A 142,111-nucleotide genomic window follows, 5' to 3' on the forward strand; every position below is an offset into this window, starting at 1 on the left:
GATGATGTTCACGTAAGACTTAAACTACTTTTGAGTAACAACTGACAGCCAAACTCATTTAATAACTTTTGATTGAACAAAAGTAATAAAAAATTACACTTAGGAGGTAAAATTAAATTAAATCTAGTGGTAAGGAGCACTGTCAAGTATTATCGTGAGTCGTGACCACTTTCTTTTTTATATCAATACACCATTTTGAATTTGTCAATTTTATGATGATCATTGCATATGCAAAACAACCTAAACTGTGAATATTATCGCTACGGTAGTGAGATATTGAAGACCAAGGCTAATCAGCCACATGATTGGAAGGGGGGCTTGAGAATGGGGCGATTAGATAATTGATACATGTTTAGAAACCCAATAGAAACGAACGTAGAAGATTTACTTTATAAGGAAAACGATTGGGCAAGATGTGGGCGAAAATAAGGCATTATCATAATTTTTCTATGACAAAGGTTACATGATACAAAGCAGATCATTTCAAGGCCCCCACAAGGAGATACCTGGAAAAAAGACAACGTATGATCTACCACTTTTACAATAACTTATCATCAATCAAACATTTCTTTCGACGCTTTTCATTGTGCCTCTCTGGATCCGACCTACACAAAAAGGAGAACCTCGTGAATAAAGGACGAAGGCATATTTAGGTCTAGGCATAAAGAAAACACACCGACTTAAACTGTAATACGTATCAAAGACCGAAAAACACAAACTACAACCAGCACTTCTATAAAGTGCAGTCAGCAATACAGCAGAAAGGTAAGTATAGCAGATGCAAAAACGTATTCTCCTTATTATGGTGAAAACATCTAAAATCATTTAATTCAACAATTGCCAACATGCCTGAATGGAAATTTTTCAATACCAGGGAACAAATTATTTTTCAGTATCATATACACTGCAGTATTATTTTATCAATGCATGCATCGCTTGAAGTTGTTGTGACCCATAACAAAAGACTCCTATATATAATTATTTTGGACTTCAGGCATTTTCATCATCTCCCTTTAATGAACCTACAACATCTGGTCCCATTTAGGAAAACAAATTCCAGAGTACGAAAGAAAAAATCATTATCAAATTCCCTGCCAATTCAGTAATTGTTGACACAGATCAGACCATAAGGAATTATTTCCGAACCAATTCAGAAAATTATAACAAGGTTCATGACATTGTCCCTAAATTGTCAAAATTATTCTCTCCTTCACAATTCCCACTCTTTCCCATGTCTCAGCTACTGATAATGAGCATCCCTCGAAAGTAATTTGCTGCCCTAATCTCAGCCGTGGAATCATCCATTATTTTTTTATACTTCAGTGTGTCAAACAGCAAGGTCATCAGACAAACAATGTGTCAAACAGCAAGGCCACAAGACCAAAATTTCCAGAAAGATGATAACTACTATCACTAATCAAGCACAAAAGAAGAAAATATAAAATAATAATAATAATAATAATAAAAGATGGTAAAGGAAGAGATGATGGCACCTTAAGTCATCGCCTAGATCTATTCTTGCAGCAGCGAAACTCGGCTAACAGAGCTATATGATCAGAGGACCATTCAGGAGAAGGAAGTGCGGTGTCTTTCCTCAAACTCTCCTCATCCAATAGCTCCAACAATGACTCCACAACCAATGAATCCGCTGAAACCAAAAAAAGACGTCACTTCATAAACTGTAAACAAATGACCAGGATGTTAAGTTGATCAAATTAATAACATCATTGCAAGATATCACACCTGTGTAAAATATGTAATCTAGAGAGCCAATAAAATCTCTGGTTACATTAGTGAATAAAGGTTCATTTGTTACATTGTCTAGTCTCCGTTTATGCTGCTCAAATCCAAGACCAACTGTTCTTGCAAAGGATGAATATGCACTGACCTAAAATTGAGATAAATCCACAACCAGAAAAAAAAAACAACTAAAATCAGGAACAACCATTTCGAGGAAAATACATAATATATAAGCAATTCTTCAATACATTACCAGTGGCAACTGATGAACCAGCTTGCTGTGAGGACGCAATATATTAAGTGGGTCAACAGCTAAATCAGGATGGGATGGGTCTACCTTTCCCATTGCAAGAAGTGCATGAGGAGCACTACAGAAAAATAAGAATATAACTTTAAGAAACAAATTATTGACAATAATAAAAGACCCTTGCAGAACAACAAACAATATAACCAGAAAGTAAACAGACCTTCCTGGAACTGAATTAAAGTCCCCACAAACCAACATTGGAATGTCTGCACTAGCAGCAATTTTCTCCAATCCTTTCAAAAGAGTGTGCACCTAAAAAGAAGAGGAAATTCATAAGTGTCATGTTCCAAATAAGCACACTATTCAATATGAAGAAGCAAAAGAAATTACTTACCTGCCAAAGTTTGACATCCTTTAAATCTTGATGAACATTTACATGTGTATTTGCCTAAAATCACAAGCAATATATGACTAAGTAATAGAGATTGTGTTACTAAAAAAGTAATTTAACCCAAACTCACAGACAGGGACGAGTGAAATATTGCATATCTTTAGACGAAATAAAGAAATAGATCCAATGATGATTTAAAAAAAAAAAAAAACTAAACCATAACAGATTACATTATACATTTTGACTTAATTTATGTAAAAAGAAAATCAAGAGTTCTTGTATCAGAACAACCATCATCCTAAAAATAATAAACCAAAAGCTGCTTAAGACAAAAAGCCATAAACAAATATTACAAAATGAACTGTTATAACAATGCATGACTGAGAAGAGAGCGCGCTGGGAAAACAAAAGGCGTACAACATAGATATAAAGTATGGACCTTGATGGTAAGCGTATGCAAGACCATCTTGGTTGAAACAAATAAAGTAAAAGTAAGAATTTACCACGCAAAGAAGCTGTCTTTTCCCAGGATTGTCAACAGGCTGGTTAACTTTTGCTTCTAAAACAACTATTAATGCAACATTATCCTAAGAATGAATAGAAAACTTGGTAAGGACTACACAATAAGAGAATCATTATTTCAAAGTAACATGCAATCTTTAGTGCAATAAGCTACCTTAACCAGTCTATTCAAGGCAGTTTTCTTCTGAGTGGTTGGAATCACAGCATCTGTTAAAGACTGTGCAGCCTTATTAAATTCAACCTGTAAACAAGCAGATATCGCTTTATGTTGCGTACAAACCAAAGAGAACTGGCATATACACTGATACACTCAAAAATTTCAACCTCGTATTTTTTCACATGTGAAAATCTGTCCCTACGGAAGAATGTTGCACACCCATCAATTGTATTCATGTTGCCACTATATACCTGCAAACCGACCACAAACGTCTTAACTTCAAAAAGTAATTTAAAAAATGATGAATCAAACCATAATAAATCAGAATACTCTAAAAACCTCATTTGTTTTCCTTTTGTAAAGACCATAATAGCCATGTTTGTCCAGTTCAGGAGAAAAAAATTCTTCATAATGATCACTTTGAACCTGGCGAAATAAAGATTGCATGTCATCCAATAGAAATTATTAGAAAGGTGAATATAATGCATTCACTAGAACATCGTACCACTTCCAGCAACAACAACCCAGTAGCAATCAAATCCTAATTATTTAAAATTCATTCAAAACCAGTAGCAATCAACGTTCAAAATAAAATATTAGTACAGGTGGCAACCTTGTTTCATGTCCCCAAGTCCATAATAAAGCCTTATTATATATAAACCATTTGAAATTGAACATGACTATCAAAATAAAATTTGGAAATAAATGAGTTGAAGATCAGTAGTGTTATTAGAAGTATTGGCCAATGAAATCATAGCCAAAAGAGCATTTGCATACCTCTTGAAGACAAATAATATCAGCACGGTAAACAACTATTTCTCGTAACAAATTTTGCCTGCGATATGGCCAGGAAAGAGCCCATGAAGGGCAGTAATTGTATAGATCATTTGAGGCATATGAATCAGACAATATGTTGTATGATAGAACAGTAAATGTTCCTGATGATGTAATGCGTGCATCAGCATCCAAATGTCCCATCCCCTCAACATGTATTATTCGGCGTGGGCTGGGCGAGGGGGCAGGAATGACACGGGATGTTAGTAGAGTGCTAGCATGCCCTACAGTAAGTTTAGTCTCTGCATCAACTACAGCACACTCAAATTTAAGGACATGACCAATGTCATCAGCTGTTGGCGTATACGTCTTGGATCGTCCAACTTCAAACCAAGTTTCACCACCACTTCGTTGTGTAATGGCTGCTGGATAAACAGGTGCAGACCCGTTTGTCAAGCTAGCACTTGATGCAGAGGAAGATAAGGTGGTGTTGATTGATCCAGATCCAGAATTATTAAATCGCCCAAATAACTCTTCTTCCTCGTTTCCATTTTCATTACCTGAACTTGCAGCACGATCATGTAAGACACGATGATGCTGCCAAGCATCTGAAAAACACTTTGGAGTGCAGTGGTAACTTTTGGCAACAGGTACCTTAACCTTTAGACAACCAAGGCACTGCAGTGTGGCCTGCTCAGATGGATGTATACTACAAACAGCAACCTTTTTATCACTCTGTACACGATACCTTCCATAGATTACCAAACACATGTCAAATGATAGAAGCAAAAAAGGATCAATACTTAGATCTGCATCAGCTCAACCGAAAAATTACATAAAGGTAGGTAGTAAATAGGGATCAAAGTGCTCTTCGTAATAAAAAATTATCAAACCATTATTTAAGCAAAATCCACCTAATAATATTAACAAAACTCTTTCAATAATTATCCAATTTGGGGTAATAATGGAATAACTTTGATAGTTCTATAAATGTCCAAACTTCAAAAAAAAGGTGAAAAAACAGATAACACCAAACACATCATACCAAATTATGAATTAGAATTACATACAAAGCACGTATCAAACAAACACATGACTAACATTATAACTGGACCAGATACATTAGGCAATGTCTATTCATCAGCAAAAAACACCACCAGAGATGCCATCCCAAACAGATTGATTAAACCTACATACATTGTCCTCTCTTACACACATGAAATCGCAATAATCACATACGAAATGATGGAAGGGAAATTCATTATTTTGCATAGGGAGCTTCTGAATAAAACTTTACTTGGATAGTGATTTATTGAGAAGGTGGAATATGTTATAGCATTCCAAGTGCAGACTTCAAGTTTGTGAATGAACACCTGTGCAGACTGATACTTCTAAAGACTAGATCCAAAAACGAACTATAAACAAGCCATACATCACAGCCTAATAGAATTCAGTACTATCCTTGAAAATTTGAATAATCAAATCAATTAACATCAATGAATAAGCAAGACAAGTTACACGAAAATGGTAAAGGAAACAGAACCCAAGTAACCATGAGACCACCAAAGAAAAAAAAAACTTCTTTCAACATAATCCACTGCCTCAATATTTTTTTTTCTCAGACTTCTACTTCGGTCAAAATGCAAAATGGAGACATCAAAAGACACAAAATTAATAGAACAACCTGAACTATCCCCGTAATTTATAAGGCAATAATAAAACCTGCTGGATAACCATAATGTGCTTAATTTAATCACCACAAAATATGCACAAAAAAAATCGAAAAGTCAACCCAAATTGGACCAAAATACAAGTAAACATTAAAAGAGAGCAAAAATAACCTGCTATTACACATTCAACAACAAGTGTCTAGGAGCATACACACTTCACTCTTGATTTTAGTAACATGAAATTGAAAAGGACGCACACATTGAAACTCAGGTATCAACCAACTAAGAGTAACAAAGAAAAACCTGACAGGTAAGGAAACACCACTTAGGTAACAAATAGGAACAGACAGTGTTGTGTAAAAAAAAAACTGAGAATTCAGACAAGAAAGGAGAGGAATGATAGACCAGCAGAACTAACCACTTGTAGCGCAAGAAATGACCATCTAACGGGGCGGCTTCGGGGACATCGTCGGTGGTAACGGTCTTGTCAGGTCGGCGTAGGAGCACGTAAGGCGTGAGCTCACAGCCTACAATGGGAATATCAGAAGGGAGGTGCACGCGCAGCACGCTCAGCATGCTTCACTCTTGGCAATCGTCACCAGACTGTAACCCTATCAACCACGCCCCCGCCGCAACACCACGCTCGCACCTCTCGCGGAGCCGGATTCCGGCCGGATCCGCCATTTACTTCTCCCCAATACCCGCCAGCCTTGACGGACCCGCCCAAACCAAACCCTGTTGCGCAATCGGAACCACCCCGGATCTTGCAGGGAAAGGGAGGGATCGAGATTTGACGTTCTTGAGAGAGAGAGTTGGCTTTTAGAGAGAGAAACAGAAAATTAAATAATATAGGATTGAAGATATTAGGGTTTTACAGGGAAGTCGAAGTAATCACTTCCGCTTCTTCCTCTTTATTTTATTTTTTTTAATTATTGAGACCTTGTCGGAGAGAGAAATAGGATCTATGGGTTATATTATGAATAGATCATTACTTCTTCTTTTTTCTCTTCTTCCTATTTTCTCTGTATACTCACATCTTATACTATTTTTACATTCACATCATCATAAATCACTATATATTATAACAAAAATTTATTCATATTTATAATAGTTGTTTTAGAAGTATAAGCTCAGGGGAGTAAGCTGAGTTTTTCGATATAATGCTTATTTTGTACTTAATTCTTAATTATACCTACCAAAATAACATTTTTTCCTGCTAGAAGTGTTGTTCTTTTAATTAGTCTGATTGTTATTGATTTAAATTTTTTTTTGTGAATTTTTAGTCGTTAAATAAAATACTTTTGTAATTATAATGCTTTAATCTTTAAATCTGAGAACCCATATTTGTCTGTGGCAATTTGCAAGTTATTCAGTTTTGTGTCTGAGTTATTGTTTTCATATAAATAGTATGCTGTTTCAATCTTTCAATTCCTGAATTTTTACCCTGAATATGAAATATTACTTAAATTGCTTCCTATTTTGTTCTTCTTTATTATTTAATACTGAATTATGTATGGATATAATGACAATGGAATAAGACAACATAATAATAGATATTGTCGTATTGATACTAAGTAAATCACAAATATCAACAATCAAGAGAAAACATTAAATCAATCTCACTTTCAAACCTTTTATTTTTTAACTTTAAAATTGGTAAATGAACTTTTTTAACTTTTATATATATATATATATATGGATAATGATACTTTGACAACATTTTTTTAATATTTTAATATCATCTACATGTCATTCTGTGATTGGTCCAAAATTACTCCACAATCAATAATAATAATCATAAACACTAACATGGACCAATCACGTAATGACACGTAGATAATGTTAAAATGTTATTAGAAAAATATTCTCAAAAATAAATAATGTTAAAATGTTATTAGAAAAATATTTTCAAATATCATTATCATATATATATATATATATATATATATATAAAGAGTAGATATTATGTGATATTGTTGAACAACTGATGGTGTGTCATTTCAACTGCCCACTCACACGTAGTCCTTTCAATCTCTTGACTCATCTCTTTACTTCACAATCCAATTGGTAGTTCTTAATAATTCTACTCAAGTTCCTACTTCAAGGTTATTTTTTAATTGATAATCTTTTATTGATGGTATGATGTGACAATTAATCACTTAAATAAAATAAAAACTCACGCGAGATTTAGGTGTTTTGTTTTTTTTTATTTTGATGACATGGTGTTTAACATAAATGAGTATTGTGGTAACGAATGATGGAGGAAATAAGAGATTGTTTATAATTTATTGTTATTTAAAAGATTTATATTCCAAATTAAGAACAAAGAAAACCAAAGTTTGTCAAATTTTGTAGACTACAGTCAACCAATAATTTCAGTAAAATGTTCATCCACAAAACTCGTGTATAAAACATAAAACTTTAAAACAATCTCATTAAAAAAAAGTCTTATAATTATACTAAAATTTTAGTATAATGCTAAGCCAATTAAAGTCATTCAAGCGTGTCACAATTTGTTTTGAGTAATTAAAATAAATAATTCAATGATTATTTTTAAACAAAGTTTTATACAAGGTACTTTTATATCATAAATTCACACAATTTCAAATGAATGTGAATGAAATTATATTAATTAAATTTACTTTTTTATTATGAAATTATATAAACACAGCACGACTTACTTTAAGTTAAATTTTAAAAAAATGTACCATTTTCATAATTTTAAACTCAAATTACACCACTTTTTGTAGAAAGCTTATATCTCTAAAGTTTTACAATATAGAGTAATATGTATTGTTAATGGATATTTAAAAAAAGGAAAAATAGTCAACAATGACAATAAGTTAAAAGAACAAAAAAATTGGGTTAATGAAGTTGCAATGTTCACGGTTCTTCTACAAAGTTGTTTGCAAGATATATTATCATATTATTTTGTATAAAAAATATTATCCTATAATAATTGCCTTCAAAATCCATTTTATTAGCTTTGCAAGTTTTAAAATGTTATCTTTTTTATCCTAACAAAAAAAACTCAGAAGCACCACCAAGCTACATAGAGCATATGAAAATAAATGGTCTTCAATCTGCCAACACAAGTGGTCCCAAATGATATTCTTTATTGCAACACCTAAACTATTCCACAATTTTTCTAATATACTGACTAGAAATAAATAATATTATGTGTAGAAACTGAAAATACACATTTCAAATATACAAAATTAACTAATAATAAATTATATGTCTATATACATATTTTGTTTTCTCCTCAAAAAATCATTTTTGAGTCAAATATATTTGAAAAAAAAAATCAATTACATGTTATTTTTTTTGAGAAGAAAAAAGAGAAAAAGTAAGCATATTTTAATATTTCTCTAATGTTTACCCTAAACTAATTGAAACGGAATTTTAAGTTGTTAGTAAACTTAAGCTCAAATTGCCAAACACCCTACACTTTTGTTTTAGATTTTTAACCTTCAACTTTAAAACGTTATTTAAAGACTAAACATGACCTAAGTATACTTTGACTGGAGTTTTATGTGACGGGGATAGATTTCCATGTTCAAATTCATATTTTGATTAAAATTTAGTTAAGTGTATGCTAAATTAACTTTAAAACATTTTTACTTAGTTTGAGAAGCCAATATTGTGTAAAACTTATTTTGTTTGATATAATTTATGAGTATTAAATTGAATAAATATAATAATTGATTTGACAGATTCACTGAATATGTTAAATTTAGTAAGTTTGGTATAATTTAAAAACTAATTAATTCTTTACCGGTTAATTTCATTTTCAACGCTTAATATACTCCAAAGTCTTTATCATAAATGTTAAACTTATCCAAAGTTTAATATGTACAATCACAAAAATAACAACACATAATTCAAAAAAATAAGTTTGCTAAATGTTTATCCTATAACAAATTATCAAATAAAATAGATATCCAAAGCATATGAAGTAAATATCTCCTTTCACCAAATTATGACTCAACCCATACATATATAATTTCGCAATAAATGAAGAATGACAAATTTGTAAATAGTTTTAAAAAGTAATTACCCACTCTAACAAAATATTTTAAATCATAAAAACTTTCTGTCTAAATTTTAAGTTGATTAGTTAATTTCTTTATCAATACATTATATTGTTTAGAAGAAGATATTGAATTTATCACGATAAACTATTGGTGTAAGTTTTTATTTTCTACAACTGATTATCTACATTTTTTTTTCTCGGAGTTTGAAAATTATACATATTCAAGTTGTCTCAATCAACTAAAAAAGAGGAATATGGAGATAATATAAGCAAGCAGGTATATTTGTTGTGTAGTTTAATGTTTTGAAAACACATAACCTAATGAATACTCAAATTGTTCTTTCTAAGATAAAGTCGCTTAATTCTAAACATGTATTTTTTACATTTACTTAAGTTCAGTTTAAATATGTTGAGAAGTGATATTATATTTTATATTAGAAAGACATTTCATTTAAATTTGTGATGCACGAAATTATGGTTTAATTGGCGTATACTGTTTTTGGATTGAATGGAGGGTTAGGACTAATTTTTTATTATAATTATTATTTTAGTGTCCTTGAAGTTTAAGTAAAGAAACACATGTTTTTCTTATGACAAATTTACATGAGAACAATTAAATGTTAAATTATGCTCTCTCTTTTTAAATTATTGTTTCTCTTTATATATTCTCTTTAAAAATCTAAGTAGTGTTGAAATTATGTTCATATAACAATTTTCTTATGATGCGAGATTTGAAGAAAGAGATGTAAAAAAATATTTCTTTTGAAAATTTCATCACTCAAGTAACAAGTGATTACCAAAACAATGGTATTCCACTTAAACAAGAGAAAAAAAATTGTTCTCTCTTATAAATTTAGTATCATTCAAAATATTAACTACATTGAGATATAAAATATAGTAAGTCAAGTTAAAATTTGTTTTCTATCAAAACAATGTGAGAGAGTTTGCTTAATTACATACACATGGACTTTATTTCAAAACTTAAATTACATGAGTTTAATAACTCATTTTATTGACAATGATTTTGAAAACTTCAAAATAAAATTTTGAATTTAACTTAAATAATGGGTCATTTAGAGTAACTCATTGTTAAACATGTTGAGGCTTGTTTGAATAATTAGAAATTGAAATGAGTCCTTAGTATCACTATAGATAATGTTATAACAAATGATGTTGGAGTCCAGTACCTCAAAAGAAGGATATTATCGTAGAATTGTCTTGTCTTACAAAGAAAATATGTTCATGTGTATTGTTGTACTCATATATTAAGTTTGATTGTGAATAATAGCTCAAAAGATATCAACTATTCAATTTCAAAAATTCAGAGTGCATTTAAATATGTGAAATATTCTCTGACTACATTTGCTAGATTTAAGGCATGTGCTGAATAAGAGAAAATTTCTTATAAATGTATTGTTTGTCTTGATGTTAAAACTAGGTGGAATTCAACTTACTTAATGCTAGAAACAAGCTTGAAGTGTAATGATGTCTTTGTCTTGCTAAATATGCAAAATAAAAAAATTGGTGTTGACATGACCAAAAATATGACAGTGTGCGTAGAAAATGATTAGAAATATGTGAGGTCTGTTATACTATTTTTAAAGATATTTTATGACTTTACCATACACATTTTTTATTCTTCTTATGTCACCAGTCATGTGTATACGAATCAGGTGTTTGGAGTTGATAAAAATATTCGACAATATTTTGGAAGTAGTGATGTGAACATAATATTGATGACAATGATGATGAAAGATAAGAATGAAAAATATTGGAGAAATTTTAATGAAATTAATGTCTTAATATTGATTGTTGTTGTGCTTGATATTAGGAGTAAGTTAAATTTTGTTAATTACTTCATTTATATATATTTGAATCTAGTATGCAGTGAATTAAAATAAAAATTATTGTCATATTTAAAAACAATTTATTAAGAATATCAAAGTGTTGAAGAGATTCTCAAAGTAGAAAAAAAGAATCCCAATTAGATTATGATCCTCATGACATGAGATTTTACTAAGAGTTATACAATATAGATTTGATTATGTATCAGAGTTTGATAAATATTTGAGAGATATCTTTAACCTTATACAAAGTCAGTTGAACTTAATATTTACATTGCTTGAAACTCAACTCAACTAAATTTTTTATCCTTGTGAGCATGGTTGAGGAGGTTTATCCATTCCCATTTCAATAGTAGAACTAAATTTTTTATCCTTGTGAGCATGGTTGAGGAGGTTTATCCATTCCCATTTCAATAGTAGTATGGAGTATGCATTCAGTACAAAAGGAATTATAGTTAATCCATATAATAATTGTCTAACACTTAAAATAGTGGAAGTTCTTTGTACACTAAGGAACATCTTTCTATATACTTTTTTAAGAAGATTCTAAACATTTGATAAATTTGAGCAAAGTAAAATTTATATGAAGAATTTATATATATTTTAGTTTATATTTTAAGTTTTCAAAAATAATAAAATATTGTATTTTATTTTTGTACTGATCTTTTCTATTTACTTAGTTTATAATGAGAACCTATACTAGGAATAAAGTAGATAAATATTATCTTTTCTAGTTTTCGATTCAAAAATATTACAATTCGTTTGAAGACGAGTGTAGTTTGAAAATTAGGTATATAACAGTAAATAGTTACTTAATTTACAACTCGGCTTTTCCTTCTGTGAAGAAAATGAATCTTGCAGTTATCCTAGAACACCATGTGTTTCTGTACCTATAGAAATAGACTAAACAGGGAGGTTGAAGAGGGAAAAATAGAGATGACATAAAATTGATATGGTGAGAGAAGGAAGCTAGTGAAATATATGGTATTTCATCTCAACATGTCTGAAGATGTTGCTTCAATATTTGTTACAACCTGCAACGACTAGGAAGTTATTTCAGGACGGTAGGAGTTATCAAGCATTTATGTTATCGAACACTTGGAAATTAGAGTAACTGTGCCTATCAAAATCAACAAACCTCATGACAACTTATTCTAGGATGACAACAGTATTAACGCTTAAAAGTAATATATCATGCATTATATTAGTTCATTTAATAGTAAAAGTTAAATTTTCTTTGATCAAATTAATCCTTGGCAATTACATTTTAAGAATGACTCAACATGTTTGGAAATCAATAATGTAATAAAAATAAACATGAGTCAACAAACATGAGTCTATGACTGACTATTATAGCCATGAGAAAATTTCCATTCTCTAAATTCCATCATTCACCTTCAACCTTCTCATATTAAATAATTTTGAATAAGCATGCAGAAAACATATTCTTCAAGATCAACTCTATAAAATTTATTCCCATGTTACTTCTTAAAAATGTGAAAACAATAATTTCATCCCGATGACTGTTCCATTTCACACTTCAGTGCTTAAAATAAGTACACCAATAAAGAACTAATACATAACTGAATTTAAGACATAAACTGCACAATAATGCATAATGATCAGAAGGGCCATAGGATAATGCATAATGATCAGAAGGGCCATAGGGTTTATTCTTTGAAGGAGTTTGAAAGAGACCGAGTCATGTGACATAATGCCATCCTAGTAGAGATCAAACACAACTAGAATATTTGACACAATGTCTGCCCACAACACATGTACAAAACAAATTTGAAGTATGAGAACAGCCACTTGATTAAGGGTCAACCAATCTATACCTCTAATTCATCAAACTACCATAATGGCATTCGAAAAACCAATCTAAAGGTTTCTTAGATTACAATTCTTTTTGGGATAACTAAATATACAATATTATAAAACAAATCAATTCAATCAAGAGCTGTCTAAATGATTTCGCTGGCCTCAAACTCTCTTAATAACACTATGCCAGAAGCTTGGTAAAAAAACACAATTCAGAGCACAGATATTTACCAAAAAATCCTTTCTTGTATTCAATCACTTTCGACCATTTATCCAGGGCTCCTGAACAATAATATAATGGAAATGACATTTTAACAAAGAAAACTCAAACAGCTTATAAATCCATACTAGCAATTCAAATATAACCATTGCTAATCATGAAGAACATTATACGCAAATCACAGGATGTAAAGCTCATTAAATACCGAATAAAACAGAACATATAATTGTATTTGGAGAATCAAACCATCAAAATTGTTTACAAGTGGCCTTAGAACGAGTAATCCAAAACTAAAAAACAACTTGCAAACCAACAAACAGTAAAAATTACTAATATCCTCCTTTAAGATCATTAACCACGTCATAAGGAATGGGAGTGACAGTTTCTAATGTAGCTCCTTCCACCATGAAACCTGGTTTGGGGCCCTCAGGTTGTCTCTTGGTGCTAATTTTCTCCCCCTTTGCCTTAGCATCCGCCTTTAGTTGATCATTCTTGATCTTCCTCAAACGGAACTCCTCAGTGCACCTTGAAGGCATCACATGCTCAACACGGACATGAATCCTCTTTCTAATAATTCTGTTCCCCACCTGCACAAAACAAACTACTCATTTAACAAGAAATCCCCTATTTCAAAAGGTATGCCCACGAGTTCAGGACAAAAACCTTATAAACTAAAATTAATTTCCTAGGAAGAAATCAAACAAATAAAACAGCATCAGAACACATCAATAGACTAACAGTAACGCGCTGAAGGCACAAAATACGACTTAGAGAGCACGGCTGTAAACCTATAAACTAAAATTAACAATGCATGGAGTATAGAGAATTGACAACGGAAAAGGTAATACGACGCATAATATTAAATAGAAAATATGATGAATCCAGAAGAAAAGCAATAACGGCGTTAGGGTTTCCGGGAGAGTGAATACCTGTTTGTTAACCTCGACACCAATGGCGCGTTTGGTGACATTCCAAACACGACCGGTGCGGCCATGGTAAAACTTGTGAGGCATACCCTTGTGGACGGCGCCGTTAACCTTGACGTCAACGTAATCGCCGATGTGGTATGTTCGGAGATAAGTTGTGAGGGCGATGGTTCCCTTCTTCCTGAAGGGACGAGAGAATGAATCTCTCGTGCGAGATCTCAAACCGTGACCAGCCGGCATTGTTCCTCACCTAGGGTTTCTCTCTCACTCTCTGCGCTCGGCTCGGGGCAGAAGGAGCTATCAGTCTTATTAAACCATCTTATAATTATGTTTTATAGTGGAGCAGATGGCTAGGGTTTTGGATATGTCAAACGGGCTTTTCTTTGGGCTTTAATTAATGGGCTAACTGGTATATCTCAGACCTCAAAAGACCAACAATTCTTTAATTATACTCCAATTTTTTTTAAATTATAAAGGAGTGTCTTAACTGTAATTATGTTTATTTTTCAAATAGTGGAGTATTCTAATAAGACTTTTTGCTCTTTTTTAGTTTTTTTTTTCATGGTAGCTCTTAAGATTAAATAAAATACACGATTTAGGTAGTGAAATATCTTTAACTTCAAAGATATTAGATTTGGTTTTAGAAAATTAATTTTAATTGTGGTTAGCTAAGAAATATGTTACTTATATTATTTTTGTTCCAATTTTTTCCAAAGTAATTTTTTTAATGTTCAAAGTTTATCTTTAATTTAAATAAATATAATATTTATCACGACCAAAAACTATGAAATTGAGTTTGGTAGAATCCTACCATCACTTCGTTAATTGTGGATTTAAGCTTGGTAATGATTTTAGCATTGAGTTGCTATCATTAAAGATTGTCATGAACAATAAAACAATAAAACAAACCTTCTATCACATTCAAAGTTTACAAATAATACTCATACATCGAGGCAAATAATTGTATTTGATATCGTATTACTTACAATTATGAAAAAAATATATTCAGTATCATCAATAAACCACTATATATTTATGACTATAACAATTTTAGGTGTAACTCTTACAATAATATAACATCAATGGTATTAGTTATTAAATTATTAGAAATGCCTTCTTTAATCAAAATAATCTTCTTGTTACAACTGAATATATATCTAAAATTACTAAACACACTAAAATATATGAATATAATTATCACCGAGAGATTAATGTGAGAAATACATGATCAATACTCTCTATTCTTTTCTCTCTAATTTAATCACTTTTACAAACAATGGACAAAATCATAAAAAAGAAGAAGAATAAGAGTGAATAGTTCAATGTTAAAACATTTTATTTTTGTTCTATAATATTGGAAAAAAATATATAAAAAATGTATGTATGCAAATGAATCGTTCAATGTTAAAAAATTATAGTTTTTGTTTTTTAAATTATTGAGCACACAGCCAGTAACTAGGTACTTATTGGTTTTGAAGGTGCTTGACTGAAGCTGAAATCAGATTGAGCATCCAATTTAGTTAGTAAAATTAATAACTTCAAAACCTCTTAAAAAACAAATTATTCATTTAATCCTAATAGCTATCTTTATTTTAAATTATAGTCCTTGTATGATAGAAGTATAAGTTTTTAATCCATACACACATACATCAAGTATTCGATCCTAAGATAACACACCATATAAGATTCTTTTAATGTAAAAAAGAGATAGTATATCCTTGTTTTATTATTTTGAATTGATAAAAAAATATTTCACATATAAAAAATAAAACTTCATATATATATATATATATATATATATATATATATATATATATAATATTTATTTTAAGCTTATAATTTCTATAATATGTAAAATGTAAATATAAATTGGTATTTGTATTTTTTAAATTAGTTGAAATATTTTAAAAATAGTATCCTCCTTTATTAGCTTATTTTTTTAAAAATTATAACTAAGCTAACAAATGAAAACACATCCTTTTAAATTATTTCAAATATTAAAATTTAAAAATTATAAATGTAATTTTATATTTACATTTTTCATAAATTTTTAAAAAATACAAGTTTAAAATAGATATTTTTTAAAATTTAAAATAAATAATAAAATTAATTTGAATATTTAAGTCAAGTGATTTAATGTATAAATTCTAAAAATTTATTTTAATATGTATAAGTGTGACTTGGTTCCATTTTAGAAGAATGATAGTAAATTGATATAATATCAGAAATGTGACAAAACATAAACATGAACTAATATTGCAATATGTACAAATACAACATTCATGCTGTTTATACAAATCTAAAAAAAAAACTAAATTGAATTGATTTAAAAAAAGAGACTTAATTGAAAAAAGAAAATAAATAGACCAAACTGTATACTACAAACAAAAATTGAACGAAAAAAAAATTTAGTCTAAAATTAAATTAATTCCTCTTAATCATAAATATACCACTCTACTTTTTTCTGTTTTTTCCAAACAAATTTATTATTTTTATTTCAAAGTCTAGCATGATATTGGTTAATTGTGCTAGATTTTTACTTTTCTGTATTTTATATACTTAATTTAGAATTCAATAATTTTTTTAGAAATCTACATCAAATGTAACATCACAGATAAAAAAAAAATTATCCACGTTCTTTCTATCAGGCCAGCTTTCTAGTTTTTCATTTAAAAAAAAACCAATATTATTATTTTAGTTTTAAGATTATAAAAAATGTATTTAAGAAAGGTCATTTGACAGGCTATTACGGCCAGGTCTATTCATAATCTCACATATTTGAATGTTTTTCTGTTATAAATTAATAATATAAAAAAGTTGAACTTAACCAGTCTTTGAAATCTGAGTTTGAAATGTAAAAAGAATGAAAAGAGCCTCAAGTTGCCTTGTGTATTAAACGCATAAACTTGATTTAAACAAAAATTACCATACTTAAATGATTGCTTACTTTCCTCATTCTTCTTTTCATGAGTTAAATCTGATTCATTATTTTAATATTTAATGAAAAATTTCCAATTATGAAGTAAAATAATAAAAAATAACTTTTTTATGTACCAACCAAGTAATTTTAAAATTCAAACTATTTCAATTCACAATAAAACTACCAACTAAGTAATTTAGTATTCACAACAAAATTCATTTCATTCTCTGATCTATTTTTGAAGTCATAATTTAAAGTATATGATAATCGGCACTGAACAACATTGTTGACCACGCCAACTCTTCCAGTTCAAATTGGCCATGGAACTATACTGAATTTATTTTCAGCAGTAAGGCCGCAACCTTGATTAGAACAAGATACATTTATATATACATTCAGCAAGTTGAATTACAAACAGGTACTCCTAATCTTACCAAGTGTAATAGTTAGTGTCAAAAGCAATTGCCAACATACAATCGTAAACTACAACTGTGGAAGACTAGCTTGATGCCCCTTTCCATTTTCTCTTCTTCTCTGCGCACCCGTTCAGACCGAGTGTGCCACTGCTGTCGCCGCCACTTTCCGCTGCCATCGCTGCTGACTCCGTCGCCACCGCCGCCGCCGCTGCCGCCGCCGCCGCCGGCCACCGTCACAGTTTCGACGGGTGACCATCGGATCTGGACCGTCTCCTTGAGCGACGGCCAACCCTACCGGAGACAGGACCAGAATCCTCCGAACGCGCCGCCACGGAGCTCTTCTTTCCGGCCAGTCCGCCGCCGGCCGTCACCGTTTCGACCGGTGACCAGCAGATCTGGAGCGTCTCCTCGAGCGACGGCCAACCCCGCCAGAGACAACACCAGATTCCTCTCAACGCGCCTCCACGCGGCTCCTCTTTCCGGTAGATCTCGGACGCGTATAGCCACGCGCCGCCTTGTCGCCGGCCACCGTCACCGTTCCGACCAGCGACCACTGGATCTGGCTCGCCTCTTCACGCGACGACCAACCCCACCGGTGCCGGCGTCCGAAACCTCCGCACCAGCTGTCACGCGCCGCTTCTTCTCGGCCAGTCTCGGCCGCGTGTTCTGCACGCGCCGCCTTCCCGGTGCCGGAGTTTCCCCGCGACACCTCCATAGCCGTCGTCGGAGCTCCCTCTCTTTGTTTCGACCATCAGAGCAGCCGTTGCTGCCATCTTCGTCTCTGCCGTTGGTGTCCAGGCGCCGTTTTGCAACTGTCCGACGCCGTGTGCCGCTGACCAGGCGCCGTTTGCCACTGTCCAGTCATTGTTTGCCGCTGTCCGCGCCGTCTGCTGCTGTCCAGGTGCCGTTTCCGCTGTCCGCGCGGTCTGTCGCTGTCCGCGCGGTATGCCGCTGTCCACGCGCCGTTTTTCTGCTTTCCGATACCGTTTGTCGCTGTCCAGGCCCCTTTTGACCACTGTCCAGCCACTATTGACCGCTGTCCAGGTGCCGTTTCCGCTGTCCAGCGCCGTTTTGTCGTTGTCCAAGCGAAGTTTGCCGATGTTCTTGCACTATTTGCTGCTGTTCGGCACAGCCGCGGTTCGGTGCTAGAGTTAGCCCGATCTTCTTGCACAGTTTGCCGCTGTTCGGTGCTAGAGTTAGCCCGATCTTCTTGTGATACACTGCTACGTATCACCACTTGGGAGTTGTCCAGCAAAGAATTTTGGACCTCCAATTTGGATCTTTGATGCCTTTGTTTCAGTATTATAGCTTAATATTTTGTTTCTATTTTTAGTGGTCCAGCAACTGTGATATTCCACATTTCCGCCGTTCACACTAAGGGGGAGTACGTTTCCAAGACACTGCAAGTCACATGTATATGGGTGTAGTCCCTGCAGTTTTGTAGATTTCAGCTACTACTGTTGATCCCGTCACCCAGCCATCATTGATGAGGATTTAGTGTAGTCCCTGCAGTTTTGTAGCTCTTAGCTTTCAGCTACCACTGTTGATCCCGTCACTCATCCATCATTGATTGGAGAATCAGTCCTTGCAGTTTGTCATCAATGAAAGACAAAGGGACTCGAGTTAAACCAAGCGTTCATCATATATATTTATTAACAAGAGGCAACAATAACCAGAAAAATATAAATATCAAAGCAGTTCAACATAACAGCTACAACCAGTTATCTTTTGTTTCCGAAAAGAAATTCAGAGCCTGTAAAATTTCCATAGAAATTGCAGCCTCGATCAGAAAAGCTCAAGACAAGATTGAATTACAAATGGAGAAGCAAAATTTCAATTATCAAGCAAGCACTTCATTATCTATGCTGGAAAAGCAAAATTAATTCCGAAGTCAGACGTGCAAATTTGTTTTAAAATGCTGTATTTATATCTTCTATTCATCGCTAGCAGCACGACAACCTTGATTTGCTAATGCACGATACCTGATGTTCTCGAAGCAGATAAATTATCTGTAGCTCTACTAGAATTCCCTGTCTGAGCTTTGCTTTCCTCCCTTGAAACTCCAAGTGACCTAAGCTTGGATGATGATCTGATTGAATTTATCAAGGGAGCATCTTCATCCTCCTCCTCCTGTCTTCTCCCTTCGTCTTGTGCATCTTGTTCATACGCACTGATGGAATCCTCATCTTCGCTTGAACTTTGGTCATCAAAAAGCTTCTTTCCTGGTATATTTTGCCTCTTTCGTGGCCGGCCCCTACGCCTAACAGAAACCCCTTCTTTTTCATCTGAAAAATTAACCAATTTGTGCCAAAAAAGTTAATTAAAAGCATTCCAAAGAATGGTAAAAAATGATTATTTCACTAAAAAAAGCCTTTACGAACCAAACATACTGTATATAGCCATCATTGTAATCTTAAGTACATCATGTAGCACACAGAAAAAAGGGAAAAGATATTTGATGTCATAAAAACATTACCAAAATTGTGAAAAATATACAATCGTAGCAAGGTGGGATGCTAAAGGAAAATTTTTCATTTCATATATTGTGCTCGTGGCAGGCAACTCAAAAGTATTATGACTACCACTGAATGGAGCACATTTTAGACATAAGCAATTGTCTAGTCATGGAAACTGAAACACAAGTACAACCCGAGATCTAGAGCCAAAAAGAAATGAATATGTAAAAGAACTACGATTTTACAATTGCAAATGCAGTGTTTTGAAATTAGCGGCATATTTACCAAAAGCATACAATCATATCTGAGGACATTAATAAGGTCATACCCACCACCAGCAGATGATGAATTTCACTGCCACTATGCTACAACAGTGTCAAAGTCATCATTAAACATATAATAGCAACTTAACTTCTGATTTATTCTCACGCTATAGCCCCAACCTAATTTGATTATATAGAATCCCAAGTACCTAAGTTAGCAGTTATTTTATTTGCTTCCGAAATAAAATTATACCTAACGAATACATATGAGTTTCTTGGTCGTATCACTTTTCAGTAAAGAATATCTTTTATACAGGTTCCTAACCAGCGCGTGTTATCAATCATGCCATTAAGTTGTTACGAAAAGTAGAGAGGAGAGAAAGATTTTTTTTGAAAGTTGAGCAATTTGATTGAGTTGATAAGAGATCAATTATTTGTATAGTTAATAGTCATTATACCCGGTCACCTTACGCAACACAAACCAAACACACAGGGAAAAATAGTAATTTATTTTTAAAGTTTTTTTGCCTAATGTCTTCAATTATTTTTCATCCTCTTCACCAAACTACCAAATCTACTTACCCTTCTCTCCATCTTCATCCATCCCCCCACCAAAAAGGGCCTCAAAGTAAAATTAAAAATACCATTCTCATCATAAGTCTATTTTTTCTAAGACGCATCTACAATGCATTGAAACCTACAACCTAATTCATGGGTCAAGCCATTCACCAATTTTGGACTTTACCACCATATCTTATAACACACTCGTTCTATATTGGAACAAAAAATCCATCTGAGGGGATATATTTCACATGAACAAAATATACACTAATGAAAAGCTAACGGATGAAAACAAAAAATTGCATTGCACCACATAAAATGAGACCACAAGTGTTTGTAGAGAGAAACGTAAAAAAGACAAGAATAACAACCAAAAGAAGAATCAATAACAGGTAAATGACAAAGTCAGCAAAGCCCAGCCAAGCATATTGTATCCAGAATGAACTTACAAACGACAATTAGTTAATCAAGTCGAAACTGGAAAAAAGAATTTGGCAATGTTATTCACTAGTTACATATTGGCTTGAATTTTCCAAAATTTGCAAAATAAATAATCACTATTTCATATAATATGTTTCACTCAGATAAAAGCCATGATTGCTTAATGACGGAAAGTATTTGGCGGTGGTAGATACCTAAGAATGAAAAAAAAATGTATAAATTACCTTGAAATGCCTCATTCTTTGCACATTTTTCTCGTAAGAAGGTAATAAATGTGTGGAAGGGACGCCATCCACTGGGATTTTCCTCTGTATTAACATTTTGTGCTCTTTGTTGAACATCATTCAATCTATTTCATAAAGAATATGCAGCAAAATGTGTATTACTACAAATAGTTATAAATAACACCAAGCACATTAGAAACAAACTCTTACATTTCATTTAAATCTGGTCCAGGGAGTTTTGGCAAAAAATGAAGCACTGCCTCTTCAAGAAATGACAGTTGTTTTGGGGCATTAATAAAAGCATATTCAATGCCATCCCTGACGACTTTTAAAATTTCAGGCCTGTATTTCATCCGGGCAGCACCGATAAATGTTCCAGAAAGCCTAGCAGCCAGATCTTTACATCCTAAAGAATTGTTTTCGGAAGAACCATTTTCACTACCAGAGATATTGACCAGAAGGCGATGGTATGCCTGCCAAATAAATTGGTGATGACTACCAAAAAGAACCATAAAAGATGGGGCAGGAGGGTAAAATATAAATATGGTGTTCTTCCTGAGGAAAAGGATGGTGGAAACTAGACCCTCATTTCCAACCAGTGCAAACTATAATTCCAGAAAGAATGGCAAAAGACAAGCTCAGTTGAACCACTTCTTCCAGGAAAGAAGTGAATCCTATGTTCAGCTATGCAAAACATTGAGCCCAAGCTTAAATTGAAAAATTAGAGAATTTGAAATGGGAAGCACTCCGAGACATAATAGTCATTTTGTTCCTCAGGTATAGTACCGTTCCTTTCTATTAAGATAACGAATCTCCTTAGCAATTAGAGGCAAATATTTACTTATATATCTTACTTTAAATATAAAATATTGCAAGTAACTTTCGTATTCAGATTTCAAGTAAATAGGAGTGTCATCACAAGAATAATATGAGTTCATGTCAATTTGTTTTGACCAAGAATACACTCATGAGTTACTTTTACATTTAGATTTAAAGTAAACAGGACACATGGCTAAAATTGGACTGTTTATCATTGCTAAAATAGAACTTGTAAAGACAAAAGAAAACCCAACTATATCTATCATTTAGGAAATGCGCCAAAAGACTAACCTTTTTAAGCGCTTCCAGAAAAATGAAAGCCAAATCAACATCCTTTTTCTTCAAAACTGTGATCAGATGCTTTACAATTTCAGTCACACTAGTCCCATGCATCACAAAATGAGAAATAATCTCAGAAGCAAGATCCTCCTACATCAGGAATAGTCAAATTTTGACATCAAGACATTTCACAAGCAACAGAAATATTTTTCCCAATAAAAAGAAGAAACAGTCATAACTTTACATAAACAAAATAACAATCCACCTTTGGAACAACATCATTTGCAATCAGCTTTGCAGCAGCAATCATCACAGCATCTCTATTTGTCTCCACAGCATACTCTTTATTAACATCTTCTTCTTCTGCCTCATCTAAAAATGGATTGGCAAGTGAAAGAGACATCTATCACTAAATCAATAACACCAATTATATAAGCAATGCATTCTTCAAGTGCCAAGTTCAAACTACAGACAGTACACAAAAAAAATTGTGTAGTTTCAGTTTAATTACAAAATAGGATGAATCTCAGTACTAGTCCATCACATCAGTCCATGTTCACCTGAAATATTAAGCTGTTGTTGACAAAGTTCCCAAAACTTCCGAAGCATAATTGCATCTGGCTGATATCCGAGTGCTTCCAGTTGTGTCTTTCTGAAATTTGTTGTTCTAAATAAGAACCATGTTTCTGCAAGTATGGTGCATACCTTCGGGAATAAAATATTCATCAGATCAAATCAAGAGAATGGAGACATGATGTATTTATAATCAATAAAGAAAAAAGAAGACAAATGCGAGCCTTCTTACTCTGCAAGCAAGTTCACTTCCAGGTTTACCCCCTTCCTTGTTGTCAGCAGCCAAGTTGAGAAAGTACTCAAGTTCTTGTAACAAGGTATCACGCTTAGACAAAAGAGAAGTTAAGGATGCGCCAGAAACAGCTTCTTCATTTGCTATAGACTGTAGACTCCAAGCCAGATGCAAATACATGTTCAGAAGCAGGAAACCAACAACCTGAATGTGAATAAGCAGAAAATTAATTATTGAACACAAGTAACTATGTCACAAAAAAATAACACCCGTTGTGAGAAACCACTTACCTCATCCTCCATATTATTCCTAGAACCACGTAGCACACTGACAATGTCTTCATACAGGCTATCAATAGGCACGTATCTTTTCAACTGCAGTTCATACAACCTCTTCAAGTTTACAAGAAGAGAATATTCATCACCACCATCCTGCAGTGTCATCTCACTATATGTTAAGTTTCTCCGACAAGAAGCTAAAGTAACAAAATTTATGAAATTTGAATTGCATAGAACATACCACTACTTCCTTAATAGCAGATTTCAGCTTAGCAACAATTTCATCTTCAAGTTCCTTTAATTTAATACGAGCAAAATCTTGCAATTCACCTTGACTTTCCATGCAACAAAAATCAATTGCCTTCACACAAGCCCTAAGAGGGTCCTTGTCACCATGCTTAAAAAATGTGTCTTTCACGAGCTGGAGTAAGTTTTTGAAATTCTGAAAAGCAAGCACTAATCAGGTTTTTCAGAAACAACATAGAAAATCTGAAATGACACAGAAAAATTCACCAACCAGTTCCTGCCTCTTCAAGGAGTAATATTCAAGGTTCATATGCAAAACAATCTCAACCAGTGATGACACTTTTGCTTTATCTGAAATGTACTTTCGCAAGAGTAATGGGTATGTCTTCATCATAGCAACAGTTATTTCCTGTTTGTTATTTTCAAATACATCCTGTCATTAATTGGAGGAAAGAAATTAGGGGCTGTCACAATGAATAATAAAACAAACCTTCCATCACAAAGAATGTTTTCAAATAGTACTCGGTTGTTACTGATTGGGTATCCAACAAATGCATTCTTAGGTAACGAAAATAATTTAATGCAATGAATTCCTGAAGCAATCAGATATTTACACTTCAAAAACACAATAAAAAATCCAAAATAAATTAGAAATGACAATAAGAATAAAGTTATATATACTGTACATGAAAGCATGGATTGCTAAATTATGTCAAAATAAACATTAATCATCATGTGCAATATACACATCAAAGATCAGTATAAAAAAATCATTGGGTGTTGGAGTTAATAAAAACAAATACGTCATATTTGGATTTAAAAAGTTTAAAAATCCAAGATGGCACAAACCTTTTGGGCTTTGCTGTAGTATGGCTTTCTGTTATCCGTAGCAGGGACAATCCTCTCTCCAACAGCTTTCTTCACAGACGCACACAGGAGTCGCACCAAGTTTGTTGCATCACTGTCAGATAGCTCTACTGATGGATTTTCATCAAGCAGCATTGTTATGATGCACTTCCAATCCTGCAAACAAAATATCAAGTACCATCAAGAAACCACTAAACAGTACAACACTAACTATGACCCGAACAATTTTAGGTGCACCATTGACATAATATCCAGAGGGCAGCAACTCCTGAACATACAGAGGATGCGCAAAAAATATTTAAAAAAACTCAGAAGAGTGAGATCATACCCAGGAATTCAGATTTGAACTCAATCTACATTTGTGGAATCTTTAAAAAGTAGCAAGAATTCATTAGGAAGATATATGTAACAAATTCATTAGGAATGTTGTAGCACTGCTTAATTAACAAAAGTTCCAGGTAAGGCATGTCCTACTCAGGATTGGAATATTCTAGAATTTTTCATCAAAGAGCAACATGCCTAAGCAAGGCGGGAACTCTAGAATTTGTTACCTATTATAAGAATGCAATACTCAAAAATATTTTTATCCTTCTATCCCATCCCTTGCATTTACCTACAACAAAGCGCATCCTAGCCAGGATTGGAATATTCAGTTCATAGATGCGTGAGTAAGCAGTTAAACACGTGATGGTCAAAAGGAGGGGGTATCGCTTTATTCAATATTTTTCCTAGTATTAACAAGGCTTACATACCTTTATAGCAGCCATGTATTCCCACACATCATCAATTACGTAAATACTCAAAATTGGATCTTGAGGGAACTCCTCCAAAATTCGCAACATTCTCTTTATATGGACCTCAGAGTTATTGAAAGTTTCATCTGTAAAAAAAAAATGTCTCGTCACAATTTGTAAAAATAATGGTATTCAATACAAAAGTAAAAATACATGGATTGACTTAAGACCTTTTGATCCTGATTGGAAGGTATTAAATTTTTGAGCAATTAAGTGATCATACACTAATGCTCCTATTGCATGCCTGATTTCTGGGGGATCATCAATCAACAAATCATACAAAGGACCCAAGTCATCTTCAGGAATAAGTTGATGTCTGCAGTGAACCAAAGATACAATTGATTCAATTAACAATTTACAATCTATTGCATCAGAACTCATAAGTAAACAGTTAATATATGTCAACTGAAAAAAGTTTGAAATTCAGACCTTAGTAGTTGCTTAACAAGACCTATGGCATGAACAGCCACAGAAACATCAATGTCATCAGCCAGCTCAATCATCCTGCCCGAAAATCTTTCAGTAAATAAGCTGAGGGTTGGTACATTATCATCCACCTCATAGAGATTTTGCAGGGCGTTTATAGAAGACTTTCTTACACCAGCATTCTACAAATTGGAGGGTGGGAGAAAAAATTACAGCAAGACAGTAAGTTGTGCAGTACATGAACAATTAAATGCTGCATGATAAGAACATAAAAATATGTTCAATACTTTGTCATTCAGAGTCCATCCAAGATATTTCAAGTACAAATCCTGCAGAAAAAGTGATGGATATGAAAGGATCCATGCACCCAATGATTCAATGCATGACATTCTAATACTTGGGTCAATGTCTCTGTAGCGGTGCACAAATAACCTTCAAAAAAACATTAAATGGGCAGGTTAGATCTACAGCCAAAACAAATTCAATACTGGTGGTAAAATGTTGCTTTCTTTCCTTTAAATTAAAACAATCTTAGTTTAGTAAACTCGTACCCAGTAAAAATCTTGCGCATCATCTCCTCCAACAAAGTTATTCTCTCGTGAGTATCAGAAAACCTTTTATTTAGTGACTCCACTCGAGGCCCCTCAGTTCTTTTCTTTTTCTCAGCATCCAACTGTCTACGAGTAGTCTCTCTTTGAGCACCAAGCATATTAGCGATGGTTATGTATGATGAAACCAGCCTAAGACCCATCAATGATGCAACTTGACGGTAAACTCTTGGAGGGGTGCTACATAGGTACAGCAGCAGATGAGTCATGGTATATATATTTTCATAGAGTCAGAAGTTTGAAGTAAGCTCACTAACCATGACAATGCAATGATATAGTCCATGCACTTGTCAAATAAAACTTGATCAAACAATGGCCCATGCTGACATTCCCGAACCAAATTATCCCAGAATGACTCTAGATTCTCTTTGAAGTTTTTAATTTCTTTCTTTTTGGAATTCTGATAATCTTCAACTGCACCCTAAAATGTCAAAAGGTAATAAAAGATAGGATAAAGGATCACATCTAACCCATGATTTGAGTATTATGTCACAATAGAGGATGTCACAGACTTGGCAATTGTATACTATTGGCCTTAACACTGCTTAAAAGTATGTAAATTATAAAAAATAAAATAAGAACAATAAACAGGAAACAAAAATAAAAGGGAACAAGTTGTATACCCTTTTAGCACAATTGACCAGAGCAATTACAACTTCATCAACATCAGTCTCATCCACAAGATCACTTTTATCGTAGTACTTGGCTCCACATGCCTACACTTAAAGATTCACTTTGTTACTGTCCGTAAGCGTTCATAAATCAATAAGGGTATTTACGAACAATGATGATAATAAAGTTTCCAACATATTTTCCAAGTCTACCTTTCACCTTTTATTTATATGAATGAAACTATAATGTATAATGCCAGTAGTCCTACATTCTTTGAAACTGCTTGAGAAGTTCATGTTACCTCAAACAGCATTGTCAGGAGATCAACCATTGCAGGTTTCGGATCCTTTTCATAGCGCTCAACCCAAAATTTGACCGCGTGAGGAATAAACTTGCCATTTCCTTTTATCACCTCTACAGAAAATCACACAATAAAATTAGCCCCGTCCAGTTACTGCACAACAAAATCTACCATGCCAAGTAAAACGACGTACCCAATTACATGCACACGGCATTGAAAAACTATTCATAACAAAAAAAAAAACTAAGCATAGTTTCTCTAATCCCAGTATCAACAAAACGGTGCAGATATCAACTGTATAAGTTAAAAATTTGAACCCTAGATATTTGAGCAGTAAGAAAAGTAGCAGAGAGTGTTCAGTTTACCAATTAGGGTTTGGTCAGAGGGTTTTTGCGCGACACTTGAGGTTCCTTCCGAAGCGCGACTTCGTTTGAATTTGTTGCGCGCTTCGTCGAAATCGTCGGGCGAACTCTCTCGGTACGCGTGTTCGGTGGTCCTGTCGCGGTTCATGGCGTCGCCGTCGTGCTCCTTGGGGAGGTGTTTGGGAGGCCTGCCCCTCTTCTGCTTAATTTGAAATAAGCGAAACAAAATTAGGTCAAATCACAGCACGATTGAGAAGAAAATAGAAGGAACAAGTAAGTGTGCTAAGTGTGAGATCGGAAACTGACACGAGGGGGTCGATTTGATGCTTCGGAAGGTGGAGCTGGATCTTCCATCTGCTAACGATGCTTCTTGAACAGAGCGAATCAACGATTTCACACTGAGTCCTGGTAGCAGCAACTAGAATGAAGAGTTCTGGCACTGCAAATAATACTTAAGAAATCTCCCGCCAATTCACAACTATTTACCATCCAAATCCACACCCACCCAAAACCACATGGTCGTAAAATCAAACCGAACCGAACAATCCGTAGACACGGGTTCGATTAATAATTGAGATTTTTCTTTTGAATGGAAAGAAAAAAATTGAGTTATTTCAAATTAGTTTAAATTTTACAATTGTAAACTGAATAATATTTTGAATATGTAGAACTTTAATCCATTTCACTCTAAGAATAATAATTATTACAGGGTATGGTTTTATAATTCTTATATTATTTATCCGTTTTCGTCTATTTATTTGTTTTTATTTTATTTTATTAGGTTATCCAATTTAAAATAGATCAAATTGATTTTTGCTATATGTAATTCAAATTGAGTCAAATAAATTTTAGAAACAATAGAAATGTGTGATAAATCGATTTGGAATATCACTAATTTCATCAAAATGTATACAAATATTTTGTTCTCAATTTCATTCGACCTTCAATTGAGATGTGCAAAGAATATTTTTAAATGGTGTTATCTTTATAGTCTTTTTTATATGTAAATATAATTATAAGCGAGTTGCTTATTATATATTTTTTAATTTTATTTCAAAGTATGTTCACGTTTTGTTAAATTTTTTTATATAGTCCTAACTAGTCTTTTTTCTTTTCCACATTAATTAAATTAAGAATATAATTAAAAAGTATGTATCATCTTAAAATCTAAAATATTAAATTGGAAATATGTTAAAAGATCCAAAATTCAAAATGAATAGAGGGAAATAGTGTCATCATTTATGCTTTAAGTGTCTCTTGTAACTCTTTTGAAATATGTGATACTTTTTAGTTAGCTGTTAAAGTTTCCACTTTTATCAAGTGGCCTCTCCAGCACACAATGCAATGCACGTATTGTAACTGATCTAATTCACAGATTAACAAATTCGCCATGTGCCTACGATGGTATTGCTCCTTCAAATATTTTATTTTATGAGTTTTTTTTATCAAAATAGGATAATTTGATTATGAAATTATTAAAATTAGACAGTTCTTAAAAGAAATTCGTCATTATACAAGTCGAATGATATTGACACGATTTCATAATAGAAAACTCGTGAAATAATTTTGATGTAACTAAAGCAGAATTAGATTCACTTTAGATTATTTATTTGAAAAGGTTAAAATCATAGCAGTTTAAACGACTTTGATTAAGATTAATTTTTGTTTTTATGAGTTAAAAGCAAAGTTATGCACACCATGTTAGTTGTATTATGAAACATTCTCAAATATGTTGAAGTCATATAAAAATTGAGATTCCGTGTTGTTTCATCTTTCATATTTTTTTGTTTTGTATAATATGTTAAATATAGTGAAAATTATACATGAGATTAATCTCCCTTTGTGTTAAACACACATAGGATTCTCTATTTATAACAGAAGAAATACGAGCTAAGCCAAAAATACAAATAAGAAATAATAACAAACTAACTGAAAGATAAAAGATAAAGATAAAAGATATAATATTTCTAACAAAAAGCGATGTAGAAGAATATTTTTTTCATTATATACTAAAATTCATTAAATTGATACAATGAAGAAAAATGAATATTAAATAGATAAAGAAAATTAGTTTTTGGATTTGATAAATATTATAAACTAGAAGTTTATAAGAAAAATATAATGTATTGAAAATAAAGTAAACAAGTTGCACTATAAGATTGCAAATAATTTTACAAGTATTGAAATTTTGGTGTCTACATGGACACATGCTTGTGTTATGATCTTGATTTTTACATTAGGAACATTTTCTTTTGCTTGTTTGGAATTGACAGGTTCATTTTATTATAAATACAATTTGTAGTTGGTTTTCTTTATTTCGTATGACACATTTGGGTGAGATGTTAAATTGAATCCATACAAACATACTAATAATCTTTATTTTGAAGAAGATGAAATTAGAATTCATAAATCTTGAAAATATTATTCATATTGTAGTCCGAATTAACAATAAATGAGAATTTGAACAAACAATAATAACACAAAAACTAGTGGTTGAATTTAAAACTTATATACGACTCAATTTAATACATTATCCCATATGCATCATAAGTAACCAGAAAGATCATCTACAAATTATATTCATAATAAAATGAACCAGTCAAATTCCAAATAAGTAAAAAAAAAACATTCAAATAGGAGAAATCAAAGTTATATGAGAAACAACGGTTAATATAAACAGTAAAATCTTATCACTTGTTAAATTATTCTCCATGTTACCGCGCTTTATTTACTTTAGTTTCAATACATTATATTTTTCTTATAAACTCCCAATTTACTATATTTGATATTTATTTATTTATCAATTTTATCAATTTAATAAATTTAATCATACAATAAAAAAATTATTCTTATTTATCACCTTTATTATACAAAACTAAAAAAATATGAAGGATGCTTCAATGCACTAAAGTTATACTAAACACCACGACATCATTTAATTTCCTCCCTTGTTTTCTATCTGTTGTAACACTATAACTTTTTATTTCCTTTTGTTTTCTATAAGAAATTTTAGAAGAAAAAATAACGAAATTTTTTCCTAAATATTCAATTAGTGTATATTAATTTAAAAAGTCATTAAGATTTTTTTTTGATAAATCAGTCAATCCATAATGTATTTATCTTTTAGATATATATATTTATTGCCTTTTCTTTTTAAAAGTACTTAGAAAAAAATCTCAATATTATTTTTCAATGGATGCAGAACATATACAGCCATCACATTCCAGTGTTTTTTGCCTTTAGAAATAGGGAGGTAACATAGGACAAGACCTTCTTTATGCGTGCCTAGAAACCTTCACGGAGCACCATATTAACGAAATTGTTCATAGATAAGATTGATACCCACTGAACACGCAGTGTATGTGAAAAAAATTGCAGAAGCCGTGAACACAGTTAAAAAACATCGTCTTCATACTATATAATTTGAAACATTATCACCCTTAAAATAGTGACTAATGGTGGTAAGAGTTATCTCTAATTAATTTAAACAATAAAACAAGTGAACCATATCAGCTCATTTTCAGTATATCGAGAGATCCGAGATTTTCAGTGGCAATACTATGAAGAAGCAATGTACAAATCTCCAACATAAACATTGTGCGAGTGCTATGGAGCAATATGCACCGTGTTGCTGCAAAGGGCCTGAATGTAGAGTGCATAATTCTCTTGACACCATTCTAAATGAGGCCACAGTATCTGCATAAAGCATCACGCGGTATTTGCCATAGACTCAATAAGGATCTGGTAACCTTCTGGTATAGAAGTCTGTGTGTGCACACATGCCGTCAATGCAGGGACATCAGCATTCAAGTCTAAAACCCTTGCCAGTACAAGAAGAAGGTGAAAATCAGAAATTCGCTTCACAAATGGAAGACTTTTTGTCCTGTCCAGATGATTCTTCAAAGCCTTCATAGTCATCTGAGTGTTCCGGTTCTCAACGGGAAACGAAGATGAAAGAGGACCCTGCATTTTGGTGACAATACACTGGTAAGTTACTGACGGTTATAATTTACAAATCAAACTATATAATTTTTATGCTTTGAAGAAAAGAAACATTTTTTTATGAAGGCTGAAATTATAGTAACATTTGGGTTCAAGTCACAGATATACAAAAAAAAGATTAAAAAACTTGTGTTGACATCTGTATAATATTTGACAGTTTATCACTTCAAATAAAGAGAGAAAAGAAAATATAGTCAATCATTTAGCAATCTGCAGCACATAAATTTGGCTAACCCTGGTTACAGAGACCATATGCCTGACTGTCTATTTTAGAGCTTAGATTTTTTAACTAAATAGTATTTCTATAATTCTTTTAGCTTAACACATACTTATTGAGTTAAATTTTTTTGGGTAAGGAATTACTGAATCCTGATGTTCAAAACAAAAAGAAAAATATGGGCTAGAAGTCAAAAACTACTAAAACTAACTCCTTTAAAAGCTCGGGACCAACTGTACTAGAAGCTGCTTATTTTTTTAAGGTCTTTTTGTTAAAATGGTTGATTACAGAAGCTCCTTTTCTTAAAATTATAATTGGTCCATCTTCTCTCCTATAAAGGAGAAAAACGACCAAAAATAAGCGGGGTCATCAAACATTACCTATCCAATACCTAACAAATACAGGACAACTATTTAACAAAGAAAGCCTATGTAGTAGCAATTGATAACTAAGAAATGTCATATGATCCTTCCATACTCTTTTCACATTTTAAGTTATCAGAAGACTCCTTAAACCAAAATATATACCTTCCAGATAAATCATGTTCAGGGAATTAACTAGTTTGCAGGAAGAATAATAATACAGGTGGAAATATTTATTGATTCCCTAAAGAGGTTAAAGACTAGAACAACTAAGTGACATGATTAAAAAGAACACTATTTACATTAAACTAGCGCTTGTTGATCAAATTTTCAGTCATAAAATACAGAGATTATCCATTTATTACTTCAATACGCTGAAATCTGTTCTCTAAATCCGTGCAAACTTCCAGATCAGATATTAAGCCTATACTCACAACAGTAGACAATGAAAAGGAGAGTTCAGATATAGGATCATGTCACACTATCCATCCCCAAGGAATCCATGGTACTTTAACTAATTAAACTTGATGTATGGAAGAAGAGAAAATCACTCTGAATCGGGCTTTCTTGATTTTACTACAGTACACTGAATCTAATTAGGCACGTCCTCAAAAGGATGGAATTAGCTTATGCTGCTGAAACAGCTATTCTCTTCCTTTACTACCATGAATTCATACCCTATACAGTCCAACTGATCCATCCGTAAAAAGAACCATACCCAACAATAGCGCTGAGTAAGCCACCATTTGGTACCATAATTAAATATCAACGTGAATTGCCTAAAATCAGCATTAAATTGTCAAACGTACTGTACTTAATGGTTACCTCAAATGCTCCAAAAGAAAATAGAAGAATGTGGAATTATTTCCTTTCCATCGATTCCCTCTCCACATCCACCCCAAAAAATTTCGATTTTAAAAAATAGGAGTTCTTGCAACCCCAATTGTGGCAGAATAAACAGCAATTCTACAGTTTAAAGATTAAAGCTGCAAGCACCTCATGAAAACAAAAAAATTCGATGTTTATCCTAATGGTTATGAGAAAAATAATTAATCTTTAACAAACAGTTGTAAAAGAAAACCAATGGTATAGACGAAGAATAAGTCTTAGCGGCTGAGCTAAAATGCAGCCTAAGGGCAGAACAGAAGACGAGTACAACAGACGCCCAGCATAGTTCAGCAAACATGGTAACTTATAATAGCAATCACTATCACATTGACATGGAGCAAGCATAAAGAGAATACAAACAAGGAACCATACCTGATGATCTGAGATTTTGACGACGACCAAGAAGAAATCATTGTCAACTTCTTTGGTATCCTTAACCCCAACAACCACATCCTTCTTCATCTTAGATAACTTGGGATCATCATCCTCCTTTATCTCAGTCTCAAACCACCCTTCCTTGAACAATCTCACGCACACATCACTAATCTGAAACGCTTCAAAATGCACATCCGCACTCATATCATCATTCACCTCAAGTTTAACAACCGCAGTAACCCACTCTTTCAATCCACTCTCAGCATGGTACTCCGCAGCCTGAAGCACCTCCCTATTCGACAAAGTATAGTCCTTCTTGTCCTGGCTTATCGTCTGCGTGAAAATGAACCCTACCCTTCTCATCCCCAACCCCGCCGCAATAGCCTCCACGAGTTTCTCCTCTTCGGGGTCTCTGAAAAACAAGAGATTCTCTTCCGAACCCTGCTGCGGCGGCTCGTAGATAAAGTCCACCTCGACCTTCCCCTCCTCGGAAACAGTGCCGTACATGAAGCCGCCGCGCTTGACCGCGAACGCCAGCGTGTCGTTCACGTAATGCTGGAACGCGTTGGCGCAGTCGCGGTCGAAGGAGACGAGCTCGCAGTGCGGATTCTCCTGGCGCGTGACGCGCATCTGCTTGGCGATGAGGTCATCCATGGTCATCTTGCGGCCGAAGGACCCCGCTGGGTTGAAGGCAGGGCCCGCCACGTGGCGCTCGCCTTCGTATGTCAAAAAGACGATTGAGCCGTGGGAGAGGTTGAGAGACGAGAGAGTGAGGTCGGGATTGGCCATATCGGTGAATCGATGGAGATCTTCACGCGATTTCACCAATAGAAGGTTCTGGTTGGTGGAGAGGGTTTGGTTGTGAACCGGAATTCTCAATTGGGCTTCGATAATCCGTTTCAGCTCCGACACTGTGGTGGTGTGCGGGTTTTCGACGATTACTCGCTCCAGGCCGTCGCGGCTTCGAAGTCTGAGCATCATGGTGACGAATTGAGGGTTGCTTATGTTTGGGATTTGCGTTTGAATGTGGAATTAGGGTTATATAGAAAATATTTAGGAGTGAAATTGGGGAATAGAATGTAGAATGACTGATGGCTTGTGGAAGTAGAAAAGGTGCAGGGAAGCAAAAGAGGTTTGAGGGTGAAGAAGAAGGAGGGTGGTGTGATGATGAGAGTGACAGATAGTAAAATACATATATATAGCCCCACTTCGCTGGTATTGGGCCTTCTCTTATATCTCCAAATTCATATTATTTCATTGATTTTACTGTTTTATTCCGTTAGACAAGATTGAAGATTTTTTTTTCATATTCTTATATTTTTTTAATATTATTCAAATGCATTACATCTGCATTAACATTTTAGAAAAATATTATTCCAAAACAGTTAAAATCTAATTCCAAATTATGCGTCAACAACATTCTGGATTCTTAGTTACTAAATCAAAACTTTTCTAAATTGTATAATTTATTTCTTTTAATAAAATACTGGCACGTGTATTTATATTTTTTATTACATTAAAATAATATAATTTTAAATATATGTACACATAATTTTGTGAAAAATATATTGAAAAATATTAAAGCAATATAATTTAATATATATGTGTGTGTATATATATATATATATATTTTGTGAAGGTGATATTAAAATTTTTATATGTAGTCACTATCTTGAATTAAAAATTTATTTGATTATTTTTTATCTATTAAAAGATTAGACTGTTTGATGAAAAGATAAAAATAGTAACAATGAAATCTATCTTCTGTATAGATTAATAAATAATTTTGAAAGAAATATACATATTTTTAAAAGTTATTGGGAAGATGCAGAAAAGAGTTGCAAGCAGAAACCTTATTTCAGTCTTTCTGTTTAGTTATTATCCTTTTTATATAACAGAATCAGTGAAGAGTAAATCTTAATTTTGATGCTCTTCATGCTTTGAAATAAGATTTCGATTTTTTAATTTCTTTTACGAATTTGATCATCATATTTGTAGAAAAGTCTGAAACTTGATTTTTTTTTTCTCATTTTCTGTCATGTGCTATATTTATTTTATTTTCATCTAACTTGTTTGTTTATGATATTATTAAAAAAAACTAGTTAGCTCAAATATAAATATAAATATATAAGTATAAAACAAAATCAAAATTGAACCAAAATTATATTTAAAAAATATGAAAATAAAAACTGTAAAAAATCACATGAAAAATAAAGAAATATCAATTTGTAATCGATGGGAAGAGAAAATAACTATCTAATCACAACAACAAAAATAAAAATAAGTATTATACCAAGAGGGATCTTCTAAATCTTTATTCTCGTCTTATTTTGTTGATATAGTATGCTTTTGCATTAGGAAAATGAACGAAATTAAAAATCAACTACTCTACATGTTAAATATGTAAGTATAGATAATATATATATATATATATATATATATATATATATATATATATATATATATAGATATATATATATATATATATAGAGAGAGAGAGAGAGAGAGAGAAAAGATTATAATATAATAAATGTGTTTTATATTATAAGTTTTGTATTAAGTGTGATGCTTTTATATATTAAAAAATGGTTTAATTATATTCAAAAGACATGATAAATTTTCGTATTTTTAGTTGTTATTCTTAAATTTGTGTGATAAATTACTACTCAAAAATGTTGATATTTTTTAAATTAAATTATTGTTCATCGTTTCTAGTTGAGACATGATTATTTTTTTTTAATAAATATAAAGTTTTATTATCAACAAGATTAAATATATGAAGGCGAAATTAAAATTCGTATATTTATTAAATTTTAATACATTTATAAACTTTAAAAATAAATAAATATACTATTTTAATTCAATTATATTAAATTTGATCATAATTTAAATAATTAAAATTATTTTATTTATATATTTTTAAAATTTGAAACTAAAATATATTAATATTTGAATCATAAATGAATTTCAATTTTGATTCAAATTTATGAATTATAGATATATTTAATTTTTACTAACGATATTGTAATTAATGTAAAATAAGAATGTGTACTAAATAATAAGATTGTTATACTCATACATTATTTTCATGTTATGTTTACAACAACTAAAGACTATCATAAAATATAATAATATTATTATCCACAAATTTTCAATAATAATATTTATGTTGTATAATATCATTTTGTATTAGAAAAAAAAACACTCATCTATCTTAACGTATAAAGAAAAATAAAAAAATACAAAATAAAATAATAATCACACATGGTTAATTGAAAAGTTAAATGAAAAGAATTTAATTGAAAAATATAAAAAATGTTAAGTATTTAGAGAAAATTTAATATAAATTTAATTAAAAGTATTAAAATTTATCATAAACGTAAAACTTAGTTAAACATTTTCAATTATAATAACTTTATTATGCATAATTAAACTATTTAATTAATTAATTTATTAAAATAACAATGTCGTCTTTAAATAAACCTGTTTATTTTTAATATTTGAAGGAAGTTACAATTTTAACGTGTCAAAATTATATATAAAGAAAAGTAATTTTGTCATATTTTATACTGCATTATGTCATTAGTTTGTTCTTATGAAATATATATGCAATTATTGTATGGTATAAATTAAAAGTAATGTTAAATCTTATTATATTTTACTGCGCAATGAATATTGCAGTACACATGAACAAATATTTGTAACAAGAGTGGAAAAAATAAATATGAAACTGAAAATAGCTAAAAGAATTTTAAACGATGATGTAAAATAATACTAAATATTAAGTGTATTTTAACTGTTTTAGATCCTGCACATTTATCTTTTAAATAACTTTTAAAGCCACATACTTTATTTTTCTCTGTCAGTTATTAATATCTTTAAACCAGCTTGGAGAAAAGTAAAAATATAGTAATATATAATTGTTCATCTGAAAAAAAATGTCGAACTCTGTTTTTTTTTTATCAAACCTCATTTTTCTTGTTGCCTTGTTTGAGAGAATGAAATTTTAAAAAATATTGTAATGCTGGTTTAAAATTGTAATTTAAAAGGAAAATTAAATGTTGGTTTAAAGTTGTAATCTTTTATTACTGTTTTTTTTTTCAATCTTGTAAGTAGAAAAGCTTTTTCGAATTTTATTAAATATAAAGTTCGATTTTTATAGATGAAATAAATTAATAAAAATTATTTTCAATCTTAATAACAGTAGTAGACAAGAATAATATGATTTTATGATTCTAATCATTTTTAAAACGCAAATTAAAATATAAAACATTGTCTATTTAGAACCTAGAGGTAATACAGGAGTTTCTATCAGGTAATTTCCATAAAAATAAAGGAAATTTAATGTAAGGGGATCTAACTTTATTTAAATCACAATTTAAACTATAAAGCCTTGTGTTGATTTTAGATTTAAAGGTTTGCATGTGAAGTTGACCGTCAAAATTTGTTATGAATCACTGTTATTCATATTATCAAAAATAAATATTGTCATATCAGTCCCCTTTAGTTTACGGGATACGTTTTAATAGTTTAACAAGGTTAAAAAAAGAATATATATTTTGATACATGTAATTATTTTACATTCATTTAACATTATTTTTTTATTTTTGATTTTCCTCCTTTTCAAAAAGTTAAAAAAAATTATTTTTTTAAAATTATTTTATTTTTATTAAGTATGTCAAATCAACATCTATCATGATACTCTTAATCACGTTAAAAATCTCTCAAACTATACAATATTAATGTGAAGTCAATGAAGAGAAGTTGGTACTATTAATTAAACACAACCTTTATTCCTGAAATGAATTTTGAAGATATACAAAGCAAATTTAACTGAATGGCTTCTCAAAGAAAAAATGTAGGAAAAGAAACAGAAGAAATGAAAAGAAAAGAGTTAATTAAGAGTTGACAACAGAACACTTTGTTCTAATTTCACCATCCGAGCCGGTGAGGACTTCAATGGCTCCCATTCTCTTCATTGACTGCCCAAACTCTGTGAAGAACTTGTCTTGTTTGGTCAATTCATTCACAATGTTTCTCGATACCTTGGCGGTTAAAAGGGCAGCATCTGATTGGAATAGACCCTTGTTTTGAAGAAGGATAGAATAATAGTCATTGTCAAAGGTGCTTGAACTGTCAGGATCCATCTCTACTGTAGTGGTGGTGTCACTCAGACTTTGACATTTTGTCTTCAAAAGAGTTGCATAAGTAGGATTCAGAGAAGGATCTTGATCACCCTTTCCGGTGAAGTTGAAAAGCCTGTTACTGAATAAGTTGCAATGACCTACCCCAATTGTGTGTGCTCCTATATATATATACAAACACGTAGCCAACAGGTTTATTTGTCATTCATATTATGTACATTTAACACAATTTTGCACAGAAAATGTACCTGATAACACAACCAGATCATGCACTGTGAGCTTTTTACTCGCAAAGCTTTGTCTGAGCTGGGTGATGTTGAAAAAAGGGGCTGGCAGATTGGCTAAGGCTTCACCGCTTATGGATACCCTCCCATCCCTTCTACCGGTAAGCACTTCCCACATAGGCTTATTGAACTGCAGATATTACCAGTCAGCTACATGCATAACACAAGATTGCATATGAAAGTTTTGTAGTATGTATAATGTTCAGGTTTTGCATATACCTGGACAGAAACAGCATCCCTGGCGGCCAATGCAAGTATGTCAGCACATGATACAGTTCCAGGACATTTTTCCTCCAATGATGCTTTTATGTCATCAATGACATCGAAGCCCGACAGAGATAAGTTCGGAATCGAATCCTTTTCTGCTGTGTTGCTGGCAGTGGAGTCCAGCAAAACCGAACCATCACAACCCTGAAATGTTGATTACAATTAAACCAATGTCGTGTGAATCGGTGTGTAACTCTAAATTAGCTCTGTTGTATTTAAATTTGAAATGAGGCACATAGGGTGTAACAAAAATTATTAAAGAGCAGGAACTATGAATGTTCACCCTGACAAAACAATCATGAAAATGCAGTCTGATCAACTTGGCAGGCAATTCAGGCCTTGCCGAGACATGTTCCTGGATTTTGGTCCTAACAATGTCCTCGGCTTGAGAACATGTCAGCTTGTAGAATTTTTTTCTAAGGTTGCCACCTTGACAAACCCCTAGGATACAGAACAGTGCCAAACAAGCTACAACAAAAGCTCTCATCTTCATCCTGTTCTTAATCCCTTTGCGTGACTAATATGCTATGCACTTGTCTTAACTCTTAATCAGTGAGTGCAGTGGTTGATTACAAGAGCATTTGCTCCCTTTTATAGGCCTTCCAAGTCATTTTAGTCTAGCAAATCCAGTTAAGCATTACATACAACATAATATTAAATTGTGTGAGAAGATTAATCTGAGAAGGAAACTTGTGCCCTCAAACCAGCTTCAACCATATATAACAAATGACAACTTCAATCATCACATGCATGTATTTATCCAGTAGCATTAAGATAATGTCACCTACCATTGGTTTCAGATGATATTATTACTTTTCCTATCAAAATACTTCTCACAATTGGTTTGTCATTTTATAATAAAGTCAGTTCGTGTTGAAAGAGTTCTTTTTCTTTTTGGTGAGTGTTTGTGTTAAGAGAGTTGAATAGGTTACTAAATTGTACAGTGGTTAATATGCCAGCACTCTGCACATATATTCCTTGCTGTCATAGCTTCTGGGTCAACCATTTTTGGACATTCTCTTGGCTTGACCAATCCCTCTTTAGTTTTGTAGTAGTGAGTGTAGTTTTACAAGTTAAATGTACATGACTGTGTCCCTTAAGTTTGGCAGACAAATTAGACAAAAAGTATAGTTTAAGTTTTTCAGGGAAAAACAATGATTTGATCGAGCCACACGTTTTCGCCCATTCATCAGGACAACAAATTCCATGTTTGAATATTAAGTGATTTGCATAAGTTAGGTAGTTGAACAATTATCGTTATCGAATGTCAATTACACTTAAAGTATTTGAATCATGTGCAGAGGATTTAGAAAAATTCAGCTGCCAGGTTAATGTTATGCATATGTCAAAGGCTTCGCAAACATTCAAGTTTTTTCTCTCAACTTTGTCGTGTGTATTCTAGTCCCGTGTTTCATGATTGCTTAAAACTTCAATTAGGAAACGTTTCTAGCTTAATTGTCAAACGTACAGAATAAATATAAATATTTTTCTTTTCTATGAACAATAGCTAAATTATATACAACTATTTTTTCTATATTTTAATGAATTTAATTAATGTACAATTACATTTAACTTAAATTTAAACATAGCACTATAATTATACTTAGAATATTTTAAAATAATGCATTATTCTATGAAATAGAATATTTTAAGTTACTTGATGATATTCCTTTATCATAACATCAACTTTTGTATTTTAAATAATTCATCTAAAGATTTAGAAAATTTTATTTTAAAAACTGATAATGGGTTAAAAATTGTGAAACTTGATTATTTAATATTAATTTTTTTTAATATAAATAGAAATTTTGTAAACTAAGTTATATTATTATAAAACACTATATCTAAAAATCATTTTTCTAAAGTTTTCACACTTCTCTTTAAGTTTTTTTAACTCTTCTAATTTCATAGTCATCTCTTTAAAAATCGAAGAACACTGGTCACTAATGCAAAAGTAGTATTTAACATCACGCGTTTAACGTCACGCGTGTAACGTGTAACGTGTAACATAAAAAAATGATCGATGATAATTTTGTAAATAAAACGACATTATAGATGTCGACTACGGGTTTCCGAAGCAAAATATGTTATAGACGTAAGCTCCCCCACCCCACAAACGTTAAATGATCTGCCAATAGAACTGAAAAATCATAATTTTTTTGACTTTAAACATCGAATACAGGTCTCCTACATTTAATTTGAATTAGACGTCGGTTCCCCCACAGACGTCAAAATGGTGCAAAAATACTTCATTTTGGGTGTCAATATTAAATTTTTTACGACTTAGACGTCGTCTCGAATGGGATCAACGTAGTCTCGAATGGGACTGACGTAGTCTAGAATAAACCGATATTAATAAAATATAAAATAAAATAATAATCAAACATCATCCGATTAATTGAAAAATATTAACACAATTGAATACAAGTTTAATTAAAAATATTAACATTTATCATAAACGTATAACTTAGTTAAACATTTTTAATTATAATAACGTTATTATGCATAATTAAACTAATTAATTAATTTATTTATTAAAATAACAATGTCGTCTTTAAATAAACCTGTTCATTTTTAATATTTGAAGGAAATTACAATTTTAACGTGTCAAAATTATAAAAAAAAGCAATTTTGTCATATTTTTATATTGCATTATGTCATTAGTTTGTTCTTATGAAATATATAAGCAATTATTGTATGGTATAAATTAAAAGTAATCTTAACTCTTATCATGTTCTTTATTTTTCCTATCTTGTATTATATTTGACTGCACAATGAATATTACAGTACACATCAACAAATATTAGTAACAAGAGTGGAAAAAATAAATATGAAATAAAATAATAAATATCAAGTATATCTTAACCGTTTTAGATATGCATATTTCTCTTTTAAATAATTTTTAAAGCCGGCATACTTTAATTTTCTTTTTCAGTTATTAATATCTTTAAACCAGCTTGGAGAAAACTAAACATAATAATATATCATTTTTTTTCTTTTAATTATTTTATTATTTTTTATTCTACTATTTAAAATTATTTTTACCAAAAATTATTTTATTTATAAATATCATTTTATATTATTATTACTAAGGACAATTTGATTATCTTTATTTTTTATTTATTAAAATATTTTTTTAATATATTTCATTAGTTCAATCCTTCCTAAACTTTTATAAATTTTATTTTCAATTTCACTTTTACTCATCTTCAAATTCTTAAAAAAAAAACATCAAACAATTACTCCAAAATACCTTCAAATTCATCATTTTTCTCTTTTTCTCAAATCACATCTTTCAAGTGAACACATACTTAATGATTAATAGATAAATTATTAAAGTTGAAGTAGTTTTTGTTAATTTGTATTTAAGGATTATTGATATTATCATAAATAAATAATGATTAATAAATATTGTCATATCGGTCATGTTCAGTCTATGGGATCCACTCTCAGAGGAGAACGATGTTAAAAATCTCTCAAGCTATATAATAGAAATGTGAAGTCAATGAAGAGAAGTTGGTACTATTAATTAAACATAACCTTTATTCCTGAAATCATTTTTGAAGGTGTACAAAGCAAATTTAACTCAATTGTTTCTCAAAGAAAAAATGTAGGAAAAGAAACAGAACAAATATCAATTCAACTCCTTCTTCGACCTCTGATCTTCATGGTCTTCATCTTCAAGAGCCTTCATCTTCGTCTTTAGCCATCAACCTTTATCATCTCCAACCAAACATTCCTCCAACCTGCAAAAAAACATAGCTTCACACAAAAAGAATGACTATCCTCGTCTTCACTGCAACGAACACAAACTTGTTCACTCAGTACACGACACTTCTTCACAAGCACAAGCACAAGCACAACACACCACACCACACAAGTGACAAATGAGATGAGATGCGTTCTCTTTCTGCCTCAGTCAATAGAAGATACACTCACACTTATAACACAAATCAACCATATATACCAACCAAACTGTCTTATCAATGCTCTTCCGTGGTCAAAACAATTGAAATTCAAAGCTACCACTGCATTGCTGCCAGGAATCTTTCTGTGTGGTTGTGTCAAGCAGGCAGAGAATCGAATCTCTGCATAAGCCAACCAAAGTAACACAATTACTCGTGATTCTCAGCTAGGAAGGCACAGTAACAATGTTACTCGTGGTCGGCTAGGGCATGCACAGTAACAAAGTTCTTAATAGTTTACAAAAGATAAAGCTATGCACCATGAATCTCAAACCATCCTTTATTATTAGTATTATTAATCGGTTGGAATCGATTATAAAATCCTTGGATTCAAATACTGTAATTTGATAGTGGTATTTCTTTAAACTAGGGAAGGTAAAGACAACATTTCAATATAAATCACCCCAAATCTGTCTGTGTTTTAGTGGGTGATTACAAAAGTGAGAAACTCGCAAATCTACTTAAATCATTCCTCCAAAAATTAGACCAAGCTATGCGTGAGTAGAATAATGTTAAAAATCTCTCAAGCTATTCAATATAAATGTGAAGTCAATGAAGAGAAGTTGGTACTATTAATTAAACACAACCTTTATTCCTGAAATAATTTTGAAGGTGTACAAAGAAAATATAACTGAATGGCTTCTCAAAGAAAGAATGTAGGAAAAGAAACAGAAGAAATGAAAAGAAAAGAGTTCATTAAGAGTTGACAACAGAGCACTTGGTTCTAATTTCACCATCCGAGCCGGTGAGGACCTCAATCGCTCCCATTCTCTTCATTGACTGCCCAAACTCTGTGAAGAACTTGTCTTGTTTGGTCAATTCATTCACAATGTTTCTTGAGACCTTGGCTGTTAAAAGGGCAGCATCTGATTGGAATAGACCCTTGTTTTGAAGAAGGATAGAATAATAGTCATTGTCAAAGGTGCTTGAACTGTCAGGATCCATCTCTACTGTAGTGGTGGTGTCACTCAGACTTTGACATTTTGTCTTCAAAAGAGTTGCATAAGTAGGATTCAGAGAAGGATCTTGATCACCCTTTCCGGTGAAGTTGAAAAGCCTGTTACTGAATAAGTTGCAATGACCTACCCCAATTGTGTGTGCTCCTATATATATATACAAACACGTAGCCAACAGGTTTATTTGTCATTCATATTATGTACATTTAACACAATTTTGCACAGAAAATGTACCTGATAACACAACCAGATCATGCACTGTGAGCTTTTTACTCGCAAAGCTTTGTCTGAGCTGGGTGATGTTGAAAAAAGGGGCTGGCAGATTGGCTAAGGCTTCACCACTTATGGATACCCTCCCATCCCTTCTACCGGTAAGCACTTCCCACATAGGCTTATTGAACTGCAAATATTACCAGTCAGCTACATGCATAACACAAGATTGTAGTATGTATAATGTTTAGGTTTTGCATATACCTGGACAGAAACAGCATCCCTGGCGGCCAATGCAAGTATGTCAGCACATGATACAGTTCCAGGACATTTTTCCTCCAATGATGCTTTTATGTCATCAATGACATCGAAGCCCGACAGAGATAAGTTCGGAATCGAATCCTTTTCTGCTGTGTTGCTGTCAGTGGAGTCCAGCAAAACCGAACCATCACAACCCTGAAATGTTGATTACAATCACAACCATGTCGTGTGAATCGGTGTGTAACTCTAAATTAGCTCTGTTGTATTTAAATTTGAAATGAGGCACATAGGGTGTAACAAAAATTATTAAAGAGCAGGAACTATGAATGTTTACCCTGACAAAACAATCATGAAAATGCAGTCTGATCAACTTCGCAGGCAATTCAGGCCTTGCAGAGACATGTTCCTGGATTTTGGTCCTAACAATGTCCTCGGCTTGAGAACATGTCCGCTTGTAGAATTTTTTTCTAAGGTTGCCACCTTGACAAACCCCTAGGATACAGAACAGTGCCAAACAAACTACAACAAAAGCTCTCATCTTCATCCTGTTCTTAATCCCTTTGTGTGACTAATATGCTAGGCACTTGTCTTAACTCTTAATCAGTGAGTGCAGTGGTTGATTACAAGAGCATTTGCTCCCTTTTATAGGCCTTCCAAGTCATTTTAGTCTAGCAAATCCAGTTAAGCATTACATACAACATAATATTAAATTGTGTGAGAAGATTAATCTGAGAAGGAAACTTGTGCCCTCAAACCAGCTTCAACCATATATAATAAATGACAACTTCAATCATCGCATGCATGTATGTATCCAGTAGCATTAAGATAATGTCACCTACCATTGGTTTCATATGATATTGTTACTTTTTCTATCAAAATACTTCTCTCAATTGGTTTGTCATTCTATAATAAAGTCAGTTTGTGTTGAAAGAGTTCTTTTTCTTTTTGGTAAGTGTTTGTCTTAAGAGAGTTGAATAGGTTACTAAATTGTACAGTGGTTAATATGCCAGCACTCTGCACATATATTCCTTGCTGTCGTAGCTTCTGGGTCAACCATTTTTGGACAATCTCTTAGGCTTGACCAAACCCTCTCTAGTTTTGTAGTAGTGAGTGTAGTTTTACAAGTTAAATGTACATGATTGTGTCCCTTCAGCTTGGAAGACGAATTAGACAAAAGTATAGTTGAAGGTTTTCAGGGAAAAACAATGATTTGATCGAACACGTTTTCTCCCATTCATCAAGACAACAAATTCCATGTTTGAATATTAAGTGATTTGCATAAGTCAGGTAGTTGAACAATTATCGTTATCGAATGTCAACTACACTTAAAGTATTTGAAAGCATGTGCAGAGGATTTAGAAAAATTCAGCGGCCAGGTTAATGTTATGCATATGTCAAAGGCTTCGCAAACATCCAAGTTTTTTCTCTCTGTATGCTAGTCCCGCGTTTCATGGTTGCTTAAAACAATCGTTTCTAGTTTAATTATCAAATGTACAGAATAAATATAAATATTTTCTTTTCTATATACATTAGCTAAATTATATAGAGCTATTTTGCTATATTTTGATGAATTTAATTAATGTACAATTACATTTAACTTAAATTTAAAGATAGCACTGTCATTATACTTATAATATTTTTAAATAATGCATTATTCTATGAAATAGAATATTTTAACTTAATATTCCTTTATCATCTTTTCTAATGGATAACATCAACTTTTTCTATTTTAAATAATTCATGTAAAGATTTAGAAAATTATATTTTTAGACTTGGTATTGTATTTAAAATAGTAAAATTCAAATATTTTAATATTAAAATGTTTTAATATGAATATGATTTTTTTAATTAAGTTATATTATTCTAAAACACTATGTTTAAAAATCATTTTTTTAAGTTCTCATACTTCTCTTTAAGTTTTTTTAAGTCTTGTAATTTTGTGGTCGTCTCTTTGAAGATCGAAGACTACTAGTCACTAGTATAAAAATAATGTTTAACGTCACGCGTTTAACATCTAACGAACTAAAATACAAGATAAAAAAATGACCGATTATAATTTTGTAAATAAAATATTATTATAGATTTCGACTACAAGGGTTCCCACGTTAAATTAGGAATAGTTTCTAGTTTAATTATTAAATGTACATAACAAATATAAATATTTTCTTTTCTATGTACAATAGTTAAATTGTATAAAACTATTTTGCTATATTCAATGAACTTAATTAATGTATAATTACATTTAACTTAAATTTAAAGATAACACTATAATTATACTTATATAATATTTTAAAATAATGCATTATTTTATGTCTAATGTCGACTGGTTTAAATAAGATATGTGTTCTATATTTTTATGATTATTTGATATCACCATGAAATTACATACATGTTTGTGTTGATTTGTGCTCGCAATTTGTTCTTTCTTTTTTGTTTTATGGTTTATCATGTCGTTTTCAATATCCTAAATTTGTTGTATCAATTTTGTTGTATTTTTATAATTTTATATTCATTTAACTTTATACAATTTATTAAAAATAAATAAAAATTGATTTTTGACCCAATTTTTTTATGATAAATTCTTTTAATGTATATTTCAAATAATAGGGTCTTTACATCTCATAGAATAATCATATATTTTGAATACAAAAAATTTGGTAGAAAAAAAAATCAAACACTTTGTAACTTTTGATAAGATACATAATTAAAATACAACAAAAATGAAAATTACTCAAATCAAGGAGAGGAATCTACTACCATAATCTCCAAAATTCCTTCATTTATTACACCCATTCATATGATTTACATGTTAAATAGAGATTTATCAAACACTTACATTCTAAATACAGTGTACATGGTTAAGTACCCATCGACCTTATCAACATTGATCTCTTCTTAGGGTAACTTAGTATAAAACACACCATGGATATCACCTGTCAAGAGCAGAGTGTTCCTTGTTGAAGGTTAAGTGCTTCTTGTTGAGGGTCATGTGTCGCATGTTGAGGGTCAAGTGTTCTCTATCGAAGGTTAAGTGATGCATGTTGAAGGTCGTGTGCCACATAATGAGGGTTTAAAGTTACGGGCTAAAGGTTAAGTGTTGCCTATTGAATGTCATGTGATTCTTGCTTATGACTATATATTGCCAACCAAGATTGGGTAGGTGTCGTCTGTCGAGGACTGTATGTCTCCTATCAGTACCATGTGTCGTTTACCGAAGCTAATGGTTTATTGAATGTCATGTGATTCTTGCTTATGGATATATACTACCAACCAGAATTAGGTAGGTGTCGTCCGTTGAGGATTGCATGCCTTCTACCAGTACCATGTGTCGCTTGCCGAAACTAATAGTGAACTACATACTAGCCAAGTACGTGTCGGCCTACCAAATCTAATGATGTACAACTCATGGTGAAATTTAGCAAAATTTGATTAATTATTGTTTCAGTCAAGGTAAATGGGTCATTGGGCCATTGAACCCAAATCTAGCTAGACCCATCAAAGTAAGTACTCGTGAATATTAAATTATGGTATAAATATAATATTAATTGATGTTTTTTTTACTTTTGAACATTAAGTTTTATTTTAATTTATGGCTGACACTTAAAACTTACTTAAACATCGAATAATCTTCTACAAACACAATTCATCAATCTTTTAGAAAACGAGTATCAAGATAAAAATAATGAGTAGACGACGAAATTAAGATTGAAAAGGTTCATAAAATTGAAATATCTTTGCATAATCCTCAAAACACTATATATTCCATACTTCCATGTTTAAAATTGTTTAGTTCATTATTATCTAATTTTTCGTACTCTTATTATTGTATTTAATGTATGCATAATAATAAGATATATTTTTATATTTAAAATTTTTCGAATAAATTGTTGTGGTTATCGTGATCGAATGTCAACTCCTAAAGTATCAGAAATTATTAGAAAAAGTCAGCAAACAAGCGAAATCAATGTTATGTATGTCAAACATAAAAAACATTCAGTTTGTGCACAAGTTTTGTCGTCTATAGAATGACGAGTCCCACTCCACATACTTGCTTAAGACTTAATAAAAAAATTGGAATAATAGAAAGGATCCATGCTTAGTTATTTTCTACATTTCAGTTTCCTTCTTTTTATCAATTGTGGAAATTATTTACTATAGCAGTCGTGTCCTTTTATTTTATCAATTTTAATAATTTTGTTTGTCACCAAAATTACAAATTTGATGAATAAAACTAAAGCACTAACAGATAAATGATTCAAAAAAGACCAAAAAAAAAGTTATGTTATGAAATTTAAAACAAAAAATAACATGGAATATTTCACTATAAGAATAGTATTTAATTATACCATTTCCTACACTATACATGCTTTTAGGATTTGTTTTTGTTACGATAAAGATAACGATACCATTACAATTCACAAACACTCAACAGCTATACTTTGCTTCTTTCAATAAACTTTCATTTTATTTTATTTTATTGTAAATGAAGAAAAAAAAATTAGATCAAGAGAAAGCTTATCCTCATCATAAATCGAACACGAGATTATTATCAGCGATTACATCTTATCTCATATCTTTTATCATTATCATTATACGCACTAGCCACCTAGAAATAATTTAAGTATTTTAATTAATTAAAGTCCAAGTTTTGTTTTGCTGAATAATTAGAATCCAAGTTAGAGAGGAAGGCAGGAGTTATTTTGTAATTTTGTTATAAATATTTATATGTGAAAAAAATGAGAAATTAAATTCAGATTTAATCTGTAAATTAATATGAATTATGAATTATGAATTATGAATTAGTAATTAGATAAAATAACGTTTATAGAAGTTAAATGCATAAATTTATTTTATTTTAGAAAGAAATTTAATTTATTTTTATAGAAGTAAAAAACACTTTCATTTTAAATAAGCTTAATTTAACTACAACTATATTAACAAATATTAAAATGTCCAAAAAATATATTTTATACAAGTAAAAAACATTTTTTAAGATATTTTTATCTCATGAGTTCGATAAATCTAATTATAAATTTTTTTAATTAGACTAATCTTTTAACCAAAAAAAAAACAATTTAAAAAATAAAAAATTAAACATACACTAATCAATATACAAAAGCACATCTTACAAATCGTAAAATTAAAAGAAGTTTAAAATCTACTTCGTGAAACATATACCCATTTTCAAGCTTTGCCTCGTGGAAAAGTTGTAAGGAATATTTCCTCCACGAACTATCAATTAGTAACAACAATATCACATTATGTGTCTTTTTCTTTAGTGAGGATGCTAGACATCTTCACTTGATAAAGATTAAAGTATTCTCATAAATAAATTTCTTAATGTTAAACTACATGACATAATTTTAAAACCAATTTATTGTAATAAATATAGTTGACTTTAACAAATATATCTTTTATTACAAAAAGAGCAAAATCAATCTATTAATTTGAGGAATGATTTATAAGTATTATTTATATGTAAAAATAAGTTTAAACCATGCACTACATTTTGTAAGAAAAAACAAGTGATTATCATAATTTCTGCTTTTTATTAATTAAATTCTCATTGACCCTCTAAAAATATGTTATTTTTTTTTTATATTTTAAAAGAATAATATGCCATAACATAATTTTTCTACCAAATATTTTAACTTAACAAAATAAATTAAAATTATTTAAATATTCTAGAAAGTGATTAATCTTCTCGCTCTTATTTTGTTAATTGTATCTCTTTCGTAGAAAACCGCGTGATGAAATTCAAATAAATAAATAAATAAAATGAATGGCACTACCAAATATTTGAAAGGACATACAGCTAAGCTACATAAAATAAATTATTGCATATATGCCCAATAACTGATTCTTAGGGCCAAGTAGGTCCATTTATTCGAAAATAATTGTACCAGTGCAATTATATAACTTTGTTAAATATCAACTTTCTCCAGACCTCTCTGCAAACAACAAATTGGTGTCAAAGATAAAAAAGTTTGAAGACTTCAATATCTTTTACAATTATATATATATATATATATATATATATATATATATATATATATATATATATATATATATATATATATTTAATCAGAAATTTAATTTCCTGAGATTAATACTTTTTTTGTGAAGAGGAAGGTCATTGAATTTTTAAGTGAGTAAATTTAATCCAGGAATTTAAATAAGATATTACTGTTTACTTACACGGGGACACATTGTTTTTTATTTCCAGTAAAAAAAATTAATAGAGCTATGTGAAAATAAATATTAAAATTAATAATTTTAATTTTTTTTAAGAAATGATATGTATTTATTTTGAAATGCATTTGATGAATAAAAATTATAATTTAGAATAAAAAAGTAATCTGAATTTTAAAGAAAGTTGGGGCTGAGTCCATGGACCCCTCAAGTGCCGCTCCCTCTGCCCTACACTTTTGTAATTATCAAAACACAATCTTCTCAGTATACGAGAAGAGGACTTTGACCAAAATATCAAACACAACGAGAATTCGAATTAGATAAATTAAACTCAATTAAATTCTAAACATTCACCTGAATGATTGATTACAAGTGTGTTTGCATTTTAAGAAGGAATGAGAAAAGACCCCTTACATTTTTACATGTTATTAACTACATAATCTATTATTCCTATAAAAAATAACATCATTTTTTCTTTCTTAACAACATAATTTGTTTTCTGTTAATAAAAAAAATAAGTTAATCTAATTCAATATCAATATCTCACAAAAATAAATAAATTAATTATTTTCTTTATTTTATCTTTTATTATATTTTTATTGTCATTTTTTATTAATTAATGTTTTTATTTAAAAAATTGATAAATAAAAATATTTAGTTTTTATTTATGAAAATATTATGTAAATAAATAAAAATCACTCCATCTTAGCAAAACTAGTTATAAACTGATTAAGTTACTTCAATTATAAAAAAATCAAATAAATAAAAATTATTAAAGGTTAAATAATATCTCAACAAAATCAGTTGTGAATATATAATAATTACTAAAAAAAATACAAATTTCAAGTCTACTTTAATTTGAGCAAATTTACCTAGATCATATAAATAAGAGATTTAACAAAATTAAAAAAAAACACACTCTTAAAGGATAAGAAACTAAATCTAAGATACATACCATAGAACTCATATTTTAGACATTCGTTATTATTATTTTTCTATTATTCAAAATGTATAAATATTACTAATTTCCTTATTTATAGAAATTGGATATCAATGCATTTTCAATTTTTGTGATTTCAATATATTTTTTTCATTATTTTTATTTTTTATTTTCGATTTTAATTGCATCAATTGATTGATTGTGTATATTTGATTATTGAATATAATGTTGAAAACTAAATTAAAATAGAACAACTACATACATATTTCATCTTTAATTATTTACAAATATCGAAATATTCAACTTAATGTAAACTTATATTAAAATTTGTTAAGATGTTATAGTTATTATTATTAAAGTTTAAACTTTTGTCTCTAAAATACTAAGATTTGTTATATTTCAGTGTGAATATTAAAATAAAAATTAAAAATATAATTTTTAATGTTTTTCAGATTGATTCGGTATGAAATCTAATTATCTCACGTCTTTATTATATATTTCATTAAATTAATTTAATTATTTTTTAATTTTAAAATTATTTTATAATTAAAAATGAATATTTTTAATTACTAAATTTTTTTAGTCTTAATGAATAAACATAATTTTGTTAGATAACGTAAATTCACGTGAAAAGTGAAATGTAAAATTACCTATCTTATTACTTGATTTGATATATTTGGCAGTTTTATAAAATAATAGTCAATATCAACGTGAAGGTGTTAGAATGCATAAATCACTATTCTATTTTAGGTATTCATTCCCCAATACGATAGATGAGTTGAATTCCTAAAAAGGCTAACATTGAATTATATTCTAGTCTTGTGTCCTATCAGTGACCCTTTCCATGTCAGTCTTTAAGAGTCTCATCCCAATCCCATGTTAATCTATATGGGCCCACAATTACCCAACATTTGGGTATTTGGGTTTTCTCTCTTTTTTTCGTGTTTGTTTAGGACCCATTCATTTTCTCTAGGGTATCCCACAAAATAACAACAATAACAAAATAAAGAGGCAATTTTATAATTACGAAATAAACAATTTTTTATTCTTATCTGCATGTTTGATGCAAAGGTTGTAACGTTTACATTTTACCTGTGCATACCGTTTCTCATAAAGCATTTAGAATCAGGCAAAAAGGATCCATTACTAGTTTGAGATGCAAAGGTTGTTGTCGCCGATGATACCGTGAAACAACACTTCCTACATAACAAGGAAAGTGTCCATAAAAGAACGATCATATTCTTTTGCAACGGTCTTCAATAAAATTCGAATTTTATTGTGAAGGACGGCATGTCTTTCTATTGGTCATCGGAATTTGATAATTTGTCCTTGTGTGAAAGTACACCACGTTAATGATGTTCATAAATTATAATCTCTCACCGTTTTCATCAGCAAATCAAATCACCGTAAGTCATTCATTTGCGTATTAAATGAAACCGAGTTTATAGATTTGATTTGATGTTCAAACTATAGAACCACATGGCGGAATTCGATGCCTTAATTTCACAAATGATTGTGTTGTTTTATTTAGCTGACTCACCAAACGCAAGGAGCAAATAAGACCACTTTTTCACTATAAAAACTTTATCGCCAACTAATTACTGTCTTTTATGCAGGGCACTTTCGTTGGCTATATGAATTGTTTATACGAGAATATACTATTCCAATAGGAAACGGTCGTGCCGTTTTAGGATTTAACAATTTAACATTTTAACAAATGATTACCTTAGATGATTTAAGAATGAAACTACATTTAATTAACACAGGGAGCAGTAACAAAACAACAAATAAAAAAAAACACCGTCAAAATTTTAAAATATTTCAGGAAATTTATTTCTTTTGTTCATGATTATACTAAAGTGTTCCAGTACAAAATGAAAGGGAAAAGAAAACAAAATAGCCCATTATTAAAAAATGTTCCCTTTTTGCAGTTTAATAATGGATAAATAGCCGTACTTAAAAATTAGTTTTTTTTTTTAAATATTTATTGCTGAAAGTTTTTTTTAAATGTTAAACCGAGATAAGTTTTACAATTAATTAATGATAATTGGAAGTAATAAGATGGAGTACAGCAGTGTGAGAGAATTGATTAAAGAGAAAGATGCAGTTAATAATGTGTGGTGGCATGTGGTGTTAATAGTGTAAGGACAGTGAGGTCAAAAAGGAGAGAGAAGAGGGTAGATAAAGTCTGGAACAAAATTTGAAACGAGTGGCCGTTGAGGTTCAAAGTTCACAGATACATACATAACATACATAACTAGCAAACAACTTCAATGCAACCAAACAAAACTCGCATTGCCAAACTCATCCTCAAATTTCAAATCTGTCTTCATTCCCACCTCCCAATAAACACAAACAAAACACGAGAAAAATCTCTCTCCACTCGTGCATCCAGAGAGAGACGTAGATAGAGCGTGTGTGTTTCGTTTCTCCGACGAAGAAGATAAGGATGACGGGGCAAGTTGTGGTGACCAGCGTTGGCGGATGCGGTGGTGGGAAGGGGCGGAGAGCCGCGGAGGACGAGCAAAACCCGGCTTCTCCGGTGGCGGTTCTGTTGGCGGCGCTGAGGAAATCGATGGTGGCGTGCAGTGTGGACAGTCCCGACGATGTAATCTCCGCCGTCCATCACCCCATGGAGATTGGATGGCCCACAAACGTGAAGCATGTTAGTCATGTCACTTTCGATCGCTTCAATGGGTTTCTGGGTCTTCCCCTTGAGCTGGAGGTTCATGTCCCTGCTCCTGTTCCCAGTGCTAGGTACTCCTTTCTTCACCTTTTTCAAATGGGGTTTACTAAAAATGCTCCAAGTTTATTTCTTTTCTTTCATTTTTGGTGCTTAGAGATTTTGTTGTTGGTGGGTCTGTTTCTGTGTAAGTAAGTAGTTTTTCTTTTTTCATAAGTTGCTCGTGTTTTTTTATTTTCTTCTAAAAATAATCCTGTTCGAATCCTCTGGAGTATTAAGCCAGCAAAATTGACAGATTAAGCTTGAAATTTATCCACTGTGTTGTGATTTTATCAATTGGAGAGTTTTATGGCCATAAACCCGTTTACATTTCTACTGAGTGTGTTGGCGAAGGAGCGTACTTTAATATTCTTCAATAAGGATTTTCGTCCGTTGCGTGGGAGAAAAGTGAAAGAAGGAGGATGTAAAACTAAAAGTTAGATAGCTGCATTCAAAAGGAGATTAACCTTTACCTTTACTATAGTTGCATTTAAAAGCGAATTATGGTTTGCCTTTATTTGCTGAAAAAATACCTAACGGTAATGTAGGATCTAAAAGCTCTCCTATTTTTTCTCAAGCTTTTGGATATACAGTAACACTTTTTGAAAAATGCAAGCAAGCCATTTGTGCGGCGTGGTGTGAAGCAAGTTTCTTTGATTTGTTTTTTGATCTGGGATTCATGTCGATTACGTTAAATTTTTAAAGAAGTTATTGAATATGTCTGTTTTCTTCACCTTATATATTTTTTTTCTTTCATAAACCTCAACTATTATATATCTTTGTCCGTATGCTGATGTGATTTGTCATCGTCAACACTTGCAGTGTTAGTGTGTTTGGCGTCTCAGCAGAATCAATGCAGTGTTCCTATGATTCAAAAGGAAACAGTGTCCCTACCATTCTACTGCTAATGCAAGAACGATTATACTCACAGGGTGGCCTAAAGGTAGGTACCAAATTTATGATATGCTTTGCCATTTGGACCATTGACAGAGAAAGATCTTGCGAGATTGGGTCATTGACTATCATTTGTGTCGTCTTTTCTTGATGAATTTTCAGGCTGAAGGTATATTTCGCATAAATCCAGAGAACAGTGAAGAGGAGCATTTAAGGGAGCAGTTGAATAAGGGTATTGTGCCTGATGACATTGATGTCCACTGCTTGGCAGGCCTAATCAAAGCATGGTTCAGAGAGCTTCCTTCGGGAGTCCTTGATGGACTTTCCCCTGAGCAAGTTATTGAGTGCAACACAGAAGAAGAGTCTGTTCAGCTTGTGAAGCAGCTAAAGCCAACTGAGTCAGCCTTGCTCAACTGGGCCATTGATCTCATGGCTGATGTTGTAGCTGAAGAGGATTACAACAAAATGGATGCAAGAAACATTGCAATGGTTTTTGCTCCAAATATGACTCAGGTATGTTTCAATATACACCTTTTCATCTTAAAATGTAAACCATTAATTTTTATAATTAACTAGTCATTCATGCATATGTTCCTGAAACAGATGTCTGATCCATTAACTGCTCTGATGCATGCGGTGCAAGTGATGAATTTACTGAAGACACTAATACTGAACACACTGAGAAAACGTGAAGAAACAGCCGAAGGAGGATATTCGCCCATGTCATGTCGTTCATCTGATCGCCAATCCGAGGGAGACTATGATAGTCAGCAAGAAATGGATACTAGTGGTGAATTGAGGGAGACCAAGTCAGAAGATGATGATGATAATAATCATAATCATCATGTTAACTACAGTCCTACAAGTGAAGAGGACGAGGAGGGTGATGCATCATCAGTAAGTGAGATAGTGGAGTGCTTCTTGAAACGTTTGGATGAGAAAACAAAAAGATTCTCGGAAAAACCTGAGGGGTATTTGCAAGAGAAATTAGAGAGCCCCAAGAGTTTCTCTTTAGATAATATCTTGGAATCCACTTTATCTTTTACTGAAATAAAAACTGAGAATTCCTGCTCAAGTTCCTCTTCCGAAGATGACTCAAGAACAACTCTTACTGCCGAGGAATCAAATGCTGACACAAGTAGCTCTTCAATAGGAAGCACAAGCACCAATGATGTGGAGATGATCGATAAATTTCCAGATCCTCTTTCTCTTGTTCCACTGTTTGCATCTAGTTAAGAACTGAATGTATTTTAACTTTGAAGCGGTGTTTAAGTACCTTGTCTTATATTTTGTCCCTACAAGCAGGGTCGCTTGTGTAAATTAATTGGTACACGGGTGTAGGAAATGTTTGCTTTGTTGTAGAGTGTGTGCAGTGGTTATGTTCAGTTTAGGGCTGAATTTGACCTGATTCTGATTCTCTATGTCCCAGTACCGGATTGGAAGGGGGAGTCTAGGGAGTAGCTAAGCGTATTTTCAAATTTCGAACAGGTAGTTTTGAATGCATTGACGAATTGTTAGGGAATAGGGAGATTGGTTCAGCAAGAAATGGTGCTTGCTTTGTTTGTATCTGTGCATGATCAAAATTTGGAGGTAATGTAGCATTACTGGTAGTTAAATGTTAAATTCCTTTCTCAATGGTATCGTGATTAGAGTCCTACACTATTCTTGAGGCAAAGACAGCATTCAATAGGTATTTCCACTATCACAAAGAAGATAATTTAGTTAATGCCTTGGCACCCATTTCAGATCATACTCCTATTGTTTTATATTATGATGATCGTGACTATGGTAGAAGGAGGAGTTTTTATTTTGAGAATGGCCTCAAATTTGCATTTCGTTGGCAAAAGAATGAAATATGTGTTTGACCTGAATGCTTAGGATAAAATTTCAAATCACATTGTCACAAATTGGAGGAGAAAACAGAGGTTTCATGTTGATGGATTTTTCGAGAAATATCTTGTTAAAAATGGACTTTAAGCCTAACTCAATCAACCCCACAAAATCAGCTTGTAGGGTGAAGTTTGCACTCAATAATAAACTATGAATTGGTTTTATCTCTAATCGATGTGGGACTTCCAACATATTTCTAACTTAAAACTTTAAGACAATACATTGATACTTTTTTCCTAAGCTAACTATCAAGTATTTTTTATTGGATCTATGGGAGATAAAGTTCATTAGGGACATACAATACTAATGAGATCTGAGTTCAGTCATATAAGATATTGACACTACTTTCTATCAAAAACCTTAAGACAATGAGTTAATGGATCTTCAATTTTATATGGTGTTTTACTTTCTCATTTCTATCCAAAGTGAAACTTAAACTCACATTTGGAATGCTAATTCTAACACTCTTTAATTGTATCATCTTTCATCATCTAAGGACATCCTAACCTGAATTTTCGTTAGTAATACAAAGACTCATTTAAGTCGATCACCAATGCAAATTATCAATGTGTATTTTAATAACTTGTCTAAGTTAATCATCAATACAAACTTTTGATTTTAATACCAATGATACTTTAAGAGAACATCATTAAAAAGATTAAACATCAATAAAATATGAGTTCAACCTATATAAAAGATAAATAATATATCTACTCCCAAATTTTAAAATAATATGTTTATAAGCTTTCATAATACTCAATTTTTTTATTTTTATAATATAAAACTTAAATTCACAAACCTTAAAACTAATGTGATTATGAGATTTTATTTTTATATAATACTGAACTTTTTTATTTTTACATAATATAAAACTTAAACTCATTTAAATTTTCAATAAATGTGGAGTCAGCTGTGATTTTTTTTTCCTTAACGTTAAGAAAATTACTGGAAGCAGAGGTCTTGATAGTGATTCAAATACACGGTTTCTCCACAACCACACTTCTACCAGACGAAGCCAAAATCAAATTCAGAAGTTGCAAGATGCACGTAATAAATATGTTCAATATCTGGAAATTCATTTACATGTATACATGGTGATTATGAGGCTGTGTTGTGAGCAGTAAGACAGAAGCTAGATGAGGGATAATAGGGGATTGAAAAAGTTTGTGGTGAGGATATTTGTAATGCATGAAGACAATGGTTAGATTGGGATGAATTTTTTAGTTGTATAAATTATACTAATATTGTTTTGGTGCCCAAATGTGATACCCCATCTTCCATCATGAGTGACTTCAGACATATTCCTTACGTAATGTAGTATGCAAGATCTAACAAAGCCCATCATTTTATCTTCATCAACAATTCTGGTACGCTCTACCACATGGTATACTTAAATGCAATTTTGATGCTTTTGTCGTACAAACTAAAAATAGAATTTCTTAGAGTATGTGTTGTAGGGAGATACAATACACATACACATAAGTTTTGATACTGATAAGATATTATCTGCTTAGAGTCAAGCTTTCATGGATTTGTTTTTGCTATTACTTCAAAAAGTTTTTTACCAATTGAAGTATTTTATGTGTATATAAACTCATGTACATCTCTTATTTTATCTGATGTGAGATTTTGTTTGTATCCAACATGTGTTTGCATGATAGCATTATTTGTGCGAAAACAAAGATGGTAAATGAATGTTATGGTATCACATGTGAAGAATATTTGGTAATCATCCTCTCATTTAAATTACTTTTTAGGAAAATTTTATGTTTTTAGAGATATTTTTTTTTACGTAAAGATAAAAAAACATATTTATTTGTTGTTGAAGTTTAAAAGAAATTAAGATTAGATATTATAAATTTTTATATTTTGTTTTGGATATATATATATATATATATATATATATATATATATATATATATATATGATAATTCTTCTATATAATATATTTTATATCTCTTATGTTTAAAAAATCCATAATTTCATTAATAGAGTCAAAAGTCATCATTTTTACTAATAGAATGGAAAGTAATCATTCTAACAAAATATATAGAATGAAAAGAGAAGGAAATTTTTCACAAATTGTTATTTCACTCATTTGGTAGTGAAAATTATGATTTGTAGTCTTATAAACTTGCAAAGTTTTCTATGAATTAGATTTATGAAAAATTATCAAAGAGAACTGCAGGATTAATGTATTTATGAAAATTCCATCATGACTCAAATTTAGATGAAGTCAATTTTTTTGTTGTTGATATTTCATAAATAATCATTACCATAATCGTGATGTAAAGTTATTTAATAAAATTTAAAATCATATGAAAGCATAATGAAAGTACTAAATTTGATTTGAGAGTTTGAAGTATAAGAGACAAAAGAGTACAAGACATACGAAGGATCTATTACTTTGTTAAAAAACATAACACAAAAAATATTTGTTTATAATTACTTCGAGAGGAGTGATAGTTCATGTGAATACAAGAGTAATAAAAATTAATGAGAGAAGATTGTGTTGTTAAAGATATTTTACTTTATACAATTGGATGTGTTTTTAAAGTCAAAATCTATAAAAAAAAAAATACAACCAAAACAATAATGTAAGTGTTTTTTTTCATCTTGTTGTGAGAAAAATAATCACCAACGCTTTGATGAAAACATAAATATAAAATAACAAATGTGATGATTTAAGACATGTAAAAAGAATATACAAATCCTAACATTTCCAAGATGTAAAAAATGGAGATATAAGATTGAATTAATGATAAAAATTAGAAAAAAGAATTAAAGAGGTTGTGGATTCAATAAATAAATAAGGGAAGATGAATGCTGAAAGTATTTCTTTTTATTTAAATTAGAAAATATTTCTATTTTTAAAAATATTTTCTACATAAAGATAAAAAATATATTTACTTATTATTTAAATTTAGAAAATTAAGATTTTATAAATATTTTATCACTTTTTTCTTTCTTTCTATATATAAAGTACATAAGATGATAAGCTCCTATATATAACATATATATTTTATATTTCAGAAATACATTTCCAAAATTCAAAATCTCATCACATGTACTTAGGGCAGGAGTTTACTAACTACTTTGCATTGACTATTATTTCTTGGTTATCAATAAGTTTTAGCTTAATTGCAAACTTGTGGTTAACGATATTGACATCATAGTGAGGATATTTGTGAGTTTGGTTTGATCTTCGGTGAATGTTTTTTTCCCAATTTCCAAACTTTAATGTTAAGTTTGTTAGAAGGTAAACTAATATGGTAGAACACGTGTTCGTAGGACTGCCATTGATTATGTTAGCTGCATATTTAGTTGATTCATAATGAAATCACACAAGTTGTCTTCTCCTAAAAAAGCTTCAACATTAATTAATTATATATATTCTAATTAATTAATTATATATATTCTAAAAAATGTCTTCTCTTACCTGTAAACCTATCGATGAATACAAAGAAAAGAATTTACTCAAGTGATATTTTACATTATTATTATTATCTCATCATAGCTAATAAATTGAAAAAAAAAATATTAGGCGGCAATGGACCATCTCCCAGTCTATGGTCCAAAGTAATTTGTACCAATACTATAATAAAAAGCAAGTAATTTATCACAAATTTTGTTTGGTTAACAGTAGATTTACACCGTTAATTAGAGCTGTCAAAACGGGTCATCCGATCCGACCCGACCTGGCTCACCACAGGTTGGTCACTTAGTGAGCCAACCCAACCCGGCTCATTTATTAGCGAGCCAGAAAAATTCGAACCCGACTCGACCCACCACGAGTTAGTAGGTAAACGGATTGGCTCACTGGCTCACTTAATTACAATTTTTTTAAAATAAAAAAAAATTACAAACTTTCTATGATTCAAATCTAAACAAATTTCATTCCCAACATAAGTGTTTAATTAATTTTGAAAATAAAGAACTTAAATAATTTTTTCAAACAAAAACAAAATAATAAATATTTTTTATAAAATTAAAATTAAATTTTAATAAAATAAAATTAGGTATGTGGGTTGATGGGCCAATCTGGCCCACCACAGGTTCAACCCGCATGAGTCAGGTTTAAATGAGCCGGGTTGAAATCTGACCCGCATAAAAAAATACAATTTTTTCAAACTCAACCTGATTCAAACCCGTGGTGAGCTGGATTGACCGGCAGGTTGTGACCCATTTTGACAGCTCTACAATTAATGCTTAACGGTCAAACTCATAAATATATCATATATCTTAATCAAAATTACAAGTTTGGTGATCAATTCAAGCTAGAGATAATCTTATCAACTCTAGCATCACATAATAGAATAGTAAGTGGCAATTTATTACTTGTCACAGTTTCAACACTTTTATTATCATCCCCAACTCATGAAAGTCCATCAACTTGACCCAAAAAAAGTGTGAAATTTGACCCAAAACTATTTGAAAATGTTTGAAATTTGAATGCTACATGATACCTGGTACTACTGTAATAAAATACTAAACTCAGTTGGACCGTAATTGGGGTTCAATTATTCAAAAGATCACATGTCGCATTGCATTTATTATTCATCAAAACTTCAGAAATTGATCAAGATGTGAGAATTCTCAATCAGTGGGCATAAACAAAACCAAAATACAAATAAAATCATCATACTAAATTTTTGTATTTTAAAAAAAATAAAATAAAGAATAGTATTAAATGGAAGTAAAACATTTTTTTTTTCAAAATACTATTGTCCAATTAAAGTATACTTTTCTGACCATTAAAACTGCTGACTATACTGTACCATGCTTTTCACTGCTAAAACTCTGAAAGAATATTTCGCAGAACCGAATTTCCCTGAATCTCCTTAATCATGGTATGTGATCATCCAAATTTCAAAGATAACTAAACTGAATGAATGAATTCTGTAACAAGAGTATGGCACATGATTAAGCTGTTATAAGAAATGGTAATACTTGAATAGTGTGATCATGGTTTATACAAGTGAATGTGGTTTGAAACTGTGAACAAATCAGTATAGCCATAGATACATACAATTGAAAGCTTTTATCTTTCTGATAAGTTTAATTGACCACATCTAGCTAAAAAAAAGGAATAAATTGTATGAGTGTTCTTGAAGCCAGAGCAGTGTGATTCAGAAAAAGGGAATTACTTCAAACCTAATCACGATGCCAAACAAGCTTCCCAGAACCTCCTGTTCTTTTCCATCTCATCCAACACTTCATGGCCTGACTCATCAGACACACAGAACTTCTGGTGTTCTTGCATCTGATCATCATCATCATCACAGTATGATGTTCCATGAACCTCACATTTCTTCTCATCATCATCATCAACATCATCTGCATCATGATCATTGTTCCAAAACTCATTACACGTCTCGGAAGTATCGTGGATGCAAGATTGAGCATCATCATCTTCTCTGCCAATTTCACAACCATGTTCTTCCATAGTGGGATTGCAGTCAGTTTCAGAGTCACCAGTGGCCTCAAGAAGCATGTAATTAGAAGGGAAACCAGAAGGGTTCTCCATGTATCATCAACAAAAAGCAATGGTTTGATCTGAAACTCTGCTGCGAGTGCTGCACCCAACACTGCAGAAGGGCATCTCCTAGACACTGAAATAAGAGTGAGATCGAAAGAAAGAACTTGTTTGATACCTTTTGTGACACTGACAGGGCAATCTTTCTAAGACTTAGCCTCTAACGTATGGAACCAGTCAATTTTCATTAATAAAAGAGAAGGATTTGCCTCAGATTTGTCACGGTCTTCTAGAGGGACAGCAACTATTTATTTAATCCAAAACCAATAAGGACATCTTTCAACATTATTCTATAATAGATTTAAGACAATCAAACATAACTATCTTAATAGCCTCGTTTTTTTTTTCTATTTTAGTAGAAAACCCCTCTAAGATAGCCTTTGACTCTATTAGCCTCTAGGTGTCAAAAATTCATGGCTCTGGTCAAGTCTCATCCCTTTATGACTTTTATTATAAAATTGTTTTATATTATTTGCAGGTTTTGGAATTTTTTATAATGTATCCTGTGTGTTTTTCGTATAAACTTACTTGTACACAATTTCTTTGAAAAATATATATATAATTATAATATATAAATAAATATAAATTTTAATTTTCAATTTTATAAGATTAAATTAAGTTTAAAATGTAATTTTTAAAATAATATTAGATTCGTCTCTCAAATCTATCATAACTTGTTAATATTTTAACATGAAAAATATATTAAATATTTTATTTTAATGTATAAATATAAAGTAAATAATGATATTAAATTAAGGTTAAATTTCGGCTATTAAAAGATTGGTGTGATTGGGTTTTTAGATTAAAATTTAAGCTATGATTAAGGCAAGAATGAAGCATTAAGTTATATGGGACATTCTCCAACCTTAGGTTGGTGTGATGGCAAATGTTGTCGTTGTGATAAGATGAACAGTTCCGTGTTTGATAATGCAAATGGAAAGACGTTATGGAGAACATAGAGTGCATGAAAATTGAGGCAGCCAACTTAGAAAAATATTTGGTGATTTAGGAAAATAGAATAAAGGTAAAAGAAAGACAACATGAGCATGTGATTCACGTCACAACAATTGAACTTGACCTTGGAACTGTTAAATAAAGTACTAACATTCAAAATAAATCATCACCGTTGAGTTCTTCTAACTCTGAATTAAGTTTCGCCGTTCCAGTTGTTATTAGGGATGACAAAAAAATCCGCGCCCGCGGATATCCGCGGATAAAATCCGCGACGGATAGTTGATACCCGCAGATATTTATTACCCGCAACCCGCGGGTAGCGGATATTTTAATACCCGCTTATAAACGGGTCGGGTGCGGATATTATACTATCCGTACCCGCGGATACCCGCTACCCGCAAAAAATAAAAATAAAAATTTAATTTATATTTTATTAAGTTAAATTTAATTAAAATTAACATTAATTTATATTTTACAATATTAAATTTAATTAAAATTTATATTTAATTTAATTTATATTATATTTTATATATTTTTTATAATTCTATTTAAATTTTATTTTAATAATTTATTAAAATATATATTTTTTTAATATTTGCGGGTATCTGCGGATATCCACGGGTATCCGCGGGTTTTAAAATACACGCGGATATTTTTTAAGCGGGTATCCGTGCGGGTAGCGGGTCGGGTAGCGGGTGGATTTTTTTTTGTCGGGTCGGGTTGCGGGTAGGCACTATCCGTGCCCGACCCGACCCGTTGCCATCCCTAGTTGTCATGCTTGCATCACATCTGTTACTTTCACTTTCTTACGGCTACTTATAAAAGACATATTCAACCATTTTGTCAAACTCAAAATAAATAAATAAATAAATTACGTAAGAAAAAGAGAGGATCTAGCTTTTTTTAAAATTAAATAAAATAAATGGATTTGAAAAATATACAAAAAAAGTAAAAAAAAAATATTTTGTCAATTTTTTTTTAAATAAACACGAACAAACTCTTTCAAACAGATGTGTGAAATTTCTTTTAGTATATAATTTAATATATAATAATCAAAATAACTATTATAATCAGTCTTTTGTTTTTGTTTTTGAGCATATAGTAATAGAAATAAATGTGTGATTATTAAAGTTATTTTATCAACCCACATTCTATGGAGAGGTTTTTTATTACTACTTTCAAGGTGATCCACCCTTGCCCTTCAATATCATAAATAATTCCCTTGAAACTGACTGTAGAATTAAAATTCTCACCTATTAATATATTTAATTTAATCATATCTTTAATAAATAATAAATATATTGAATCCAAAAAAGTTAGTCATCTATATATTAAAATCACGTTAAAAATTGCTAAAATTTAATTTTAATGGTGTTTAATTTTATAATTGTAAAAAGTTTTATTGAGATTAATTCCAATTTGCTTACCATTGAACTAAAAAAAATAATGTATAAACCAAATGGACAACAAAAGCAACTCTAAATGTTATTTAATTTTTTTTAGAAAAATCTTAAGTAGAAAAAGTTATTATTTTTATTATTACAATTACAAAATTAAATACAAATATATTTTATAATTTTATTGTAAAGACCTATAAAAAATAGTATTTTAGAAGTGGTAGTAGATTAAAATAGTGAGACTAAATTATTTTAATATTAAATAATTTTAATATAAATAGATTTTTTAAAACACATAATTTTTTTAAAAATCATTTTTCTAGAGTTTTCTGATTTTTTTTTCTTAGAGTTTTGTCTCTCTGTTATTGAAGAACCAAGATCGCATGATTGATCATTGTGGTGAGCTCTTCAAGATAGACAAGTTATCAGTTTGAGTAAGTTGAGTTTCCAACCATTTTTTTTGTCTTTTCTTGTACCTATTACATGTAGGCTCCACTTAGTTTGCATGCGTCCTTTGAGTTTTCAGTCTGAGTCTCTACTGATTAGAGGTTCTAACAGCGTACCCTGATCGTGTTTCTGTTATTTGTAGGAATAGATAGAGTTTCCTTGGTTTTTGGAGCTGCTTTAGGACCTCTAGAATGACTTGGTCATCTGTCAGGTAAGGAAAACTAGTTTCTTTGATTTTAATTAATAAGACAAATTTTATTGGATGTTTGTATGATGATATGATAATCGATTTAAGTGATTGAATGATCAGATAAATTTTGATTTATTGTATATATATCAAGAAGTAGATACAATAGTTATATCAACAAGTCAATGAGAAGTGGTGGTGATATGACATTGTAGATTTTGCCATATATAAAAGTGAGGTATGAAAATCCTTGTAGAACATAGTTTCTTAGTGAGGCTCATATGGGTTGTTTTACACCTTTATGCAAACACATGGATTGAAGATTGATAGAGTGATTATTAGAAGTAAACAAATATTATATTGATATTTTTTGTGTGAGAATTATTTGTATTGTCTTCCACAAGTAGATTTCTCAGAATGGATTAAAACCTATAAACTAACCTAGCCTTCAACACATTCGAATCGAGTTGGGTTTAAAAAATTTTACAAATTTCAGTACGGGACAAAAATGAACTCGGCCTACTAAGAACCCAACTTACTTGAATTGAATTGTGGTGAGTCGGATTGACTCACAACATGAACATAAAAAAATCACACTCTTAACTTAATAGTCCAATCCAAAATACAAGCAAACTTTTTTTTTCTGAAATTTTAGGAGAGAGAGGTCCACACCTATTACACTTCATTCCCTCTCTACCTTTGCCTCTCATTAGTAATTTTCTTTTCCTAAGATAATAAGGTATAATATAGGGTTTCTGAGTTTTTCTTTCAACTTTTATTCAAAATTATGATTTAGTTTTTTGGATGAATGATTTATTAATTGTTTAAAATGAGAAAAAAAATTTTTAAAAATATGTTTGGACTTTTCTAATTTTGGTTACATATTAAAAAAATGTTAGATTGAATAAAAAAATTGTAATTCTTTTTTAATTAAATTAGTCAGCTCATTTAACTTACCAACTCATTGTGGGTCAAATTAAGTTCAAATTTCTTGAATTTACTAATGAGTTGGATTGAATTGACTTATTAAATGCCCAATCTGTGATAGATCATTATCAACCCAAACTAGATGGTCCGTTTTGACAATTCGATCACAAAAAAGTAAAATAATTTACATGATTATTACTCCAAAATCTTATAGGTATATCCTATCAAAAGGACATTAAATATTTGTTCAGTGTTTAAGATAGTCATGTAGAACTTGGAGTTTAGAAAATAATTAATTGTTGGTGGTCATGTAGATATAGATTTCTTTTATCATTTTACAAGCATAAGAGTAGTATTGCAAGACAATTTGTTGCTTCACACACCTTAACAAATTGGTGTGATAAACTGGATGAACTTAATATTCTTTAAAAAAGATTAGAATATTGTTTAATATATTTTTATCCTAGTTATTAGTTGCAATTTTATTAGTGTGTTACGTAACATATCTTAATTGTTTGGTAAAATATTTAAAAAGATGGAAGTAAAAGATGAGATGGGAGCATGGTTGGTGGGTGGCGACTGATGTATTAAAAGAAAGAGAAAGGAAAGTTATGATAATGAGAAAGCTTGACTTTTGTAATGCACTAGGCAGCCAGCATACATCTATCAAGCGTGTGGGCAATTGTCATTGCCATCACCAAAACCTATTATGTCTAAAACAAGTTTCTCATCTTCATCGTTTCTTTCTGTCCATGTCATTAAAATATAATGCATATTATCATAATTAATTAATTAATTAAAAGTAAATTATGTTATCATTCATTGAGAGATGTTTAATTAAAAGTTTCTTTTTAATATCTTACTCTAAGAAAATTACATTGATGATTTTTAATTGGGCTGAATGTATTGTTTTTCTTTATACTATTTATTAAATATTAAATTTGTATTTCGTCATTTAAACATGTTGTAATTTCATCCTTACGCTTTATAAAATAATGTAAAATATTTTTGGTAGTACACTGACTTTAAAAATTTAGAGTCTTCCATCCTTTCTGTAACCTTTTTTCTTTTCATTGTAATTTTTTTTCTTGAAGCTTTTGATAAAACATTGAGAAATGTCATGAGAGCTAAAAAGGAAGATAATGCTCAGATTTTATGGAAAAGTTGTGGTGTTGGGAGGTGATTTTAGACAAACTTTGCCCGTAGTAAAAAAGGATCAAGATATGATAATAAACTGAACAATGCACAATTTTAAAGCTTTCACAAAACATGAAATTAAAGAGTGCAAAAACTATAAAATAATAGTGCATAACATGAAGTTAGTCTATTTTTGTTTTTTAAGATTCACATGAAGTTCGTCTAATAATAAATGCTTCTACATCATCACACACTTTATTGGGCCGCATTGAAACCTATATTCATTTGCATCTTTAGACCCTAAAAAACACTTCCACTTTCAAAGATTTAGGGTGTATCCATCTTGTGTATTAAATTGAAATATGTGTGCACTGGTGTCTTTTTCAATTTTACTTTGATTCTAAACATAATTGTCAGCAACTTTAATTAAAAAAATTGAACACAAGAAAAATAAATACAAAGAAAGATTCAATGAATAGATAAGGTAAGGTCTTGCAGAAATACTGTATCACTGTTTCTAAACGCATAAATAATAGATCTGACTATATAAATATAATCACATAAATTAACTATAGCCATAAACTGTAAATAGCATATTCACAAATTAAAGATTAAAATCAGATCCATCATTAGTTCAATTCTGCATCCATTAGCCACTATTAATCCAATAATAACTAAAGACTACCCGGAAGTAATTGTTGTGGCATATATCGTATGCTCCTTGAAATAGCAACTAAATTATCAAATTGTGTTACAAAAAATTAAAGGGATAATTAATTAATCTATCAATACAACTTATTTTACCTGTAAGAATTTGAGAATACATTAATGTTGCTCAGTGACTAGGTTAAACAATTGTGCTCAGAAAATATAATTTAAATCCAAAAATCATGGTTACCGAGAGAGAAAAAAAGTTATATGAAGGATAATACAATCAAGGGGCGTTGAGGGAAAAATCAATAAATTAATAATCAATGTGCAATTGAACTTTCATGTTACAGAAAATTACAAATTGTATTAACATCAGATGGGTCATGAATTACAATGTGAATTGTACAAAATTCCATCGTTCAGCTTCATCAGTAAGGTTTACCCTGTTTGTTATCCCTCTTAAGCTGGACCTTTAACTTCTTACCTCCTAATTGGAATCCATTCATCATACCAATGGCAGATTGAGCATCCTCTGGAGAATCATAACTTACAAACCCTGCAAATTCCAGCTCATCAAACACAAGCTCCACACAAAACCCATCAAATTCATTCAATAAATGGAGCATACGCTTACCAAAACATTTGCTAACACCGGTTGCTTTATCAACAAAAACTTTAGCACTCAAGACCATACCGAAAGGCTGAAAAGCATTGGCAAGTTCTTGATCTCCAAATTCTTGAGGTATGTGATAAATAAATAGGTTGGCACCAGGTGGTCCTAAGTCAGAAATAGAAAAATAAGTAGAAAGGAAAGAGTGATGCATCCAGCATAGACGAACAACGATTTTATACACAACACATAAAGATAAGATAACAACCTTCAACCTGCCCCCCAGAATTTTTGCTGCCACCAGAAGATGCAGCAGTGTTGTTGTTTCCACTAGCAGGTGAAACAGAGCCGGGAGAAACATTCATGGGCCTTGGACTAATCATTCCCGTAGGATATGCCATGGGATGTTGTAGACCTGTTACAGCAGGATAAGAACCAACATAACTTGCAGGAGCCACATGATAATTTCTAGGGTTCATATTAGGGCCAAGATCAGGCCGTAATGCATTTCCTTGATGATTCATATGGGGCATCATATTATGAAAACCGTGTTGACTCTGCATTGGTGGCATGCGGTAGGGCATGAGCCCGTAACCTCCAGGAGCCTATCAAGACAAAACCACCATCATCATGCATATCTCACCAACAAGTTCATGGTTTCTGATTGGAAGACATAATAAATTACAAGGACTAAAGAAAGAAATATGCTAGAAAATAGTCTCCTTAGAACTAACCTGATAACCATATCCATTATATGGAGGAACATAACCCATTGGCAAGGCTCCAAACAATGATGGGTGCTGGGAATCACTGTGTGGTACATTAGAAGCTTGGGACTGTGCTTTCTGAGCTCTTCGAGCTTGCCTTTCCTTTTCAGTATCAGCCCATTTAACAACTAAGGGAACACTTGAACCCTATGGAAGACAAAAACCAACGTCAAACATTCAAATTCCAGTTATCTGATTTCATACACTTGTGACTCAGCAATATCAATAATGTTTGACACGTATGAGTAGTGTGCATATCAAGCAAACAGAAGCATATGACTTTGGCACTATGCAAACAAAATAAAAAATAAAAATAGTATCTACATGAAACTAAGTATTTGATGGGTAATCTCACTTAGAGAATGTGAATTTTGAGTAAATCATAATCCAATTTGTTGTAAACAATGAGATGCTAGTTTAACTCCAGCATGCAATATATGTATATATTATATTTCATACACATTGCACTATATAAGTTGACTGAAATCATGAATAAGGATTGTGCATGTTGAACAATCCCCTATCTTGAGATTTATTCAGCTTGGGCACATTTTATTGCAATCACATTATGAGCTGAACAAACCATAGGTGGAGTTCCCCTTTTTAAGCTTGGATCCAGTTTGAGCCTGCCGTATAAATAATGAGTCAAGCTTTAGCCTGAAACATTATCTTATGCAAACCAATGTAGGGAACAAAGGCAGTCTTAGATTTCCAAATCGAGACAACAATAAAACAAATTGAAATAAGTATTTGTGCATCTATAATGAAATATGAGACACATGATTAAATGTTCACGTCCCTCACCAACAGAATTTTGTGGCTGAATGCCGCTTGAAGGTCCAAAATACTGCAAACACCATTTACAACTAAATTGTAATTGAGTTTAAAGGCATGCGCTTTTCCATTCTACCACAAACAATGAACGAAAAACATGTAATTGAATCTAAAATATTCTTTATGTTTATATGATTTATCATGCCCTCTGGTTGGTATTTCTGCTTTAAAGCCATATCTACTCATACATTACAACAGCAAAATTAACGTAGTACCAATAAATAGCTAAACAATATCAGTCAGATAACAATATAGTTCCATCCTTAACATCAAATTTAATATTCTTCTTCCCTCAATACAGTATGTAATGGATGAGATTTTCAAACACATTCATTATATTGCTCAAACAACTGCACTATTACCACAAAAAAGATGTTGAAAATTCTGATGACGGTTTAATAAACACCAACCTCCATTTTATGCTTTCCATTGATTGCCTCCAAAGCAGCAAGCGCCTGGTCTTTGGTTTCATACTTCAAAAATGCACAACCTACCGCAAAATACAACTATAAATAACACTTTGCAGTAGAAACATCAAATTCCTAAATAAAAGGATAATTAAGGTATGAAATCAGTACCTTTACTTGTTTGCTGAGAACCTCTTAAAACCTGTAAATCCTTTATGGTTCCATACTGGGAGAAAAGTGCAGATATTTCGACTTCGGATACATTCTTCGGAAGCATGCCAATGAAGAGTTTGTGTTCTAGATTCAATGACAACAGAAAATTACACATCAAGGGTTGACCTCAATATAACAAAAAAAAATATGGCACATATATGATTCTAAGAAATTGATCAGCTGAACAAAATTTTTAATTAATAAAAGAAGTATTTTATACCTAATCTTTCCAACTCGCCATCTGCATACTTCACTTGTAATGGACTGGATGCCTGAATTGGACACACAAAAACAGGATGTTCCAAATCATAATGGGAATAATATGGTTACTAAAGCACTAACTTTCCATGACAATATTGCTATGGCTTTGGAGTTAGGAAAATCAAATTTCGGCTGTATTTAATCCTTTTCATAATGTATATTTAGATCACAGCAAACAGAGACAATTTATCAAGCAAAAAGAAGCCTTGATTTTAATATTAAAAGCACATCTGCCAGTAAATAAATCACTAGGTCAGAGAATCCCCAAAATAACAGAATCATCACCTAAAGAAAAAGGATATGATCAAAATAATTTTTTATTGGACTGACTATAAAAATCTAAATGCATATCTAATGTTCTTGTTCACCAAACCACAGTTCTGTCAAAAAACTTAGTACAGTATTTGCGCTTTAATTACAGAATTTGTTTATTTCTTCAATTATTACATATTTGCTTTCTACTCGCATAATGTTTTACAGTCTATTTTTTTTTCTGGGCAGGTTTCTAACTTCTATGTTACAATTTAACTGGTTTTCTCCATTCAATTTCAATAGGACTCATTACAACAGGTACTCCTGAGGAGATTATGGCCTTCTGAACCAATGTCCCAACCATTCAATGGCCACGTCCTCAGCCTAGCAATGTCCCGACATTTAGAAGCATGGCAGATTAAGGAAAACAAACTAATAAAGTGTTTAAAAGGGTAGGTTTAGCAAACATGAACAAAGCCATAGCCTAGGGGCATATCTAAATCTACATATAAGGAGCCAAAATAATGGGATAAAAATACGTTATTCATCTTAACATTTATTACCCTTATTACAAGGACAATATAGTTGACTTCAGTATTGAAGTGTCTTTTGCACCCATACCATTTTGAATTAGAATCGGAAGATACAAAAGATTCCGGCAAGCTTAGTACTGAACCGTTTTGGAAGGTACATTATGAAGAGAACAGCAAGAAAGACAGTTTATAAAGGAAAAACGTTTTTTCAAACCACGAGTATCTTCAATTCTCAACCTTAAAGGATGAAAAGAATTACAATAATCTGACTTGTTGGAAAATTAATGAAAAATTATGGGAAGCATCCACTCACATTACATGAAAAGCGTCTGTTCATTAATTAATTGATTAAAATAAAATGCAACCAGTCAAATGTACACTAGAAAGAATAACATATGGATACTTCACGACAGTGAAAAATACTTCAAAAAAGTTGACTAAGATATTAACAAGGGTCAAAGCCTAAGACTACAATAATATTAATGCTGAAAGAAACATTAAGAATACAACAGAAAGAAACAAAAAAAAAAAAGCAAAACAGTATATTGTATGTGCCCAGGACAACTTATCTCAAGCTTATGATGCCTAATACAAGTGACGCTTTATAAACTAAAAAATGTCGGACCCAAAAAATAAATAAATTGTGGCAACCAAAATTAATTTCCATGAAAATCGAAAAATAAAAGTAGAATAGAACAGGAGCAAAACAGCAGAATGCAAATCACTTATAAGCTACGAGGGGTAAGTTGATTAGGTTACCCAAATATAGTATGTACCTCCCCGAAAATAAAGCTAAAATTAAATACATGTTTTTGCCCAATTAAGACACACTCATTCCTAACAAACACTCGTCAGCTTCAATAACTACTATAGCAGCAGCATCCATTCACATCACAAAACCGAATGCATCCATCACATTCAACACCATCATATGCAAGAACAGGTTAAGTTTATCGATTAGAAAAATAAAATTAAAAAAGAAAGAAGAGAAAAGCAGTTAGCAGCAAGTACCAACCCCGGGTAGCGTCTTCTTGTTGTGACACGCATTGACGGCCTTATCAGCCTCCTCCCTGGAAGGACAAATGAGGAAACAACAACCTGCGAGGGAAACGAAAAATTAGGGTTGGAAGGAGGCGAGACAAGTGGCGCGGGAGAGAGAAAGAGAAGGAAGAATAATGTCGGAAAATACAAGGTTGGAAAGGTACCTCGGGAAACACGAGTTGCTTTGTCCTTGATTATGTTGACCTCGTCGACGAGCGCGAACTCCTGGAACATTGCAAGGAGTTCGGGTTCGGTCATGTGCTTCGGCACTTGCCCTACGAACAGCTTCACGCTCTCTTCGCTAGATTTACTCTCTTCCTTCCCTTCCGCCATTACCAATCAATCAATGTCTTTCTCTCTCTCTCTCTCTCTCTCTCTCTCAGATTTGGATTCAACCAACTAATTTTAGGTTCTTCACACCCCAATACGGGACGCGGATGCCAAACTTCCACTTCGATCTTCAATTTCTCACATAAAATAAACTGTAAAACTACGATGATAATAATAATACTAATAATAATAAAATACAATTTTAATTATTATAACCTTCCACTAACGACATGGTTCTCTATTTTTTTACACTTTTGCCACTACGTACAGCTGGTACTCCTACTACTAGTGGAGTCCTGTCTCCCTGCCTTTCTGTCTTCCATGCACTTCATTTCTCCACTTTTATTTTATGCCATAAATAAATAAATCGTTTAAATTATGATAAAAAAATTATATTTTTCTTGCTGTTTGATTTAGAAACAAAAATAAAAGGTCATTATATAAATCGAGAGAAATACATACTTTAAAAAAAATAAAATATATAATTTTGTATTCTGAAATTTTATTGCGTAAGTTGGCGGAATTATTGAAAGTAAATGAATTTGATTTGAATATAGTAGTAATAGAAAGAAAAATAGCGTACTGGTAGTAGACTGGTAGTGATTGATTAGAATGAGCACATGCAACTTGAATGTTTTTTGTTGACTTGTCGTTTGTGTGTGTGAATGTAGTTTGACTTATGATGTTTGTGACCCTGTGATAAGGTCCGATATCTATCCGAATTTCGTGTCCTCCGTGTTTATTGCGTAAATTTATATACCATGACAGAAAGTTTGTAATTCCGAATATCGACGATTAAGAACATGTTCAAATGCAGAACGAGGGAGCGCATGATGTGCTTTGACTCATTCATCATTCCCTTTGTTCACACTTCTTTTGTCTTTTTTTTCTGTAACCATGTTAATTTATTGCTCTTTATTGGTTGCTGAATGGTTCTTTCAGAAAGGTAATTTTGCTTGAAACAGATTATTCCTTTAAAAGGATAAAATAAATATTATAAATTATTGGTAATTAAACTAATAACAGCGTATTTACCTTCTTGAAACCTCTCAAAATTCGCCCTTTGTTCTCTGAAACTAATTCGTTTAACCCATGATGAATGTAAGGCTTATCTTAGAATTATATTATTAAACACGAAGAAGTTATATTTTCCGACGATCACATCAAGTTTCCATTTTCCAACATAAAATCATATAAAGTTATCGAATTTCCAGTTTCAATCATAGATTAAAAGCACATGAAGCTAAACCCAATTAAAGCCATAAGAATGATGGAGGAAACAGTTCACACATTTCTAGCTATATATATAGGTGGTCATTATCTTCAAAGCTACTAACCCTTTCAGCCTATACGAAAAGCCACTGATATCAAAGAGAATTTGAACTCGGATTCGATGAATAATGATGTCAAACTCCAATCAATTGCTATGGTGAATTTGCTTACTTCATCATTCAGGTGATCAGGAAGTTGACGCCAAGCATATAATCAACTGTTTAAATTACTTTACTTTTATGAATAGTCCACTTATAAACATGTTATAAGTAGTTTTGTCACATGTATTATGTAAAAAAATAATACATGGAATGGGATAAACCTGGATTAAATTTTCATAATCTAAATCAAAATATTTGTAACGAGTTTTTTTTTTACATTAGAATATAGTTTTATGTTATAGAAATTATTATCGTTGTGGGTTTAACTTGTTAAAGTTAAATAGTGGTTTGACTAATAATTCAGTTTCTATATTTAGTGGTTTTATTTTATTTTATTTATCTAATTGGGTTCTACTTTTGTAAAAAAACACGTTGCATATTTCATTACTTCAATTTGCTGGTCTATTCTTCTTTGTTGAGCTTCCATTTCAATCATTTATTTTTATCCAACCATATGTATGTACAAATAAACTCCTTTTTGTTGTCTATGTCTTTTTTAGCATTGTTCTTAACTTTTTGTTTGGGAATTCACTTCGTGTGCCTTTATGATTTGTTTGTTGTGTCTTTCTCAATTTAGGTTTATGGATTAAGGTTTTAGGATTCTTAAGACGAAGTACAATGACGTGTACTCTAGTATGATTCTGAACTAGAAGAATATAATGTATTGGTGCATTTTAATCTAAATGTATTTATTGACATAAAAGCCTAAGAAAAAAATCATTTTTTTATGAACTAAATCTACTTTATATTAAACCGGACAATCTAAATCTAGTGATTAACCGATTTATAGAAAAATGAATATATTAATGTGAAGTTTTTAATACTCGAGAAACATATTTTATTTAAAATAATGTTTTATTAAATGAAGGTGCGACCTTGACTAATTACTAGAGGATGATGTGAAAGGAGGGGATGAATATGGGAGTTGAGGTTGAAGGGTAGAAAGGTAAAAAAGAAGAAAGGGTAGTATGGTAATAAAGGAGAAAAAGGAGGTAGAAAGACAAAGAAGCCAGACTGTCCCGCCAAGACAGCGCAAATGTTTGATGAATGAATGGATATTGCCAACCTTTCTCATTGCAATTTGCATCTTCCGATGTCACTGCCCAAAACCACAACAAAAAATGCCATTCCTTTTTCTTTTCCAATTTTCATCTTTAACTTTCTCCTTTTTTTAGTTAGCCACGTCACACTTTTTTTTCTTTATTTAAAAAAAATAATATATAAGTAGTGAAACTCACAAAACTATTTTTCAAAATAAAAAAATAACTAAAACAACGTAAGAATGAGAAAACGGAACAGAGCATACGAACCGATCTATAGAAAAAAAAAAAGATGGTGTGGTAGTTCCTTTTCACTTTATCTAATTTCATTTCGAGGTTAATAAAAAGTGTTCCAAATTGTAATTCAAAGGGAGTTTTATGATACTCCAAATAAAAAGTGTTCCAAATTTCACATGGTATTGGATATTTATGATACTCCAAACTCAAATTATAATAACCAAATCACTTGTGTATTAATGACAACTATCATCAAAAGACGAATAATAGTAAAATGACACACATTTATATGTTATAAAATAGTAAGTTTTTATATTTTTTTTAAAGTAAAAAATAAGAAAATTTAGTGTCATTGTGTATCAAAATATTATTTCTCTCAAAAAATAAACATAAGATAATGGTAATTTGGTATCAATTTTTTTTTACACTTGACATCATTTTTTAAAACTTTTCACTTTTTTTTTAAGAAATGTAAAAGTTAACTTTTATTAAGATCATTTTAACTCTAATTAAATTGTGAAATAGTAAAATAACATTTTTTTTCATTTATTAATGTGTATGGGATTGATATGTTAGGAAAGAGAACGATGGTTGTGATGATTTGCAAAAAAATGGTGTGTGAAAGGGAACATTCCTGAGTTGGGCCACTTTCTAAAGAAGAAGAAACAGTAAAGGTCTGTTCGAAGTATATTCAGTGTCAGATTGTTCCCTTTTGGGCTCATCGATTTCAAACACTTCACCCGTAGACCCTCTAATTTAGAATGTATTGTGATCAAAACTATCTTCATTTTGTATTTAGGTTTTATATTTCCAATATTTGGAGTTAAGTGGTGAGATGAATTTTACAGACACTGTTATGTTTCTCTTAATCCTAAATAATATATTGTCTATTGTATTATTTATAATGAATTTGATTATGTTTTTTTTCTAAATTTTGTAGTGTGATATTAGTTAATCCTCTTACAATGTTAATAATTCCTTTATTTACCAAATTGGTGTCAGGTGATTTAAACATTTTTTATAAGCAAATTAATAATTAACAGTTGGGCTACCAAAATGCTAAATGTGTAATTAATCTTGAGATGGATCAAAACATTACCGGTTTTAAAATATTTTATTTAAAATATGTTATTATGGGACATGAATATGTTTCAGTGTCAGGTTGTCGTGTGTTTAGACTTTTCAAGAGATATTCTATGATCTAACTGACGTTACTTTTTAAATGTTATTTTCGAAGTATCTTTTTAACATCAATAATTACAAAATCTCAATGTAAGTAGTTTTTTAAATTGATTATTCAAAAGTAACCCGGGAGCAAATATACTACTGACCACAATATCACACGCAGTACATAACTTCAATGTAGTTATTGAGACAAAATTTCTAGTGTGCCTGTGATATATTGGAAATTTGCCACATCTTTTTAAAATATTTAATAAAATTGTTTTTTAAATAATGTTCTATATATATTTATTTTAAATAATTAAATAGTAAAAGATAAATTAAAATAATTTGGATTAAATATGTTTTTATTCTTAATTTTCATAAAATTTGAAATTAGTTTTTTTTTAAAACTTTGAACTAGTTTTGTTTTTTATATTTATAATTATGTAAATTTAGTCTTTTTGATCTCTAACTTTTAAGAGTATTTGAAGTTTTAATCATGTTTTTCAAACTAACATTAAAGAAAAAAAAACGTGTCAAAGAGTCTTTTAAACAACTTAAATACAATGAAATACGTTTAAAACGTTAAATAAATTTAATAAAATTAAATTAAAAATACTAAATTCATCTATTTTTAAAATTAAAGAACTAAATTAGATCAAAAATTTAGAAATGAACTAATTTTAATTTTTATTAAAAATTAAAAGATCGAAAACATGTTTAACCTAAATAGTTTTTATCAATAAATTAATTTGTTACATTTAAAAAAACAGATTAATAATATATAAAATTAAATTCATGGATGAATTGAATTTATTTTCTTAACAGATAAATGTGTAATTCTTTTCATGAATATGCTAATAGATAAATTGATATATAGATTTGACATCCTAATTAAAAATAAGTTGAAGTGGTCAGGTGTGTGTGGTTAAAAATATAATTATCAAGTTCTGATTATCATTATCTTTACGTAATTTTTAATAAGTAAAATAAGTATTTCTTACGATCGTGTTTTTTTTCTCCTTTTAAAAGATTATTCGTCGATAGTTAAATTATATTATTAAAATTATGCTAATCTATCACATTGTTGAATTGAGTAGAGAATGATTGAAACGACTATGGAGTTTTGTTGTATAGAGTGGTGGGGAAGTTTATGTTAAAATCTACTCAATTAAAACTTTCATTAGTATTGTTGTTTAAATTGACTAAAAAATATATGAAAAATTAGAAAAAAGTAAACAAACAATTTTTAAAAAATATACTTTCATTTTTAACCAAATCCATAATATTAATGAATTTTATTTTATTTTTCTTTAATCAAACACTTTCTTAACACTTTTTTTTCTTTCATTCTCAATCTCTTTTCTCAGAGAAACTGAGTTAAGATAATATGGAATAGAATAAAGGAGAGTTTCTTATAAAGCACACATTGCATCCTTTGCTAGCTTTTCATCTCAAAATTCTTTGATACAAGAAATTTCTTCATTACATTAAAACGTGTTCCCTGCACTCTAAAAAGAAATAATTCCATGCTCTGTAGCTAAACTTTGACGCCATTTGATTCTTCTTAATTAGAATGTTAACTGGCACAAGGAGCGCTCTTAAATCAGCCTCTGACGCCTTCTGTAAACCTTCCCAAACCGATTAGACGCACTCGGGCAATTGGTACTCCTTGTAACTTGATTCATCAAGAGTTGATGTCTGCCAAAGTTCATAATAATGTTAAATTTTTATAAAATTGTTGAGATGATACGATACCAATCACTCATTGCGAAGACAATGTTTTTACTTGTTCCTCGGATGAAAAATAGGCTCGTTACACGCAAATATGTCAAAAGATTACTCCTAAGTTGCCTGAAACATAATCATTTACAAGGCATAGAGCAAGTTGTGCTTGAGCCAATGGACAAGGCTCTTCCAGGTTAACTAACTCGAAATTGGGCAAATCAGGGTACAATAATTAATTGTGATCTGAAGTCCGAAACTACTAAAAGCCAGTAGAAGATACATCCTTTCTTGTTCACCATTGATATAGTCTCATTTTATAAGAGCTTCCTGGGATCAAAGGTGGCATTTATATAGCTAGGCTAATATGTCAAACAAGGTTAAAAATGCAAAAAGGAATGAAGCAAAGAAAAATTCCTTCTGTGTTTGCAGAGTTGCGGACAAATAACATAAATACGAAGGAAAAATGACTTCAAATGTGTCATCATACCTCTCAAGTTCCAATTTTTGGATTATAATTCCATTCAGAACTAGCTCTGAACTGTAAACTGCAATTCCTGTAATTTGTGTAGTCCACAAGAATTATGTTATGATATACACTAATACACAATGAAAGATCTGAACAATTATCAAAAAGGTGATACTAAAGTTCAAAACCTCTCTTAAATAAACGGTGGCATATTGCATGGTCGTCTTCACAAGAAAGAATCAACAGATCATCAAAGATATTATCCTTCATGTCACCACACACCTGAGTTTGATCTACTACCTGAAGTTGCAAGACAATTTATACATGAACTAAATTTTGAAAATGGGGAAAAGGTGGGAATCACAAAATACCAATAGCCCAAACACGCCGAATATTGCAGCCACAAATAAGGTGCAGTTGTTGAGTGGCACGCATTGGTGAGTATTCATACCTGGCCATGAACAGCTGTGACCAAACTTGCAATCAGTTCCTTATCAGGTTTAACATGTGGCGTGATGTAAACTCTTTTACCCTGTAAAGGCAAGAAAACAGGTTTTGAGCAAATATCATAAACGCATAAGAATTTGGGCGTAATAGAAATTCATATGAATACCTTTAGGAGTGGCTTTTCTCTTGCGAGAGCAAGAGAAACTGACATGTTGAAACCTATTTCCTTTTCCTTTTTCATATCCCTCAGAATGTAATTTTTCTCGTCAATAAAACAGTTGGCTTGTCCACAGCTCTCAAGCCATAAGTGATTCACAATTAATTTCCCAAGAGCAATTGCTTCCAACATATTCTTTGTGCGTGTAAATTTGTCAGCTACGAAATGGGTGGCCTCCATTGAACTTGACGCAACAGATATATTGAGACGTTTCAATATCTGCAAGGAGGGAAAATAGCAATTCACTAGCCAGTCATGATAACATTTAGCATCTTCTATCACAAACTTAAAATCCATGGCTAACCTTTTTTTGTCGCTTAATGATACTGTCATCCAAATGCTGACTAAACAGAACTCGAACGTCTGTCATATCTCTATGATGTCGCAGATCTTTCCACATCACATCTGACATGGACTCAGGAACTCCTAATCTTGTAAGCTCTTTCAAAAGTGAAGACCTAGGCTGGGTTTTTACACACAGTTTTTTGTGACGCTCAATGCATGAATGATTTACATTTGAAACTTTTACACCTTCACTTGGTACAACTGTAGCACGAATTCCCGATCTTGATTGTGCAACACTTTTGTTTGATGATCTTTCAACATGTGGCAACAACAAAGGGTGCATATCAGGAAAGTTTTGTACCTTCATTGCATCACCAGATGAGCCTGGTGGCACAAAGTCCCCCTGTAACAAGCATCTGCCATCATCTACACATGAAGCATTGGCCAAGTCCTCTAGACTTCTTGTGGAGAAGACATTGTTTTCTTTTCCATCAATACACAAAACAGCTGATGCATTGAGATTGGTTCCCATATTAGCCCCCTTTCTTTTCCCTCTTGATCTTTTTGGATAAGCCCAAGAATCAGTCCATGAAAAACTGCGGGTTGCAGATAACTGTGGGCTAACTTCAGTCAGATGATTCAACTTGACTTTCTTAGCAAGCATACATGAATTGCCAAGGAATTTAAGACGCTTAGTCCTTGCACCCAACTTCACTGGATCAGCCACTAAACCAGTTCCCTTTCTCTTGTGTTTAATACCCTTCTCCATGACATTACTGTTCTCCTGTGTACGATGGCTTGGTTGATCTTTGATTCTTGGATGTCCACTATCATTGTTCCTATGTTCGGATTCCTCTTCGGAAGCAGGTTGGAAACTTGTATATTCTCCCAGTGGGCAAACCTCTTCCAGCAATACATGTTTACCGCATTCTAGGAAACTATTATTATTTTCAAACCGCCCCTCAGCAGTTGACTTGCTCTTCATAATTTGTTTCATTTTACCCGAGACAACATTTGACTCCTGTTTGTCAGTGTGCTTGCAAGATGAGCTAGAAGTTATTTTACTAAATCTAGAGGAGGATGCATTTTTCTTATTTGATTTTATTTTCATAGAATGTAAACTAGGATTCGGAATATTTGAAGAATTTTTCAGATGAGTTTCATTCTCTGTCAAATCAGTCAAAGAGCCGTCTAATGCATTCTCTGGTTGATAGGTATCATTGAACTGGAAGCCATAAGGGGGCATTAAAGCTAAGGCATTCATTGCTTCAGCAGCTATTTGAGTGCCTAAACCAATATCAGACATGTCCTCTGCATCTGTTACGCTGGAATAAACATTAGCATTCTCTCTTATAGAACTTGGTTGAACATTCAATTCCTTGAGAGAGTTATTATTTCCAATTGCGATTCTCGGTCCTCGGCCTAACTTCTCATCAAATGTATCACTTTTACTACAGTTTCCTTGGCTCTGAAGATGACCACCTTTTTTCCTTCTTCTCGTATATGTCTGTTTGTATCTTCCAAAACTTGATGATGCTTCAATTTTTTGACCAAACATACGACCTCTGTTGTCATGTTGGCAACTGTCAACCCATTTGAAAGGTTCTTTCTCTTCATTTCTAGTTCGGGCTTTAATCTTAGCAAGATTTAGTGGTCCTCTTGCATTCAGGACATTGGGTGATTTCTCCCTAGCGGTCTTTCCACAATGAACTCCTTGAAGCAAGTCCAAATCATTTGAAGACAAGTACTTATCCACAAAGCCAAGTGCAGCTTGGGTTGAATTCCCAGGCTCTGGTGACTGAATGTGATTTAGGGTTGCAGGTGGATATAAACGGTCGTTGTAATCAAAGTTGCCCGAATCAACTAAAGCTTTTTTGTCGTCTTCAAGCATATTATGTTCTTGAAAAATTAATCATTCATGAATCATGAAGTGCTCCATAATTTATAAAGTAAAATTTATTACAAAGACAGAAACAAAGTAGACAATGTTAAAATCTAGATAACAAACACATACCAGCAGTAGAGTTCCCAGAAGTGGTGGCGTTTGCTTCTACTTGCTCACGAGGTGGCTTGGGCAGTCTTTTCAGGAAGAGTGTCGAAGGAGTTCTCACTGTTGGACTAGTTTCATCCTCAATAAATTCTTTGCCAACATGTCTGTGATTCATTTCTTCATCCTCGCTATCAAGAACATATTGTTCATAATCGCACCTTTTGCCTGTTGCCATGTCCTCTGCAGGCTCAGGATCCTCTACAATCTCAGTGTCCAGATTGAGATTTTCAAACTCCGTTTCAGTGAAAGGGCTATTGAGCGCCAAGGTGTCCTGAAAGAGATCAGTTTGCCTAAATGGATCATCGTCACTTGCAAATTGAACTTTATATCCTATTTGTAGCGAAACAACATTCTTATCAATATAAGCAAGTTCTATGACTCAATCCATAATCTTTCACATGCGGAATGATAAGCACAATTTTCGCAGTTACTCGTCAATTACTTGCATGCCTATCCTATCCAGTAAAAACATTTCAACTCAATCTGGAGCGTAGTAACAAATTAAAATCACCCACATTATAAATGATCATGGAATATAATATATTACCAGATGAAGCGCCCTAGACATTAAATTCAATACGATCAAAGAACAAACCACTCGCTGTCTTCGACATTTTAATGATCAAAATAATCGAAGTAACAGGTAAAAAAGTTTACAACAAAAAAATAAATAATGTAGATGATGATTGCAGTAACGTGAATAACGAATCAAATAAGAATGGAAGATTACCGGTAGGGGGTGATGAAGTTTGAGAGTGAGGCGAAGAAACCCCCACCATTGGAAAGGTAACTCTGTTTATCTTTACTTAATAAAATTTGAATATTCTTGAAAAACACGGCATAGATGGATGAATTGGGTGGCAATGGAGTTGAAATAAAACCCTAAAGCTGCGATCAGAGCGCTAGATAACTAAGAATGCTAACTTGTCAAATTGAAATGCCCTTCATTTGGGATGAAATCAAAATCAAATGCAAATATAATAAGGGTAAACTTTCGTTTTGGAGGGAAACCATTTTCTGTTCTAATTATTTTATAAAATAAATTAAATACATTTTTCCTTCCTTAAATTTTATAGTTTTTTATTAATTGGGATTGGTTTTTTTTTAAGGGAAAAACTTAAATGCAATGGCATTTCGTTCACCAGTCAGATAGAATTCTTTTCAAATTTATAAAAAATATATTAATTTTAAAAAGTTACAAGTTACAAAAATTAATAAATTTGAAGCTTGACACTTATTTTTATTATGTTTAGGAAACTGTTTATAATATTTTACTTTTTTGAAATATGTTAAATATGACTTTAAATTTCTATTTATTTTTAATATTTAAGTTAAAACGGTGTATTTATACATTACTTTTTTTTGCCCCAATTTTTGTTCTTACATCAACAAGATACTGTTTGTTCTATGTCTATTTATGTAGATAAGTATTTGTTTTACGGGGTTTATTTAATATCTGAACCAATCAATTTTATTTTATCATTTTGAATTTGCACAATAATTAAAAATGTGGCAAACGTGTCACAGAGATGTTGATCAATAGTGTTTGTGGGGGCAGAGAAAAAGAATTGTAACGCATTATTAGGAGATAAGATAAAAATTATCTAGAATGTTCGCTTAGTTTTCGCAATACTTCAATTTAAATTTTTAAGAAATCAAAATTATATTTTTTAAACACAATTTAAAGTTTTTTTAAATATATTGATATATATGGTAACAAATAAATTTATCTTTAAATATATTGTTTGAATTAATTTTCATTTTGACGAAAAATTCTCGTCAATGAATATTTACATATCTATTTATATCCAATTTTTTCTATTAAAAATTAGAATAAGAATGATATTTACATATATATTTATCCTTTTCTTACTTTCATACTTATTTCAATCTCTATTGATGTTATTAAAATATTTTTATGTTATTAGATAATTTAAAAAATTATAGTAATGTGTACCGAATTTTAGTAGACAAAAATACTGTTATATATCATGGATTCTAAGTTTTAAAGTCAAGGGTATTTGAATAATTTTCATTCCCAAACCCTTGCTCACCTTCCTTATTCCTGTCAGACCTTTTTTTTTCATCTCTCTCACTTCAACATTTTCTCTGTCATCCTGTGTAGTCCTGAAAAAAATCAAACACTGGTTCTTAAACAAATTCTTACAAAAAATGATTTTATAATGAGTTTTCATTTTATAATTTTTGTCTTATCTAATTTTATCTAATTTTCACAAGCATAATGACGAATGAATTGGTAATTGGTCTGGAAAAAATCAGAATACTCCTTCAAAAATTTCTTACAAAAATTGATTTGTCTTGTCTAATTTTATCTAATTTTCACAAACATATTTACATTAAAAGAATTGGTAATTGGCTCGGAAAAAATCAGAAACACTCTTTGTTAAACAATTTCTTACAAAAAAATTATTTTATAATGAGTTTTCATTCTATAATTTGTGTCTTATCTAATTTTCACAGACATCGGAAGGAATTGGTAATTGACCTGGAGGTTTAGAGACGATGATTCAACATCTGCAGATGATGAAATTAGATATGTTAGTGAAGATGATGAAATTGAAGAGATCTTAAATGAACATTTGCCTGAAGGTGAATATGCATAAACACTTCCTAATCCTAATCCACCTTCCTCAGTTATCCAATTTGTTTCTCTCTCATCTCCATACTCTCTCACCCACACACAACAACTCGCAACATCGCAATTTGTTGCTCTTGCTTTGTTGGTTCACAAAAATACTCTTATATATTATGGATTTTAAATTTTAAAGTTAAAAGTATTTAAATAATTTCTGATTCTTTTATTTTAAATTAAATACAAAAATTATTAAAATATCTATGTCTTTATGAATATATTTTTTCAACTAAAATTTAGTACATGAAGTTATATAAGTTATCTATACTTGTATATAAATATAATTTATATATTCGGAATTGTTTTCCAGTTTTACCTTTAAATAAATATTTTCTAAAACTAAAATAATTATTTTATTACTTTTTTTAAGTCAAAATTTCTTTAAATTTAACATGTTTTTTACCAATTTATTAAACTTAACATTTTGTTACAAAATAAATACAAAATATTTAGAATAAAACTAAAAAGAATATTTTAATTTTATAACTATAAAAAAATAAAAATAATAGTAATTTTTATTTTTTTATTATCATAAAAAATACAATATATATTTTCCCTAATATTTAATAATCATGTTAACATATACACTTTACATAAAATTTATCTTTTAAAATCCCATACATTTTAATTACATAGAGTTATAATATAAGTATTTTAAAACATAATTATAATAATATTATATTTAAGTAATGTTGTTTAAAATAATTATATTAAACATAAATGTTTAATGAAATAGTACCAGTTTATTAAAGTTATTAACGTGTATTTACTTTCATTAATTCTTTTAATAATTTACAATATAATTATTGAAAATATTGATAAGTTCTTTCAATAGATAATTATATAGTAAATAATAAAAAAATATTTATATAACTTTTTACTTATTGTAACAATATTTAAAATAAAAAGACTATGATTGTAAAATATTTATTAAATATTAAAATATTAATATAATAATAAAATAATTATTAAATGAAAACAAAAAATATTAATAGGGATAGAGAAGAAAAAAATGAAAATAAAAAATATTAAATCAATCAATTTTAATAAAATAAAAGGTAAAATGAAGAGAAGTCATTTGTAGTAAATATTTATAATTGTGTTTCCGAATAGGATATTCTTTTAATAATTATATTACATTTCAATTTTTAGCCATATTGACCAAATTACCCTTCATCATTTATAAGATAGCATTGACTAACTCTTGTCTAGTCGACAGGGATCCAAAGCTAATGTTCAGAGCTTCTGGTGTATGCCTCTGCATTTGAGCTATTTTTCTCCAGAAATCATGATAGGCATGGCTTTGAGGTTGGTTTCACACTCTATGTCTTTCACCTGTTTCTCTCTTTGAATTATTCTCTTTCACCATCTTTTAAGTATAATGATTCAAAAAAATCAAGTATTTTTTAAGTATTAGATATTCTGCTCGCACTTTCCACTGTTGAATCCTTTGACTCACTTTTCTGTTAATTGAAATATTTTATTTACTTTACCACTTTGCGAGGTGGATGGATTGTGTACAGAGTTAACATCTAGGTTGATGAAATCAATGACTTTTTATTTGTTATACTAACCTCTGATCCTGCATGAGGATTTTTCTTTTGGTTCTTTTGTATTTTTTTTAATGTTATGAATACTGCTACAACTAAGTTTTTGTTTCTGGTAATTGCTAGAAACCGTGCCAACATTTCCTATTCAAGGGCTTTGTTTGCTGAGAGCTTCCACAGGCTGTTGTCTACTCAGACTGGAGGGTATGGAAATTTAACCACCAGTTTCTCTTGTCTTTGATTTACATTTCCTTTTTGAACTTGCCTTATGATGGCAAACTATCAGTTATTCTGATCTGAGTAATTGAAACCGTGAAGGTTGATTATGGGATTTTTTTTGAAAACAAGCAAAGGGGCGAATGACTGAATGTGTTCCTTAGGTGCATTAAAATTTATATTTCTGTCATGCTGTGTGTGTTTTCGGAGAGGACTATAAAGATGAACAATGAATATATTTCCCCGTTGAGACACCAGATTTTTATTTTAATGTAACCAGAGCAGGGATTTGGGGCTTCTATTTGGCACCTAATAAGTCACCCTAGAGTATTGGATTGACCATTTTAGAAAAAAAAGTGGTACTTCCAGTTGCCAACCTATATCAAAACCAAAGATTGAACCCTTGATTTTGGTTTAGGGACTCAATTTTTGAAACACCTATACATCTTTTCGTGACATACTAATCTTTGATGGGGCACCAAAGACTCCACAACCTTTTAGTCCTGAATTTCTGCTTCCACCAATTATTAGATACATATCATATGATGCTCAGCATGCTACAAATGTTATCAAAAGGATCTCTGTACTTGTGGCTTTAATTCACATTTGATGTTGAAATAATTCAAAATCCTTCTACAAAGTCTTTCTACTAATCCTCTTACGAGATAAAAGCATTGGATATTTTTAAGTTTCCGAGATATTGATGACTGTATTTGCTTTTTCTCTTAATACGTTTTTTCATAAAGTATTAGAATGATTTGTGAGATGATATAGCATTGCTCCCTGATGTGGTGGTTCAGGAAGCTGCAAGACAAGGTTGCACTGATCACTGGGGCAGCTAGTGGAATAGGAAAGGCCACAGCCACCAAATTTATCAACAATGGAGCTAAGGTTATTATTGCTGATATTAATCAACAGCTTGGTGAGGAGACGGCAAAAGAACTAGGATCTAATGCCACTTTCGTAACATGTGATGTCACTCAAGAGTCAGACATATCCAATGCTGTTGAGTTTGCCATTTCTAAATACAAACAACTTGATATCATGTACAACAATGCAGGGGTAGCCTGCAAAAGTCCTCTAAGCATTGTTGACCTGGACATGGCCTTGTTTGACAAAATCATGGACATAAATGTTCGTGGTGCAGTGGCAGGTATCAAGCATGCAGCACGTGTGATGATCCCACGTGGAAGTGGGTCTATTCTCTGCACAGCAAGTGTCACAGGTGTGATGGGAGGTTTGGCTCAGCACACTTACTCGATATCAAAGTCTGCAGTCATAGGCATTGTTAAATCGCTGGCTTCTGAGCTATGCAGGCATGGAATCCGAGTCAATTGCATATCACCTTTTGCCATTCCAACACCTTTTGCTCTGGGAGAAATGAGTCAGATATATCCTCATGTTGATAGTCAGAGACATGTGGATATTATTCACAATGCTAGTGTCCTAAAGGGTGTCTATTGTGAACCCGATGATGTTGCTAATGCTGCACTTTTTCTTGCGTCCAATGATGCCAAGTATATTAGTGGACACAATTTGGTTGTGGATGGAGGTTTCACATCTTTTAAGAATTTGGAATTTCCTGCACCAGATCAAGTGCAGTAGAACTTTGTTCAAATTATATTTAGATAAAGGTAACAATGATGGAAAACCATCTTGGAATTTCAAATTTTAAATAAATAATTCAGTGAGAGTGAGTCAATTTCATTTATTTCAGTACTCCCATGTTTAGCGTTTGAGTGGCGACCACAAATGATATCAGTTTCACACCCAAAAAGGTTGGGAAACTCATGCAAGCATCAAGAGCCAGTTCAAATGCTTTAAGGCACCCTAAATAAGCATGCGATCATAAATGATACTTTTTTGTAGTTCAATATTTTTTTATTCAAAAGGCATTAGAGATAGAAAAGCTTTGTAGGGGGAGTTTCTGTTGAACCTGTCCTGTATGGCTGAACCAGTCATTCCGGGTCCTTCATTACTTTGTGATACAAGAATAAAACATTCCATGTTTACCTTTAGTTTTTAGCATTATAAAAGATGCTATAGCCATAGTCAACTTATGAAAAGATGGTAAAGCTTTTTATTCTCAGAGAACATTTTGTTGCGCCCTCTGTTAACTTGATTGAATCTTGTAATATAACCAATCAAGCTTCCATCAATAGCCTTCTTTATAATAAACTTTACAGCACCAATGGACTACTTGACAAAGGGAATCACACTTTATAAGATTCTAAAACTAACATAGGTTAAATCAGCTTGGAATCTGTAAGATGATTGAAACTTAGGAACAACCATTTTGCAAATATCATCATTTCGACTTACACCATACATAAATTCAGTCCAGTATGCATAAAAAACCTATGCAAAATCAATTTTTTAAGGAGAATAGTTTATTAAAGAGATCCAGATAGAACTTTTTTCATACTCACTGCCGGGAGTGTTAGCAATGTCTGTAAATCAATCCATCGCCACCACATTCTCCCGGACTAACCTACTTCAGTAGAATATGTGGATAGATTTCATAGCGTAATTAAATGTCTCATTCAATTGCTGCTCATAAACTTATTGTCGCGGATTTGTTTTGCAGACTTCATTCATTCATAAGAAAGTACCACTCAAGGCATGAATTTCTTCCCTTTTCTCCTTCAAAATTGTTGGAGAAAAATTTTGGTTCATACGATGAATATTGGCTCTTGATAAGATTCGAGAGTTTAAAGGTTGATCATTAGTGACATACTGACATGATAATGAATTTCCCAATCTCACTGAAAAGGAACCCTATGAGATTCATTTCCTTTTCAGCAAACTCAGAAATAGACACAACAGTAAGATCACAAGACTCCGTGAAAAAATGGCCTATACTACAACGTTTTCCAGGGATTAAAGTTATAATTCCAATAAAGATACAAGATTGTACTATAAGCAAATCAAACCAAAACGAGAAAATTAGAGGGAATCAAATTCACATCGATTGACAGAACTGTTCTATGCGTTGAGCAATGAGGTCAATAGCAGCATTTGCCGATGAGAATGCCCCATGGAAACTCTCTTTGTAGTTAATAGACTCCAGTTCACGGGCCATCTTCAACAGAATCTCACCCAGGTCTGTTTGCTTCTGTAGCAAAGAATTGTAGTATGAGTTGGCAGCCACTCGGCTTATTTCCACATTGGTTTCTTCTGGACAGTACTCATCATCCAACCATTTATGTAAAGCAACCCTAAGCCATTCTGATTCCTGACAAGTGAAAAAAAACAAAACAAAACATGATATAATTTATCCCCAATTACTTATTCTCTAAACTTGTCCATAATTGAAAACCAGTATCAGTTTGGATCTGAAAGCAACAAAAAGGAGTACCTGCAAGGAAATGGTTGGTTCTAACCAATGGTCAGGAACTCTGAGGTCTTCAACTTGGTCATCGGATTCTGTGAATGGGTGAGAATGGGATCTGACCCGGGTGGGAGAATGAGTAGGAGTATAGCACAGAGTTAGTGAAGAAGAAGCATGTTGGTTAGTCAGAGTTACTGCAATGGAAGATGGTGTGAATGCGATTGTGCGAGGGATGACAGGCGACACGATCATGTGCTGACCCAGATTAAGTTTCGAGGTTGTCATCATGGCCACTGTTGTCTCCTCTCGCTTTCTCTACATAAAAAACACAACTACTAATACGGACCATTCATTCGTAAACACTTAACTTTTTTGGATGAGGTCATACCCCACCACTCGTAGGAGTTGTGCAATTATTCAGATTTCTAAAAGAATGTTCTTTTAACCTTCTAGGATTTTTTTTATAGGTTCCAGAAAAGTTAATCGTAAAGCATTTGTGGAGCACCATGAGAAATTACGAAAAATGAAAAACGAGTATACGGTAATATGGCACTAAAATCATTTGATCAAACTAAATTTGCTTAAATTTTCAAGCGCCAAGGCATAATTCTGAAAATTATGGTTGACGATAGAAGCAATCAAACTTGAGAGCCACAAGCACAGTCGTGTCGACGAAATGGCCATGTATTATTGTCAAGTATTATATCACAATCATTGATACTTTGCACGAGTATCAAGAAGACAGGTTCTTAAAACAACAAAACCAGATTTCGATTTTTGACCCTGTAAATTTTCACTGTGATTGCTATATTCCTATGCTAATAATAATAAAGCCAGCATGCACATAAGCTTATAACATTGCGGATCTCCGAAATTGCCAGGAAAAGGAAGAAATGTATTGGAACTAAAAACGACACAGAATGGCATAGAGAGAACAGATATAGATATATGGACTAGTCCTGCAAGCTGGTGGAGAAAGAGACGCAAGGCGGATCACTAAAGGCTTGGGGGATCTGCTGAGGAGCTTGGATTGAGATTGTTGATACCATGCTTCTGACATATGATCATCTTTTGCACCATACACTGGAAATCCCTGCATTGTTTGATGGTACAAATACTAAAGTTAGCTACAGAAAAGGAAAGAAAAGAGAGTAACTAGCCAAAACAAAGCCTCTCAATTTTTTTTACCAGAATTTGCTTAAGTAAACGTTTCAATGTGTACATGAAAAATATATAAGGATGTCACTTAAAAGAGACAAGTATCAAATGAGAGGGTTTTTTAGAACTAAACATAGAGTAATAATATCATATCATGAAGGATTAATAATACATATTAGTACACATAGTTGAGGTAAATCTTTAAAAAGATCACTTGACTTCTTTAAGTAATCAGGCAACGAAAAAATTGATCTTGGTCATGCACTTGTCACCAAAAAAAACCAAATTTGCTTCTCTTCATTCCCTAAAAAAATGTTGATGGTATGGTATAATTTCAAAAACTAAAAAGAAAAAAGAAAACAGCAGACTTTTTCTGGTTTCTTTTTGTGTGCATACAGGAAAAAAGAATTAAGAAGCAATTGCAGAGTAAAAAAATATCATGTCATGACTGTTATTTAGAAGTAGAAACACAAGCAGAAAAGTAATAACAAAGTTAACTCCATATAATCTTGTTTTCATATGATGTTGTTAGTTTTGGTACTTAACTGCCATGGGTAATCTCGCAAGAACATCATGTCTCCATCATCATCTATGCAGGTCACATGCCAACCACTGCTTCCATTGACTAAGCTGCCTCCAAAATCAAACATCGAGTCGAGCTCAGCAATGAGTTCATCATATCCACGAAATCGGGTTAGATCAACTGCTCTTCCGAGAGCAGTTCCCAGCTTAAGAACCTGAAATAGTTAGTCGCCTTTGTTCAGATGTCTCAGAATGGGAAGAGCTAAGAATGTTTCAGCTACTTGCTATAGTATTTGAGTAATGCTGTCCTTTTACAAACATTCCTAGTACTTAACAAAGAAAGTATTAAATGAATAAGTAAATGCATTGTATGTTTTGGAAATATAGACCACTCAATAAAGTATAACAGTAGAATTTAGAATTATTCACATTATATTATTATTTATTTATATCAGAATGTATCTCGAGGGTTCAAATCATAACCTATTACCAAAATGCTTGGACAGTCAAGCAAGAAGGGTCTAGCATGCCAACAAATTAGTACCCTTTATCCAACTGGACATTTCTCTGGGATTTAAGATTCTCCACAAATGGCTATCTAGTTAAAACTGTAAGGGTTATCCAAATCCTTTTCCTGACACTGATGAAAAGGTTTTAATAAGCAATTTCATTCCCTAATCAGGCTGTTTCCTACTATTGTCCCCCTAGCTACCCCACCTACCTATATTTTACTTAGTAGCACTGAAACAATAGTACACAGCAAAGAGAAACTTCCTACTAAACTCAAGAACATCAAACCGATGAAGGTTAAATCAGAAATGCTGAAGTACCTTTGTGCAGCTACGATTATTGACAGAACGACACTTCTTACATGTTTTCCCGGAGGTAACACACATTGGAGGACTAGAAAGCAGACTTGAAGTCTTGCTGAAACCAGCAAGTTGTGGTGAAGGGAGCTCCGGTTGCCGGTCAATTAAGTTAACTCCAAAAAGCTTGTATTTGCTACAACTGCCAAGATGGCCAAGTGGAGCATCATTTTCATTTCTAGATTCAGAAGGCGGCCATCCCAAGGATTCAGAACAAAGGGAGCTTAAATTTGAACTTGAAATTGACAAGTCTTCATGTGGCAATGACGTTGATCTTCCAAGAGATTTATGAAGAATGTCTTGCATCAGAAAGGGAAGCTGGTTGAGATTCTCCTTCCCGAATTGTGAGCCACGGATTGAGAACTTCGATGGGTGGATTACATCAGTCGATGGTGGTCTTTGCAATGCCCGTGAAGTACTCAGGCCACTGTAATCTTGTCCTTGCAAGTCCCTATCCGCTACCGGCCTGGCTGAACTCTGAGCAGCAGCATCTGATAACAAGAGAATTCAACTAGTCCACAGTGCTTAAAGAAAAGACAACATGTCATTCTAATTTCTAAACACGGAAAGTTATAGCATTAACATCTTTTAGCTTCCTCAAACCGAATTTTACAGGTAAGTCAAACTAGAGATGAATTTACAAGTACTGACCATCCATGGCAAAGACATTTAATCCAGGCAAAGGGCGCTGGTGAAGTACATGTGCCTTTTTTGGGTTGGGGAGAACGGGAATGTGCTTCTCCATGCCAGATTCCAAGGGCTCAATCCACCAAGGACAGACCCTTTCAGGGTGCATGAAGGCATCTACTATGGCATCCCATTGCACCTGAGAAGAGATATAAGTTTAATTGAATCGAGTAAAATAAAACATAAAGGTATTATAGCTTCAAAAACCTACATCTAAAAGACATAGAAAAAGCCTGATTTACCTTGAGACATCTCCATTCAGAACCAGGCCACCTAATGCTGTCAATAACTTCATTACCAATTATCGTACCTGCATATCTGGTTACTCAAATAAAAAGGCAAGAGACCTGATTATGAATTGTTTCATTGTAGAGACTATAATTATCATTTAACAGCTTCTGTACGTTTCCCTTTTATTTTCTTAGTGATAGATTCATTCCAAAATCCATGACTCGGCCAAACTTTCAAATCGTTACCTTCTTAAAGACTCTTCAACATCACACTGCATCTGAACTCTCGTTCCAATTGAATAGTCGGGTACAGTTGACTTCAAATAGTTTTTCAGAGGAATGATAAACTCAAAGGGGTTCGTCCTGCAAAAGATGCGAGTAACAGACAGCTCATTCCAATTGAAACTTAAGTCCAAAGGGTGTTTGTGTGTGTGTGTATCACACACACGTATACACATACAATGCAAGAAAAGTAGACATGTTCTTTTTGAATTTTCAATCTGATAAATCCTGAACAACTCACCAAGGGTGGTAATAGACAGTGAACATGGATCCTGTGGCGACAGCATGGGAAGCACTAGCCAAAATTCCAAGTTGCATGCTATGACCCGATATCAGAGATGAAGAGGGGGATGCATTGCTGTGATGTCTAATTGCCCGACGAATCCCAACACGAACTTCTCCATACTCCCCACTGCAATAACACAACCACCATCCTTCTTACTGACACTTCTATTAACATTGATTCATTAAATAAACCTAATCATTTAGAATAATATTACGAAGCTCCTCTTCTTGTGACGTTTCATAGGAAAAAACTTGTGATTCTAACCAGAGTTCCTCTGGGACAGCACAAACATAATTCATGGATAGGAGGGAAAGGAGACAAGGAGACAGGCAGAAAGTACCTAACAAAAATGCATGAATCTCCGGCAACAAGTTTCTTTGCATTCACGAACGTGCTCCAACCGCTAGTTAGCAAGTGTCGTTTCGGCTGACCTGCATTTCATTTGAAAAAATATCGAACCCAGAAACTAAACCAACATTTCTTGCAAAAAATATGTGATTTATTCTACTTGGCATCATATATTTGATGAAAATAAAAGTAATCTAAACATACCACGGTATATGTGTCGAAAATGCCACTCGAACCCGTGCAAGTCCTTCGCAACAATTTCCTGTGAAGGCGTTTGATGAGTCATGTCCTGTAATATCAAAGAGACAGAGACCTTAAACAAGTCAAATTCCTCAAAAAGAAAAACACAAATAAACGACAGATGATAAGGATTCCAACCAGGGGACGGAAGCATTCATCAGCATGTCTCTTCGGAATAGAGAATCCACCATGTGTACTTGTGTCTGACGGAGTGAGTACCTTACCAAAGGAGTAGGTTGTAGTTCTGCTAGGAACATGATTGTCTTCGTTCTCTAAACCAAAGTGATTTTGCTGCAAAGATCCAAGAAATAACCAATCCTATTAAAACATTATCCTTGTTTGCATGTCGTACAAGGTAAATTGCCATTCATTCTTTAACATTAAAGTCTATAGAATACTAATATCATATACTGAATGAATACCATAAAAAATATCATAACAATTACGGTTGCACATTAAAGAAGCAAAAATGGAAGAAGGTGAAGGTAGCCAACCCTGGGCTCCGGAACTAATGTAACTTGAGCAAAAACCTCATCAGTGTAAGTTTCGGCCTGCAAAATCAAATATGTACATTATTTCCAATATGCAATAAACATTTGATGTAAACATTGATACTAACGCGAGTAGAAAGATGATAATACCTGTAATAGAACACACGCGACTCTGCATAAGATCTTAGGAGGCAAATCATACACAGGAATTTCCATGTGTCCATCTTGCTGATGCTGAGTAAATGCAGCAACCTATTCCACATGCCAATCATTCGATCACGAAATGGTGTCATAAGACAGTTTATAGGTTTTGCAAAAGACAGAGTTTTTGCTACGCTAGTGTGATCTAACTTTAGTATGAGAAGTCACAAATGGTCAAGGACGAAAAAAGATAAACCAAAAGCATTTGAAAAATAATTATCGTCAAATAAATGAAAAATATGATATAAGACAAATACTAAAAGCATTACAATACATTACTAGTTATAAGAAATTGTTAATAATGTAGAGTCATGATTGTCTAGAACATTAAAAAACAAAGAAAATGTTTAAAAACTTACTTCTAAAATAAATTTGATGTCCTTATATACACACACACACTTATTTTAATAAATAAGTCAACAAAAACAACGTTTTGATATTATTTTATTAACTCTTTCTTGCTTAGATTAAATAAACATTTTAAAGAATCAGTAAATAATACTATTTACATGCTAATATTATCAATTGAATTTTTGCGTTTTTTTTTTGTTTTAAATATGAACTAGTATATTTTAAAATAATAATTTAAGAGATACGAATAGCATGCTAAAACAATTATAAGAGGTGGAATTTTAGCCACGGCTAATGTGATCTGATCTCTCATAAGTAAAAATCAAGAACATTTGAAAAAAACGTCACGGTCAAACAGAGATGAAAAAACTTACATCAGTCATATAGCTTCATGTTGTTTTAATAAGGGTTTAATGGTTATTTAAATAAAAATATTATAAAAATCTGCAATTATTGATGTTGTTTAACTTAATGGTGTCAACTGAAATGATTGAGTTTTGTTAATTAAAAAAGCCAAACTCATTGATTTCGAAAGACTAAAAGAGAAAGAACTTCAGTAAAACTAGTGTAATCAAGATCAGACAAATAGCAGTCAATGACAAAAGAAAAGCAGAGATCAAAGGAAAAATAGGATAGATTAAAGACATCATAACTCTGACAAACACACACTTGTCTTTTTAAAATAAGTTAATTACATTACTGTTTTAATAATTGATAAAACATTGAATACATTAAATATTTGAAAAACATTATTATTAGTTTTATTATTATTTTTAATTGTCTCAATTAAAACACTTGAGTATAATCTAGAAGCCAAACTCAAAGGTTTCGCAAATTTAAAAGAAAGATAAATAAACCCATTAGAGGTCAAATGAAGAGCTTAACAGTATTTTTTATTTCTAAACCAAATCTTGAAATTGAAGAAGGTTCGTCAGAAGTTAAAAAAATAAACTTTTATCTAAATATTAAAGTGGTGGTTAGGGACATAAGAAAAAGAGTGATCAAGGATATTTAGGATATGATGGCTACCAAATAAACAAAGATGAAGAAAAGGAAATGGGAGAAATCCATAAATTTTACAAATTAAAAGAAAAACGAACTTGTCTCACAAAATAAGTCAGGTAAGGTTGTAAAACTATTTTAATAATTGATAAAAATATTGAATGAAAAATATTTAAAAATGCCAGAAACATTTGAGCAAAAAATATTAATGTCGTCTATTTTGTAATTGTTTCAATTAAAATTCTTGAGTGGTTTTTAAATTCCAAAAAAGTTAAATCATAGATTAAGAAAATGAAACTTTAGCCCTCTAGAGTAGTTTAAGTAAATTCTTTGAATCAGATTACTTTAACAAAACAATTACCTGTTTTTATACATTTCTTTTTTAAAAAGAAAGCTATTATTTTTTAATAAAAAAATCGTATGAAACGCACTTTAACTATAGAGTCTTAGTTGTCTACTAAACACAAAGTGACAAAAAGTTTATTTGCAAATTCACTCCTTAGGTTTTCGCATTTTCCAAAGCATGTGAAATGAAGAAACAAAAATTGTATACATCATTCATATATATGTCTCCTTTGCTTCATTATAATTGGTCATCGAAAACACAGACATCAAGAATATACTCCATAAGATTCTTATCTATCATAGATTAAGAAAGTCAACAGTTGAAAGAAAACATAAATCTTATATAAATTGAGTGTAAAAGTATGCTTGAGAGGTAACGATGTTTTCCCTGTTCACAAATTTGAAAACATAAAATTAAGAAACAAAGTTTTACATTGTTACAAATAACGCTTTCTTCAAATAGTTTAAATTGGTAATCAAATAAATAAAAAGAATTATAAGAATATCATACGCTAAAAGATACGTTCAAAGACTAGAAAACGTAAATTCTATAAATTTAATCTGTATTTGAATTATCATTTGCACATCTTTCAATGCTACTAAACGTGACCCAAGGATTTACGTTAAACGGAATTTCTGACGAAAAAACAAACATGCAGTTAAGAGTTACACTTATTTAAAAAAACAAAAAGTTAATAAAATAATACGTAATTAATAAAAATATTAAATAAAAAAAGCACTGAATATAAAAAAGTAAGCATAATCGTTTCAACTGAAATGTTTAGTATTTTCTGAATTCCAAAAAGAAAAAAATTCAATAAAGCTTTATTAAAAATGAGCTTCAGCCAACCAGAACAATCTAAGTATAAAGGGCATTTGAGAGACGACACTACATTGTACAGAAACGATGAAACCGAAACCGGGAGAGTGAGAAAAACAAAACTTTAAGTGTCACAGATTATGTAAATGAATATTTTAAAAAAATGTACTAAATATACAAAAAATAATAATTTCCATCCGGTTCCTAATGTTTTAATCCCTGTGAAAAAAAATGAGAAAGCAGAAACGCGTCCTCTCGAATTCATACGAAGTCAAGTTCAATGTTTACAAGAAAAAGTATTAAGTGAAACCTATTAAATTAAAATCAGCAAAAGTAAGATATACACCATTAAAAAAGATCAATAATCACGAAGCAAAATTAGTTGACACAGGAAAATTGCATATTTCAAAACGATGTTTCCAACACTCATCATCAATAAATTTGTTTACATTAAATAAAGCAAAACATATTTAATTTTCGGAAAAGGAAAAAATAAATAAAAGCTGTTTGATTTACAATGAACCAGGAAGACATGGAAATTGAAAACATTTGTGCAATAATTGACCCAATAAAATTAACTGAAATAATAATAAAACAAAAATAATAGATGACAAGACAACCTTGGAAAGTTACCATCTTTGTTGTACAGTCAACAGAAAACATGAGTAGAATTGAGAACGACAAAGACAAGATTGGAAGTAAAAGAGAAAGAGAGAAAGAAAGAAGGAAGAAAATTGAAGAACCTGCTCCAAGTGACCTTGTGGGAAGTAGAAAACCCTCTCTCCAACACGAGGAACATAAACGGAAGACCCCGCACATGCACGCCACAGTTCTGTGTACAAATCATCTGTGCCACCTACCAAACCATAACAAAATATCAGAATTAAACCACAGAACCGATCCATAAACAAACAGGGCACCGGATTCAGAAGAGATGAAAATCAAGAACTGATACTGATTCAGTTCAACATTCTTGAAACAACCTTAACCCGACAACAATAAAAAAAAAACAAAACATAATAATCAGTAGTTGTTGACTCTGATTTGGTGGAGCGATTGTAAAAATATCTGTCCTGGTAAATCCAGCAGCACAGATTAAAAGAAAGAAAGAGAAAGAGAAAGAAAAAGTAAAGTAGCACTATTGTATTGAAGGTGCCTGAGAAAAAGAGGAAAATGAATGAGTCCGTGGTAGTAACTATAGCAGTGACAACAGTAACAGTACCTCGGTTATGGGGAAGTCCATCTCTGGGTGCGGCTTCCATCTCTCTCCTCCTCCTCATGGAAGGCAAAGGGAGGCGGAGAAAACGAAAGAAGAAACGGAGAAAGCTAGAAGAAGAAGAAGGAGAGAAAGAGAAAGTGAGGACACGTGAGATTTAAGAAGGAGCGAGAGAGGCGTGTCCTGTTGTTCGAAACAGAAAAAAAAAAAAAAAAACGTTTCAAACAATGTGGTTCATTGATTCATGAGAGTTATGTTACAACACTATGCGGACCCTTACTTTCTCTCTCTAAACAGCTACATCTCTCACTCTCCTCCATGGTCATCCCACCTTCACAGTACTAATGCTCAACGTGCGTTCCGGTGCGCGCAGGTGTAACATAACAACACTGGAAATCAGACAAAGACAAATTAAGAGTTTTAGGTTTATGTTTGTGTTTATGTGTGTGTTAATGTTTTTGTGCAGTAAGGTGCAAAACCCTTTGCTTTTATTGTTCCATTACTCACTCGCTTGTTCCCTCTCTCTCGGCATCTCTCTTCTCTCTATCATCACACACCAACGGTACTGCGTATTGCTAACGTGCGCTTATTCGATCGAGGAGAAGAGGCGTTTGTTAGTTGCTTGCACCGCCTTTGGGGTTTGTCTTTGTGATGGTCACACCTGAACCGTAACCATAACCATTGATTAATTGAGTTAATTGGGTTATTAATTAATTGAGTTAATTGGGTTTGGATGAGAGTGATAAATGATTTTGGCGTTGATTAATAAATAAATTAATTAAGATATGAGAGAGAGTGAAGGCATGCGGGTACTTTGCATGCAGAGGCAGCGTCAGTGATTGCAGAAAGGGTTGTACGGATACACCATTCACACCGTTCAGGCTATTATGGCTGGCTGCTGCATCACTATTTCTCTTTCCTTTCTTTCCAACAACAATTCACCATCTTTTTGAAGTGTTTATTTATTTTGATTTTACCATGTACATCATATTAATCACTTCTTTTCTCACTCTAATTTTTAGTTTTTGCAAATTTTACTGTTAAAATTATTTTGTTTTATTTTTTCATTTTTAATAATATGAACGTTTGGGAACTAATAGGAAGATGACTTTTGATCTATTACTATGTATATTATATTTTTAAATTACATGTTTTATTATTATTATTATTTGGTAATTTTTCAATTTGTACTACTAAACTTGTAATTCCATAAATGTTGATAACCATATTTTGTTAGTGTTTTGATGGTCATGCTACATTTTTCATTGTGTTGCTTCTGGTGTAACATTTTTTTTCACAATACTTATATTAATTATTAAATATTTCCACTTCATCACACAGGTGTCAGCATCTATTTTATATATTATTTTCTAAAAAAATTAAAATTAAATTTTTTTATAGAATATCAAAAAATATGTTTAACTTAAAAACAACAATATAAACATATACGATTTTTATTCCAAGTCTTTTTAAAACAACTTATAAATCATATGAACATGTATTAAAATAATAAATTTATATACTTTATTTATATTCCACCCATCTATTCTTATTGATACATAATGAACTTTTTCATTAAACAACTATCATCCATCTATTTGCATGGTTTCATAATGAACTAATTCAGGTAACAAAATTGATGGTATAGTTTTTTTTTTTCATATTGACTTCTCCAATTATCGGTTCTCCAGTTATCGTTGTTTACACCATACATTACAAATATTTAATCAATGTTCGAATTGCTCACATGTCAAATGTTAAATCAAATTTAAGTTGTATTTATCATACTATTTTATTATCACTTTCATTATGAGAAGTGTCAGCATAATAAAATAAAATTATATGATAGAAATTCAATTCTTATAGTATAGTAGATATATCTCTTATTCGCATTATATAAGAACCTCTTTTAATTTTCATTATATAATATTATTTATATAAATCAAATATTAATAGAGTGAAAGTTACCTCGCTTGAAATTTTAGATTTAATATATAACCTAAAAATTTTAATAAAGTTGTCAAAACGAATAATCCGACTCAACACGGCTCGGTTCACTAACCCCACCACAGGTTAGTCACTTAGTGAGTCAACCCAACTTGACTCACTTATTACGAGCGGAAAAAAATCCGAATTTGGTCCAATCCACCACGGATTAGTAGGTTAAACGGGTTGGCTCACTAACAGACTTAATTATAAGTTTTTTTTAAAACAAAAAATTATAATTTTTTTAAGGTTTAATTGCTTCCTTTGTCCCCAGTTTGGTTGAATTGTGTCAAATTCATCCTCATTTTTAAAAAAGTTTCATTGTCGTCCTCACGTGGTATAAAAGTGTCAATTGAATCCAAACATAGAAAAAATTTGTGTCAAAGTAGTCATTTTTCCTATATCTCTGTGTCTTCCTTTCATATGTCACTTCTCTGGAGCTATGAAAAGCCTTAAATTGGATAAGGTAAAATGAATATCTGTACTTGATTGTATGAAAGGAAGACACGGATATATAGGAAAAATGACTACTTTGACACAAATTTTTTCTATGTTTGGATTCAATTGACACTTTTACACCACGTGAGGACGACAATGAAACTTTTACACCACGTGAGGATGACAATGAAACTTTTTTAAAAATAAGGATGAATTTGACACAATTCAACCAAACTGGGGACAAAGGAAGCAATTAAACCTTTTTTTAAATTCTAATCTAAATAAATTTCACTTTAACTCTAAAGACAATTCAAAATAAAATAAAAAACATATCATACAATCCAAACATAATTCAAAAACAAACACAAAATCTATAATATTTCTCTCTCTTGAAACATATTTTATTTTATCCCTTCTACAATATAATAAAAAAAATGCTAACTAATAATATTAAAACACAAAAAAATAAATAATTAAATAAAATTAGGTGGGTTAGTGAGTCAACTCGGCTCACTACGGGTTCAATCCGGATGAGTCTGATTCTAAGTAAGTCGGATTAAAAACTAACCCGCATAAAAATATTATATTTTTTCAAATCCAAACCAGTTCAAACCCGTGGGTTCACGATTACAACTCATTTTTTACAACACTAAATTTAATTTTAAGAGAGTGATTTTCTCTCTAAAAATGATTATATTTCCAACCCATATCACTACCATATCATCACAAATCCTAATTTGTATACATACATCCAAATCAATTTGAATGCTAATAAATTAATTACATTTAATCGTTCGATACGTTATAGTAATACTTTAATACAACTTTAACATTTAGACACACGTTTTTCAAAGTTTTAAAAATACCCCTTTTCTAAATCTACACTTTGTGATTTTTTATCTTACTTAAAACATATTCCTTTTAAAATTCCCTATATAGCATATTGTGCATCATATTTATAAAGATAAGAAAATATAGTTTTTATTTTAGATCATAATTCGGTTATCGATGAGCCGAATTCTAACATTTGTTTTTGTGAATAGTGGCCAAAATATCAGTTAGAATTTGGTTCCTAGAAGTCAAATTCTGAACTGGTTTCTTATTTTTTATTTTCATTTTGAATTTTATTAAAAGAAAAGGAAAAGGAAAAATAAAGAAGTTATATGTTTTTTAATGAGAAAATATGTATTTATATGTTTGATTTTTTAAGTTGTTTTTGTAATTTCGTATAGTTTTCAATTTTTTTAAATTATAGTTTGAAATATTTTTTCTAAATTTGATTTATTAAATATTAAGATATGAAAATAAAAATTACTAAAGGAACATTATATGAATATACAAACAAAATTGTATTATTTGTTAAAGCATTAGAATACTAGCATGAAACAGTATTAGAAATTTCATCACAAGTTAAAACCATTATAAGGGTGGCATGACATAAAAATACTTAAAAAGAAGGAGATTACATTGCAAACCATGGTGTAATGGACTCAACCATAATTTAACAAAATTGAAAACTATACGAAATTACAAAAGCAACTTTAAAAAAAATCATACAAATTAATAAATATTTTGTTATTACAAAAACATATAACTTCTTTATTTTTCCTTATTCTTTTATTTCAATAAAATTCAAATTAAAAATAAAAAAAAACAATTCAAAATTCGGTTATCCTAGAATCAAATTTTGACTGCTATTTTGGTCACCATTAAAAAAAATGAAGGTCAAAATTTGGCTCTCCAAGAACTGAATTGTAGCCTAAAATCAAAGTTGTTTTATGTGTATAAAGATGGTGCACAATATGCTATATATGAAATTTTAAAATGAAAATTGTGTTAGGCATGAAAAAAAATCATGATTTGCTCAAATAACCAATTTAGCACATTGCACTTTGTCCAACCCAACCAAAAGGTATGAGCAAATTCAATTAATTTTAGTTGCGCCAATGAAATTAATTAATTTTCCTAACGACTACATCACTATAATGAAATTCACATCCCAAACTTAATTAGTATACATACATCCAAATCAATTTGAATGCTAATAAATTACATTTAATTGTCCGATACACTATAATGATACTCTAATACAACAATATTTTCCCTTGCTTAAAACATATTCCTTTTTAAATTTCTAACATTTGTTTTTCTTAATAGTGATTAAAATACAAGTCAGAATTTGATTTTTTGAAAATCGAATTCTGAACTAGTTTTTTTTAATTTTATTAAAATAAAAAGAGAAAAATAAAATAAAGAAATTATATGTTTCTGTAATGAAAAAATATGTATTTATATGTTTGTTTTTCTAAGTTGTTTTCTTAATTTCGTATAGTTTTCAATTTTGTTAAGTTATAGTTTTGAAATAATTTTGATTTATTAAAAATTAAGAGATGAAAATAAAAATTATCAAAGAAAAATTTTATAAGTATATGAAATAAAAAAAGTGCATTAATTGTTAAAGCATTAGAATGCTAGCATGAAACAGAAATACAAATTTTATTATTATAAGTTAAAACCATTACAAAGTTAACATAACACAAAAATAATTAAAGAAAAAGGAGATTACATTACAAACCGATGGTGTAAGTGGTCAGAACCATAATTTAACAATATTAAAATCTATATGAAATTACAAAAATAACTTAAAAAAATTCGAATATATATATATATATATATATATATATATATATATATATATATATATATATATATATATATATATATATATATATATATATATATATATATTATCTTAGTTATACCACATTCACTCTTAAATAATTTATTAAATCCTTACTTCACGTGTGAACAAATATAAAATATTAATAAACTTTTAAAAATTAAGAACAAACATACTTTTTATAATGTACATTTAATTCTTATTATGTTAATTAGTTAAACCAAAACTAAATTTCATTGATTCATAAATATTCCATTATCTCACATAATGTTATGTTCCTAAACTTATGTACGAATAATTAATTACATTGATCAGTATTTGTTTTCGTGACTTTCTTAAAATCAATTATTTGAAGTGATAATTGTTTATATTATGCAATTTAAAAAATACAGTTTCACATGTAGTTGATTATTTTAATAATAATTGATTATACCGGTTCAACAGTTTTTTTTAGTTACTTTGAAAATAAATTAAATAATTATAATTAAAACTTAATTGAAACAAAAGTTCTTCCGGTATTGATTGCAAGTGCTGTAGATTTTTCTGTTGCAAATTTTGATAAATCTTTGTTTTTTTATTTTTTTTTTCTTGTTCTTATACACCACCAGTGGTGTGGTTCTAGACATTTAACTTTTTTTTAGTATTCTCTATTTCTTATTGAAAGGTGTTTAAAAAAAGTTATAAATTTTCTTGTATTAATTACATACAAATTCTTGTAATACAGTAGTTTAACAAGAAATAATAAAAGAACCTAATTAAAATTGTGAAAACTAAATTAATTGTACATACTTGTTGAATCAAATCAATATAGAAATTACGTAGTTAAAATCTACATTGTTGTTGAATGTTGATTGTTCATTTTAACTATCTTAGTTTGATTTTTTAACAATTGTTATTATTTTATCTTTACCTACTTCATCAAAGTTTAAATTCTTTTCTAATAAATCTTTGTTATTCGACGAATTCACTCTTCCCTTCTATTTTAACTATACTTTCATTACCAATAAATTTTACTGTTTAATTTCTAACTTTTTGTACTCTGTCACAAAGATTTTAATTTTCACATTTGTTTTTATAAATTCATTGTAATGATGTGACCACCGACACCATAACTTTCTACTTTAGTGTGTCTTTAAGGTTACCAATGTTATTCCTTTATAGGAAAAAATAATTGAAAGTAAACATGAAATGTAAATATTTAGAGTAGTTTTACAAAAAAAAATGTTACTAAAAAGAAGTATGTTTTTACTTTCCTTAAATACTTGCATACTTTTATTGATTAATTATTGTAATTATTTTTTACAAGATAGCTAATTAATCAATATTTAAATGGTTTTGAAAATTTGGAATTTTTATATTTAAATGGCCCTGTATTATATTAAGTTTCATTTAATTATAGTTTATTAAATCATTTTAAAATTAAAACTGTGTTTAAAAATTTGAAAGAGTCTAAGATATATTGGTTGTGTAGTAAAATTTTCCATAAAATCTAAAAAAAAAACTAATAATTAATATTAATTATAACTATTGTACTTATTATTTTAATTTCTTTTATAATTTTCGATGTGTTCTCTTATTTATTGTCATTAGTTTTATTGAAACTTTAGTTATTTTATCGTTGATTATTCGGCAATCAATTCAAAGTATTTAATGAATAGTTCGTTTTAATTTCTATAATGATGGATGTTTGCATTTTCTAGAACATAAAATAAAATAAAAATATAATTTTGTATCGCCATTTTCTAACATTTTGATTGCAAAGTTTTAATAACACATCATAAAAAAATATTGTAAAAAAATATTTGAAGAATTAGTTTGTAATAATTTATTCGGTGTTGAAACTTTTGAAACCATGAAAATAAAAGATTGTTATGTAAACGTTTTGTTTGAAAATTCAAGTTTACAATTTTCAAAGCATAAAATAGAAAAATAAAATTTTGTGTAGTTCACAGGTAACGATCATTTGCATAGTTTAAACTGACAGCGTCACGCAGAGAGAGATTGATAACATATATTGAAAAAATTGTCATAAAACAAAAACTAGAAAATCAACATTGAAAAAGAAAAGAAAACCGTAAATCTTAAAAACGCAAAAGTACGTTTGATAATCGTTCCTAATGATGTCTTCGATGTTCACATTTTTCAAAGCATGAAATTAAGAAATTATTATGAAACTTGCATTAGCTGTCGACAACGAGAGAGGCAAAAGGTATGTTTGGAAATGTAGTTGTAACGATGCATAGGATAGGATGTTTACAATTTCTATAGCATGAAATGAAGGTACAAAGTTTTATGTCCTTCTTTTGCATCTTTTAATGACTATTAAAAATACACAGGGATGATAAATACTAATAATTTATTATTATCAATCACAAACTATAATATTTAAAATGGACAGAGAAAATGTAACTAAGTATAGAAACACAACATGTGTATGAATTGATTATATAGTGCCTGATAAATAAATTTCTCTTTGGTTTTCATGTGATGAGTTGCAATGTAAAGAAGGACTTTAAGTAAATACTGAGGCTGATGAGATCTCATTTAGGATTTAGGATAGTAGTGCTCTTGTCAACCCTAAAACATTAATTTCTTACCTAAAAACTTCAATCATGTTTGATATCTCAGGTTCCAGATTGGATCGTACGAGAAACTTTCATGGCCATTCTTTCATTTTGTTGAGCCTTATTATATACCAGTTCAACATTTATTTAACGTTAGATGGAGCCATTCAAGGGTACCTACCCTAACTTCAAAAAAAAAAAAAAACTAAATTTGTTAATATATACTTTTTTGTTTGATTTATATATACGTGAGTGTATAGGTTAACAGTTTTGAATTTTATTTTTGTTTACAATATTTTACTACCAAAACAAAAGGGTGATAGCTCAAATTTGAAACAATCAAAGAATACTAAATAACGTTAGGAACAAAGTCACGAATTGTCTTTAAATAGGAACTTTGATACCATTCATCTTAAACAAAGGATCAGCAATCGGATGTTGTCATGTAATAAGAACCTTTTCATGTTTGTTCGAAAACCACCGAATCAAGGTTGTCTAGGGAGTTTATGATCTTATATAAGAATGTGAATATTGTTCAGATATTCCCATAGTAAGTAAGAGGTTTGAGAGAACTTTAACGCTATTTTAAAAAATAAGAGCCTATGCTGAATGTTTAAAGTTGAATAAACAGACAGAAAAAATTGTTTGAGTTATTTCCATTTGATGACACCTTTAACGGATTAATTCAAGTCGGTCCAAACAATATAAATAAATAGATATCATAGTTGGTTTGCATCTATCTGGCCAATTAATCCACCATTAAACTAATCAACTTCTATTCATCTTCTTTTTCAAATATTTATGGGATGATTAAGGGTGTTTAACTATATAGAATATTTATACGGTTAATCTCAAAAGGAAGAATATACAATTATTAACCATTCAAAATGTTTTTGTTTTACAATTTACTAGGAGATACAAATGAGATAGAAGTTTACAACTAGTTTATACAATTAATAAGTCTTTTGTTAGAAGTCTCATGTCTACTAAGGTCAATTTAGAATATATATAAGTGGATGCAAATGTTACCTGTGGAATTGAGTTAGGCTTAAAGTCCACTTCTTAAGATGGTATCAGAGTTATGGTTAGAGTTTATCCTATCGATATTTGTTGTTTGTTGGGAAAATTGTTCCACCCACTATCGGATCGCTATTGGACCATCCATTAATGTCTAGTCTCGCGCTGAGATGTATATACCTCGGACGTAAGAGAGTGTGTTGAAAGTCCCACATCGACTAGAGATAATGTCAATTTAGAAAATATAAGTGGATGCAAACCTCATTTTATAAGTCAGTTTTATGAGTTAAATTAGGCTTAAAGTCCACTTTCTAACCTCTTTTACGGATAATTATACTTTAAGTTGTAATAAATATAAAATGTCCTATGATTAAATCGAACTAGGGATTTTATATAACTTTGAAATATTGTATCACTGTAGAAGGAGGTAATGAGAGAGGAAACTTCAAAGGAAGGTTATAAGACATAATATAATTTTGTAGTGAATGAGAGGAAGAGTAATATTCCAGGAGGAAAAATGGTCATTATTAATGATTTCATGTGAGAATTTAAATTCAAATTTGGGTTAGGTTGAGCACCCGGGTATATCTCCTATATATTTTGAAATAACAATAATAATATTTGTTAATAACATTTCATATTATGGTTAATAAAATAAATATAATAATGATATATATATATATATATATATATATATATATATATGTGTGTGTGTGTGTGTTGACTTTTTTATCTTATGGTAATTATTATAATAAAAATAGAATCAATTATTAAATAAAAATATTATAATAATTATTAAAAATGTATTCATAATAATAGTTAAAAGTTAAAAATAAATTCATTTTTATAATTTTATTATGCGTAATTCTTTTGCGTAAAATAAACTAATAAAACAAAGTTAATTAAGCTTATAAAAGAAAAAAATAATAAAATTGTACAAAAAAACTACAAAACATAAGGAATAAATTGTAAAGAACTATATACATAAAGAAACACATACAAAAGTAATTCTCTCTAATGACGTAAATATAATAATAATTATTATTATTATTTGAAATAACAATATTAATAAATTAAAGTATTAATTATTTTAATATTTTTAACAAATATTAACACATTTTTTATAAGCTACACTTTTTCAACTAAATACCTACCTCTACATGGTACCATGTTAGCAAAGTTAAAATAGTCTTTCAAAATTCCTTTCACCACGTTCTCATATAATCTTAAATCTTTATGTAATCTCACATTTTTCTGAATCCAAACTCATCACATAACATAAACCACCTACTATTCATTTCAAATTACATGTTAATAATTTATCATTGGTTTTCTATTCCATTAGCATAACATTATACTAGAATATTATAAGTAATTCCTCTAACCACATATCTCAAATTAAAGATCCAAACAGACAAAAGGACAACATTATATATCTTGGCCTAACTGTCAAAATTTTAGTTCGATCAAATGACTAACAACATGAAAAACTTGATTTTACCAAAAGAGCTCAGTCAAAGAAATCATAGTGACATTGAGTGCCCAAAATTTATTCCCAATGCTATAATCCCTATAGTTAGTTGAAATACTCATTTTATCATTTTTGTCACTAATTTCGTAACTTATTTATAAAATACAAATTTCATTATTTTGATCTATTGTTTGATATCTATATAATTGAATTGTTATTTGATAGTTTTATTTATATAATTATAATTTTTTTCTTGATATTTGACATTAAAAATATGTATTAATACGTGATAAAATCATATTTTATTTATCATAATTTTTATTTTTATAAAATATTATTTAGTTAATATTTAAAATAATAAAGGAATATGGACATGTATACAAATATAGTCATTCTTCGTTGAAATAAAAATAAGAAAAAAACTTCATATTGATTTCATATTAATTTGATATAAAAATTTAAGATAAAAATAAACATAACTTTTTTTTATCTCAAAATAGATAAAAAATTCAAATCGCCATTCACTATATCAATTGTCATCCTAATAGTACAAAAGTGTAGGTTTGAAGTTTGATAGGAGAAACAAATCATTATCTTTATACTTTTTTCTCATTTTATTACATGTATATATATTAGAAATTATTAAGTTTTACCTTATTAAAAATAGCACCATCATGAATGTCATTTAATTTTATTATTTGTTATTTTATGATTTTTTATCACCTTTTCCTTCTTTAATTAATTACTTTATCAAAACACTAATACTTATAAAAATAAGGGTTAAATATGTTTTTAGTTCCTAAACTATTGGTCGTTTCTGGTTTTCGTCCCTCTTTCAAAGTAAGGTACAATTTGGTCCTCATTCTTTTCGAAACGTTCGTTTTAGTCCTCGGAACTTTGGTTTTAGTCCTCATTTTGTTGCTAAATGAGGACCAACTTTTTAAACGGTGTTAGTTTTCGAGGACTAAAACGAACGTTTTCGAAAAGAATAAGGACCAAATTGTATCTTACTTTGAAAGAGGGACGAAAACCAGAAACGACCAATAGTTTAGGGACTAAAAACATATTTAACCCTAAAAATAATTGTAACTTCTGAATTTAGAATATTTTTTTTTTCTCTTTTAATTCCAATTTTCTAGTCTCTAGTCTATAGGTATCTTTTTGGTATATGCTCTTATTCTCTTTGTGTATTTAATTAATTTGTTTCCACGATAAACTCATTTAAATATATTTTTATCCAAATAAATTAATTTCATTTTAATATTGTCGTTATTAGAATTCAGTTTTGTATGAATCGAACTCTGAATATTTCACTTTCTTTTCTTTCCAATTTTTGAAAGTAAATTTGGAAAAATATGTCAAAATTAGGTTTTTCAATAATCAAATTCTATTTGATTTTCCAGCGCAAGTGGTACGTTAGAGATTTTGATTCGATCCTCCAGATCAAACTCTGACATGGTATTTTAATTTTTCTTTTGAATTTTGAAAAACAAATCTAATAGTATTATTCATCTTTAAGAATTCGACTTTAATTTAGAAATTAAATGAACAAAAAGTTCATTTAGATAATTTCGGAAACGTGTGAGCATAAAATAAATTTGATCTAAGAATTAAATTGAAAATAAGTTTATTTAAATAATTTAAAAAAATAATATTTTTTAAAGTTGAGATATACCTAGACCACGTGTTCACTTATTAAATCTTAATCATACTTTTTATTATTATTTTTTCAACAAAATTAAATCTTCTAGATAAGTGTAACATCCCAAAAATACAGTATAAAACTATATCATAGAATACTCATATATTAACAATAGTACATATCAGTTCAGAAAGGGAGTATACACTTATGACCAAACGGCCTTACAAAATATTACTGAATTTAAGATTTACAAAAATCACCTAGACCGAACGGTTATGAAACTAAGCTTACACCGAGCGGTGTTTCAAAATAAAACCCAACTTAGCGACCGAACGGTCCTAGGGTTTCGCTTTCACTTCCACTTCTATCTAAGTCTCTTCCAACAGCTCATCTCCTTCTACTCACATCTACATGATGATCATTGCAACAGGAACAGACAATCGAACGACAATACAGACAAGATAAGAAAAAATAAGGTAAGCTTGTATAATTTAATTAATTTAGTAAAATCTATACTTCACATAAATCTAACATAATTCAATATACAATCACGTAACATCCAATCATACACTTCCAATAAAAATTTCAAGTCAAAGCATGCAATGACCAACCACTTTACTTTGACTGTCCGGACTGTATGAATTCTGTGTAACTACAACGTTTTTGCACCCAGGTGATGTAATAGCTGGGATGCCTTAATATAATATTTTAGTTGATATATAATTTAAATATACATTTCATATTATATATGATTTTCCTTTGCTCACTATAAAGTTTTATAATGTAATAAATAGGAGTGCATTGAATTGCAGGTGCATATAGCAAAATAAGTAGATATGTCACATCCTTAAAGTGGAATTTTTTTTTAATTTTAAAACTATCCTTCGTATTATTAATTTAATATATGTATTATTATTTAAATAATAATCAAAATAATTTTAAAACATTTATTAAAACGGATTAGCCACATCCGTTATAGTTTTTCTTTTTACTTTTTTTTTCCTAATTTATTATATTTTAAATTAATATGTAAATATTATTTAATTTTTTAAAAATTATTACTTAATTATTTATAAATTAATTTTATTTTATTTAATAAAATAATTATTATTAATTTAATTTATGTATTATTGTTTGAATAATAATAAAAATATTTTTTAAAAATTTATTAAAACGGATGGCGATATAGTTTTTTTTTTAGTTTTTTGTTTTTAATTTGTTATATTTTAAATTAATATTTAAATATTATTTAATTTTTCTAAAATTATTACTTAATTATTTATAAATTAATTTTATTTTATTTAATAAAATAATTATTAATTTAATTTATGTATTATTATTTAAATAATAATCAAATTTTTTTTAAAAATTATTAAAACGGATGTGACCAAGTCCGTTGAAGATTTTTTTTAAATAAAAATAATAAACTAAAATATAAAATATATAAACGGATATCAACATTCGTTGAAGGTGAAACAGATGTTGACATCTAATTTAAAGCAAGGGCAACAGTCAGTATTTAGTGATTGGAAGGAGCAACTCTCACTAGTTATTTATCATGTTATCTTAATGGTGAAATGTTTCATCTATGAGAAAGTATTCGAGACCAATATGAGGTGACACAAAAATGGTCCCAAATTGGAAGGATGGATTCTTTTTTGCACCCACGAATTTCTTCCTGCACCCCAAACGTTTCCATATCCCTAAATTATATATATAAACTTTTAGTATTTGACTTTGACTAGGATTTAAAACCTGTTTGAGACCCTTCGGCACTGTCTCTCCTTCACCTACACCTTCGTTTCATTTGCGCTCAAATAAATACTTCGAAATGAAAAAAAATTTAATTATTTGACATATCCCAATTTTGGGTGGGATATACCAAATTAATCCTCTTCTTTTTCGGTATTTCTGAGTCTTTATTTTTGTAAAAATTGTATCAATTAGACTTTTACTGTTAAATTGGTCTCACGACGTTAATGTATACTTAACATGGCACGGTAGACTATATTTTTAATTGACGTGGCTGAATGATGTGGATTTGAGTTATTTTAAAATTTAAAAATTGAGAAAAAATTGGGATCCTTCTTTACAACATCATCATCTTCAGTAATTTCTTCTCAACGATCCTTACTTGTATGCTCCATCATATTCTCATCGTAATCATCATCCATTCTCCTATTATCCTTATTCCAATATCTCGAATCTCGACCATGTCCTCCAGAGGCATGCCCAAAGTTAAGGACTTTGTTCTTCTGTATCTGAGGTACATTTGTAAGAAAATCAGAATCGCTCCTTAAATCAACACCGTCATCGCTATTGTTACTTACTTCTACAACACTGATTGACAATTTTTGAAAGCCAGAAACAAACTAAGATAAAAAAATAACAAGAATAAAATGAACTTTGATGCTGAAGCAACAACAAACATTTGATTATAATAGATGAAACCAAGAACTCAAGCCCAAGCAACCGTTGATGTGGTGTAGATCGTGGGCCCCCATTCTCACCCTAAGCCTTTCCATTCCCAATTGCCTTTGCTGAGTCATACCATAACAATGATGCACACACCGTTCTTGTTTCTCTCTCTACCCACCACCACTTACCCAGATGCTCATTTTCCTCTAAGATTCAAACTTCCACATTTTGGTGCGATGAGATGTTGTAGATTTCAAGTGGGTAGAAGGTTAAGAGGAGTGTGAAGCAAGCGATGGAAGATCAAACTTGATTTTCTTGGTGCTTTGGGAAAACAAAAATAGGTGATGAAGGTTGGGTGAAGATGATGATGGTGATTTGGTTTCGCAGCGGAGATTTTTGCACGAGTTGTGTTTTTGTGTTGTGGTTGCAGGTGGTGGCTAATGGCGGCATGGTGGCCTCAGAGAGGAGATTCTGTGGCAACGGCGCATAGTGTTGAGAAGGTCAATGGTTGGTGAGAGGTGAAACCAATAATTCCTCTAATTTTTTAATTCAAAAATTAAAAATTACACGTCACAATAATCTAATTACCATATATACCATGCCACGTCATTTTAAATATTACTATCGACATGTCACGTAAGTCTTCTTAAACGGCGTTTGTTTAATTTGATGACAAGCCTCTATTTGATTCAATTTTTAAAAAAATAAGGACCTAATTGAGACATCGAATAAGTAGGGGACCTATTTGAGATTCTGGATGAAAAAAAGATATCTACCAAAATATTAAACCTAAAAAAAAAATCTAAAATCGAATTTTGAAATATGATTTCTGAAAATTTAGAATTTCAAAATGATATCTACAATTAGATTTTAAAATTTAGTTTTCAAAAATTTAAAATCAGATTTTGAAATTTAATTTAAGAAAATTCATAATCAGATTTTGAAATATTAGAAAATCTAAAATTGGGTTTCAAAATCCAAGAAAATTTAGAATCAAATTTCGAAATTTGAAAAAATTATAATCAAATTTCAAAATTTGAGAAAATCTAAAATTAAATTTCACAAAAACTAGAATTGAATTTCGAAATTCATTTTCTAAACATACAAAATTGGATTTTGAAATCTGAGAAAATCTGGAATCAGATTTCAAAATTTGAAAAATTAAAAATCAAATTTTAAAATTCCGAAAAATTCAAAATTGGATTTAAGAAAATTCATAACTAGATTTGTAAATTTAGAAAATTCCAAAATTGGATTTTGAAATCCATGAATATATAATTTGTAGGGTTATAATAGATATTACAGTGAAATTTTGAAGTGCAGGAAGAAAGCCCCAATTTCAAGGGACATAGACCGAGCCCAATCTGGAGCAGGGCTTAGGGCTTGGCCCATTTGTTTGTAATAGTTTCAGATTTAGGGTGTTACTCCCTCCACCTCCACATTTTCTCCCTCCACCTTCCCAATTTTATTACATATTTTTTGAATTACAAAACTAACCTTTTATAATTACTTAAATAACCCTTTTATTTTTTAATCATAATTATTTACTTTAACCCTAAAATCTATCTTTCTACCCCTTCTCACCCACCTCCCAACCCTCTCAGATTCTCATCCAAACTCCATCACATTCGTTTCTCATCTTCCATATTTCCTCACAAGGTTAGTGATGATATTTTTAATTTTTTTTTAAATCCAATGCATATATTTCTGTGTTGTGTTCTGTGTTGTGTTGTGCTCTGCGTTTTTTTGCTGTGTGCGTGTGTTGGGAGTAAGGAAGAAGATAACTAGGCCAAAAGCGGATGTCGGGTATCCGTTTGGATCTGAAACGGATGTCGATATCCGTCGACGGATGTGGACATCTGTTTTCCCTTAAACGGATGTCGGGTATCCGTTTGGATCTGAAACGGATGTCGATATCCGTCGACGGATGTTGACATCCGTTTTCCCTTAAACAGATGTTGACATCCGTTGACGAATGCTCACATCCGTTTAAAGATTATACAGTTTATATTTTAGGATTTTATTACGCACCTTCACGCCTCTTAACCTCTCACGCCTCTGAACCAACACCTTGAAGCACCACCACACTCACGGCTGAAGATGAATTGTTTTTCCCACTTTCAATCTTAATAAACACAAAGTCCATCACACTCTCACGTCACAATTCTATAAAAGAGAAGAAGAAGTGGAACATGAGAGACAACCCAAGGGTAGTAGAACGTAAGAGACAAACTGAAAAAAATAATAAAGAGAAAGAGGGAAGAATGATAAAGAGAATGAATGTCCACGTGAGATTTTAAATAATATTAACCCTAAAATTTTAATAAGGGTAAACTAGGAATGAAAAAATAAAAAAAAGGATAAAAAGGGAATGAGGTGGTAGAGGAAGCAAGTTGTGGTGGTGGAGGGAGTAACACCCTCGTATTTATTGTCATGTGAATATATTTTGGGCTGATTTAAATTCTAAAATATAATTTTACATTACAGATAAAATTATTTCAAACTTCATAAATTCAAAATATTAAAAATATAGTAATTCAAAATATAGTTTTAAATTGATTATAAATTTTCATACTTTTTTTTCCGTATAAGGTAGTTGAAGAAGGTATTAAAGTATGAATGTACAGAAAAAAGTCCAAATTCTGTAATGGAAAATGTTATTTGGACAACAAAAATTTGACACAATTTTGACAACGGCGACGTGGCAGCTGTGCATTGGCTCAGTGAACCGGGGTGAGGGGTATTTTGGGTTTTTTCTGGTTTGTTTTCAATTCACTGAGCCAATGCACAGCTGCCACGTCGCCGTTGTCAAAATTGTGTCAAACTTTTGTTGTCCAAATAACATTTTCCTTCTGTAATACAGCAAAGTAAAGAAAACGAAAGGACTGAAATTTATTTCGTGTAGTCAATTTATACCCAAACTGAAAATTGTTATTAAGAATTAAATTTGCCATAAACAGAAAAAAAATGGAGGAAAACCAAAGTGATATTAGCTATAATTGAGAGGTTACAAATATAATTAAGTTACTATTTATTGCTCATCAGTAATTGATGTGAATTGAACCTTAATGAGACTGTCTTTTGTGTTATGTTTCTTTAAGTCTTGATTTTTTTAACTCCTAAATAATGGCTAGATATCCCATTAACACTTATATTTTTTCTCTATTATTTTTCGTTATAAATTTTATCATTGATTAAATTTATTAAAAGTTATAAAATCATGAATGGCTAATCAAATAAGGAGAAAAAAAAATCACTAATAGGAATCTTTTATATAATTAATTAAAAATAAAGCAATTTTTAATGGTATTATTATATAAAGCACTCACTAGTTGTAGTATAAACACATGCTCCACTATTTATCACATAGAAAAAATAATTAACAAGGGTAACTTATAGTTTTTTCTATTAGTAGAGCCTTTGTATTACTATCTGTATTAGGTAAATTTCTACATTAAATATAATTATAGAACATTTTCAACAGTCCTGTACAATTAACGTACTTTTTTAATTTTTAATAACAATAATACAACACTTCAATGATAAGAAAAAAAAAAAGAATTGCAACAAGTATTGATTAACACATTGAGATGAATGATAATATAAGAAAATGAGAGTGAAGAGTGTTATTATTATTTGCAGATGATACTCATGTCCCTGTGGAAGACCAATGGGAACTAAACAATAACAACGACAATGTTCCAAACGATGATGTTATGTAATAATTATGTCTGAAAAACATGATACGGGGAAACTTTTGTGCTGGATATAGCTTATTCTCAGGGTTGTTGCATGAAGAAGTTTATATCATTCGCTATATTTTCAGCATCTGCAGCAGCTCCATAGAAACCTCTTCTTGATAGGCCAACACAGTACAAACCATTATTTCCCTTCCAATGGCTGGGGTATTTTGGCTTTGGAAGACCATCATCATTCAGAAGGTAATCATCATTCTGCACAAACATAATTTAATTTCTTAAACACAATAATTATATTTCAAATTTTTAATCTTACCTATTAAAAATTTATCATATTTAGTTGGTGTAAAACTTTCGACATAATTTTTATCTTTTTCTTTTCATACAATTAATTACTAATTACTTCTTACCTTGAGCCACTTGTTGGTTGATCTCTTGAAGCCTGTGCAGAAAACAATGGAGTCAAATGGGTGTAACTCTCCATTCTTAAATAGGACATCCTTGCCTCTTACGCTTTCTATTTCTGCTGCCAAAACCTATATATATATCACACAATATACAGAATGCTGCTTCGTCACGTCACAGGAAACAAACATTATGGTGTAAAATTGCAGGAAAACATCATGTGATGCAATCCAAGGAAACGAAACAGTTCACCTAACTATAAAGTGTATAATATAAGAATGTATTTGATATGCATAGAATAGAAGAACAATGAAAAAAAAACCAAATGATTGTAGAAAAACAACACTAAAAACCTCCCTATTCTGCTGATTATTGGATTATTGGTCTAATTGAACATTTTAATAAAATATATCAATAAATATGAAAGTCACAAAAATAGGAGTGGTTTAAAGAATTAAAGAAAGTTGGCAAACCATGCATGCAGGTATTTGACAATTTTAAACTTTGAATGTTTCACCTAGAAATGATATATCTATTTCAAATATACAGATTAGTAAAATAATAACACCTAATCTATTATTAAAATATTGTTAAAAAAAAGTTATCAATGTTCCTATCTATAACAGGTACCTTTAATTCTTGAGATTTGATCTTATTGTAGGTTCCAACGTCAATAACTGGATATTTTCCATGATTGACCTTCATGGAAAAGGGTCCCTCAGTGGGTCTTCTAACCCCATATTTAGTGACATCACCGTAAACCATGGTGCTCAGAATCACCATCAACGAGTCCACACTGCTCAACGACAAATACTTGAGCAGAAACAACCCTAAACTCACCATTCCCCTTGATAGAAAATGAACCTGTTCCTTTCATTATTATTCAATAATTTCCATCTATTAGAGTGCGTAACAAGCAAACCATAACTCACCCTTTATTCAACTCAACACAGCATCTAACCAAATATCCATAATCATCAATATTATAAATACGCCTACTTCTTCTGTTCTTTTCACATCAATTCATGACCGATACAAAGCTTTAAAAAGTCAACTTAACAAGCTATCGTAAACACCTTATACCAATCTAGTGAAAATGACTCTTGACATTTTAACTCCTTTTCTAAGCTTTATTCTAACATGGTCATTAATTATTATTTAATATATTAATGCATTGATACGTCAGATAAAGATTGGTTGGAGTGTGAATTCTTTGATGTTTCTGTCATCAATATTTAAATTAAAGTAGAGTTAGTCTAACAACAAGTCTACAAACATTAAACCTTCGGGTCCACTAAATTTTTAAGTAAATAAATAATGTGCCAATTATTTGTACGGAAAAAAAATCTAACATGGTAACATGTCTCATAAAAAAAATATCATCTTTTAAACCATGTAGTTAGCTATCTGATTCTTGTAAGAGAATATATTCATATTGAAGTATTGATCTTTAACTTCCAAACAAGTAATAACCTTAGTATGATATAACACCAACATAAGCTGTTTGGAAATATAGAAATACGAAACGAAATTGGTAAACAATAGAAATCAAAGTTATAAACTTTCTATCCAATGAAGTAATTGTTTGTCTAGAAATAGCTTTCATAAACGTTCATTATCTTATTTTTTAGTTGACTTTTGCTTCTTTTACTTCTTCTCTTTCTTTTTTTATTAGCACAATTAATTGTTATTTCTCTTTCAAAATATGATAATAAAAAATACAATATGATGATGAAAAAAAATACTAATATAACATCATATTTTTTTCCCAACTAAACAGCATATACTAACGTATGTATTCTCAATCAAACCAACTTAATCTTCGCTCTAGTTTTTTAACATTTTTTTCTCCAAACCAAAGTATTTAACGAAACGGACCTTCATTTTTATAAGATCAGAATTCCATTTCTGAAAAATCGAATTTTTAGCATAATTTGATGATGAATTGGAAAACAAATACATTTAAATCGATGTTTAATTTACTATTGAAATTATAATAATATAATATAATTATCATCAATAATTTAAAACATGCTTAATAACAAATCTAATTTGTAAATTTAAAACACGCTATAATTTTTTAAAAAAGATTTTAATTCTTTCTAAAATACATTTGTTTTAAAAAGAGCAAAAAACCGGACCAATGAATTCAGCTCGAGCGGAACCAAGTTATGAACTTAATATAAAAATAGGTCTCTTTTAATAAAGGACCACGATTGTTTGACACATTCTTTTATATTCCCATTCTTTTATTCTGATATACCAGGTTGGATTGGAGAATTTTTTATTAGATTTCTTTGAGGGAAAAAAATCGTAATTCTCTCCTATATATTTTTCTATTTTTTTTCTTTCCTTTTCTTTTAATTTATCTCCTCTTTGAGAAAAAAAAAGAGAGGCTAACTAAGAATAATAACATGCAGTAATACTATAAACTTTTTTAACCTTAATCCTAAAAAAGCATTAGACGATGAATATACTTATTAACTATAATAGAATTACCGGGCTTCGAACAAGAATGGAGGTTTTGGCACCATGGTTGACAAGGTCCAAAGCGATTTCCATGCCGGAATTCCCAGACCCAACAACAAGAACATGCTCGTCTTGGAACTCCTTCCCTGACTTGAACCTAGTGGAATGAATCACCTTCCCAGGGAAACTACTCAACCCTTCCACCGCCGGCACAAAGGGGTCGCTAGTTTCCCCAGTAGCCACCACCAGGAATCTCCCGCAGTACTGCTCCACCTCGCCGGATTCCCCATTCCGGGCCTCCACCCTCCAGCAGCGGCGGGCGTCATCGTACTGGGCCAGCTCCACCGTCCTCCGATAGAGCGGCGCGATGGCGAAGTGGGAGACGTAGTCGTCGAGGTACTCTAGGAACTGGTTCTTGGGAACGTAGGAAGGGAAAGTGGGTGGAAATGGCTTGTGGGGAAGCTGGCAGAACTGCTTTCTGAGGTGGAGGTGAAGACGGTCGTAAGAGTATTTCTTCCATAGAGAAGCGAAACAGTCTTCTCTCTCAAGGATTATGAACGGAATGGAGTGCTTCCTCAAACATGCGGCGGCGGAAAGGCCTGAGGGTCCTGCTCCGACCACTATGACTCCCTCAGCCTTCTCTTCCTCCTGCATTCTCACTCTTTGTTTTCGATCTTAGTTATTTCTGCTGCCTACAATATTGCTTTCTGGTTTCATCTGCTCAACGTATTATATAGTGCCCTTGCTTCTGCAGAGAAATCACACATAACAAATGGAATAATTGATGTCGTCTTAATATCATAGTGACACATACAAATATTATAGTGGAAATAACTATAGTGGCATTTATATATATATATATATATATATATGAAAATATTTATATTTATTGAAAATTTCTTTGTTGTTAATGATGGTTAACATATTCAAAGAAGTGTGGAAGAGGTAGAAAGATTATTATCCTATTTAACTTATTAGAATTGACCTAATCTAGTGTAATTTTGTTAAATGTGATTATTATCCTATTTAACTTAGTTAAATAATTATTGGTCGGTTGAACAATGTTTAATCTATGTATATACATTGTTCGGTACACATACATTATATATATAGTAAAAAAAAATCAAGTCTCATTTTTTTTAATGCATTAGAAAAATAATTTGCAATTGCTTACGCATATAATTAACATAACATTTGACAAAGAGAAACTACTTGTAAGTTTTTCAACATCTGGTATTAGAGTTCAGAAGGGTGACAGTGCATTATTGAGCATGTGAATCCATAATCAAGTTATCTTCCAATGAAAGAAATAAATGATAAACACATTTGCTTTTGGGAAAAGTAAGTTGTGCCTTTGAATTTTTGGGACAACACATTTGAGGGTTTTCTCACGTAGCTTTTTACGTTGGAAATCACATCAAAGCAAATCTGAGCCTTAGAAAAATCGAAATTCTTTATATATTGTCATAATGGATATCATATATAATATTTGCTTTTCTTTTGTCATTCTACCACAAATTAACGTACAATTAACACATTAGTCTTATTAGATATTCACAAAGCAAGAAGACGTGAACTTGGAAAGTTGTTATTGTTCTGAGGGAAAAAAAAGAGAGAGTGATAAATAATATTTGCTTCTTTCTGGACAAATGATCAATAGTGATAGCCAATTAAGTCAAAAAAAAGTTCAAATACGAATAAATACAAAGTAAAATTATTTTTTTATTTAATATAAAATACGGTACTTTCCATTTTTACTTATTTTTCATAAGTGCACGAGAATCAAAATACATCTATATATCTTAAACCTTTCTTTTCTATATACGCCAATTTTAATTATATTACTATTTTTTGTTCATAATTTATGTGGCTTGTTTTACAACATTTATCAAAGATAAATTATTATACCGATGATACTGATTCCATGAATAATTAACGAAAAAACTATAAAATGTTAAAAAAAATAGTTGTGGTGACTTTGATTTTTTACCTTTACAATGTTAATTATTTTACAAAAAAAAAAAAAGGTGCTAATGAGATATATTAGTTTAAGGACAATGGTAAGATAACACATTGCATTCATTTGATATATGACTTCTAATGAGAGAATGATAAATAATGTGTAAAATGAGTGTAGTAGTGTATCAAAATATGTTTTTTATTAGTTTAAACTTGAATTATTTGCACGAGTTGAGTATAATTATATTCTTGGATGGATGAGTTATTTCTATTATTACTTCATTCATTAAAGGAACAAGAATTGAATCTAGCTTAATGTAATAATTCAATCAGTTTAAGCTACTTTTGTGAGCATCACTCTTATTATATTTGCTTAAAAAAGGCTAGTAAATGAAGTACTACCTAAAAGAGAAGTCCACTTTCCATTTTCCATGCATGATAGCAATCAAGAAAAATAAGACGTTCATTAATTTGCCTTCCTAACTAGTTTATACATTAAATTTCATTCAATTAATTCAAAGTGAGAAATTTTGTATTTGCATGATGAGTGTAGAAATTTAACTCTGATTCGATATTATTTGCATTTATTTATATAATATAATTTGATTATATTTAGTAGAAATCCTTAAACAAATAATCGGCAAACAGAATGTGTGAATATTTTTAAATGGCATAGACCATAGATAATAGCATGGAAGGTGTTTGTTAAATTGTTAGATCATAGAAACCTTTAGCTTTCACTGGGTAAGATCTTGTTCTTAACGGACACACCAATAATTGATAATGTTGATACCTAAAAAAAACATAATTGTTTTATCCATTTAAACTTATTTTTTTCATTGCCACATTTTTTTAATAGGAAAGTTAGAATAAAGAAAATTGGAAAAAAATTATTAAGAGATGTTATATGTTTAATTTAATTAAGTTAAAGAAAGTTGTTGTTGAAGCAGTTTTATGAAGAAAAGGAAATGTAGTAATGAGATTTGACAAAGGGGGTGGAGCTATATTTTCCAACCTTTTTAATTCTTTGCTTTGATTGGTAGTTGAGTTTCTGTTTGAGGCAACCTAATAACCTAGGAAGTCAATTCATGAATGCAAAGCAAATAAAAGTTGTTATGTCTCATGTCGCCAAAATTCAATCGTTTTATCATGATGCCACATTTACCCCTTCAATGTCCCAATTGCTTTCTCACTATAAATAATTTTATGTCCATACTCAACTACAAAACTCATTTCACGACTTTATACTAATTTTCACAAAAAAGCTATAAAAATCGTAGTTACTATAACTTTTATTTTTTACTTCGTTTTTCTTATGTGATAGATGAAAAATAAAAGGTTGTGAAAGATGAATTAATGCCATTAAAGGAATAGGTGAACAATGACATCCCGAAGAAGACCTTGAGCAATCACAATCACTTATATATGAACGACGGTAAGATGAAGATCTTGATTATGCACATTGTTAAATAATTAAAAACAAAAGTTCCATTTTATTTTGATTATGTTTAAATTTTATTCACATTACGTTTGAATTATTTATATCTCCAAGTTTTGGATTTAGGATTGTATTTTAGTTTCATTTGTATTTTGAGTTATGGTATATTTAAATTTGATTCTGATTGTGATTAATTTCAGTAGTTCTTCAAATTAATTTTGAATTATGTCTTATGATGGGATAATATTATATAAAAGATGTTTAAATATTAAAATTATAATATGTAATTACAAGAAATAGTATTCAATTTTAAAAACAAAAAATAATTAGTCTGATTAATTTATATGTTAATTTATAAATTAAAATTTATTGATTATTTAAAATAGTCTTTATTATAAATAAAAAATTATAATTGAATTAGAAACTAATTTATATATTAATTTTTTTCGTAGTCAAAATCTTGAGAACCAATGTTAGAAACCAATGAATTCACAATTTAATTATATTATTTTATTCATAAGAGACTACTTAAATACTAATAATTATTGATATCTAAATTGGTTAAACGACTAATTGTTTTTTGTCTTTGTAATTGATTACTATTTAAGTATTTTTCTTCTAGTGTGTACTAATGCATATAATGCATATTATAAGTATAATAATGACAGTGAATTTGTGCATGATTTAGTAAGAATTTACTTACATGGTTTGGACATTTTAGCAATTAAGCCAAATATTAATGTTAGTTTTGGTCATTATTTTCGTTTATGTAATCTTACATTCATTAGGTTCTGAATCTACAATCCAAATTTATTAGAAAGTTTCTAAATTTATTATAATTAACTTTTACAAATATTCCTTTTCTTTGTTTATGGATCTAAGGAGGCAATATCATTTGCTATGTTTCGAGCCTGAGCATTGGCTCCATAGAATCCTGCTCTTCCCATTCCAACGCAGTACAAACCGTTCTTACCCTTCCATTGATTTTGCGACCAAGGAAAACCATCCTCGTTCAGAAGATCTTCACCTCCCTGTTTAAAACAAATCAATATTAATGCTATTAATTATAAAAATAAGTTAATCCTAATAATCAGTATTCATTATCTAAATTGAACATATATTAATACAAAGTGAACAACACAAAACAGAGAAGACTGCCTGATTTTTATATCAGAAACAACTAACAAGAAAGATATGGCAGATGACATTTATAACAACCAGAATAGCAAATAGTAACAGTATGAGTATGATGCATGCCTTGAGCCACTTTTGAGTGGTTCTCTTGAAGCCTGTGCAGAAAATAATTGAATCAAAGGGGAACGATTTGCCACCTCGGAACAACACTTCGTTGCCTCTTATACTCTCTATTTCTGTGGGCACCACCTACACAGGAAGCGTCATACAATGAAATTCACTCTGTGTCTGTCTGTATCAGCGTTACTTTCTCTTCCATTCAGATTTTGTTTTCCTTTTCTTGACAAAAAAGTGTAAAAGTTGTGATAGAAATTTACCATAATGCTGTTACCTGTATCTCTCCAGATTTGATTTTCTTGATTGTTCCCAAATCAATGACCGGGAACTTACCGTACTTTCTCTTCATGGTGAAAGGACCTTCACTGGGAAACGGCAGCCCATACTTACTCAGATCACCATACACAATCCTGCTAACTATCGCCAACAGTTTCTCCACTGTTTCTGTTGACAAATACCATAACAAAAGCGACCCATAATTCATCATATTCCTCGAAAGAAAATGAACCTGTTCAACCAAATAAAAAAAATCAGTCTCAGTCCTACAAATAAGAAAGTTGGCTTTTTAAGATTTTGGATTGATCTTCTCTTAAGACTTTCAACCGAAATTCTCCATTAAGGTTGACTCTTCTGTCATTCTGGTATATTTTGTCGTGGTTCCCGTACTAACATAAAAAAAGAACATATTTTTGTACGCAATTTAAAAAATACTATGAATGATTAGAAAATATTTCTCGAGGTTACTAACTTTTTTATGTGCCAGTTCATAAGCTCGCGTTTATGAGTGAATAAAATTATGTAAAAAAATTATTAGTTATTATAAATCCGAAACTAAAATTAAAAAATTCAGTCTGTGATCCAAAATTCGGTGTACCGGAGTGCGAGCAACGATGGAAGGCTTAGCACCAAAATTGGCCAAATCAAGCGCAATCTCCATGCCAGAATTCCCAGATCCAACAACCAGAACATGTTCATCTCTGTACTCCTTCCCGTTTCTGTACGAAGTTGAATGAATCGCTCTTCCTCTGAAACTCTCCAACCCTTCAACCCTAGGCACGTGAGGCTTATCTTCGCCACTTGCCACCACCAAAAACCTTCCACCGTACTCCTCCACTTCACCAGTACTTCTGTTCTGAGCCTTCACTCTCCAGAGCTGTTCCGCTTCGTCATACTCCGCCAGCACCACGCAGCGGTGATACAAAATCTTCATGTCGAAATGCTTCTCGTAGGTTTCCAAGTATTCGACGAACAGCTTCCGAGGCACGTAGTTAGGGTAAGAGTTGGGAAACGGAAAGAACGGTAACTCGCACACTCGCTTGACCAAATGGAGATGGAGACGATCGTACGTGTACTTTTTCCACATGGAAGCCGAACAATCTTCTCTTTCGAGGATGATGTAAGGTATTGATTGCTTCGTTAAGCATGATGCTGCGGCCATGCCGGAAGTTCCGCCTCCGACTATTATCACCTTCTCTCTCTGCATTATTTGTTTGTTTTTCTGTTGTATTCCTGATCTATCACCGTTTTGCTTTTTCTCAATCATCGCATATTCATAAAGAGGGACCGCTACACTGACACGTCTACCTGTTATTGATATGTACTTTAATAATGACACGATGACACACGCTACATTTATTTAATACATATAGTAACAAAATGGTTATAAAATAAAAAAAATTATCTTTTGAGAAAAATAAGAATAAAAAATAAAATTATAATATTAAAATGTCAAAAATTTATGTGTGAAATAATTATTATTCTATTCGTTTTACAGTGTGTTCTCCTGAAAGCTTACTGTTTATCTTCCAAAATTACCTGTGTAATTTGAACCTAAAAGGAAATAAAAAAGTCAAAGTATTATTTTTTATTCATAAATACATGACAAGTTCATTAACTTCTATAAAATGCTTTAAATTAAATAAACTTTGGTGGTTAAAGGGTTTCCACGTGGAAAAACCTGCTCCCTACTTTTTTTACATGAATGAATAACAAGGAAAATGGGAAATTGCAATTTTATTTTATTTAGGTAATTCTTTTTTCATTTTTATTTTTTTTATGATGCTTCTAGCGCTGTGTTTTATCTTTATTTTTGTTTGTTTCCAAATCTTGATGAATAATTCACAAGTCGCCTAATTGTTGGTGAAGGTCGCTTGCTAATGTAGAAAGGGGTCGAAAGGTCTCCCTCTTACAATAGTTCTAGAGTTTTTTTTCTTATGTATTATTAGTATAAAGTTGTGATATCAAATAATGAAAAATTAATATAATTTTAAATTAATTATTATAAAAATAAATAATTTTCCGTACCTTATTAATCAATAACATGTAAAAAATATTTTGTAGCGCATTTAGACGAGACTATTTTTGTTTTTGTAATTTATTGCTTAAAATATTATATATGTTCTAATTTGTTTCTCATAACATATTTGAATAATCCTTGCAGAGCATAGACGTATTTGGGAACGCAACCTTTCTTCGCACATTTTCGTCTCTTCCGCATCTGTGGGGCAAAAGTAGGTTTCGGTATTATATGATTTGTGTGATATTTTGTCTGAAAGTTGGTACTCGTCTATAAAATTATGAGATAATGAAAACATTTTCATTAAAATTTTCAATTTCTACTTAAAAAAAATAATGATTTTACTAAAATATACGAAACAATTAAAGAAAAAACTTCAATGAAAAAACATTTTAGTAAAAATATAAATAAACATATTATAAAAAATAGTAAAAATTATTTTATGTTTAATCAAGTTTCAATTTTCGTTAATTTTGGTTACTTTTTAGAACGTGTTTAAATCCTTAACGAAAAGTAAACCATGTTTAAAAAAATTGTTCTTGTGTAAATCAATATTATATTATGTAACAATGTTACTACTATGTACCACGTGACAATGTTACTATTCTGTGATAAAATATTAACATGTAAACATTTTTTTCAATTTAAAAAAACAAAAGAATTACTGACTAACATTTAGAATATATTTTTCATTGATTTAAACGTGGTTACCAAAAAATATAAAATTAAATAAACTTGATAAAAATAGGAACAAAATAGTATTTAAATCTAAAAAAAATATTAAAATAAAATCTAAAATTTTAAATAAAAACTTACAAATAATTAATAATTAATGGAGAGGATGTTGTGCATTATTGAAAGCAATTATTGAAAGCATTAGAGGGTAACAGAAACTTGGATATGTGAAAGAAAACAAAGAAATTGATACTAGAAGGACCATGTCTAGAGCGTGGCAACAACAATTGACATGATGCGAAGCCATTGTTGTTGTTGCATACATGGTCGTGGCTCAGTCAATGCATAATTTGAGTGTTTCATCCTACACCTCCAACATCTCATCCTGCACCTTCAAAAATTCCATTTTTAACCTTCTGACATCCTGCACCTCCAACCTTTTTAACTTTCTTCTCTTTCTTATTAAAGATATTTTAATAACTATCTTTTTATTTTCTTCTTTTTTTTATTAAAGACACTCTACACCACCTTAAAATTAATTTTAATTTAATTTAAAATTTAAATATTATTTAATATAATTTTATATTTTAATAATTATTAAAATATGATTTATATTATAATAATAGCTATATTAAAAAAGTAAAAATAAAATAATTAAAATAAAAATAAAAATAAAATAATAATAATAATATAAAATTTGACTTAATATATTCAAATATATTAAATTATATTAAAATATTAAAATAAATTAAACAATTATTAAATTGTAAATAAAAACAAAATTTTTTAAAAATTTGTTATCGAAAATCAGTTTTGTTCTTTATTTAAAATTTAATCAATATTTAATTTAATTAAAATTATAGCATTATTTATTATATTTTTATATTTTAATAATTATTAAAATATGATTTATATTTTTATAATAGTTTTATTAAAAAATAAAAATAATAATAACTAAAATAAGAGTAAAAGTAATAAAAGTAAAAATTATATTAAAAATCACATTTAATATATTTAAATATATTAAATTATATCAAAATATTAAATTAAATTAAATAATTATTAAAATTTAAATAAAAAGTAAAATTTTAGAAACGTTAGTCGGATATTGACGTGCGATAAATTTATAATCGGATATGGATATCCGATAAATAAATTTTTCTAAAATTTTGACTTTTATTTTAATTTTAATAATTATTTAATTTAGTTTAATATTTTAATATAATTTAATATATTTAAATATATTAAATGTGATTTTTAATATTATTTCAGTTATTTTTATTTTTAATTTTTAATAAAACTATTATAAAAATATAAATTATATTTTAATAATTATTAAAATATAAAAATATAATAAATAATGCTATAATATTTAGTTAAAATAAATATTGATTAAATTTTAAATAAAAAACAGATTTTCGATAAAAGTTTTTAAAATTTTTTGTTTTTATTTACAATTTAATAATTGTTTAATTTATTTTAATATTTTAATATAATTTAATATATTTGAATATATTAAGTCAAATTTTATATTATTATTATTATTTTATTTTTATTTTAATTATTTTATTTTTATTTTTTTAATATAGTTATTGTTATAATATAAATCATATTTTAATAATTATTAAAATATAAAATTATATTAAATAATATTTAAATTTTAAATTAAATTAGAATTATTATTAGGGTGATGTAGAGTGTCTTTAATAGAAAAAGAGAAGAAAATAAAATGTCTTTAATTAGAAAGAAAAAAAAGTTAAAAATAAAAATTTTAAAAAGGTTGGAGATGCAGGATGTCAGAAGGTTAAAAATGGAATTTTTGGAGGTGCAGGATGAGATGTTGGAGGTGTAGGATGAAACACTCTTGTTATTATGGATAAAATACTCTAGGATTGAGCAAAAGGACATTTATTCTTGGCCCTCATAATTTGTGCCTGTATCTTTATAAATTTTTATATTTTGGAGTGTATAATTCAAATATAAATATATTTGAACTATATATCCTGAAATACAAAATAAAATATATTTCGAATTATATGATTTTAAATATAAATTTTATAGGAGTGTAAGAATAAATTTATGAATGTGAGGGAAGAAATTACCATGGGGTCCAATTCCAAATCATATATTGTTTGCGAATGATGAGAGAAAAAGGTTGGAGTTCTTCCTTCTCTCTTAATTATGCTTTGAGATATAATATTCTAGGGTTGGGAATGGAATCATAAATGTCAAAAAGTTACATGAATATTATGTTTGTGCGAAATTCGTTTCCTCTTATTTTCTTTTCTATAGTTAATATTATGTGAAACGATGCAACATATTTTACACAGTCCTGAAGATTTGGTGGTTATTTGTTATAATTTTAATCACCATAATAAGTAAATATTTATATGATCGGTTTTTAGATACATTGATAAAACAAAAAGATTGTCTTATACATAAAAAAAAAACACTAAGATTAGGGAATCGTAAAAGAGGGTTAATAAAACAGCAAATCGCCTTAATTTTTCCTTTGTTTTCTCCTGTGGATTAACCTTTTATCCCTCCTTTTGATTTTCATTTATATGGCATGGACATCTTGGATTCACTCTCTCCAGAAAGCAACAAGTAGGTCCTAGTCATCAATTAGCACTGACAATTGGAAGCCCACCACCAATTCTGTTGAACCCTTTTCATTTGGATGCTGCTTTACTTTCTAAAATACTTAATATACAAAACAACTAAAAATTATGTGTACTTATCTTCTCAACCAGAAACATTATTTTTTTTTACGTTGTTCTATACATCAATCATGCACTTTCACAGCTTCTCCTGTAACAGTTTTCTCTTTCTCATCAAGATATATTTATTAAAGTTCATCACAAGGTAATATATATTTTTCCCCCATCACTTATGGCTCTCTTTTGGTCAATCTGGGCAATGTTGATGGCCATGTTGGCGTGTAATTGTTCATTAGCCTTGGCTTCTTCTTCTTCTCCCACTATCTCAGCAGCAGCAGCAGCTAGTGATCCTGTAGTTTCTCCTACTCAATCACCAGATACTGAGCCACTTTTTCCCACCCCAATTGCAGGTGGAGTTTCTCATTCTCCATCATATTCCTCACTGCTCACAATTCCTTCAAGCCCGAGCCCTCCCAACCCAGATGTCTTGGGCACTCCAGGCACTGCATCGAATCTTTTTCCATCTGAGGCTTCTGCTTTCCAGTATACATATCAGCCCTTATGCTCAATGTCGTGCTTTATTTTACCTGTAATTTACAAAATGTGGCTTCATGCCTTGTTAATACATTGATGTTGGTGTTTCTTTTTGTGTAGTTGTGTTAAGCATGTTATTTCAACATTTAAAGTCCATCAAACTTAGTAGTAGTTGAGTTCAATTCAGTTCAAATTCTAGAAATGATTGCTTTAAATGCTGAAAGACAACTTTATCTTTCATACCCTCAATACAAACAAACAAAACAAAGATATTAACTTTGGAATTACAGAACAGAAGCCGGGAAACTTTCCCATCACAGATTCAGAAGAAACATGGAAAATTCCTTCCTTTGCCTTCACCAACCTACATTAACTTCGGCAAATTGATCGAACTAAAGAGGAGTTAGTCATTTTGCCCTAGGACCACTATTTACTCTTATGGTGCTTAGGATCACAAATCACTTCCCGTTAGGAGGGAGAAGAATGCAAAAGACAGACAAGAATTCGAAGGGACTACTTCTTCATATATAAAGGAATACAAAATACACATCTGTAACGATTGAAATGAATACAACTGCTATAGAGAAGACTGCATATGTAAAAGAATAATATAATGAATATAACCAAGCACACACACTACGGAGATAGAAGGAAAAAAAATGTAAGATTTTGGGAATAAGTTCCTAACATGAATATAAACATCTCCATAAGATCGTTTGAACATAATTAGTTAGTTATTTGCGACCACATGTTGAGAGCTCAACGCTGGGCTGATTCCTCGGAGCACCACTGAACAACTTCATCGAAAAGGCTCCCACAAGTTTGTTGATCTCATCAAACGGTTTCTTCCATTTCTTGGTAGACTCCTTGGCAATGAAATTTCTCATCTTCACATTCTCCTGCTTCAGCAAATCTATTGCTAAACTCAACTGTCTTATCACCTCTATCTTCTCTTCATCCTTCTGTTTGAGTTGTTTCTTCTGTTCCTCATTCTCATCTCTAAGCCTTCCTATTTCTTCCCTCAACATCTTGACTTCCTCACAAGTTGTGTTCTTCTCCTTGATTTGATCTCTATGAGCATTGTCCTCTTCATTGAGTCTTCTGACTTCGTCCCTCAGCTTCATCAATTCATCACTCACGGCCACTGATGAAGCTTTCTCCTTTTTTGTACAGCTGTGAACAAACTCGGTCCCCTCTTCCTCCTGCTCAGGATCATCATCTACTTCAGATTCCTCAGATTCGTACACATCACAATGCTCAGAATAGGTGTCGTACCCATTATCTGAAAAACACATCAACTTCTCTATCTGGTACTTGGCTGAAGCAAAAGGTGACCCCCCAGTAACGAGGTGTCCAATTCCAGTGGTATCAGGTTTAACTTGATCATAGCGCTCAGCTAGGGAGCGGTGTGTCCTGTAGAAATCCTCAACCATGCTCACAAGTTCTGGTCGCTTCTTGTAATACATCTCTGCACGTTTGGCAAAGGAATCTGCATCTTCTTCAATTAACTTTAGCATTGCCTTTGTCTTCACATTTAGCTCTGCCACAGATAATCACATAAATTTATTGCATATTAGGAAAAGAAAAAAAAGGAAAATCACAGGCAATACTCGTGAAACGATAACACAATATCACAGAGAGAATTAAAACGTAGAGCCTCAGATTAGCATTTTGGCACATTCTTCATCGAAACGACAACCCGTGAAAATAAACAATCACGGTGCGCAGAAGTGTTGCCGATGCTCGTACCAATAATACTTTCATCATCAGCTACTTCTCAAAATTCAATTCAATTCACTCATTCTTTTTCTAAACAAAACAAAAAAAACCCTGGTTCCTTTTCCAATTTCATAATTCAATTCAATTAAAACAAAATATTAATACAAAGCTTTAAATGAAGAACAAGTGCGAAACAGAACAGAACACGAAATTTTCAAATCAAAGTCTTGCAACAATCGCTAATTGCAAGGAACGGCTAAGCAATTAGGGTTTGGTGAAACAGACCACGGAGAGGAACACACTCCCTTTTAAAAAGAACAAAATCATTGGGCCTCTTCGGCCCATCTTTTGTAGCACTGATTATGGGCCCTCTTAGTGGACTCACTGTAATTTCCATCATATATTCTATTTCCTGAAGTTGTATCTAGGTTAGGAAATCCAAAAGAATGTGCACAAAAAGGTTCCATGGGTAGCTCCAACGGCTAAATCCACAGGACAAAAGGTAGAGAAGATAAAGAAGTTGAAAAGTAACACCCAGATAATCATAAGGGTGCCCCCATGACCTTTTTATGCTTCATCTTTTTCTATGTTATCACTTGTCAACTGAAAATAAAAATGTAAGAAATTGATGATGCAATGCATACCAGAGAGAGTGGATTGAAGCCATGGGGATCGATTAGTAGTGTTCTGACTATCAAGCCACCACCACTGTGACGGTTCCTTCTTCATCGTTTCACCCATATTCTCCTTCTCTGAACAAACTTCTCCCCTAACAAAAATTGCTCAAGCCATGAAAAAAATCAAATCACTTGCACAAAAAGGAAAAATACTGGTGCCGTATAGATTTTTGTGTTTGTTAAATAATGTATTGCGGTTATAGAATATATCATCTAAGTCACTTCTTATGATTCCCGGAGCACAGGAAATAAGGTAGTTGTAAAAGATATTGTGAAAATTCAAATTATATTATATGTATTTTTATCTATAAAATAATCTTTAGAAAATTTCTCTTATAATTTTTTTCTTTTTATTGTAGATAATAAACTAATTTTAGAGAAGTTTTTTTTTTCTCTAATAGAGAGAGAAGAAACCGTTCAAACATTACATCTAGAAGATAATGGAAATTCAAATGCAAGAGATCATTCCGGTAACTTCAAAACTGCTACCATTACTAAGCTAGCTAGCATAAACTATTTAATTCACATCACAAAGATCTTTAACCTGATCTCCCTCAAGGATTAGATATCTCTTTTGCAGGATTTGAATTACAATTAATACCATCTCACAGTTTAAACTTATATTCAACATAACCTTAAAAGCAACTCATAAAAACTGCCACTCTCTTGTATAACTTATTTTATGGTATTATTGGTGAGATGCTAAGTAGCAAACATTCAACTTTCAAAACCTCCAAAACTAAATGAAAGAAGGCAGAATAGAAAATAAAAAAATCAACAGAGACATGATAAAGAAAGAGGCAAATGAGATGAAAACAGAGAGAGAGAGAGAGAGAGATACAAGAACTTGGACATTTGAGGTTAACCCAGTAAATTAAAAATGCAGCAAACCATGAACAAAGGGACAAAAGACTCAAACTTTAGAATGCCCATTACACAAAACGAATTTAAAAACGGAGAAAGAAGATGATACCAGATATAGGTGGTTGTTTTAAGGCGCATAACCTTCGGTTCCTCGCGTTTTGAAATCTGAGTCTTGTTCTTTGGTTCTGCTCTGTTATGCAACTGTGGTGGAGTAGTCTCCACTCAAGTGTAGAGAGGGAGTGTTGTACCATAAATACCATGTTCTTTCTCATTTTGAATTTTTTTGTCTCATTCTGAACTCTCCACCTATCACAATCTCCCACGTGTATCAAATGTCTGGGCCCATCCGTCGCCTCAGGCCCATAACACTGACCCATTCAAAGCCCGAATTTTAACTTTCTTTTCTGAGGATGATATAAAAAATGGTTTTATCATAATGGAGCTTATACTTATGATTTTATTGATCAACCTGAATGATTAGACTATGATTTGTGTATAATAAATGAGTAATAACTCATCATCAGTATTTATTTTTGTGTAATTATGAATATTAAATAATGTTTGAAAAGCATGGAACTAGAAAACGTGATGGAGCGTGTGCAGTTAGCAATTTTAAAGAAAAGTTTATGGTGCAACGGTCAGAAACTGTCACACACTGCAAGTGTTTTATTTCCTCTTTATGGTGGCGATTTTAATTCCAGGTTGTGGACAAACTTCAAGACACCATAATTAAACCTATCTTTAAGTTGATTGAAAGAAATTGGTTTGTCAATTATTTTCCAGAAAGAATGTCAACGTGCCTGTAGAGTAGGGGGTATATTACTAATAAAAGAAGAACTTGCATTTTTAACTACAGATGCATATATTAATCTTGTACTTATATTAAATCTTTATTTAATAGTCAGAGTATCGATTGATATTTTAAATACATTCAAAGTTAAAAAATCTTAATAATAGAAACGGAATACTTCAATATATTTTCAATGTTTTCATTATAATTGTTTGAGATGTAAAATCGAGATCAACTGTCTAAATTTGATGAGTCATTTTCAAATCTGAAAGTTATATTAAAGTTTAAGTTTTGGGTTTAATCAAGTTTAAATTGTTGAAAAGTCAGGTTTAAATGCATGGATCAATCAAGTTTATCATAAATTCGATCCTAACTGAAAAAGTAGTTTGTTTTCCTTTTACAAATTTTTAATAAAATAAAACTGAAATCATTAAGAAATGTGTCAATCTAAATTAAACCTGTAACAAATCATGTTGACCTATCAATCCACCTAAATAACAATGTTATAATTAACGAGGATTAATGAATGAATTAGTAAATAGTCTATTAACTTTAATCCATTGTGTATTTTGTAAAATCTTTTAATTTTTTATATCATGGAGTCCTAATTTTTTTTTTCTGTATAATATTTTGCTAAATATATAAAATAATCTACAATTAATTATTTTCAAATGCCAAGTGGATCAGTCTTTTCAAGATATAATGACAATGACTATTTTTTATTTTAATTAAAAAATATCTTTTTATATAAATTTATTTAAGTTTTAAATAATAAAAAAAAATTTCTTGATATTTTCGAATTCTTTTCTATAATAACACTGTTTGAATTTTTATCTGATAACATATCGTGCCTTATTTTTACACAGTTAGCGTAATTTCTGATTAAGTACACAATTCAATTTCCGGAAAGCCAAATTCTTAATGTCGTTTTACAATCCTAAATTGGAATATTAGTGGGAATTCGATTCCTAAGCTGTTTTTTTCCTCTTTTCATTTTTCAAATTTTTGTATAAATGTGGGTGGAAAAATAAATTAAAAAAATTATGAAAATGAAAAGTTATTGTAGTAATATTTAGTGATTTTTGTAATTCTTTGAGAAAATAAATTTAGAAAATGTATAGAATATGATTAAATAATTGAAAGTTAAAAAAGTAAAATTATTTTAACTTGTTTTAACAAAATATTCACTAAGTAAATTGTTTTAACTAAATAAAATACATTTACAAAATATATGTTTACTCCAATCACAATTATTTCATCTTGTTTATATATTTTTCTCATAAAAATTGAAAAAAAAAAACCAACAACTCAGAGTTCGGTTTTTCAGAAACCGAATTCCAGTATACGCCAAAATCAAGACTAGAATTCAGCTCCCGAGACCGAATTCTAACAAATTTTCATAACTGTGTTATTTATGTAAATAAAACATACATTGTGCCATTTCTGTAATAAAATTTGAAAATATGCCATGTACGAAAAAGTTATGATATTTTGAGAATAAATTAGAGTTGCATTACTCAAAGTTTTCTCACCTTGACATCTCAATTATTTTCAATTCTATATAACTTATTTTAATAATTTATTTTAAAACATCACATTGGCCTTCTTTTCTTACATTTTATACATCTTCAAAATTTTCAAGACGAGTGAAATACTTCAGAGATTTTTAAAACTTGTAAATATTATTTCGTATTTAATTTTTTAAAGTTAGACCCCAAGTATTTATTTTAGTGAGAAGTTAGTCTTTCAAGCAGTGGATTAATAAGAGAAGTGTAAATTAATAATTAAGTTTGAAATTAATACATTTCTCAATATCCACGTCCAAAAATAAATTGATGAATATACAATTGAATTGACACTAATGTTATATGTATATCTTGCACATGTTATTCATAAATTGAAATTTCAAAATGTTTGTTGTTATGTCTGGTGCCTTATGTTCTTCACTCCTTTATCCTTTATATATATGTGTGCTTCGAGTTTACATAGTTTACTATTGTCTGTTGAGGTTTTTCATTTGTGTGTTTAGCGTTTACCGATTAAAGATTAAAGATGCAGAAGATAGTTTATTCCATACCTGAAATCAGCCCAAAGTAAGAAAACTGGAACATAATAATTATATTATCCTTTTGCCATTATTTTGGTTTTTTATAAATGGATAACCAATATAAAAATTTATATTAACTAGTGAAATCAGTGAAAAAAAAATGTATTATTAAAAAAACGGTGAGCTATTAAATATCAAGTAAAATAACAATAGCTAAGGCATAAAAACGACTAACACAACGTTGTAAATGAACAATGGACAGACATGGCTCGACAGATTCGTGGGTTTCTTTTCAAAACGGCGGAGGTGGCATGCCTTGGCCTGGGCCGTGTCGGCCGAAGAAACAATCTCGAAACAAGCAACAACAGCACAAGCAGTAGAAGCTGCATTTCCCAGTCACCATGAATTAAAATTTAGAATTAGAAACCAACTACACCATATAAAAATCATTATTCATTAATTGATAAACACTATCATCATTTTATGCACCGTTTTCTTTTTTTTTTTCTAAATAATGATACTCACCATGAAGATAAAAGACCGCATATAGCATCTGCACAGCCACCAAAAAACCCACCAGGCCCAAAGAAACCAGGTCCTCCAGGACCCCAACCAGGTCCCCAACCAGGTCCCCCAGGCCCAGGACCCCAACCAGGTCCCCCAGGCCCAGGACCCCAACCCGGTCCCCCAGGCCCAGGACCCCAACCCGGTCCCCCAGGCCCCGGACCCCAACCCGGTCCCCCAGGCCCAGGACCCCAACCCGGTCCCCCAGGTCCACCACCAGGCCCAGGACCCCCTGGTCCGCCAGGTCCCATGTTAACTGGCTTCCTTTTTACAATAACACAGTTTGCAGAGGCACAGAGAAACAACTTTAGCACCGAATGAAGGGAACGAAAACTAAAATTTGAGACGAAATCTATAGCTCATGCCCTATGGATGTGAAGAAATAGGTGGCTCCTATTTAGAGGAAGTAACATTCAGCAACTTTCATTCTTATCGAAGCGAAAGAAGTGCATGTTTTACCAATCAACATGATCTTGCCAACAAATATCTAACTATACTTCCAAACAACTAGTCAATGCCATTCTTACCTACCTCTCAAATCTACAAATCAAACAACAACAAAAACTACCAATGTGGCCATATAAGTAGTGTCATCCATCTTAGCATTTAAAATACAAACAAGTTACTTAGAAGTTTTTAAAGTTGTGTGATATTCACTCCTACAGTTTCTCTGAAACTATTTCAAAATCCACAAAGTGTTAGGTCGAATGCTTTAAATGTGATTAGATCTTGTCCTTTTCGTCTGATACGTATATGTATTTGATCTGTCTTTTTCAGAATAATACATCAAATTATGTTTTTTTTTGGATCTCAAAGCAACCCTGTTCAGTTTGATATCAGAAAAGACATTGCTAGATAAGACTTTAATTTCACATAACAAATGTATGCATGTTTTGTTAGTTGACTTATCATTTATAAAAATATTAACACGAGATATACAAATCAATGATAATTTTGAAATACAATCGATTCCAATGATGTCCCATCCCTAAATTCATGTATGACAAGAAAAAGAGTGCTGCAACTCACAATTGTAATCAACAGAATCGAGTATAAGATTGTATTGTATCAAGTTAGTGTCAAACTTCGACTTCTTTTATTCTGGGAAAATGATACTTGAACAATCATTTTTGACAACATTTAGACACGCGCACACGTGTCAAAATCTGAGTGGTCCATTTTCATTTAATTTTTCCAACTGGACCACTCAGATTTTGACACGTGTACACGTGTCTAAATGTTGTCAAAAATGGTTGTTCAAGTCTCATTTTCCTTTTATTCTGTCATCGAATAAATGTGGGGCTCTTAAGGCTTAATTGATATGGCAAAAGCAGAGACTTCGATATACTTCTCGAAGAAATAATACTTCTAATTTAAGATTATACATTTACATTTCTAAGTTATCCCAATCAATTGAAAATGAGAAATCAATCGTAGGAGATTCACAACCCCGAGTCAGCTATCCGAGTCGAGAAGTGCGGAAACAAAGAAAGAAAAAACCATTGAAAACGATAAAACAATATCACAGAAATACAAAAACCTATATGGGAAAGAGGAGCCTCAGATTAGCATTTTGACACATTCTTCATCGAAACGAAAACCCGTGAAAATAAACTAACACGGTGCGCAGAAGTGTTGTCGCTGCTCATGCCAATAATACTTTCATCATCAACTACGTCTAAAAATTCAATTCACTCTTTTTTTTCTAAACAAAACAACAAAAATGTTTCTTCCTTTTCCAATTTCACATACCAATTCAATTAAAACATAATAGTAATACAAAGAACAAGACCAAAGCAGAAAAGAAAGTTTTCAAATCAAAGTCTCAGCAACAATCGCAAATGGCAAGTAACAGTGATGCCAATTAGGGTTTGGTGGACCGGAACTTCCAGCATCATAGACTCCCTCTTAAATGATCGGGCTTCTTCCAACTCTCCGACCCATCTTTCGTACTACTGATTATGGGCCCTCTTATAGAACTCACGGAGGCCCAGTAGCTTTATATCAGTGATACTTTTTTTTGTTCTCTAAATTTTTTATATATATTCATTTAGTAACATTTTTTTTTTATCGAAAACCAATCCCTATATTTTACACCCACATTTCTTAAGTAAATAAATATATAATAAATTAGACAATGAAGCAATGAGTTTATTTACCAATGACGTTAATTAGAATGCTAGTTTTATTATTCAATATGTAAGTGGTAAAACCATCATATATATATATATATAATTTGTAAAATTGATAGTTATACATTTAATTTTTGTCAGTTCAAATTTCCTTGAGCAGATTCATTGTACATTTTTGAAATATCATTTTATGATTGCTGAGGATGTCCAATGGCCTTAGCAACATATAGGTACATCTGCACAATGTGGTTTCGGATTTTTCCAGAACTTGACTACAACACCGACTTCATTGAATAGAGAGAGAGATTCATGGATTGGGTGATGAAAAGGATGTGCAAGGAGCAAATAAATAAAATATAAATGGCAATTAGGAGTTCCTAGACTTGACAGTGAATGTCCCACTTCAATTGAAAGAGAAGATCCATGAGAGTTGAGAAAAGGAAAGTGAAAGTTCTTGATGTCCAAAGAAAAAATATCCCATTCATCATACCAACAAAGATTTATGGTGACACTTGGGGTTTCCCAATTAATATCAAGTAGTTGTTGTACTGTGACCTCAAAAATAAAACAAAAACTGAAGTTGGAGCAAATCTATGAAGGATTATTTTGGTTGTTCTAGTTAAAGCAAGCTATATTAAGAACAAAATGATGGCCTAGCTAGGTCATCGAATCCGAGTCTGAAAGAAACAGATTTGGCAATGTAATTCTGGAAAAAGTTGGGTTTACAAAGAAGTCAATGTCGTTCGAATTGGTCCCCAACAGACAAAGGTTAATAGAGGTTGACAGTGTAGTCCTTGGATTAGTGGTCCTCTTCACCAGTGGTCCATAAGATGTCCTAAAGTAGCTCGGTTCATGAATCATGTCTAACATGGTAAACCAGCCAACTATCAAAACCATAATAAATTAACTATAATACAAAAGATTTGAATTCATCTCAGATATTTGTATACATGATACACAAATCTCTATATATATAGCACATCTGTCTCAACTCAGAGTCAAGGTAGCAGAATCAAAAAGAAAAAAACTGTGAGAATCAGGAAAAGGAAAAAAAAAAAAAGTGCAGGAAAAAAGATGTTATCAAATGACATTCTCACTAGTAATTTGTTTACATGCTTGAACACAACTTAGCCTACACTCAATGGCTTGGTGTGAAGCAATGTAGCGGTTAAGTTTTGAAAATAACTAAAATAATAAAGTGGCATGCACATTCAATCCACTGATCTGTGTTGGACCTTATATGGACCACAGTGGCCTTTCAATGAACGGAAAGCTTCAGAAGACTTTGATAACTGGCGCAGAAAATCCACAAACGAAGCTGATAACTCATAGATAAAAATTTAAATCTGTAACATGCTTCCTTTTCATGTTTTGTTTTCTTTATTTCCATTCTTTTGAATATTTGTATGGAGGGATGGATGTGTTGTGACCGGAGATTTGAGAGTTGCTTAAATTTTGTGTGGTCCCAACACATACAATTTTAATCAATGATGTCAAGCATTAATCACTTTATGTACCACGTTCACATGTGATGTGGTCAAACCAGGAATATTCAATACCATTTCTCAGTACATCTTTCAGTTCTTCAAAGTTATACATGTACAATTGCTACCAACATACTTATCTTTCACTTTTGAATTTGTTTGAATTGTGGGGATGGAGATGAGAAGAAAAGGTTAAAAATGTAGTTTGATCGATGTGGGATATGTTCAGGGTAACTATATATATATATACACAAAAGAAGAACTAAGAAGAAAAAAGAAAGCATGGTATAGAATG

The 142,111-nt window shown here is 30.9% G+C and overlaps 18 protein-coding genes across 22 annotated transcripts; 3 read left to right on the top strand and 15 right to left on the bottom strand.

Moving 5' to 3' along the window:
* Window positions 1-416: 416 nt before the first annotated feature.
* Window positions 417-6,431, bottom strand: LOC124846588 (carbon catabolite repressor protein 4 homolog 1-like). Its single transcript, XM_088116486.1, has 12 exons — window positions 5,920-6,431; window positions 3,835-4,579; window positions 3,397-3,483; window positions 3,225-3,308; window positions 3,055-3,141; window positions 2,882-2,965; window positions 2,382-2,435; window positions 2,208-2,299; window positions 1,994-2,108; window positions 1,744-1,888; window positions 1,494-1,648; window positions 417-605 (listed from the first exon to the last, which is right to left on the bottom strand). Exons 1-11 carry the CDS (start codon window positions 6,075-6,077, stop codon window positions 1,500-1,502), a joined length of 1,800 nt encoding a protein of 599 aa, XP_087972612.1. The 5' UTR covers window positions 6,078-6,431; the 3' UTR covers window positions 417-605; window positions 1,494-1,499.
* A 7,200-nt stretch (window positions 6,432-13,631) lies between these two features.
* Window positions 13,632-14,658, bottom strand: LOC124819625 (large ribosomal subunit protein eL21x/eL21w). Its single transcript, XM_047291179.2, has 2 exons — window positions 14,352-14,658; window positions 13,632-14,009 (listed from the first exon to the last, which is right to left on the bottom strand). Exons 1-2 carry the CDS (start codon window positions 14,586-14,588, stop codon window positions 13,752-13,754), a joined length of 495 nt encoding a protein of 164 aa, XP_047147135.1. The 5' UTR covers window positions 14,589-14,658; the 3' UTR covers window positions 13,632-13,751.
* A 2,805-nt stretch (window positions 14,659-17,463) lies between these two features.
* SCC3 (sister-chromatid cohesion protein 3) lies at window positions 17,464-28,560 on the bottom strand. 2 transcript variants are annotated; one of them, XM_047291177.2, is made up of 22 exons: window positions 28,333-28,559; window positions 28,030-28,225; window positions 27,665-27,777; window positions 27,375-27,467; window positions 27,009-27,172; window positions 26,695-26,931; window positions 26,431-26,575; window positions 26,147-26,325; window positions 25,888-26,033; window positions 25,676-25,803; window positions 24,906-25,079; window positions 24,328-24,489; window positions 24,052-24,252; window positions 23,823-23,963; window positions 23,533-23,736; window positions 23,288-23,432; window positions 22,993-23,099; window positions 22,740-22,877; window positions 21,840-22,102; window positions 21,630-21,754; window positions 19,667-19,969; window positions 17,464-17,781 (listed from the first exon to the last, which is right to left on the bottom strand). In XM_047291177.2, the coding sequence occupies exons 1-22, from the start codon at window positions 28,378-28,380 to the stop codon at window positions 17,768-17,770; spliced, it is 3,426 nt and encodes a 1,141-aa protein (XP_047147133.1). In that variant the 5' UTR covers window positions 28,381-28,559; the 3' UTR covers window positions 17,464-17,767. The 2 variants fall into 2 exon arrangements, with proteins under 2 accessions (XP_047147133.1, XP_087971655.1); XM_088115529.1 differs by lacking the exon at window positions 17,464-17,781 and having other exon boundaries at window positions 19,290-19,969; window positions 28,333-28,560.
* Window positions 28,561-31,419: 2,859 nt separating this feature from the next.
* Window positions 31,420-35,033, bottom strand: LOC124819624 (NPL4-like protein B). The gene is made up of 2 exons (XM_047291178.2): window positions 33,868-35,033; window positions 31,420-31,989 (listed from the first exon to the last, which is right to left on the bottom strand). The coding sequence occupies exons 1-2, from the start codon at window positions 34,849-34,851 to the stop codon at window positions 31,735-31,737; spliced, it is 1,239 nt and encodes a 412-aa protein (XP_047147134.1). The 5' UTR covers window positions 34,852-35,033; the 3' UTR covers window positions 31,420-31,734.
* A 3,610-nt stretch (window positions 35,034-38,643) lies between these two features.
* LOC124819626 (peroxidase 3-like) lies at window positions 38,644-40,143 on the bottom strand. The gene is made up of 4 exons (XM_047291180.2): window positions 39,849-40,143; window positions 39,518-39,709; window positions 39,263-39,428; window positions 38,644-39,175 (listed from the first exon to the last, which is right to left on the bottom strand). Exons 1-4 carry the CDS (start codon window positions 40,056-40,058, stop codon window positions 38,769-38,771), a joined length of 975 nt encoding a protein of 324 aa, XP_047147136.2. The 5' UTR covers window positions 40,059-40,143; the 3' UTR covers window positions 38,644-38,768.
* A 3,940-nt stretch (window positions 40,144-44,083) lies between these two features.
* LOC124819628 (peroxidase 3-like) lies at window positions 44,084-45,559 on the bottom strand. The gene is made up of 4 exons (XM_088116820.1): window positions 45,292-45,559; window positions 44,961-45,152; window positions 44,721-44,886; window positions 44,084-44,633 (listed from the first exon to the last, which is right to left on the bottom strand). Exons 1-4 carry the CDS (start codon window positions 45,499-45,501, stop codon window positions 44,227-44,229), a joined length of 975 nt encoding a protein of 324 aa, XP_087972946.1. The 5' UTR covers window positions 45,502-45,559; the 3' UTR covers window positions 44,084-44,226.
* An 8,797-nt stretch (window positions 45,560-54,356) lies between these two features.
* Window positions 54,357-57,340, top strand: LOC124819631 (rho GTPase-activating protein 2-like). Its single transcript, XM_047291184.2, has 4 exons — window positions 54,357-54,846; window positions 55,634-55,754; window positions 55,868-56,218; window positions 56,309-57,340. The coding sequence occupies exons 1-4, from the start codon at window positions 54,539-54,541 to the stop codon at window positions 56,939-56,941; spliced, it is 1,413 nt and encodes a 470-aa protein (XP_047147140.2). The 5' UTR covers window positions 54,357-54,538; the 3' UTR covers window positions 56,942-57,340.
* A 5,299-nt stretch (window positions 57,341-62,639) lies between these two features.
* LOC148198083 (uncharacterized) lies at window positions 62,640-63,347 on the bottom strand. The gene has a single exon (XM_088114960.1). The coding sequence runs from the start codon at window positions 63,120-63,122 to the stop codon at window positions 62,754-62,756; it is 369 nt and encodes a 122-aa protein (XP_087971086.1). The 5' UTR covers window positions 63,123-63,347; the 3' UTR covers window positions 62,640-62,753.
* Window positions 63,348-69,124: 5,777 nt separating this feature from the next.
* LOC124819629 (RNA-binding protein BRN1-like) lies at window positions 69,125-74,229 on the bottom strand. 2 transcript variants are annotated; one of them, XM_088091895.1, is made up of 9 exons: window positions 73,914-74,229; window positions 73,724-73,806; window positions 71,883-71,934; window positions 71,621-71,746; window positions 71,453-71,532; window positions 70,176-70,355; window positions 69,710-70,046; window positions 69,466-69,609; window positions 69,125-69,387 (listed from the first exon to the last, which is right to left on the bottom strand). In XM_088091895.1, exons 1-9 carry the CDS (start codon window positions 74,080-74,082, stop codon window positions 69,260-69,262), a joined length of 1,299 nt encoding a protein of 432 aa, XP_087948021.1. In that variant the 5' UTR covers window positions 74,083-74,229; the 3' UTR covers window positions 69,125-69,259. The 2 variants fall into 2 exon arrangements, with proteins under 2 accessions (XP_087948021.1, XP_087948022.1); XM_088091896.1 differs by having other exon boundaries at window positions 73,720-73,806; window positions 73,914-74,052.
* A 5,010-nt stretch (window positions 74,230-79,239) lies between these two features.
* Window positions 79,240-84,078, bottom strand: LOC124845279 (BRCT domain-containing DNA repair protein). The gene is made up of 8 exons (XM_047322349.2): window positions 83,877-84,078; window positions 83,111-83,417; window positions 81,116-82,995; window positions 80,761-81,030; window positions 80,599-80,679; window positions 80,336-80,447; window positions 80,169-80,235; window positions 79,240-79,654 (listed from the first exon to the last, which is right to left on the bottom strand). Exons 2-8 carry the CDS (start codon window positions 83,319-83,321, stop codon window positions 79,555-79,557), a joined length of 2,721 nt encoding a protein of 906 aa, XP_047178305.1. The 5' UTR covers window positions 83,322-83,417; window positions 83,877-84,078; the 3' UTR covers window positions 79,240-79,554.
* A 2,930-nt stretch (window positions 84,079-87,008) lies between these two features.
* On the top strand, window positions 87,009-89,273 carry LOC124845280 (NAD(P)-binding Rossmann-fold superfamily protein). 2 transcript variants are annotated; one of them, XM_047322351.2, is made up of 3 exons: window positions 87,009-87,107; window positions 87,473-87,550; window positions 88,363-89,273. In XM_047322351.2, exons 1-3 carry the CDS (start codon window positions 87,052-87,054, stop codon window positions 89,165-89,167), a joined length of 939 nt encoding a protein of 312 aa, XP_047178307.2. In that variant the 5' UTR covers window positions 87,009-87,051; the 3' UTR covers window positions 89,168-89,273. The 2 variants fall into 2 exon arrangements, with proteins under 2 accessions (XP_047178307.2, XP_047178308.1); XM_047322352.2 differs by lacking the exon at window positions 87,473-87,550 and having other exon boundaries at window positions 87,016-87,107.
* A 986-nt stretch (window positions 89,274-90,259) lies between these two features.
* LOC124845283 (plant/protein) lies at window positions 90,260-91,227 on the bottom strand. Its single transcript, XM_047322355.2, has 2 exons — window positions 90,921-91,227; window positions 90,260-90,797 (listed from the first exon to the last, which is right to left on the bottom strand). Exons 1-2 carry the CDS (start codon window positions 91,179-91,181, stop codon window positions 90,525-90,527), a joined length of 534 nt encoding a protein of 177 aa, XP_047178311.1. The 5' UTR covers window positions 91,182-91,227; the 3' UTR covers window positions 90,260-90,524.
* Window positions 91,228-91,230: 3 nt separating this feature from the next.
* On the bottom strand, window positions 91,231-100,323 carry LOC124845284 (auxin response factor 18-like). The gene is made up of 14 exons (XM_047322356.2): window positions 99,945-100,323; window positions 99,466-99,578; window positions 96,154-96,255; window positions 96,007-96,063; window positions 95,651-95,803; window positions 95,477-95,561; window positions 95,265-95,355; window positions 94,880-95,050; window positions 94,603-94,719; window positions 94,369-94,444; window positions 94,091-94,265; window positions 93,404-93,930; window positions 92,598-92,788; window positions 91,231-91,986 (listed from the first exon to the last, which is right to left on the bottom strand). The coding sequence occupies exons 1-14, from the start codon at window positions 100,000-100,002 to the stop codon at window positions 91,890-91,892; spliced, it is 2,013 nt and encodes a 670-aa protein (XP_047178312.2). The 5' UTR covers window positions 100,003-100,323; the 3' UTR covers window positions 91,231-91,889.
* A 17,429-nt stretch (window positions 100,324-117,752) lies between these two features.
* LOC124828100 (putative indole-3-pyruvate monooxygenase YUCCA10) lies at window positions 117,753-121,503 on the bottom strand. Of its 2 annotated transcripts, none has more exons than XM_088091575.1 (4): window positions 120,757-121,503; window positions 118,888-119,121; window positions 118,263-118,388; window positions 117,753-118,107 (listed from the first exon to the last, which is right to left on the bottom strand). In XM_088091575.1, exons 1-4 carry the CDS (start codon window positions 121,378-121,380, stop codon window positions 117,934-117,936), a joined length of 1,158 nt encoding a protein of 385 aa, XP_087947701.1. In that variant the 5' UTR covers window positions 121,381-121,503; the 3' UTR covers window positions 117,753-117,933. The 2 variants fall into 2 exon arrangements, with proteins under 2 accessions (XP_087947701.1, XP_087947700.1); XM_088091574.1 differs by having other exon boundaries at window positions 118,888-119,127.
* Window positions 121,504-124,862: 3,359 nt separating this feature from the next.
* On the bottom strand, window positions 124,863-126,946 carry LOC124828092 (putative indole-3-pyruvate monooxygenase YUCCA10). Its single transcript, XM_047301316.2, has 4 exons — window positions 126,249-126,946; window positions 125,649-125,882; window positions 125,381-125,506; window positions 124,863-125,154 (listed from the first exon to the last, which is right to left on the bottom strand). Exons 1-4 carry the CDS (start codon window positions 126,915-126,917, stop codon window positions 124,993-124,995), a joined length of 1,191 nt encoding a protein of 396 aa, XP_047157272.1. The 5' UTR covers window positions 126,918-126,946; the 3' UTR covers window positions 124,863-124,992.
* A 4,167-nt stretch (window positions 126,947-131,113) lies between these two features.
* On the top strand, window positions 131,114-131,898 carry LOC148198084 (uncharacterized). Its single transcript, XM_088116531.1, has one exon. The coding sequence runs from the start codon at window positions 131,238-131,240 to the stop codon at window positions 131,634-131,636; it is 399 nt and encodes a 132-aa protein (XP_087972657.1). The 5' UTR covers window positions 131,114-131,237; the 3' UTR covers window positions 131,637-131,898.
* Window positions 131,899-132,040: 142 nt separating this feature from the next.
* On the bottom strand, window positions 132,041-135,052 carry NET3B (Kinase interacting (KIP1-like) family protein). Its single transcript, XM_047301327.2, has 3 exons — window positions 134,909-135,052; window positions 133,903-134,027; window positions 132,041-133,079 (listed from the first exon to the last, which is right to left on the bottom strand). Exons 1-3 carry the CDS (start codon window positions 134,935-134,937, stop codon window positions 132,274-132,276), a joined length of 960 nt encoding a protein of 319 aa, XP_047157283.2. The 5' UTR covers window positions 134,938-135,052; the 3' UTR covers window positions 132,041-132,273.
* A 2,730-nt stretch (window positions 135,053-137,782) lies between these two features.
* On the bottom strand, window positions 137,783-138,651 carry LOC124828093 (uncharacterized). Its single transcript, XM_047301317.2, has 2 exons — window positions 138,162-138,651; window positions 137,783-138,019 (listed from the first exon to the last, which is right to left on the bottom strand). The coding sequence occupies exons 1-2, from the start codon at window positions 138,449-138,451 to the stop codon at window positions 137,929-137,931; spliced, it is 381 nt and encodes a 126-aa protein (XP_047157273.2). The 5' UTR covers window positions 138,452-138,651; the 3' UTR covers window positions 137,783-137,928.
* Window positions 138,652-142,111: the final 3,460 nt, after the last annotated feature.

The sequence above is a fragment of the Vigna umbellata genome, chromosome 5 (genome assembly GCF_029865625.1).
Source record: "Vigna umbellata cultivar VRB3 chromosome 5, Vumbellata_1.0, whole genome shotgun sequence".
Classification (NCBI taxonomy): Eukaryota; Viridiplantae; Streptophyta; class Magnoliopsida; order Fabales; family Fabaceae; genus Vigna; species Vigna umbellata.

Bases quoted from the DNA above. Each gene is read 5' to 3' on its own strand.
- LOC124846588 (XM_088116486.1), bottom strand. From the start codon at position 6,077: ATGCTGAGCGTGCTGCGCGTGCACCTCCCTTCTGATATTCCCATTGTA. The intron at 3,484-3,834 runs GTATGCAAATGC...TTATTTCGCCAG, and splicing joins ATATTATTTGTCTTCAAGAG to GTTCAAAGTGATCATTATGA. The intron at 3,142-3,224 runs GTTGAAATTTTT...GCTTGTTTACAG, and splicing joins CACATGTGAAAAAATACGAG to GTTGAATTTAATAAGGCTGC.
- LOC124819625 (XM_047291179.2), bottom strand. From the start codon at position 14,588: ATGCCGGCTGGTCACGGTTTGAGATCTCGCACGAGAGATTCATTCTCT. The intron at 14,010-14,351 runs GTATTCACTCTC...TGTTTTGTGCAG, and splicing joins GTGTCGAGGTTAACAAACAG to GTGGGGAACAGAATTATTAG.
- SCC3 (XM_047291177.2), bottom strand. From the start codon at position 28,380: ATGGAAGATCCAGCTCCACCTTCCGAAGCATCAAATCGACCCCCTCGT. The intron at 28,226-28,332 runs GTCAGTTTCCGA...CAAATTAAGCAG, and splicing joins CATCAAATCGACCCCCTCGT to AAGAGGGGCAGGCCTCCCAA. The intron at 22,103-22,739 runs GTTAGTCTTTTG...TTTATTTGGCAG, and splicing joins TTCTGGAAGCGCTTAAAAAG to GCATACCATCGCCTTCTGGT.
- LOC124819624 (XM_047291178.2), bottom strand. From the start codon at position 34,851: ATGATGCTCAGACTTCGAAGCCGCGACGGCCTGGAGCGAGTAATCGTC. The intron at 31,990-33,867 runs GTATGGTTCCTT...ACCAAAATGCAG, and splicing joins TCAAAATCTCAGATCATCAG to GGTCCTCTTTCATCTTCGTT.
- LOC124819626 (XM_047291180.2), bottom strand. From the start codon at position 40,058: ATGAAGATGAGAGCTTTTGTTGTAGCTTGTTTGGCACTGTTCTGTATC. The intron at 39,710-39,848 runs GTGAACATTCAT...TCAACATTTCAG, and splicing joins TTCATGATTGTTTTGTCAGG to GGTTGTGATGGTTCGGTTTT. The intron at 39,429-39,517 runs GTATATGCAAAA...TAATATCTGCAG, and splicing joins GGGATGCTGTTTCTGTCCAG to TTCAATAAGCCTATGTGGGA.
- LOC124819628 (XM_088116820.1), bottom strand. From the start codon at position 45,501: ATGAAGATGAGAGCTTTTGTTGTAGTTTGTTTGGCACTGTTCTGTATC. The intron at 45,153-45,291 runs GTAAACATTCAT...TCAACATTTCAG, and splicing joins TTCATGATTGTTTTGTCAGG to GGTTGTGATGGTTCGGTTTT. The intron at 44,887-44,960 runs GTATATGCAAAA...TAATATTTGCAG, and splicing joins GGGATGCTGTTTCTGTCCAG to TTCAATAAGCCTATGTGGGA.
- LOC124819631 (XM_047291184.2), top strand. From the start codon at position 54,539: ATGACGGGGCAAGTTGTGGTGACCAGCGTTGGCGGATGCGGTGGTGGG. The intron at 55,755-55,867 runs GTAGGTACCAAA...ATGAATTTTCAG, and splicing joins ACTCACAGGGTGGCCTAAAG to GCTGAAGGTATATTTCGCAT. The intron at 56,219-56,308 runs GTATGTTTCAAT...TTCCTGAAACAG, and splicing joins TTGCTCCAAATATGACTCAG to ATGTCTGATCCATTAACTGC.
- LOC148198083 (XM_088114960.1), bottom strand. From the start codon at position 63,122: ATGGAGAACCCTTCTGGTTTCCCTTCTAATTACATGCTTCTTGAGGCC.
- LOC124819629 (XM_088091895.1), bottom strand. From the start codon at position 74,082: ATGGCGGAAGGGAAGGAAGAGAGTAAATCTAGCGAAGAGAGCGTGAAG. The intron at 73,807-73,913 runs GTACCTTTCCAA...TTTCCCTCGCAG, and splicing joins AGCAACTCGTGTTTCCCGAG to GTTGTTGTTTCCTCATTTGT. The intron at 70,047-70,175 runs GTTAGTTCTAAG...TTGTCTTGATAG, and splicing joins ATAATGGATATGGTTATCAG to GCTCCTGGAGGTTACGGGCT.
- LOC124845279 (XM_047322349.2), bottom strand. From the start codon at position 83,321: ATGGCAACAGGCAAAAGGTGCGATTATGAACAATATGTTCTTGATAGC. The intron at 82,996-83,110 runs GTATGTGTTTGT...TAATTTTTCAAG, and splicing joins TTCTGGGAACTCTACTGCTG to AACATAATATGCTTGAAGAC. The intron at 79,655-80,168 runs GTATGATGACAC...GAACTTTGGCAG, and splicing joins CAAAAATTGGAACTTGAGAG to ACATCAACTCTTGATGAATC.
- LOC124845280 (XM_047322351.2), top strand. From the start codon at position 87,052: ATGCCTCTGCATTTGAGCTATTTTTCTCCAGAAATCATGATAGGCATG. The intron at 87,108-87,472 runs GTTGGTTTCACA...GGTAATTGCTAG, and splicing joins ATGATAGGCATGGCTTTGAG to AAACCGTGCCAACATTTCCT. The intron at 87,551-88,362 runs GTATGGAAATTT...GTGGTGGTTCAG, and splicing joins TTGTCTACTCAGACTGGAGG to GAAGCTGCAAGACAAGGTTG.
- LOC124845283 (XM_047322355.2), bottom strand. From the start codon at position 91,181: ATGATGACAACCTCGAAACTTAATCTGGGTCAGCACATGATCGTGTCG. The intron at 90,798-90,920 runs GTACTCCTTTTT...TTCACTTGTCAG, and splicing joins AACCAACCATTTCCTTGCAG to GAATCAGAATGGCTTAGGGT.
- LOC124845284 (XM_047322356.2), bottom strand. From the start codon at position 100,002: ATGAGGAGGAGGAGAGAGATGGAAGCCGCACCCAGAGATGGACTTCCC. The intron at 96,256-99,465 runs GTTCTTCAATTT...CATGTGGAATAG, and splicing joins CACAAGGTCACTTGGAGCAG to GTTGCTGCATTTACTCAGCA. The intron at 91,987-92,597 runs GTTAAGTACCAA...CAAACAATGCAG, and splicing joins TTGCGAGATTACCCATGGCA to GGATTTCCAGTGTATGGTGC.
- LOC124828100 (XM_088091574.1), bottom strand. From the start codon at position 121,380: ATGCAGGAGGAAGAGAAGGCTGAGGGAGTCATAGTGGTCGGAGCAGGA. The intron at 119,128-120,756 runs GTAATTCTATTA...TAATAATGAAAG, and splicing joins CCATTCTTGTTCGAAGCCCG to GAACAGGTTCATTTTCTATC. The intron at 118,108-118,262 runs GTAAGAAGTAAT...ATGTTTGTGCAG, and splicing joins CAACCAACAAGTGGCTCAAG to AATGATGATTACCTTCTGAA.
- LOC124828092 (XM_047301316.2), bottom strand. From the start codon at position 126,917: ATGATTGAGAAAAAGCAAAACGGTGATAGATCAGGAATACAACAGAAA. The intron at 125,883-126,248 runs GTACACCGAATT...TTGGTTGAACAG, and splicing joins CCATCGTTGCTCGCACTCCG to GTTCATTTTCTTTCGAGGAA. The intron at 125,507-125,648 runs GTAACAGCATTA...CTTCCTGTGTAG, and splicing joins TCAAATCTGGAGAGATACAG to GTGGTGCCCACAGAAATAGA.
- LOC148198084 (XM_088116531.1), top strand. From the start codon at position 131,238: ATGGCTCTCTTTTGGTCAATCTGGGCAATGTTGATGGCCATGTTGGCG.
- NET3B (XM_047301327.2), bottom strand. From the start codon at position 134,937: ATGCGCCTTAAAACAACCACCTATATCTG. The intron at 134,028-134,908 runs GTATCATCTTCT...AATTTTTGTTAG, and splicing joins AAAACAACCACCTATATCTG to GGGAGAAGTTTGTTCAGAGA. The intron at 133,080-133,902 runs GTATGCATTGCA...TATCTGTGGCAG, and splicing joins GCTTCAATCCACTCTCTCTG to AGCTAAATGTGAAGACAAAG.
- LOC124828093 (XM_047301317.2), bottom strand. From the start codon at position 138,451: ATGGGACCTGGCGGACCAGGGGGTCCTGGGCCTGGTGGTGGACCTGGG. The intron at 138,020-138,161 runs GTGAGTATCATT...TGGGAAATGCAG, and splicing joins TGCGGTCTTTTATCTTCATG to CTTCTACTGCTTGTGCTGTT.